Consider the following 133,552-nt stretch of genomic DNA (forward strand, 5'->3'; position numbering starts at 1 on the left):
TCTCCTCTACCCCGAAAAGCATGAGATAAACCCCCCCCCTTTTTTTTGCAGAAAAGGGCTCTGTTTACATCTGCCATAACTGGAAGTGACGTAATGACTTCCTAGACCATAAGAGATAGCCAGCTCTAGGATAACCCGTCGACACTGCCGGATCAGATATCGGGCTCCCCGATTGCACGGGAGAGCCCAGAGAGGTGTCATAGGGCTGTGGAGGGTGGGGGGGGGGGGTCATCCCCTCCCACCAGTCATAAAAGCAATCTTGCTGCTAATTAGCTTCTAGGATGGCTTTTACAACACAGGGAATCACTTGCTGAAAAAAAGATACTGGGATGATGCCTGTAGCTCAGTGTTTCACAAACTTTATCTTGTGACGCACCAAAAAGATAAAAATTTTCATGGCACACCTAAAAAAGATTTAACAATTTTTGTGTTGAAGAACTTATTTCTGTTTACATATATATATTTAATTTAAAATTTAATGTGAAGGATTTGCCTGTTTTCGAGAGCAAATCAGATTGATGCGGGGCTCCAAAGTCGACAAACAAGCATGCATTTCCAGACTTGATTTATCCATTGCTAAACAATGAACAAACTTTATTTATAAGCATCCAAGTCAACACATTAACACAAAAATGATGCGTGGAGTCTGGTGGGTTGAATCAACTCCTGGATCCTTTGTGTATCCCATCTACTCCAATTGCATTATCTTTAATATAAAAAATATGTATGAAAAAAAATCCAGCAGTCCCTAATAATGGACACAGATAGCGTGCAGATCTGGAAACTCATGAACAGAGAACCCAAGAGAAGAGACTGTCTAAAAAGGTATTAATGCTTCAGCATTTTCAAAATAATAAAACATGAGTTTTTCGGTGGACTGACCCTTTTAATGAATTCATTGACAACTGTAAAATGTCACTAAAACTATCATCACGATTGTTGTGGGTCTAAAGCTGGATACACACTATACAATTTTCTGTAGATTTTTCTTTTAGATTTAACAAAACCATATAATATGAGGTCAAACCTTTAGCCCTTGTATACACAGTCAGAGATTCCGACGGAATTGTCCGATCGGACCGTTTTGTCGGATATTCCCACTGTGTGTGGTCTGCATCGGACTGTTTCCGTCGGAGTATCCGAAGGACCAACTTTTCCAACTTGCCAGTAAAATTTTCAGACAAAATGCTCCGATCGGACATACTCCGATCATGTGTCGAGAATTCCGATCGGACAAAGTGCCACGCATGCTCAGATCAAATTCCTACACCAAAGCTATTGGCTACTAGCGTGAACGTAGTCCCGTCGTAACGAAATAACGTAATCATGTCGGATTTTCCGACAACTTTGTCTGACCGTGTGTATACAACAGTTTCGGACAAAATCCGTCGGACAAAATCCAACGGATTTGGTTGTCAGACTCTCCGACCGTGTGTACAAGGGCTAAGAGTTTCAATTCGTATGCAATAAGGCAGGTCCTTGCATTACATGGTTTTGGTAAATCTAAAAGAAATCATAAAACTTGTATAGTGTGTATGGGGCCTTAGGTTTACTGAACTTGATTGGGTACTTCAAAATTAATAGTCAGCCCCTTGATATTTACATGGTTGAGGTTGGAAAAAGACACATAGTTCATCTAGTTAAACCAATAGAAGAAAATACATAACAATCCTTCATATGCAGAGCCCTATACCTACAACTGATCCAGAAGAAGGCAACAAAAGCCCTATTAAGCATGGTACAATTATAGGATGGGGGGGGGTCCTTTTCGATCCCCCAAGGCAATCAGGATCTCCCTGGACTAATAAATACTGGCATTATTGTCTATTAATATTAAGTTTAAGTTATATTTCATGCATCTAGCAATATATCCATCTCTATGAAAAATAATAAAAAATCCACCGAGCCGGCCAGAACTAGCTCCTGAAGGTGTCTATTCAACATTTTCACAGCTCTTACTTTGAAGGGGGGTCACTATGGTCCATATGTATTTATAAATGATGATCATATCAACCCCCACATAATCTTTTCTCAAGAGAGAATAAATTAAATTCCTCTAATCTTTCCTCATAGCTGAGCTCCTCCATGCCTCTTATCAGTTTGGGTGCCCTTCTCTGCACTTTCGCCAGTTCCCTGATATCCTTTTTTGTGAACTGGTGTCCAAAGTAATAGAAATTAAAGAATTAAAAATAAATTATTTTGCTTGCTTTGGAAACTGCATTAATTAATGATGAAAATTAATTGCTATTCTTATTACAGCTAAAAGGAGTTATCAGCATTATAAACAAAGGTCCACAGGTGACCCTCTTACCATCTTCTTGTGCTCCCGTGTTCTGGAGGCACAACAGACAAACCACACAGAGCAGATAAGCTAACATGTTTCCTTTTCTGGTCGGAATTTGTACAAATTTTACACCTATGCTATCAACTCCTCTTTATATTCTCATGTGACCACCCAGTCACGTTCTCCTCTTACTCAAACCACCAGTGGAACACGTCTCATTATCGAAAACCTTTATCTTTTGGCTCAGCAAATAAAAGGTAGTTGGAAGCTAGGTTTTCCAGGAGAGATTTGGCTGTGTACATTACTCTGCTAAAGTAAAAGCCTGCATATTACAAGGTGACCTCTAACATATTAAAGATGTTATTACTACTGCCTTAAAGTTTATTACAGGGCAAAATAAATAAAAAAAACAGTACATATGCAATACATGCACCTTTCCATATGTTTTATCCCTACAAAAAAAACTGCAAGTAGATAAAAATAAAACCTGCTGATCTGCCAAAAATCCAGTGAATTCCTGACTTCTGTAGTGAACTTGACAATTCTCCCTGTACTGCACAGAAATCCCAGCATTGGTAGTGCTCCTTAAGTTCTCTGCTGGACTACAAAGCTCCACCCATGTTTGTCCTTCTCCACATAGTTACATAGTTAGTAAGGTTGAATAAAGACACCAATCCATCCAGTTCAATCTGAGTGTCTACAATTGTTCCCATCACTGTACATTGCACACTCACATCGGTCCCTACCTCAAGGAGCCACAATCCAAGGTCCCCATTCATATACTAGGGCCAATTTTGGACAGAAGCCACTTAACCTACCTGCATGTCTTTGGAGTGTAGGTGGAAACCAGAGTACCCGGAGGAAACCCACGCAGGCACAGGGAGAACATGCAAACTCCAGGCAGTGTCATGGTTGGGATTCAAACCAGCGACCCTTCTTGCTGCTAGGTGAGAGTGCTACCCACTCTACCGCTGTGCCGCCCAACATGTACACATTGATTTTTTTTCTGGAAAAACAATTATTATTATTTTTTAATTATTGTTAGTTTAATTATTTCCTAAAAGCCTTCCCCCAGATTTTGTGTAGAGAAAGGGATCTTAGGAGATGTTGTTCTGGGGCCATGCTTGTGTAAGTTGGAATTTATCTCCCAGCAGCTGCCCCTATAAGAATTTTTTTTTACCTAGTCATGACATGGGAGGAAGAAATTGTAAAAGCTTATCACAACAGGAACAAAGTAAAATATAAAATGTTGCAATCCTGGAATGTACTTTAGTGGGAGTTAGGGGGGTGGAGGGGTTGGAGCTAAATTTGGGTCAAAACCTGGAGATCACCATTAAAGTTTAGCTATAACTATTTTTTGGATAGCAAGGAATGCTTATAAAAAAATAACTGTGCTTATGCTTTAAATTATTCTTCCACCAGCACGCCCCCCCCAAAAAGTCTTATACTCGCTTATCCCTGCTCCCCCAAGATCTTCACTGTGCTACCCATTGGATTCTGCAAAGCCACTGATGTCGAAGTCTCCTAGCTAAGCTCTTCTTCTTCCATGACCTGCAAAAGAGTCCCCATATATTCCTATGTGTATCACTACCAACGAAGGAGCAGCTTGGTAATTCGGGTTCTCTGTTCTGCACCTTGACTCCAAGAACAACCTTAGCCCCTCTGACCCACCTGCGTGAAAGAAAGACACTGAAAGCACTGATATGAATAGAAGTATAGATATGGAAAACCCCAAGGATTTGGGCAGTTGCTCTCTGAAGAAACGTCCAGCTTTATTGGAACAGTAAAATCACCTAAATACAGCATCTAGACACTGTGGGAACAAAGTAAAGGGTCAACGCATTTCGTGCTACTTTAGCAAGTGTAGCACAGACCCCAATCAGGCCCCACTTTTTTGCCCCAGGTTCTCTTCCTGTTCAGGTATACAGGCAGCCAGGCACACAACAGCTCAGACAGTCTCATTTTCAACAACCAGGCAGGGGGGCATCTTTTTGTGCTTTATTGCTATTAAAGTTAGTTTGGGTGCAGGATGGGCTTAGGGATACACTTTGGGAATTTAATGCTTGAGTAACCAGGACTAGTGATGGCCGAACGGTTTGCCCAGCGGTCGTTTCGCGGCGAATTTCGGCTGTTCGCGGTCCGCCCGATCGGCGGACTATTGCCGCCGTTCGCCCGGCGGACTTCCGTGTTTTTACTGTGTAAAAGAGCTGATGACACATCCATCATGGGGTACAGGACAGCCAATTGAGACATTACAGCACATGGACACTTGGACATTCCCCCTAACTTATAAATACACCCGATCCGGCGGCCATTTTACATTCTTTCTTCTGTCACTATAGGGAGAGGTTGCTGTGTGGAGCAGGGAGAGATTGCAGTGACCCAAATCGCTAGCTATTTGGTACACAAAAGTTATTTTCAGGACTGGTATAGGTGTTAGGTGTATATAGGTTTGCTGTGCTACTGATTGTTGCAGCAGCCTGAGTGTCTTTTGTCAGTTTAGAGAAAGGGACAGGACGGTGTGTCTGCTGTAGGGACAGTCAGTTTAGTCGTCATCATTAGCTGTTACTATCAGGTCCAAAAAAGTGCTATTCCAGTTATTGTTCCAGTAGCCTCTGTTTTGTCAGTTTATATAGGGACAGGCAGGAAGCTGTGTGTGAGGCAGTTAGGGTCAGTTTAATCAGTAGCTGTTACTATTAGTTCCACAAAGGTTCTTTTCAGGACTGGTATGGTAATAGGCTTGTACACGTATAATATTCTTTATTCCAAATATAGAAAGAATATTATACTTAACTGCTGCCCTTCTGCTGCAGTTTGCTAATCACTCACACACAACCTAATTGTTCCACAAAGGTCCTTATAAGGACTGGTAATAACCTGGTGTAGGGTGCTATAGTACATAGGGTTGAGTGAGGCACCGTCTGCTGTTCTGTAAGGACCGGTATCGGTCCACAATAGATAGGGTTGAGGTGCACTACTACTGACCGCTGCCCTATACTGCAGCAGTCCTTCATCGGTATAGGGACTGAGAGTTTTGTCACAGGGTCATTTAAAAAATGACAGGCAGAGGAAGAGGCAGGCCCTTCCGCAGGGGTGTTAGGGGTAGGGCAGGAGCAACAGGCTTGAGCCAAAGTGGGAAGTTGCAGAAGGTGCGTTCAATTACTTTAAAGGACGCACCAGACTTGGTTGAGTGGCTCACTCAGCCTTACTCTTCTGCACCCTCCTCATCCTCTCGATCTGCACCCTCTTCTTCACTCTCTGCTATGTGCACCCCCAAAGACACTACCACCAACAACACCACCACCACCACTACCACCACCACATACCTTCCGCTTGAGTCACAGGAATTATTTTCTGATCCATATCAAGAAGACATTTCTGATTCGCAGCCACTCTTGGTATTGGATCAGGAAGAGGAGGCAGCAACTACCGCTACTCAGCAGTCTGACGACAGTACCCAGATCAGCCCAAGGAGGAGGTTGGTCCCCGGTGTTGCTGCCTACTCCGAGATCTATACTTATAGCGGTGGGGAAGGTGACGTTGATGATGACGTGTCTAGTGATGTCACGTGGGTGCCCACAAGAGAGGAAGAGGAGGGGAGTTCAGAGGAAGATATGGACCAGCAGATAGGGAGGAGAAGCAGGAATAACTTACATTGCACAGGAGGGACAAAGCAGACTGCAAATGTATCAGGAACGAGTCATCGACCATGTACGGTCACATCTGGCGCTCCCAGGACACTGGCACATGGCTCTGCAGTGTGGGCTTTTTTTAACGTGTCGCTGACAATAGCGTTGCCATCTGCAATCTTTGCAGTCAACGCATTAGTCTCGGTAAGCCCAACACCGCCGACCGCCTTAAGAAGGCACATGAGCAGCCATCACTGAGCCCAGTGGGAGCAACGGAACACACAAATAGTGATGGCCGAACGGTTCGCCCGGCGGTCGTTTCGCGGCGAATTTCCGACATTCGCGGTCCGCACGTTCGAACGCCTTTTTCCGTCGTTCGCCGCGGCGGACTTACGTGTTTAATGTATACAAGAACTTTAACCTTTGGTGACACGTTTATCATGTGATACAGGACAGCCAATTGAGACATGACAGCACATGGACACTTGTACATTCCCCCTAACCTATAAATACACCCGATCCGGTGGCCATTTTACATTCTTTCTTCTGTTACGATAGGGACAGGTTCCTGTGTGGAGTAGGGAGAGATAAACCACTAGCTATTTGGTACACAAAAGTTCTTTTCAGGACTGGTATAGGTGTTAGGTGTTGATAGGTTTGCTGTGCTGCTGATTCTTGCAGCAGCCTGAGTGTCTTTTGTTAGTTTAGAGAAAGGGAAAGGACGGTGTATGCTACAGGGACAGCCAGATTAGTCTTTCATCATCATCATCATCATCATCATCATTAGCTGTTACTATCAAGGTCCACAAAAGAGCTGTTCCAGTAACCACTAATCGTTCTCTTTTTTTGCCAATTTGTATAGGGACAGGAAGGAAGCAGTGTTGTCAGGCAGTGAGGGTAATTTTAAAGACTTGCTGTTATTATTAGTTCCACAAAGGTTCTTTTCAGGACTGGTATCAGTGGTACAGTAATAGGCTTGTACATGTATAATATTCTTTCTTCCAAATATAGAAAGGATATTATACTTGACTGCTGCCCTTCTGCTGCAGTCTGCTAAACATTCACAACTCACTTGTTCCACAAAAGTTCTTATAAGGACTGGTAACTTGGTATAGGGTGCTACGGTACATAGGCTTGAGTGCGGTACAGTCTGCTGTTCTGTAAGGACCGCTATCGGTCCACAATAGATAGGGTTGACGTGCACCACTGCTGACCGCTGCCCTATACTGCAGCAGTCCTTCAGCGGTATAGGGACTGACGTACAGTCTGCTAATCACTAACACACAACCTGCTTGTTCCACAAAAGTTCTTATAAGGACTGGTAACTTGGTATAGGGTGCTACGGTACATAGGCTTGAGTGCGGTACAGTCTGCTGTTCTGTAAGGACCGCTATCGGTCCACAATAGATAGGGTTGACGTGCACCACTGCTGACCGCTGCCCTATACTGCAGCAGTCCTTCAGCGGTATAGGGACTGACGTACAGTCTGCTAAACACTAATACACAACCTGCTTGGTCCACAAAAGTTCTTATAAGGACTGGTAACTTGGTATAGGGTGCTACGGTACATAGGCTTGAGTGCGGTACAGTCTGCTGTTCTGTAAGGACCGCTATCGGTCCACAATAGATAGGGTTGACGTGCACCACTGCTGACCGCTGCCCTATACTGCAGCAGTCCTTCAGCGGTATAGGGACTGACGTACAGTCTGCTAAACACTAATACACAACCTGCTTGGTCCACAAAAGTTCTTATAAGGACTGGTAACTTGGTATAGGGTGCTACGGTACATAGGCTTGAGTGCGGTACAGTCTGCTGTTCTGTAAGGACCGCTATCGGTCCACAATAGATAGGGTTGACGTGCACCACTGCTGACCGCTGCCCTATACTGCAGCAGTCCTTCAGCGGTATAGGGACTGACGTACAGTCTGCTAAACACTAATACACAACCTGCTTGGTCCACAAAAGTTCTTATAAGGACTGGTAACTTGGTATAGGGTGCTACGGTACATAGGCTTGAGTGCGGTACAGTCTGCTGTTCTGTAAGGACCGCTATCGGTCCACAATAGATAGGGTTGACGTGCACCACTGCTGACCGCTCACCTATACTGCAGCAGTCCTTCAGCGGTATAGGGACTGACGTACAGTCTGCTAATCACTAACACACAACCTGCTTGTTCCACAAAAGTTCTTATAAGGACTGGTAACTTGGTATAGGGTGCTACGGTACATAGGCTTGAGTGCGGTACAGTCTGCTGTTCTGTAAGGACCGCTATCGGTCCACAATAGATAGGGTTGACGTGCACCACTGCTGACCGCTGCCCTATACTGCAGCAGTCCTTCAGCGGTATAGGGACTGACGTACAGTCTGCTAAACACTAATACACAACCTGCTTGGTCCACAAAAGTTCTTATAAGGACTGGTAACTTGGTATAGGGTGCTACGGTACATAGGCTTGAGTGCGGTACAGTCTGCTGTTCTGTAAGGACCGCTATCGGTCCACAATAGATAGGGTTGACGTGCACCACTGCTGACCGCTGCCCTATACTGCAGCAGTCCTTCAGCGGTATAGGGACTGACGTACAGTCTGCTAAACACTAATACACAACCTGCTTGGTCCACAAAAGTTCTTATAAGGACTGGTAACTTGGTATAGGGTGCTACGGTACATAGGCTTGAGTGCGGTACAGTCTGCTGTTCTGTAAGGACCGCTATCGGTCCACAATAGATAGGGTTGACGTGCACCACTGCTGACCGCTCACCTATACTGCAGCAGTCCTTCAGCGGTATAGGGACTGACGTACAGTCTGCTAATCACTAACACACAACCTGCTTGTTCCACAAAAGTTCTTATAAGGACTGGTAACTTGGTATAGGGTGCTACGGTACATAGGCTTGAGTGCGGTACAGTCTGCTGTTCTGTAAGGACCGCTATCGGTCCACAATAGATAGGGTTGACGTGCACCACTGCTGACCGCTGCCCTATACTGCAGCAGTCCTTCAGCGGTATAGGGACTGACGTACAGTCTGCTAAACACTAATACACAACCTGCTTGGTCCACAAAAGTTCTTATAAGGACTGGTAACTTGGTATAGGGTGCTACGGTACATAGGCTTGAGTGCGATACAGTCTGCTGTTCTGTAAGGACTGCTATCGGTCCACAATAGATAGGGTTGACGTGCACCACTGCTGACCGCTGCCCTATACTGCAGCAGTCCTTCAGCGGTATAGGGACTGACGTACAGTCTGCTAAACACTAATACACAACCTGCTTGGTCCACAAAAGTTCTTATAAGGACTGGTAACTTGGTATAGGGTGCTACGGTACATAGGCTTGAGTGCGGTACAGTCTGCTGTTCTGTAAGGACCGCTATCGGTCCACAATAGATAGGGTTGACGTGCACCACTGCTGACCGCTGCCCTATACTGCAGCAGTCCTTCAGCGGTATAGGGACTGACGTACAGTCTGCTAAACACTAATACACAACCTGCTTGGTCCACAAAAGTTCTTATAAGGACTGGTAACTTGGTATAGGGTGCTACGGTACATAGGCTTGAGTGCGGTACAGTCTGCTGTTCTGTAAGGACCGCTATAGGTCCACAATAGATAGGGTTGACGTGCACCACTGCTGACCGCTCACCTATACTGCAGCAGTCCTTCAGCGGTATAGGGACTAAGAGTTTTGTCACAGGGTCATTTAAAAAATGACATGCAGAGGAAGAGGCAGGCCCTTCCGCAGGGGTGGTAGGGGTAGGGCAGGAGCAACAGGCTTGAGCCAAAGTGGGAAGTTGCAGAAGGTGCGTTCAATTACTTTAAAGGATGCACCAGACTTGGTTGAGTGGCTCGCTCAGCCTTACTCTTCTGCACCCTCCTCATCCTCTCGATCTGCACCCTCTTCTTCACTCTCTGCTATGTGCACCCCCAAAGACACTACCACCAACAACACGACCACCACCACCACCACCACATACCTTCCGCTTGAGTCACTGGAATTATTTTCCGATCCATATCAAGAGGACATTTCTGATGCGCAGCCACTCTTGGTATTGGATCAGGAAGAGGAGGTAGCAACAAGCGCTACTCAGCAGTCTGACGCCAGTACCCAGATCAGCCCAAGGAGGAGGTTGGTCCCCGGTGTTGCTGCCTACTCTACTTATAGCGGTGGGGAAGGTGACGTTGATGATGACGTGTCTAGTGATGTCACGTGGGTGCCCACAAGAGAGGAAGAGGAGGGGAGTTCAGAGGGAGATATGGACCAGCAGATAGGGAGGAGAAGCAGCAATGACTTACATTGCACAGCAGGGACAAAGCAGACTGCAAATGTATCAGGAGCGAGTCATCGACCATGTACGGTCACATCTGGCGCTCCCAGGACACCGGCACATGGCTCCGCAGTGTGGGCTTTTTTTAACGTGTCCGCTGCTGACAATAGCGTTGCCATCTGCAATCTTTGCAGTCAACGCGTTAGTCGCGGTAAGCCCAATACTCACCTAGGGACGACCGCCTTAAGAAGGCACATGAGCAGCCATCACCGAGCCCAGTGGGAGCAACGGAACACACAAAGCCACACTGCAGGCTCTCACCGTCCAGCCTCGTCTTCTACTTCTCCTTCTCCTCTCTCCTCACAATTGTCCTCCACTCCACCTTCCATCACGCCAAGCTCACATTTTTCTGCAAAAAGGCAGGCTTCCGTGGGCCTAATGTTTGAGCGTAAAAAAATGATGACGCCGGATAACCCTCTTGCCCAACGGTTGGCGGCTGGCTTGTCAGAACTCATAGCCCGCCAACTACTGCCATATAAACTGGTGGACTCGGAGGCCTTTCGCAAATTTGTGGCCATTGGAACACCACAATGGAAGGTCCCAGGAAGGAAGTATTTCTCAGAGAAGGGCATCCCAGAGCTATATGGCCATGTTCAGCGGCAAGTGAATGTATCTCTGGCACACAGTGTCGGTGCCAAGATACATCTGACCACAGACACGTGGTCTAGCAAACACGGGCAGGGAAGGTATATCAGTTTTACTGCCCACTGGGTGAACCTTCTGACGGCCGTCAAGCATGTAACCCGTGGCACCCGTGTAGATTTGGTTTTACCGCCACGGATTGCATGCAGGCCTGACTCTTCTTCTCCTCCTCCTACTCCATCCTCCTCCCTCTCCTCCTCAGCTGCCTCCTCCTTTTCCGCTGCTAGCGTCTCTTCCACTGCACCGCCCAAGCTCCCCAGAACCTATTCCACATGCCAGGTGAGACGTTGCCATGCCGTGCTGCGTCTGTTGTGCCTGGAAGCAAAGAGCCACACTGGCCCGGCACTCCTTTCAGCTTTGCGTTCACAGGCAGATGAGTGGCTAACACCGCTCAATTTGACAGTTGGTAAAGTGGTGTGTGACAACGGTGCCAATCTGCTTAGCGCATTGAAACAGGGCAAAATCACGCACGTGCCGTGCATGGCACACGTCTTAAACTTGGTCGTGCAGCGATTCCTTGTCAAATACCCTGGGGTCCAGGACATCTTGCGGCAGGCAAGGAAAATCTCGGCCCATTTCAGAAGATCTTACACGGCCATGGCTCGCCTTGCTGACATTCAGCGGCGACACCATCTGCCGGTCAGACGTCTTATTTGCGATTGCCCGACGCGATGGAACTCAACCTTCTATATGCTTGATAGGCTGCTCCAGCAGAAACGTGCAGTTAACGTCTACCTGTATGAACTCTGCGAAAGAAACGGTTCTGGGGAGCTGGGTTTTTTTTCACCGCGCCAGTGGCTGCTCATGCGCGACACATGCAGACTTCTGCGGCCATTTGAGGAGATCACCAAACTGGTCAGTCGCAGCCATGGCGCCATCAGTGACATGGTACCTTATGCCTTCTTTCTGGAGCGTGCATTGCGTCGTGTCATTGATCAGGCTGTGGAGGAGCAGGAGCGGGAAGATGAGGAAGTCGCAATGCTGGATGAATTCCCAGGGGGGGCTACTCTATCTGAGACAAGTCAACAACAGGAGTCTGATGAGGAGTCAGAGGAGGATGGTGCCGGGGCGGATGAGCAGGAGCAAGAAGAGCATGCTTTAAACCTTTCTGGGATCCCTGTTGTGCGAGGATGGGGAGAGGAGAATGAAGAGGACGACATTATCCTGGATGATGAGCAGGAGCCAGGCCACCACACCGCTTCCACTTTAGTGCAAATGGGGGCCTTCATGCTCCAGTGTTTTAATAGGGACCCCCGTATAAAAAGCATGAGGGTCAAGGACCAGTACTGGGTGGCAACGTACTTAGACCCCCGGTACAAACACAAAATGGCGGAAATGTTACCGCCGTCGCAGAGGGCTGTCAGAATGCAGCACTTCCAGGCCTTGCTTCGAGAAATGCTGCATTCTGCTTTTGCGTGCGCTGGCAGAGGAGCAATTCCCACTCCCAGAGAAGGATTTGCGGGTACCAATCCAACAGCGCCTGCAAGAAGAGGCCGGTTTGAAGATGTGTTGGTGACTTCGGATATGAGGTCATTCTTTCAGCCGACCCATCGACAGGTGTCATCCGGATCCAGCATCAGGGAACGCCTAGACCGTCAGGTGTCCGACTACATTGGGTTAACGGCCGATGTGGACGCTCTGAGGAGTGATGAACCCCTAGACTACTGGGTGGGCAGGCTTGACCTCTGGCCAGAGCTTGCCCAATTTGCAATCGAACTGTTGGCTTGCCCCTCATCCAGTGTCCTGTCCGAAAGGACGTTCAGCGCAGCAGGGGGGATTGTGACCGATAAGCGTACTCGCCTAGCTCACCACAGTGTTAACTACCTCACATTTCTAAAAATGAATGAGGCATGGATCTCGGAGGAATTCAACACATGTGATCAGTAGACCATGTATATGTCTATAAACAATTTTTGGAATCAAGCACACAGACCTTCTTAATTCATTTGGCTCACTTCCCTGACCCAAAAAAGCACACCGTACTATATGCCCCTACCCTCCTCTTTGAAGAGGTTGAGCGGTGTCATATTTCTACTGGGGCTGCTTATTATGAGGGGTTCCCACCATCCCTGTGCTGTGCTGACTTCCTCCTGGGTGTTCTTATTATGAGGGGCTCCCACCATCCCTGTGCTGTGCTGACTTCCTCCTGGGGGTTCTTATTATGAGGGGATCACACCATCCCTGTGCTGTGCTGACTTCCTCCTGGGGCTGCTTACGGTGCTGCTGTCAGCGCTGTATGTCACGGAGCTGCTGTCAGCGCTGTATGTCACGGAGCTGCTGTCAGCGCTGTATGTCACGGAGCTGCTGTCAGCGCTGTATGTCACGGAGCTGCTGTCAGCGCTGTATGTCACGGAGCTGCTGTCAGCGCTGTATGTCACGGAGCTGCTGTCAGCGCTGTATGTCACGGAGCTGCTGTCAGCGCTGTATGTCACGGAGCTGCTGTCAGCGCTGTATGTCACGGAGCTGCTGTCAGCGCTGTATGTCACGGAGCTGCTGTCAGCGCTGTATGTCACGGAGCTGCTGTCAGCGCTGTATGTCACGGAGCTGCTGTCAGCGCTGTATGTCACGGTGCTGCTGTCAGCGCTGTATGTCACGGAGCTGCTGTCAGCGCTGTATGTCACGGAGCTGCTGTCAGTGCTGTATGTCACGGAGCTGCTGTCAGCGCTGTATGTCACGGAGCTGCTGTCAGCGCTGTATGTCACGGAGCTGCTGTCAGCGCTGTATGTCACGGTGCTGCTGTCAGCGCTGTATGTCACGGAGCTGCTGTCAGCGCTGTATGTCACGGAGCTGCTGTCAGCGCTGTATGTCACGGAGCTGCTGTCAGCGCTGTATGTCACGGAGCTGCTGTCAGCGCTGTATGTCACGGAGCTGCTGTCAGCGCTGTATGTCACGGTGCTGATGTCAGTGCTCTGTATTACGGTGCTGCTGTCAGTGCTCTGTATCTCCTGCACCCTCTTGTTTGCCTACCCTGGTCCCTGACCTTCCCTCTCCTCCATTGCCTTCATTAGCTCCATAGTCCTGAATTGTCAGAACAATTTCCCAAATAAAAAAAAAATGCTTGTAGTTATCGATCCCAAATTCACCTCATACATGTATTATGCTATTGTCCAGGTGGTGGGACTACGTGCTACCCCCTAATAATTACCCCGTGGCCGCAAATTCGACCTAAAGGTTTGCGAAATTCGCCTCCCATTGAAGTCAATGGAGCCCGCGGCGAACGGTCGTTTTCGCGAACGTTTGTGTCCGTTCGCGTTTCGCGTTCGCGAAACGTCCCGTCGGAAGTTCGTCCATCACTACACACAAAGCCACACTCCAGGCTCTCACCGTCCAGCCTCGTCTTCTACTTCTCCTTCTCCTCTCTCCTCACAATTGTCCTCCACTCCACCTTCCATCACGCCAAGCTCACGTTTTTCTGCAAAAAGGCAGGCTTCCGTGGGCCTAATGTTCGAGCGTAAAAAAATGATGACGCCAGATAACCCTCTTGCCCAACGGTTGACGGCTGGCTTGTCAGAACTCATAGCCCGCCAACTACTGCCATATAAACTGGTGGACTCGGAGGCCTTTTGCAAATTTGTGGCCATTGGAACACCACAATGGAAGGTCCCAGGAAGGAAGTATTTCTCAGAGAAGGGCATCCCAGAGCTATATGGCCATGTTCAGCGGCAAGTGAATGTATCTCTGGCACACAGTGTCGATGCCAAGATAAATCTGACCACAGACATGTGGTCTAGCAAACACGGGCAGGGAAGGTATATCACTTTTACTGCCCACTGGGTGAACCTTCTGACGGCCGTCAAGCATGTAACCCGTGGCACCCTTATAGATTTGGTGAGTGCTTTATGTCACGCTACTGATGTCAGTGCTCTCTATCACGGTGCTGCTGTCAGTGCTGTATATCACGGTGCTGGTGTGAGTGCTTTATGTCACGCTGATGATGTCAGTGCTCTCTATCATGGTGCTGTTGTCAGATGACTCTATCACGGTGCAGGTGTCATTGCTGTATGTCACGCTGCTGATGTCAGTGCTCTCTATCACAGTGCAGGTGTCATTGCTGTATGTCACGCTGCTGGTGATCATCTCCTGCACCCTCTTCTTTGCCTACCCTGGTCCCTGACCTTCCCTCTCCTCCATTGCCTTCATGCGCTCCACAGTCCTGAATTGTCACAACAATTTCCCATATAAAAAAAGAATGCTTGTAGTTGTCGATCCCAAATTCACCTCATACATGTGTTATGTCATTGGCCATGTGGTGGGACTATGTTTGCACAGCTATTAATTATTTTGTGGCTGCAAATTTGACCTGTAGGTTTGCGAAGTTTGTCTCCCATTGAAGTCAATGGGGCCTGCCGCGAACGTTCCCGCCCGCGAACTATCGGCCGCGTTCGCGGTCCGCGTTTGCGAAGCGTCCCGTCGGAAGTTCGTCCATTACTAACCAGGACACTCTTCACCCTGTCTACTCTCTACAGGGCAACTTCCCTCTTGCCAGACACTAGGGGAGCAGACACTCTTGGGATTCCAGCAACAGGAAGGTGCCAGTATAGCAGCACTGTAGCCATTTCTCAAGCGGTTAAAGCAGTGGACAGTCAGACCCCTTTCACACTGAGGGCGTTTTGCAGGCGCTATAGCGTTAGAAATAGCGCCTGCAATCTGCCCTCAAACTGCTGCTCCATTCATTCCAGTGTGAAAGCCCGAGGGCTTTCACACTGTAGCGGTGCGCTGGCAGGATGTCAGGAAAAGTCCTGCCAGCAGCTTCTTTGAAGCGGTGAAGGAGCGGTGTGTTTACCTCTCCTCCACCGCTGCTCCCCATTGAAATGGGGCAGTGCTGCATTACCGCCGGCAAAATGTCGCTATAGCAGCGTATTGCAGGCGGTTTTAACCCTTTCTCAGCCGCTAGCGGGGGTAAAAGCACTGCAAATCCGACAGTAAAACGCCGCTAAAAATAGCGCCGTTTTACCGTCGACGCTATGGGCGCGGCAGTGTGAAAGGGGTCTCACTAGGAACTTACATCCAGACCTATACTCACAATGTCCCTGTATACTTGGATGCCTCCGTTCAATATCAATCAGATGTTTCTCCTGTGAATCTCCAGGCCAGTAGCTCAGTGAATCCCCCATGATCCAGCTTCAACAATTTTCAGCAAATAGGCCTCCAGATCTTACTGAGCTTGACGAGCTCCTTTAGACTTCAGCTAAACTTCTCAGAAGGTCAACAGCCCTTCAGGGTAATATCTTCTCCTCATGCACAAATAGACTACTGCGTTAGGCCCCAAACTATTTATTAGACACGTGCAATTTGCTTCGGTCCGAATACAAATTCAGACAAATTTTGGTTATTGAGAGATTCGGATTTGTATCTGAATCGCTGAATTTAATAGTAACAAATTTAGTTGAAATCGGTTAAAATTTGTTTTGTTTATCCCTTTTCTAATGAATTCCAAGAACAATTAGAATTCAAAATTAATTCTGTAAGAAGAAATAGCTGATTGTTAGGCAGCAGGCCAGGAAGCCGGCTGCCCGCGTCCTTAACAACCATGAGTCATCATTTGTCAGCGGGCTTCCCCACTGCCATAAGAATGTAATGAAAAGAATGCCAGCTTTGTCCGGCAATAGAAAAAAAAAAATGGCGTGGGGTCCATACCAGGCCTTATCCGAGCATGCAGTTGGGCAGGTCAAGAAAGTGGGGGATGTTGATGAACGAGCGCCTTCCTCTCCTGAACCATACCAGGCCACATGCCCTCAACATGGGGGAGTGGTTGCTTTGGGGCGAGGGGGCTTTGCGCCCCCCCACCCCAAAGCACCTTGTCCCCACATTGATGGGGACAAGGGCCTCTTCCTGACAATCCTGGGCTGTGGTTGTCGGTGTCTGGGGTTTATCCCCCAGTTCCCATCAACATGGGGACAAGGTGCTTAGGGTGGGGGGGCGCAGAGTCCTCCCTGCCCCCCCACCCTGAGCACCCACCCCCCATGTTGAGGGCATGTGGCCTGGTATGGCTCAGAGGGGGGCGCTTGCTTGCCCCCCCCATTTCTTTACCTGACAGGCTGCATGCTCAGATAAGGGTCTGGTATGGATTTTGGGGGAGACCCTAAGCCATTTTTTTTAAATAATTTTGCCATAAGTTTCCCCTTAAAATCCATACCAGACCCGAAGGGCCTGGTATGGACTGGGGCCCTATGCCATTTTTCTATTGCCAGGCAATGCCAGCATTCTTTTCTTTATATTCATCTGTCAGTGGGTAAGCCCGCTGACAGATAATGACTCATGGTTGTTAAGGACACGGGCGGCCGACTTCCCGTCCCGCTGCTTAACAACCAGCTATTTCTTCACACAGAATTAGAATTGGTCAATCGTTTTTCGACTGATCCGAGTTCTAATCGCTGAGACCACATAAATATTCAGGCCAAGGGTCTACCTTTTCCAGCATACTACATTCTAGAATCCACTAGAATGCAGCTAGAATGCAGCTAGAAGTAGTCAAACCTGCAGCCAGTGGGAGCCCGGAGAAGCCAAAAAGAATCACACATTGCTCCAATGTTTACAGAAGAGCAAAAAAAAAAAACATTTACCTGAGCTTCACTAGCAACCTATTCTAGGAGGGTGCTACATACATACCTCCCAAATTTTGGAGATGGGAGTGAGGGACACCTATCAGCAAAAGTATGCAGACCCCTGGCCACACCCCCTTCAAGGACAATTAGTTAAACCCACAAGTGTTTTTTTAACACAACTATTCCTTTATATTGGCTTTTGAAATTTACCAATGCAGCAGTTTAGAAATCAGAGGAAAGGTTTAGTGCTGATAGATAAAAAGGGCATAATAGATCAGACCAAAATGAGGAGTTATGAGGGACAGAGGGACATTGCTCCAAATCAGGGACAGTCCCTCGAAATCAGGGACAGTTGGGAGCTGTGTACATATGCACCCTACATGTCCTGCAGTAGGGGGTGAACAGGTTCTGCAGGACAAAACAGTGGATGGGCCACGCCACCTATAGGTAGGGCATGTCTGTCTTTTCCGATCTAATTGTGTCCATGCTATACAGCCACAGCCCCATGGAAGAGGTAATGTGTTTAATGACTGTTCTCTCTCCTTTACACTTACAGTATATAACATTCTGCATCAGGTGATTATTGTTTTGTAGTATGCTGACAACTAGTGGTAGTTTTGGGCCACTACAACTTGGATTCAACTTCTTTGTTTTATTAACCACTTCAATACATGAAACACTTCCATTATAGATAGACTTGTGTCTTTTTTTCAACCAGACTAACTATGTAATACAGGGTATTTTCACCCCCTTCCTGCCCAGGTCAGTTTTCAGCTTTCATAGCTGTCACACTTTGAATGACAATTGCGAGATCATGCTACACAATACCCTTATGACATTTTTATAATTTTTTCCACACAAATAGAGCTTTCTTGTGGTGGTATTTAAAGAGGAAATAAAGCCTGATAGGTTTACTTCCTCTTTGTTTCCCTGCAAAGGTAAAGCATAATGGGCTACTATGCATCGCAATAACATTTGACCACCCACCGTAACCTTTCAAGGCATGGACTCCACTAGATCTCTGAAGGTATGATGTGGTATCTGGGACCAAGACATCAGTAGCAGATCTTTTAAGTCCTGTGAGGCGTGGCCTCCATGGATTGGACTTGTTTCTTCAGCATATCCCACAGATGATCCATTGGATTGAGATCTAGAGAATTTGGTCAACACCTTAAACTTGTGTTTCTCATACCAGGCCAGGCCATCTTCTTCCATTCAATAAACTAATAGTACAGCGCTCCAATGTTAATATAGTACATATAATTGCACCACAATATTCCAAATATGTGGATAAAAGTGTAAAAAACGTGTGATTCCAACAAACACTCCAAAGAAAAAGTAGCAGTTTTTATAGTCCCACAGATGTTATGGAAGTAAAACACAATTCCTGGTAGGTGAGGGGATTTCTTTCACAGAAATGGCATCAATAGCGGATCCGAGTCATACATAAAAACAGAAGCACTCCAATAGTGTAATATTCTTAAAATCAATATATATATATATTTTTTTCCAAATATATATTTTATTAGTTTTCAACAATGGGACAAGGGCCGTTTAACATACAGCGGTAGCAAAAAAAAAATGGAGGTCGCAGCCTCCAAGTCACTCATCTTGACAAGATATAAAATACAGTGCATATTCCAACAGCACAAGAAAGAGAATATAACCGGGGTCTATATGTCCCCGAGGTCCAGTTTGTTGGTATAGCCAAAATCTAAACAATATAAGCCGACATATCGCTACCAGAAAAGAATGAGAGAAGAAAGAAAGGTAAGTTACAGGGGAGAGGGGGGAGGATCGGGAGAGAAGGGGGGCGTGGAGGGACAATGGGAGGCGTGCGACTGAGATACCTGTCCATGGGGTTGGAACCTCCGTGTACTGCCTAGTGTCCATGTAATCACAACAGCTCAAGTCGCAAGCAGCGACTTTCCTTCATCTGAAAGTATGAACATATTCCAGAGAGACCAGGTTTTCCTGTAGGTGTCCTGTCTGTGTTGCGCTGTCAACACCAAGTCCTCCATTTTATTCATGTCTTCTACCCTCCTCAACCACATTGCTACGGTCGGAGGACAGTCTTGTTTCCAAAGTAAGGGGATACAGGATTTGGCAGCGTTAGTCAAGTGTCGCAGTATAGATCTCTTGTATCTTCGGGGGGGCAGGGTGGACACATGGAGTAGAAAGAACGCCGGGTCGTTGGGAATCAGCAGGTCCGTAAATTTTTGAGACACCGTTCGCATTGCAGTCCAGAAAGGCGTCAACTTAGGGCAGGACCAAAACACGTGTAACATGGACCCCCTCTCCTCATGACATCGCCAGCAACTTGCTGACGTGTCTGGGAAAATGGCATGTAGGCGACTAGGTGTAAGATACCACCGGGTCATGATTTTATAATTGGTCTCTTGTATTTTAGTGCACAGTGACGTTTTAAGAGAATGGTCTAATTATATTCTGTTTCTGGACTGCAGTAAAGGTGCATTGAAGCTCCGCCTCCCACTTGTCCAAGCACGCCAGGCTCGGCGGGTGGGCTGGTGTATTCAGTGTCGAGTACATTTTAGAGAGGACTCGAGAAACTGGTTCTGTGCCTGTGAGGAATTCCTCGTATGGGGTCAGCGGTCGTGTGTAAGACTGGGGATTTGGGATGCTTTGAAGAAAATGGTGTATCTGTACTGCGTCCCAGAAGGAGAGCTGGAAGGAGCCCGCGGGATCAGTTAGCTCCGTTAACAAGGGCCACCTATCTCGCCGCACAAATCGTGCAGCCGTTACACAATCTGACTCCCTCAGCGCCTGAAAGCGTGTAGGTGAATTCCCGGGGGGGAACCGGTGGTTACCTAGAATCGGGGTCAAGGGAGAGGGTTTGGTAGTCAGGGAGTTTTGGAGTGTCGCCTGAAGACATTGCGTCAGAGTGTTCCCTATCAAGGGATGCGATTTTATCTCAGGGGGGAGGGAGCCACCACACCATAGCGCAGATCGCCAGTCCACGATTCTGCCTAAGTGTATTGCTTGGTAGTATCTCCTAATATCGGGGAGTGCCAGTCCCCCATATCGTTTGGGCGCAGAAAGTTGGGCACGTGGTATGCGCGGTTTCCTGTATGCCCAGACAAATTGGACAAACAAGGTCTGCACCTGTTTAAAATATGTGGGAGGTATTCTGATCGGGAGAGCCTGAAAGAGGTATAACAATTTGGGCAGCACACTCATTTTTAGTAGATTGCATCTCCCAAACCATGAGTGTAGTCCCTTATGCCATGTGTCTAGCAGTGCCCTAATCTGTATCAACAAAGGGGGAAAGTTATAGTCATAGATGCGAGACAGGTCAGTTGGGATTTTCGTGCCCAGGTAAGTCAAGGCAGAGGACGTCCATCTAAATCGGAAGGTGGATTGTAACAAAAAAAATCAATATATTTTATTAAACAAAAGAGGATACATTCACATTTGTTTGCAGGCAGATAAAGCATTGCTTGTGGTCCAGTTTTGATGCTCACTTGCCCATTGTAGGCACTTTTGGCTGTGGACACGGGTTAGCATGAGCACCCTGACCGGTCTGTGACTACGCGGCCCCATACACAACAAACAGGGATGCATCTTTTTATCAGAACCATCATTCACTTTTTCAATATTTGAACTAAGGTAGCTCTTCTATTGGATCAGACTACACGGGCCAGCCGTCACTTAACAACATACTGTACATCAGTGAGCCTTGCTCACCCATGACCCTGTTGCTGGTTTACTAGTTTTCTGTCCTTGCACCACTTTTGGTCAGTTCTGACCATTGCACACTGGGAACATCCCACAGGAGCTGAAGTTTTGGGGAAGTTCTGACCCAACCATCTATCCATTACAATTTAGCCCTTGTCAAAGTTGCCAAAATCCTTACACTTGCTCATTTGTGTGCTTTCAATGCATCGACTTCAGAGACAACATGTTCACCTGCTGCCCAATATATCCTACTCACTTTCAGATGTAATTTTAACAAGATAATCAATGTTATTCACTTTACCGTCAGTGATCATACCGTTATTGGCATTTACTGTATATTGGAAGTACTGAGTTTATTAATGACCAGTAGATGGCAGCAAGTAGTTAAAGTAGAACTGTAGGCAAAATATATATATATATTTTTTTCATTTTGGCTAGAGTAAGGGGGTTATAGCCCCTGTCAGATTATTATTTTTTTACATCTTTGTCCCATTTCAGAGATTTAGCATCACTTTCTATCCCATAACCAAACAGGAAGTGAGAGGAAATCCCTACAAATTAAGGGAGTCCCTGGGGGGACCCCCAGCTCACCAGAACTTATGTCCCCATTGGAAGAATCCTCCTCTATTACTTTTCTGGCGACATTCCAAAATTTGGGATTATCTTTGCTTTCACTTTCAATGATAATGGTAAACAGGACAAATAGAGAGGGCGAGTCTACCTAATGGGGATACAGACAGCAATAAAAACTGACAGGTAGGGGGGGCATGACCGGAAGCCGCCCTGTATGGGTGCTTGAATCCCCTGCTCTCTCTCAACCCATAGCTACCAGGCACTTTTGGAGACTTTCTGCTTCAGATATAGGAGCAGATCCAGGACAACTCGCTCCACCAAAGCCCAGGGATTCTCGCAACCCCCATTGGGCTCATCCACGGACCTCCAGGACTACTTTCCACCCACTGCAATGTCACCGGGAGAAACAGACAAGATGACGCCGGATACCTCCATCTCCTGCTCCCAGGCCTCAACATTGGCTCAGTCAACAGGAGGGTGCAGATCCGACAGCACAGACAGGAGTGGTGAGTTTCTCCTTTCAGGCTTCCTCCCCTGGGGCCATGCCATGAGGCACACAGGCTGCCATATCAGGCCAGCTCTCCCTGCAGTACACTCAATGCACAGATGCCTTTCCATGACTGCTGCGGGCGGCATCAGACCCCTGTGTCCATGGGGTAGATCCCCTGGATCCCCTGCACCCTCTGACTTAACTGCCCTGCCTGGTCCTATGCAGCCCTACAGCCACCTGATGCCAGAGCCAGAACCTTTAACCACTTCCCGACCGCCGCACGACGATGTACGTCGACAGAATGGCACGGGCAGGCATAAGGGCTTACATGTACGTCCTTGCCTTCCCGCGGGTCGGGGGGCCCGATCGGGCCCCCGCCCGGTGCCTGCGGCGGTCGGTATTCGTTCGGGAGCGATCCCGGATGAGGGGACGGCCATTCATTCATGGCCTCCCCCTCGCGATCGCTCCCGACGAATGAAAATCCTCCGTGACATCACTTCCTCTCCTGTAATGTAAACACAGGAGAGGAAGTGATGTAATCTCTCCTCCGTGTCGGTATTTTTCATTCCGACACCGAGGAGAGAGGATCGGTGAGTTGCACCAACACGACACTACACAGTAGAACATGCCAGGCACACTCACATCCCCCCGATCACCCCCCCCCAATTACCCCTGCCCCCCAGTCACAGTGACACCAATGTCATTTTTTTTTTTTTTGCATTGGTGTCATTTGTGACTGTAATAACTGTTAGGGCAGTTAGGGTTAGCCCCCTTTAGTTCTAATGTACCCCCCTAACCCCCCCAATAAAGGTTTAACCCCGTGATCACCCCCCGTCGCCAGTGTCACTAAGGCTGGGTTCACATTGCAGCGGTTTATGAGAACGAATGTAATTCGCACCGCACTGCAGTGCAAATCACATCCGATCTCTGTGCGATTCGAGTTCAGCCATACAGATAGTATGGCTGAATTCGCGTCGCACCCGCCGCACCCGCCGCAAACTCGCACGGGACCCTTTTTTTGGTCCGCAGCAGAATCGGATCGCATGGGTGTTCACACCATGCGATCCGAGTTTGCAGATCGCACTGCGATATGCAAACTGATCTGGGGGTGTCATTAACATTTCACTGACACTCCCAGCAGTTCGCATAGGGCAGTGTGAACTGCCGCCGGGAGGCATGCGATGCGGGAACCCGCCGCGGATTCGTGGCGTTCCCGCATCGCTCCAGTGTGAACCCAGCCTAATAAGCGATCGTTTTTCTGATCGCTGTATTAGTGTCACAGGTGACGCTAGTTAGGCAGGTAGGTATTTAGGTTCGCCGCAGCTTTTTATAGCGCCAGGGACCCCCATATACTACCGCATAAAGCCCCCTGATTGCCCCCTAGTTAACCCTTTCACCAGTGATCACCATATAACTGTTACAGGTGACGCTGGTTGGTTAGTTATTTTTTTATAGTTTCAGGGCACCCGCCATTTATTACCTAATAAAGGTTTAACCCCCTGATCACCCGGCGGGTGTCATTTGTGACTGTAATAACTGTTAGGGCAGTTAGGGTTAGCCCCCTTTAGTTCTAAGGTACCCCCCTAACCCCCCCAATAAAGGTTTAACCCCGTGATCACCCCCCGTCGCCAGTGTCACTAAGGCTGGGTTCACATTGCAGCGGTTTATGAGAACGGATGTGATTCGCACCGCACTGCAGTGCAAATCACATCTGATCTCTGTGCGATTCGAGTTCAGCCATACAGATAGTATGGCTGAATTCGTGTCGCACCCGCCGCAAACTCGCACGGGACCTTTTTTTGGTCCGCAGCAGAATCGGATCGCATGGGTGTTCACACCATGCGATCCGAGTTTGCAGATCGCACTGCGATATGCGAACTGATCTGGGGGTGTCATTAACATTTCACTGACACTCCCAGCAGTTCACATAGGGCAGTGTGAACTGCCGCCGGGAGGCATGTGATGCGGGAACCCGCCGCGGATTCGTGGCGTTCCCGCATCGCTCCAGTGTGAACCCAGCCTAATAAGCGATCGTTTTTCTGATCGCTGTATTAGTGTCACAGGTGACGCTAGTTAGGCAGGTAGGTATTTAGGTTCGCCGCAGCTTTTTATAGCGCCAGGGACCCCCATATACTACCGCATAAAGCCCCCTGATTGCCCCCTAGTTAACCCTTTCACCAGTGATCACCATATAACTGTTACAGGTGACGCTGGTTGGTTAGTTATTTTTTTATAGTTTCAGGGCACCCGCCATTTATTACCTAGTCTCACTAGTGTACCCCTAAATTTAGGGGTGTCTACTTTCCAAAATGGGGTCATTTGGGGGGGGGTTTGTGCCATTTTGGCATTTTATGGCCTTCAAAACTGTAACGCCCTTAGAAAGCCTGAAGGCGGTGCTTGGTTTTCGGGGCCCCGTACGCGGCTAGGCTCCCAAAAAGTCCCACATATGTGGTATCCCCGTACTCAGGAGAAGCAGCAGAATTTATTTTGGGGTGTCATTTCACCTATGCCCATGACATGCGTGAGCAATATATCATTTAGTGACAACTTTGTGAAAAAAAAAAAAAAGTTTGTAATTTTCCCGCAACTTGTGGCAAAATATAAAATATTCCATGGACTCAAAATGCCTCTCAGCAAATAGCTTGGGGTGTCTACTTTCTAAAATGGGGTCATTTGTGGGGGTTTTGTGCCATCTTGGCATTTTATGGCCTTCAAAACTGTAATAGGTAGTGAGAAGTGAAATCAAAAATTTACGCCCTTAGAAAGCCTGAAGGCGGTGCTTGGTTTTCGGGGCCCCGTACGCGGCTAGGCTCCCAAAAAGTCCCACAAATGTGGTATCCCCGTACTCAGGAGAAGCAGCAGAATTTATTTTGGGGTGTCATTTCACATATGCCCATGACATGCGTGAGCAATATATCATTTAGTGACAACTTTGTGAAAAAAAAAAAAAAAGTTTGTAATTTTCCCGCAACTTGTGGCAAAATATAAAATATTCCATGGACTCAACATGCCTCTCAGCAAATAGCTTGGGGTGTCTACTTTCTAAAATGGGGTCATTTGTGGGGGTTTTGTGCCTTCTTGGTATTTTATGGCCTTCAAAACTGTAATAGGTAGTGAGGAGTGAAGTCAAATATTTACGCCCTTAGAAAACCTGAAGGCGGTTCTTGGTTTTCGGGGCCCCGTACGCGGCTAGGCTCCCAAAAAGTCCCACATATGTGGTATCCCCGTACTCAGGAGAAGCAGCAGAATTTATTTTGGGGTGTCATTTCACATATGCCCATAGCATGTGTGAGCAATATATCATTTAGTGACAACTTTGTGAAAAAAAAATAAAAAAAAATTAAAGTTTGTAATTTTCCCGCAACTTGTGGCAAAATATAAAATATTCCATGGACTCAAAATGCCTCTCAGCAAATAGCTTGGGGTGTCTACTTTCTAAAATGGGGTCATTTGTGGGGGTTTTGTGCCATCTTGGCATTTTATGGCCTTCAAAACTGTAATAGGTAGTGAGAAGTGAAATCAAAAATTTACGCCCTTAGAAAGCCTGAAGGCGGTGCTTGGTTTTCGGGGCCCCGTACGCAGCTAGGCTCCCAAAAAATCCCACATATGTGGTATCCCCGTACTCAGGAGAAGCAGCAGAATTTATTTTGGGGTGTCATTTCACATATGCCCATAGCATGTGTGAGCAATATATCATTTAGTGACAACTTTGTGTAAAAAAAGAAAAATTTTTTTTTTTTGTCATTATTCAATCGCTTGAGGCAAAAAAATAAAATATTCAATGGGCTCAACATGCCAGTTATCAATTTCCTTAGGGGGTCTACTTTCCAAAATGGGGTCATTTGGGGGGGTTTTGTACTGCCCTGCCATTTTAGCACCTCAAGAAATGAGATAGGCAGTCGTAAACTAAAAGCTGCGTAATTTCCAGAAAACGTACCTTAGTTTGTAGATGTGACAACTTTTGCGCAAACCAATAAATATACAATTATTGACTTTTTTTTTACAAAGACATGTGGCTGAATAAATTTTGGCCTAAATGTATGACTAAAATTGAGTTTATTGGATTTTTCTAATAACAAAAAGTAGAAAATATCATTTTTTTTCAAAATTTGAGGTCTTTTTACGTTTATATCGCAAAAAATAAAAATCGCAGAGGCAATCAAATACCATCAAAAGAAAGCTCTATTTGTGGGAAGAAAAGGACGCAAATTTTGTTTGGGTACAACATTGCATGACCGCGCAATTACCAGTTAAAGCAGCGCAGTGCCAAATTGTAAAAAGACCTCTGGTCATTTACCAGCAAAATGGTCCGGTCTGAAAGTGGTTAAGGAGCTATGTATATCCTCGTGACTCCATCTCAGCACCATCCTACCCTAAATCACATATCCTATAGGAAAAATACTGAACTCTCTCTTACCTAGGCCCAAGTGGCCCCTTCCCCTGCTCCTGTGGGACACATCTTGTGGGCTCTACCATCCCCACAAGCTCCAGCCTGGTATGAGCCATGGGATCCGCTGCAAGTGCCTACATGCCAAGCTCACGGCACCACTATATCGGAGCCTCAGTCACAGCCGTCTCAATCCCACATACCACCACAACCAACAGTACCTGCCCATGTGCATTCTTATGCCCCCCCCTGGCATTCCTATCTCCAGGCTATCCCTACCAATGAGGATTTCAAGCAGTTGATAGAGGATGTGAAATCCACATGCTGTACAGAGATCCAAGTACTCCAATCAGGCCTCAAACATCTGGCAGACAGAATTTAAATGGCTGAGGAGGAGATACAGGAAACCAAACTGGCAGTCCACCAGGCCCAACTTCAGGGTGCTGATCACCGCTCCCTATTAAGAGACCTGCAACGGCACACTGTGGACCTGGACAATAGGGTGCGCAGGAACAACATTCAAGTACGGGGCACTCCAGAATCAGAGGGCTCTGAAAATCTACACTCTACACTGCAGTCCCTATTAAATAACCTACTTGCTGAACCTCCTACTAAGCATATCGAAATGGACAGAGCCCACCGCGCCCTACAGGGTCAACTCCTACCTTCTGAAGGAAGACATCATATGAAAGGCTCGCTCTGCTCATAAAGTGACATTTGAAGGTACCCAAGTCCAGCTATACCCAGATCTTTCTTGGATCACTCTAGAAAAGTGCAGGCTTCTCAAACCCCTTCTATGTACACTGTAAGAGGAAGATATTATGTATCGCTGGGGGTTTCCCTTTAGCCTTACAGCTAAACGCCAGGGCAAGTCTGCTGTGCTGTGCTACCCGGAAGACTTAGCTACATTTGTGATGTCTTGAAGATTCCTGCCCCCCAACTCCCTGACTGGGATCTTGTGGCTACCCCTCCCCCCACCACCCCGCCAGTCTGGCAGAAGGTCCCCTCACCTAGCACCCTCGGTGAGACACCTTGCAAAGCCATGAAACACAGAAATGGCTAAACAATATCTGTCCTATCTCCCTTGGTATCTGCTCCTCAACTGAACTGCCACCTGGCCACAGCTGGTGACTCTTCCCTAACCATTGTCCAGCTTTTAGTCACCATGTGCCTCTGTTTTTGTCTTAGGTTTACTTCATGGGCATGTCTCGGATGAGTCCTGAGAGTGGATGATTTTTCCGCTTACTAACCCCCTCTGATTATTTGACTAAGGTTTCCTTATTTTTCTGAACAACCTTTGGCTCCTCTGTGTCCCCCTTTCCCATCCTCTTAGGTCAGAGTTGGGAGGACCTATAGGCACCCGTACTGACCTAGGCCTGTTAGCCTTACAAGGTCTTGTGATATTGTATGCTGAATTTTCTCAATGTTCTATTGTACTAACCTTTTCTTACTTTTCTAGCCTTTCTTTTTACTCTCTTCCCTCCCATCAACTGGCTCCTTGTGCGGTCCCCTGCATCTACCTGGACTTCCTCCTGGAGAGTACCCACTCTTGGCTTCCTTGTTACGGACTCCCACCTACCACATCAGATATGTACTATCCCCCTTGCTTTTACCCAACACCATGGCTAAGATCCTGTCCCTGAACGTCCACGGCCTAAATTCCAACAAAAAGAGACATCTGATACTAAGGGAATTTAAGCAGTCCGGAGCTGATGTCATCCTAGTCCAGGAGACACATTTTGAAAGGGGGGGTTCCTTCGCATTCGCCTCCAAACACTATCCTCAGGTCTGCCTAGCTTCAGGACCTCATATTCAAGCGGGTGTCATTATACTTCTTACACATGGGTATCCATTCACTTGTTCTGAGTTCTACAGTGACCCACAAGGCCACCTTATCATTCTCGTGGCCTGTGGTAATCGCAGGCGGTTACTTTCTGTGCCTTATATGCCCTGAATATCCAACGACTTGGGTTCTTATCTAATGTTTATGCCTGCCTTTTTCTGCCAGACCATGAGTTTCTAGTGGGGGAGTGACTTCAACCTAACCCAGTCTGCAGCTTCTGATTGCCATGCGGTGAGCCCCAGGGCCCCCCAAACTCAAGTCCTTAGAGATTCAAAGCTCTTCCGACAAATTACTAGACGATGCGCTCTTTTTGATGCCTGGTGGGTTCTCCACTCTGATGATCGACAGTACACTTTTTACTCTGCCCCCATCATACACACTCCCGTATAGACTACTTCTTTGTTAACAACCCCACTCTCCGAATTGCCTGATCAGCACAGATATTTCAACTCTCTTGGTCTGACCATGCCCCTATCCTACTTACACTTGACCTAGGTACTCCTAACCGTAGGCCCTACAACTGGCAGTTTAATAAACTCCTCCTCCAACACCTCCCCTCGCGAACAGAATTGGGAACCACCCTAAAATTTTATTTTGCGGAAAACAACTCCCCTAACGTTACCCTCCCCACACTTTGAGAAGCCCATAAGGCAGTCCTCCGAGGTTGGTGCCTTGAATTATCTTCCACCATGAAGAAAAATGCATGGGCCACTGCATTCATAAATACTGCTTTCTAACAGCCACAAAACTGCAAACTGAAAGAGAACTTAAGGTCCTGGAGTGCCGATTGTAACTTTCCCCTTCCTTATCCTTACTCAAGAAAATAACCAGCTTACGCGCAACCCTTAGCGACTTAGCACTGGGTCGAGTGGAAAAAGCCTTGATCAGACTGAAACAGTTATATTACGTTAAGAGTAACAAGGCACACTCCCTTCTGTCTAGGAAACTGCGCGACAGTTCTCATATGACAACACTGCACCGGATTAAGAATAAATCTGGATGCTTACTGTCCCACCCCCCTGAGAGATTGCTCATTCTTTTGTTGAATTCTACACTGAACTCTATAACAATCCAGGCATCCCTTTTAACCCTGCCTCTCAGGACTTTGCTCAAGATATTGTTGCATGCGATGAGCTGAGTGGGATCTCTCAACTCCAATCATCCCTAAACTCACTTATTACTGAAGAAAAAAGAAATTGAGCTGACTTAAATCCCTACCATCCCATAAAGCCCAGATGGACTACCATATGAGTATTACAAATCCTTTCATCCTCTGTTAATCCCTTAAACGTATAAACTTTTCAAAGCCTTCCTCCAGGACACTCCCATTCCACCGGACATGCACAGATCCTTTATCACCTTGATCCCAAAGCCAGATAAAGATCCCTCCCTATGTGCCAACTACAAACCCATTGCCCTTTTGAATTCAGACTTCATAATTTTCACCAAACTTTTTTGGTCCGCTTGAACGTAGTCCTTCCCTCTCTCATTCACAAAGACCAAGTGGACTTTGTCCCACTCCACCAGATGGGTGACAATACTAGAAAGGTCATAGATCTGATTGATGTGGCAAACAGGGATGGCTCAGCATCCTTGGTACTCAGCTTGGATGCAGAAAAGGCTTTAGATCACCTTGGATGGACCTTCCTGTTTGCCCCGTTCCATCACATTGGGTTCAGAGGACCCTTCCTGCGAGCGATCCAACATCTTTATTCCAACCCTTCGTCTCAAGTTAAAACTCCCTTTGCCCTCTCCTCCTCCTACTCAGTGGCTAATGGCACCCGACAGGGATGCCCGCTTTCACCCCTACTATTTGCACTGTGTGTTGAACCACTGGCTGCCTCTATTCGCAGAAGTATGGCCATTTGGGGCATCCCAGTTAGAGGCAGGGAATTTAAAATCCCACTGTTTGCTGATGATGTTATACTCACCCTGACACAACATAGGATTTCCCTCCCAAATTTACATGCGGAACTTGATCATTATGGTGCCTTCTTGGGATACAAAAATACAATAAACGCATCTAAATCAGAGGCACTACCGGTTAACATCCCCGAAGCTGAAGTTGATCACTTGAAGGCCAATTTCCCCTATAGTTGGAAACTTACTGCCTTAAAATACCTGGGGATATATATCACCCCAAAGTTCGCTACCCTGTATCAGGAAAATCCCCCTCTTTCATTCAATCAGAGCTATGCTACTGCAGTGGAAGAAACATATCTCCTTCTTAGGGCGCCTCACCTCAATCAAGATGTCCATCCTCCCAAAACTTTTATACCTGTTTCAAACATTGCCAATCCCCGTTCCTTATGAACACCTGAGAAAGTTACAAGCTGACCTGATCCAATATGTTTGGAATCATAAAAGACATAGGATACCCCGTCCAGTACTCATAGCAGTGTGCTCAGATGGGGGACTTGCATTTTCTAACCTTATAAAATACTACCAAGCGACTCAGTTGCACGCAATAGCCTCATGGTTTAACCAGCGATCTTACAACAAAGGGACAGAAATGGAAAAACACCCGAACAATTTACTTTGGAGTGCGAATGCGGAGGTAGACCCTAGGCGCTTGCTGGGATCCATGTCCCAACTCCGAATGCTCTGATGCAAAATATTGTGTCAGTATGAGCTGCCATCCGAAAAATCATTGATGACCTCATTTATCTGCAACTCTAAAGTGCCAGATTGCCTCACTCACCGGATGTCCTTGCCGTGGATGTCGCAGAATTTATTCCATTTTGGGAATCTAGTAGATCCTAGATCTCTCAAATTATTGCCATTTGTTGAACTTCAGGACAAATTTGATCTGCCTCACCAGGTGTTTTACTATGCCCTAACTATAACCCCAAACCTGCAATTCTCCCCCCAATTCCCCTTTGAAAACTTAATTCTAGCAGGCTCAGCTCAGAAGGGTTTAATTTCTGATATATATTGGATACTGAATGCCTACTCCATTTGTGCAGGGCAAATGCACTTACACGCTCTATTGGGAGAAGGCACTTGTTGAGGAAATCCCCACAGAGACCTGGCAGGGGATCTGGTCCCAAGCAGCTTAAAGCAAGCAACTATAAAAGAAAAACGCCTATAAAATCCTCTATTTTTCGTACATGACCCCAGATGTGCTCCATGCCATCTACCCCACTAGATCCGACCGCTGCTGGCATTGTCATGGGGACAAAGGTAACCTCCTTTAAACTGCCCACTGATTACTCCATTCTGGAACTCGGTTAAACAGCTGCTGAACCGCCTTTTTGATGTACCAGTCCCCATAATACTGAAATTCTTTTTTTTCTTTTTAGGCTTCTCATCACTGAAAATTCTCAAACCCTATAAAAAGCTATTACGTCACATTGTTACAGCTGCACATTGCCTCGTTGCTCTAAACTGGAAGCGACGATCCCCGCCTTCTCCTGATGACCTGTACGTTAGAGTCAAAAATGTGGAACTGATGGAGAAAATGCCCGCCGGGATGCAGGACAGAATGGAGGCCCACGATAAGGTGTGGGAGTTGTGGACCCACCCTGAACATGTAGCTGAGCTAATATGATGACCTCTTACTTTCCTTTTCTCCTTTCTCTCTCTTCTTGTTTTATTTATTTTTTGTGATTTTTATTATATTACACTAGCTGATATATACTGTTATTAAGCATCATAATGCATGAGCAGCGATATTGCTACACCAGAGATTTTACCGGTACTATCTTTACGCACATCACACAGCGGGATAACTGATTATACAATGGTTATGATGCATAATGCGTTACCTTCTTCTGAATGCACGTATCTTCTGTTTTTTCTTTGTATTGAAATACAAACAATAAAATTGTTATTTGGGAAAAAAAAAGAAAAAACCTGACAGGTGTTCTAATCCCTCTCCTCTCTATCCAAAACTAAAGGAAAAGGTTTGCATTTAATTATACTTTAAAGCATCTTTAAGGCCCCCACGTGTCCAGTGTTCCTCTTCCTAACACTCAAGCCTGGGGCATTACTTGTCTGTAAGTGTACACTGATTCTTAGAAAAACCCTCTATGTATATTCAGTAAAATTTTGAATTATTTAGCCTTAAGTGGTTGCAAAGGCTGAAGGTTTTTACACATGCTCCCCCTACAGCCCCCCTAATACTCATCCAAGCCCCTTCTGGATCCATTGATGTGCACAGGAGCCTCGGCTGTCCTGGGTCTCTCTCTCCATATTGGTCAAGACAGCAGAAGGAGCCATTGGCTCCCACTGCTGTTAATCACAGCCAGTTAGCCAATGATGAGAGAGTAGGGGGCAGGGCCGAGCCGCAACTCTATGTGTCTTATGGATACAGAGTGGGGGTTCAGGAGCGAGCACACACCAGTGTCCCCATAGCAAGCGGCTTGCTAATGGGGGTACTAGTCAAGGGGGAGGAGCCAGGCACGCAGACAGGAGGCATGAGAAGGGAAGGATTGGGGCTGCTCTGTGCATAAACCATTACATAGAGCAGCTAAGTAAAAAAAAAAATGTTATAAAGAACCTTTCATCTCAATTTAAGATTCTGCAGTGAGCATGTTTTCCCACCTGGTTCAGTGTTAGTAATCTATAATTGTTCATTGTATGTAATGTTCCCAGTATGGAGAATTTGTATTCAGTTTTAACATTTCTCATCAGTTTTGTATGTATTGCAGTTTCACAACATTAAGGACAAATTCAGTAAATGCAACTACAAGAAAAGTAGAGTTTCTTCTTGTTTATTGAAGAGTTAAAGTGGAACACAACTTTATCTGAGCACCAAGAACTAATGCATTTTTAATATTCATCATCAATCCCATCCACCCATGTCTCCATAAAAGTCTCTTCTCCACTTCTCCAAATGAAAGAATAACATACCCATGAAGACTCCTGGGATGTGACATCACTTGCCTAGGCCAGAAACCAGGAAGCAACTGACGACATGTAAAAAAAACCTGTTTAAAACAAGTAAATATAATATACCTTCCTATCTATTTAATGTTAGCAGCGTAAGGAATAAAAAATAGCTGATTAAAGAAGAACTAAACTCTCTCAAAGTTGTTAAGCCAGCTGCCCAGCTGTACATGGAGATATATGCTATAAAGTCAATATCATTCATATTTGCTGAAGGCTGCAATGATAAGTTCATTTTTCTTGGGTATGTAGCTACTGACACCTAGAAAGGCAAAAGAGAATGTTGTAAAACAAGCTTACACATTCGACAAAGAGAGGAAATTGTTTGGGACTTTAAATGAGGTGATAGGGGCCGTTCACATCCCCTCCTCCATCCCGATTTAATGTTTAAAAAAAGAAAAAAACAGGCGGGACTTTGTATGAGGCACACGGGAGCAGAAGCTTGAAATTTGGTAAAAAGCAAGTTTTTAATGAATACAAGTGATCATATATTTACATGTTATTGCACAGTTATAAATTAATATTTTCTAATTCATCAATGTTTACACATTCCAACATGGACTTAATTGTAAACATGCAAAAAACTGAGTATTCAATAAGCACAGAATATGTATAAATACATGACATATTAGAGGCGTCATTTAGAGAAAAACCATAGAAAAAAGGAACGTTCATGCTTTGTTGACAATTGTATACACAAAACGGCAGTTGAAAGCTCTACGCGTTTCGTGACCTTATAGCCACTCGTCAGGAGCAACACCGTTGTGGTAGCCTAAAAATAAAATAAAATGAAATGAAATAAAATAAAAATGGAATAAACAGCCCTTTTTTTGGAGAAAAAACAAAAATAAAATAAAAATTGATGAATAAATAAATAAATAAATATATAAATAAATAAATATTGTAGATAAATAAATGAGAGATTTAAAGTAAAATAGGCAAATGTACAGACATGGAGAACCCCCCACAGATGCACATTCAACCCACAGACTTACAAATATATCTGCGCAGAGGCGGCAAAGCGCACCGAGAGTCGGGCCGACCCAAAAACGTTCCTTTTTTCTATGGTTTTTCTCTAAATGACGCCTCTAATATGTCATGTATTTATACATATTCTGTGCTTATTGAATACTCAGTTTTTTGCATGTTTACAATTAAGTCCATGTTGGAATGTGTAAACATTGATGAATTAGAAAATATTAATTTATAACTGTGCAATAACATGTAAATATATGATCACTTGTATTCATTAAAAACTTGCTTTTTACCAAATTTCAAGCTTCTGCTCCCGTGTGCCTCATACAAAGTCCCGCCTGTTTTTTTCTTTTTTTAAACATTAAATCGGGATGGAGGAGGGGATGTGAACGGCCCCTATCACCTCATTTAAAGTCCCAAACAATTTCCTCTCTTTGTCAAACTAAATCAGGGATGGAGGTACGCGGCAGCACTAACATTTGATTCAATCTACCCCTTTTTTATAATTTTTTCTTTTTTTGATTCTCTTTGGTATGAATTTTGACTGTTAATATATAGAAAATATTAATTTGAGACCACACTTTTTTCATTATTTTTATTTCCATTATGTATTCATCCATTTATTTTTATTTTATTTTATTTTTCTATTCATTTAATTTTTAATAAAAAAATTTTTTCATTTTTTTTTTTTCTTTTTTTTTTTTTTCTCAGTCCACTGACTTCACCGCATGTGCGCATTGGCGGTGTCGGGCGCTGTTGGTGCTTTGGCTGTGCCCGTCCCTGTCGTGACCCGGGGTTGCGACGTGCACTGGGGATCTCTCCCCCCGCCCTGTTCTGACGTGGGGCGGGCGGGGTCTCCTCCACTGCTCGTCGACGTCATGCTTCCGGCGCCAGATAAGTGACGTCTTTTTGGCGTGCTTGTTCTGGCTGCCGTGCAAACCAACTCTGACCATTTGGGGGCTGGATTTGGAACGTGCGGCTGTCTAGCCTGGTCTGTACGGCCGGCAGCTGTGTGATGCCTTCCCGGCCCCCTTGGATTTCAGATGCATGACGTTGGGGATAGGTCTATGGCGGCGCCATCCCATGGGCTTCCCCCTGTGCAGGGTTTCACCCTTCGTATTTCTCTCCCTCACTCCCCATCAGTCACAGCTTGATCCATGGCTTCTCTGCCCTTATTCATTTAGCACAAGGTAACTATCTATCTAATTTTATTTATATTTGTCTATTACAATTCTTTCTCAAAACACTTTTCTCCATTTTCACTCAAATCTCTCACCCCTTCTCTCTCAGCTTACACTCTTTCAACACTTATCACACATATTTCAACATACACTTATTTACTTGCTTATCTTTTATAGGTTCCCCTATGAGGGCCACCCCACTTCCCACACTCGTCTTTTGCTATATCCCTTATCCCAACCTGCTATGGGGGTGGTTTGTGCGTTTTGGTTATCGCCCTTGGCGTGCTCCCTCAGCCCCGGTCATAGGCAGTTTTTGGGTCGGCCCGACTCTCGGTGCGCTTTGCCGCCTCTGCGCAGATATATTTGTAAGTCTGTGGGTTGAATGTGCATCTGTGGGGGGTTCTCCATGTCTGTACATTTGCCTATTTTACTTTAAATCTCTCATTTATTTATCTACAATATTTATTTATTTATATATTTATTTATTTATTTATTCATCAATTTTTATTTTATTTTTGTTTTTTCTCCAAAAAAAGGGCTGTTTATTCCATTTTTATTTTATTTCATTTCATTTTATTTTATTTTTAGGCTACCACAACGGTGTTGCTCCTGACGAGTGGCTATAAGGTCACGAAACGCGTAGAGCTTTCAACTGCCGTTTTGTGTATACAATTGTCAACAAAGCATGAACGTTCCTTTTTTCTATGGTTTTTCTCTAAATGACGCCTCTAATATGTCATGTATTTATACATATTCTGTGCTTATTGAATACTCAGTTTTTTGCATGTTTACAATTAAGTCCATGTTGGAATGTGTAAACATTGATGAATTAGAAAATATTAATTTATAACTGTGCAATAACATGTAAATATATGATCACTTGTATTCATTAAAAACTTGCTTTTTACCAAATTTCAAGCTTCTGCTCCCGTGTGCCTCATACAAAGTCCCGCCTGTTTTTTTTCTTTTTTTAAGCTTACACATTCATAACTTAAACATTAAAGAACAACAGGACCCCCCCATCCCAAGACTTATATTGATCTGTCCCCACTTCTCTACTGCCCACTTGGAGCCACATGGCCTCATCACTAAAAGTCTCCCAGTTCTGCTCCTTCCTTAAATCGCCATTCAGTTCTATGGAGAGGCTGTCCACTTTTGGGACAAATAATAGACAACCTTTCCATAGGAATGACACTCACTGGGAGAGCCACACAGCATTAGGTATACATTTCCACTGCTCTCTTGAAATAAGCTGTGGGACTACTCAGGGCTGGGACAAGGGGTGGGCAGGAGGGGCTGCTTCCCAGGGCACTGTGGTATCATGGGTGGTGAGGGGGCACCACAAGGAAATAGGGGGGGGGGGATTTGTGTTGGAAAGGGGGATTTGGGGGGCAGCAGGGAGTAAGTATTGTTCTAGGAGGGGAAATTTGGGGGGTATGTTAAAATTTACGGGGAGAAGGAATGGGGCAAGAAGATTTGTGCTAGGAAGGATTGATTGGGGCGCTTTGTGCTGGGAGGGGGGATTTGCAGTGGGGTTATTGGGAGGAGTAATCTTAGGGGTAAATAATTTGTGCTAGGAGGAGTGATTTTTGGGGGGGGCACTTAAATTGGGGGGGATTTGGGGGTGGGGGGTAAGATTTGTGCTGGGAGTGGGGATTTCAGTAGGGGAACAGATTTGCACTGGGAGGAGGGGGAATTTATGCTTGGAGGGGGAAAGATTAGTGCTCAGTTTTTTTTGGGGGGGGGATTTTTGATGATGCATAATGCTCATATGCCTTGGGGGTGGGGGATGCAGTTTGGCATGTTTGCCCTGGGCACTGGATGATCTTGTCCCAGCACTGGGACTACTCAATGAGCCCTATTGCATTACATGCAGCTATGACTCTTTAAAGAGGAAGTAAACCCTGATGAGTTTACTTCCTCTTTCATTCCCTGTAAAGGCAAAGCATAATGGACTACTATGCATCGCATAGTAGTCCATTATGTGTCACTTACCTGACACAGGAGCCAGCGAAGTCACCGCTGTCCCCTGTAGTTCCGAGCGTCCATCTTCTTGGTGGGTCTCCGTGGGTCTCGCTGCTCCGGCGCTGTGATTCGCCGGAGCAGCGATGACGTCACTCCCGCGCATGCGCACGGGAGCCGAGACTCGCGGCATTGCCGTCATCGACGATGCCCCGCTCAGTGCGCCTGCGCGCCGCTGTCTACGGCGCATGCGCCGTAGATAGCGGTGCCCGTCTTCGGGCAAATATCTCCTAAACCGTATAGGTTTGGGAGATATTTCTTGGACCTACAGGTAAGCCTTAATCTAGGCTTACCTGTAGGTCAAAGTGGTTTGTAAGGGTTTACAACCACTTTAATCTCCATGACTGGCATTTGTGGAGAATAAGACCAAGACTTCCGCACTGAATATATCCTGTTGAAATTAAGCCTAAACTTAAGCTTGCAAAATGTAACTCATTGATGTCACACCCCTAAACAGCCTGTGTACTGGATCAGCAGATGAAACGTGGCCTCAGCCTAAACTCCAACCAGTCCTCGACCTCTAATGCATTTCACCCCACGCAAAGGGCTTAGTCATAGAGGTTGACTAAGCCCTGTAGCAAAATGCAACAGTAAACATGGCCCAGGAGGAGCCTAGGCTAAGGCCACTTTTCATCCACTGATCCAGTACACAGGCTGGTTCACTAAGCCCTATTGAGTTTGCAGCATGAGCAATCCATGTTTAGCTCATTATTTATCTTATGTATGCTGCCATTTTGGCATCAGGAAAATGGAAACTGGGACAGAACCCACTGTAACTGTGCATTCTGCATATGGCATGCATTCTGTGCCATATGTAGTAAGTTGCCTTACTTGACATGTTTCCCTATATACATGTTATGTGCATTTATGTGTTTATAACACGTATTACTGTTTAGATTTTTAGACTGGTGTCCAATCTGCTGCTCTTGAGAACCCCCAGACCCTTGAGTCGAAACGCATATAAATACCCACAATTCTTTTTGAGATCTAGAGCCATTTCTTGTTATGAAGAAAGTCCTATTATTCTGTGCAAAATTTGCATTCACTGTTGCATGTATTTTTTTATTGTCTTAAAGTGATTGTAAGGGTTGGTTTTTTGTTTTTGTTTAAAATAACACAAGCATCATACTTGCCTCCACTGTGCAGCTCGTTTTGTACAGAGTGGCCCCGAATCTGCTCTTCTGGGGTCCCCCGGCAGTTCTTGCGGCTCCTCCCCACATCAGATAACCCCCTCAGAGAGAGGGTTACCTTGAGGGCACGCTCCCAAGTCCACCATTCGGCATCCATAGACAGGAACGCCAGAATCGGCCCCACCCCCCGGTCACTTGAATTTGATTGACAGCAGCGGGAGCCAATGACTGCGCTGCTATCAATCTAGCCAATCAGGACACGAGACACCAACAAGAGCTGGTGTGCTTGTCCCCGGCACGAGGGGGGGCTACTGAACTGCAAGAGGTTTTTCACCTCAATGCATAGAATGCTTTGAGGTGAAAAACCAGGAAGGTTTACAGCCCTTTAAGATTGTATTTAATAAAAACTATATTAGAATTTTTTTATATATTTGTCATAGTGGTGCCTTTCCAAAAATCCCTTCTATAAACCTTCTTTCTGTATCTACTTACCGGGATGTGGCACCATCATGGCTACCAAACTGGGCATTTAGTTAAGCATTTTTAATTTTAGACTTTTAGAGATGTAAACAGGTCCTGTGGGTATTGATAGGGGCAGAGCTATATCATGTATATTGCCATGGATTGGCATCAGGAAAGGAAAATTACCAAGTATTTGATACAGTTTTCAGTTTTTTGCCCTCTTTGCCTCAATGGGACGATTTACCTTCCCTTCCTGTCCAATAGCCAAAACAGGAAGCAGGAGGAAATCCCTGCAAATTAAGGGGATTTCTTGGAGACCCCCAGGTCACCAAAACTGACCTTTGGGCAGCACAGTGGTGTAGTGGGCAGCACAGTGGTGTAGTGGTTAGCACTCTCACCTAGCAGTAAGAAGGGTCGCTGGTTCAAATCCCAACCACAACACAACCTGCCTGGAGTTTGCATGTTCTCCCTGTGCCTGTGTGGGTTTCCTCCGGGTACTCCGGTTTCCTCCCACAATCCAAAGACATGCAGGTAGGTTAATTGGCTTCTGTCCAAAATTGGCCCTAGTATATGAATGGGGACCTTGGATTGTGGGCACCTTGAGGGTAGGGACTGAGTGTGCAATGTAGAGGGATAGGGACAATTGTAGACACTCAGGTTGAACTGGATGGACTGGTGTCTTTATTCAACCTTACTAACTATGAAACTATCTCACCACTATTACTTTTCTGAGGACTACCCAAGATTTGGGATTTTCTTTTGCTTTCACTTTCAATGATAAACAGGACAAATAGAGAGGATGAATCACCCTAAGCCCCTGTACATACGGTCGGAGATTTCGACAACCAAATACGTCGGATTTTGTCCGTCGGATTTTGCCCGTTGGATCTTGTCCGAAACTGTTGCATACACACGGTCGGACTAAGTTGTCGAAAAATCCGATCATTCAGAACGTGATGACGTAATTTCGTTACGATGGGACTACATTTAGGCTAGTAGCCAATAGCTTTGATGTAGGACTTTGATCTGAGCATGCGTGGCACTTGGTCCGATCAAAATTCTCTACACATAATCGGAGTATGTCCGATCGAACCAGTTGGTCGGAAAATATTTCCAACAAGTTGGAAAATTGGGTCCGACGGATATTCCGACGGAATCAGTCCAATGCATACCACACACAGTCGGATTATCCGACGACACGGTCCGATAGGACACATTCCGACGGATTCTCCGACCGTGTGTACAAGGGCTAACAGGGACACAGACAGCAATAAAAACGGACAGTTGTTCTAATTTCTCTCCACTCTATCCAAAACTAAAAATAAAGTTTTGCCTTTAGTTATACTACTTTTGCATTACTTTCGGTACAGCCACCTTATTTTTACCTTTCCATCTGACTGCAATGAATTTTGCTAAAATGGCAACATTTCACTGAAATCTTCCAATATTTCCCAATATTTGAGGGCAGTCAAACTCCCAGTGATTTGCTCATTCCATGCAATCTACATTTTTATAAAAACAAACAGGGACTAGACGCAGGCATATGCAATTAGCGGACCTCCAGCTGTTGCAGAACTACAAGTCCCATAAGGCATAGCAAGACTCTGAGAGCCACAAGCATGACACCCAGAGGCAGAGGCATGATGGGACTTGTAGTTTTGCAACAGCTGGAGGTCCGCTAATTGCATATCCTTGGACCAGAGGATCCACAATGTGTAGTAGTTTCACAATAGGACAAACAGCAGTCTCACCCACAATTTTTTTTATTAATATCAATCTTTCATACAAAAATAGAAAACTGAATGTTGTCATTTGTTTTTAATGGTGAGTGGTGGAGACCATTCCGTGTTTTCTATTTATGTATGAAATTTTGGTATTAAAAAAGACTACTGTTCGTCTTATTGTGGAACTACTAAACACTTGCGGATCTTCTGGTCCCTGTTTGTTATTGTGCATAGGTTTTTAGTTCCTGGGAAGCCACCTAAAACATTTTTAAGCGAGTCAATACCCCTTTGAATTTATGTATAGTTTATTCTGCATTTCTACTCAGACCCATAATAAAGAATGGCACGCCTAAGTCTACTCACCTACGGCCAGTGGTGTGGTATCGCTAAAGAACTGCCAGTATGTCTTATCTTCGGTGCTTTCAGCAAGATGATTAATGGCTGTGATGTAAACTCCCCAAGTAAAAGTTTTTGACTCGAAGCTGAGGCATAACAAGGCAGATAAAAGTCAAGTGTTCAGGGATACAACACTTTTACATTCAGTATCTCACAAAAGTGAGTACACCCCTCACATTTTTGTAAATATTTTATTATATCTTTTCATGTGACAACACTGAAGAAATTACACTTTGCTACAATGTAAAGTAGTGAGTGTACAGCTTGTATAACAGTGTAAATTTGTTGTCCCCTCAAAATAACTCAACACACAGCCATTAATGTCTAAACCGCTGGCAGAAAAAGTGAGTACACCCCTAAGTGAAAATGTTCAAATTGGGCTCAATTTGTCAATATTTTGTGAATTATTTTCCAGCACTGCCTTAACCCTCTTGGGCATGGAGTTCACCAAAACTTCACAGGTTTCCACTGGAGTCCTCTTCCACTCCTCCATGACGACATCACGGAGCTGGTGGATGTTAGAGACCTTGCGCTCCTCCATCTTCCGTTTGAGGATGCCCCACAGATGTTCAATAGGGTTTAGGTCTGGAGACATGGTCCATCAACTTTACCCGCAGCTTCTTTAGCAAGGCAGTGGTTGTCTTGGAGGTGTGTTTGGGGACGCTATGTTGGAATACTGCCCTGAGGCCCAGTCTTCAAATGGAGGGGATCATGCTCTGTTTCATTATGTCACAGTACATATTGGCATTCATGGTTCCCTCAATGAACTGTAGCACCCCAGTGCCGGCAGCACTCATGCAGCCCCAGACCATGACACTCCCACCACCATGCTTGACTGTAGGCAAGACACTCTTGTCTTTGTACTCCTCACCTGATTGCTACCACACAAGCTTGACACCATCTGAACCAAATAAGTTTATCTTGGTACCAGTAATTCATGTCCTTAGTCTGCTTGTCTTCAGAAAACTGTTTGTGGGCTTTCTTGTGCATCATCTTTAGAAGAGGCTTCCTTCTGGGACGACAGCCATGCAGACCAATTTGATGCAGTGTGCGGCCTATGGTCTGAGCACTGACAGGCTGACCACCCCACCCCTTCAACCTCTGCAGCAATGCTGGCAGCACTCATACGTCTATTTCCCAAAGACAACCTCTGGATATACAAGCATGTGCACTTAACATCTTTGGTCGACCATGGCGAGGCCTGTTTTCTGAGTGGAACCTGTCCTGTTAAACTGTTGTATGGTCTTGGCCCCTGTGCTGCAGCACAGTTTCAGAGTCTTGGCAATCTTCTTATAGCCTAGGCCATTTTTATGTAGAGCAGCAATTCTTTTTTTCAGATCCTCAGAGAGTTCTTTGCCATGAACTTCCAGTGATCAATATGAGAGAGTGTGTGTGATAACACCAAATTTAGCACACCTGCTCCCCATTCACACCTGAGACCTTGTAACACTAAAGAGTCACATGACATCGGGGAGGGAAAATGGCTAATTGTGCCCAATTTGGACATTTTCACTTAGGGGCGTACTCACTTGGTTGCCAGTGGTTTAGACATTAATAGCTGTGTGTTGAGTTATTTCTAGAGGATAGTACATTTACACAGTTATACAAGCTGTACACTTACTACTTTACAATTTCTTCCGTGGTGTCACATGAAAAGATATAATAAAATATTTACAAAAATGTGATGGGTGTACACACTTTTGTGAGATACTCTTTTTTTTTTTTTTTTTTTTTTTTTTTTTTTTTTTTTTTTGCCACATCAGTGTTTCTATACCAGAGACTAGGTTCAGCTTATCGCTCACTCGTGTCTCATTCTCTGTTCCACATCATTGTAGCATATTTAGTTATATAAGTTTTAAGCTTAATATAGTCACCTAAGGATTTTATAACATTTAATTTAAGTACAAAAGTAGTAAAAAAAAATCCCCTAGTATTTACGTGCTACACACATACCAGTGTCTATTATCCTGGTATCTCATATCTATTACAATTTTTTCTTTTTCCTTTTTCTTTTTTCCCTCCTTCCCTTTCTCTCCCTACTCCTCCCCCCCCCCCCCCCCTCCAATCCCAAATCTATTAAAAGACACACTAAGCAAAGAATGCCTAGTACAAATAAATGAAGGAACTATATAGGCTAAGAGACGCTTTTTACAATAATTTATAGGGGAATCCCCAATCTTCCCAATCCGGGACCCCATATCTTTTTAAATTTCTTGGCGTTACCCTGCTCCCCATTCACACCTGAGACCTTGTAACACTAAAGAGTCACATGACATCGGGGAGGGAAAATGGCTAATTGTGCCCAATTTGGACATTTTCACTTAGGGGCGTACTCACTTGGTTGCCAGTGGTTTAGACATTAATAGCTGTGTGTTGAGTTATTTCTAGAGGATAGTACATTTACACAGTTATACAAGCTGTACACTTACTACTTTACAATTTCTTCCGTGGTGTCACATGAAAAGATATAATAAAATATTTACAAAAATGTGATGGGTGTACACACTTTTGTGAGATACTCTACACAGTTAAGTTAAAGCACAGTAAAGTTGTCTTAGAAAGTATTCAAAATTCTTATGCCATTATATAAATGCTCTATAACACATAGCAACCAGTGTAGCATCAACGCATCTGGAATGAATAAACTCTTTAATTTGATGCAGAGGAAGTCTTAACAGATGGATGCTTAATTAATTTTTTTCCCATTAAGATCCCTCAGGACATCTATACATCTAGCCATCTCCAAAGGTCATAATGACGATGGAGCACCCTTACTTAGTCTACACTTGATCTTAGCAAAAGGACTGAGAAGGACATTGTTTTGAGTTTAATCACCAGTAGTGGTTTGTGTTCTGAATTGTATTACTGAAATATTGATTTTGAGCTAGATTCCCTGTTGTTATATAGTCTTAAAGAGACTATGGTACGCAACCACGTTACCATGATTGAACCACAGAAACACTGCTGTGAAGTCTGACTCCATGTTTGTGCAACTTTCATATTCTGTTTTAGCTCATTCAGCAGTGTATGAATGTTCTTTGCCATTCTGACCAGTGGCAGCTATTGCTCAATATTTTGGGGGGGCAGCAAACAAACCTGCCCCCCTCACTTGCACTGCTGACCCCCCATCCCCCCCCCCGTGGAGATGGACAGAAAGGCAGGGGTTTAGAGGCCTTACCGTGAGGAGGAAGATGATTTGGATCCAGGTTAGGGGCTGCTGCTCCAGGAGGATCCGGGAAGAGCCGAGGCTTCTCCTCCCTGGCCGAACATGATTAGGGGGGGAGCCACTAATGGATGGGCCGCCACTGACTCTGACCATGTTTTGCACCAGTTTATTATACTTCAAATTACAGTTACTCTCGGTCTGGTCATTTAACTGATTGAGCATCCGGTTACAAACTTCAAACAGCAAATAAGATAGTTTTTGTCATTTTTAGGCTGGAAGTTCTCACCTGAATCTATTAGGATCTAGTTCAGCAGCTTTTTGCATGACCTGCAGTAGAGTGGATCCTTCTTCCACTAATACTATAGTAGAATACTGAAAATATTCTTCAACTAAGTTATTCACAATCGTGTAGCCAACTGAGATAAACTGAGCTGCATAAAAATGGAAGACAAAACAGGTTATAAATACAGATGATGAGAACACACAACTTTATAAGGAATGCCAGTGTTTGTGTTGTACCTCTCCAATACAGTTTATTTAGTTCCTAGTTTTAATGGAAATTGTTAAAAATTCCTAAATTACCTTAACCCTTTCGCTGCCGGATCTGTACGTCGTACAGACCTAACGGCAGGGGGTATTGCACACAATCCGGTGGCTGCAGACACCGGGATTGTATGTGAAACTGACAGGCAGCCTTCTGTCTGTCAGGTGAGAGTGTTCAGGTGGTGCTGCTGCCACCTGATTGCTCTCACACACCCCAGTACTGGCGCCCCCCCCTGCTTACGCACTCCTGCCATGCTTACCGGGCTCTGCTTGCCCATCGGTGGGCCCGGGACAGTCATGGAAGGTGCCAGCCAGTAGAGGGGAAGGAGAAGTGTGGATACATGTCCACTCTCCTCCCCTTCTTGCAGTGACCCAGAAAGCGACGTCTCTGACGTCACTTCCAGGTCACGTTCTGATGATGAAAAAAAAAAAGTTACACACAAGCACATAAAATCCCCCCCCCCCCCCAAGGAGGCGCATGTGCGGAAGCTTCCAATATGGCCACGTTAGTCTAAAGCTTCACACTGCATGAGCCAGCAATCCTCCCTAGCCCCGGATCCAAGTCACATAAGCTGCAGTTAGACAGAGCCCACAGATCACTGGGCTCCCCTAAGAAAGAGGGATCCCCCAGGGATATGGTATTGAAACCGCACTATTATAATGTGAAAGAGGAGATTATGAAAATGTCACGCCAACAATCCCGCATCTCCTTCAAAGGACATGACATCCAGATCTTTGCAGAACACCTCACCCACGATCATTCAAAATGCAGAGCCCTTAAACCTCTGCTATTGATCCTCTCGCAGGAAATGAAATACTGGTGGGCTTTCCCCTTCTCTTTAAAATTTGCCTATAAAGGTAAAACCTACTCCTTCGCTACCCTCCCAGAGGGCGAACGGGTGCTCCTTTCCCTGAAATTCATCTCGCAAGATCCAGCAATGGACACTTCAAATCTTCAAGCAGGATCCTCCAAGCGCCCCACTCTTAAAAGTCAGATTTCTCCCACATGGAAAACAAACAAAAGCAGGCGACTGAAGGAATCCATGCCCACCTGATTACTGATAAGATGCTAACCCTTTCATTTCACTCCTCAGGGACCAGCCCTGTTCATCAATTTCAAATTGGATCTCCTCTCAGATTCTGGAGACCCTCCTGACTCCCTTAATCTACCCTACCCGTTTTCCCCCACAGGATTGACTTTGCACCCCCCTTCATTTGCTGTCGCCCCTTTGCCAAGATAGTGGGACAGAAGGAATCCAGTCTAACAAGAGACTTGCTTGAGACTCAACACTCAAATAATTTAAAGGAACCCATACTGGACACATGTCAGGTTGCCTGAAGGACAGTTCTCACTTTTCCAGGATCCCGGGGGGGGGGGGGGGGAGGACTAAGCAAAATTTTTTGATTTAGGGGTCCCTCCTGGCACCATTCTCCAAAATACTTTGAAATGTGATGCTATACCTAACCCCTACCCTCCCCCCTACCCTTACCCCCTCCCTTTCCACTGATTCCCTCCCTTACCTCCTTCCCACCCCTTTCGCCTCCTCCTTCTCCCTGACTTATTTCAAATGACTAAGTTATTACTTCCCTGCTGGCTTTGATCCATTCATTTACTAAAGTTACAGTTTTTATTAATGTTGCAATTTATATTATCTAATGCTTCTCTTATTACCAGGGATGGCTGTAGCTGGAGCAGCAGTCCTGTGCCTCCATCCATCTCTCGACTATGGTTTCACCATTTTCGGGTGATGGAAGGCTAGCCCCCTTCGAGAGCTACAACTGTTTTGTGTACTGCGAAAACAGGAGGGACCTTTCCCCCTCCCATCGCCGCAGGCCCATGTTAGGCCAACTTGCAAGTTTCCCCCTCTTTTTCTAACCTCTTTTATCTGATTGCCAGCCCACAGATGCTGCAACTCCACCTTCCCGCTCCAGGTCCCAGGTCCAGCTCCACGCTTCGCACAAAATAGCTCCATCTCCTATTGAGAAGGGTAAATGATGTCTGTTTTGATATGCTCCTCTCTTCCACTTGTCATGCCAAATAACACCACACTCCTCCTCTCCCTCAGACTAATCTCCCATGATGTCCAAGGCCTTAATTCGGCTATCAAGAGAAGAAAAGTGCTACAGGCAGATCACTCCCAAAAAATTGTTTTTCTTCAGGAGACACATTTCCCAATACGGTACTCCCCCTCCTTTCTCCATGCTCAATACCCCCAATTCTTCTTAGCAAATGCCGAAGACAAAACAAAGGGTGTAGCGATCCTATTTGTGAAAACATGTAAATGTAAGACCATACAGGTAAACAAGGACCCCAAGGTTAGGTTTATCTTAGTAAAGGGGTGTTAGATGACCACTTGTTTTCATTCATCTCTTACTATACTCACAATAAGGGTCAGGCAAAACATTTTCAAATAATGTTTCAAACCTTAGGGCCTCTATTGGAAGGGACGGTGATATATGGAGAAGACTCCAATATCTCATTCGACCAAAGTCTGGACAAATCAAAATCACCTACGGCACAACTCACCTGCCCCACGAAAATTAGCTCCAAGATAGCGAAAATTATCTACCAACAAGGTCCTGCCAACATCTGGCGGGAACTCAATCCAACAAAAAGGGACTACACACACTTCTCGAACCCTCACCAATCCTATTCCAGAATTGATCACATATTTATCTCATCGATACATATACCCTCAGTGAACAAAGCCTACATTAAGGACACAGCCCTTTCAGATCATTCAATGGTTATCCTCACTTTACAAGGCCACCTCACCAGATCCCCCCTTTCACACTGGAGACTCAATGAAACTTTACTTAATGACCCCGTCAAGGTCCTAGAACTTGACAAGGCACTAAAAGAACATTTCCTCCTTAATGACGTTGAGGGAAATCTCGGCTGAGACCTTATGGGCAGCTCTCAAAAGGCAACGATCTGGGAAAGCTAATTCAAGTAGCATCACAAATTAAGAAAGAGAGAGCCTTGGATGTAGAGAAACTAGAGAGAGACTTCTCTGCTTTATGTAAACCGCACAAAAAAGACCCGTCAAAGGTCCAAATCGCCCAGCTAGACGCTGCCTGAATAGCTTTAAACCTGGCGCTCACAGTTAAGGCCCAGAAATCCATACACTGGAGAAGCGCAAGATTCTATCAACAGAAAGACAAGATGAGCACAATGTTAGCTACTAAACTCTCTCCCAAATTCCGTACCTTCACACTCCCAAAAATTTGATTACAGGATGGCTTCACGACCCTAAATCTCCAACGCATCCTACAATTATTTCAGGCATTCTACACTAAGTTATACCAGAAAGGCAACACAGCAGATGACTTCACTATAGATTCATTTCTAGACTACCTAGTTATACCCACCCTACATAAAGACCAGATAGATATCATGGAAGCTCCAATGTCAATGGAAGAAACCCTAAAGGTGATCAAAAAACTGAAAGGTGGCTCAGCCCCTGGCCCTGACGGTTTCTCCACTCAATACTATAAAACGTTCACTGACACCCTAGTTCCACGTATAACAATATTTTTCACTTCCAAACGGAAGGGGGGCCCGGTAGGTACCCACCTTAATGCGGCTTTCATTTCTGTAATTCTCAAACCTGATTGAGACCCACAATGAGTAGAAAACTACAGGCCCATCTCCCTAATTAACAATGATTTAAAAATACCAAAATTCTAGCTAATATAGTAAGCTCCTTTATCAACCACTATATTCACTAAGACCAAATTGGATTTATTCCAGGGAGACAAGGCATAGACCAAGTAAGGGGGGCGGTGGACATTGTCTCGATCCTTCAATCCGGATGGGACGGAGGCCCCCCCAGGAGGGTCTTCCTTCATTGGACCTTCAGAAGGCCTTCGATTCTCTCTCCTGGTCTTACCTTTTTTTAGTCCTAAGACGTTGGGGTTCGGTAAGAACTTTCTGGGGCTATTGAGATCCCTCTACTCAGAAGCTAGGGTCAGATTGCAGGGTTACTATTCTGACCCCATTAAAATCACCAGAGGGACTAGGCAAGGCTGCCCTCTATCCCTATTGATCTTTGCCCTAGCGATTGAAACTCAAGCCATTGCGATTAGGTCAGATCAAAACATCAAGGGCGTTCGTTGCGGACAAACTGTCCACAAGTGTGCACTTTTCGCAGACGATATCCTTCTCTTTGTCACCTTCCCAATGCCTCCCTACCCAACATAAGCAAGCTCTTTGAATCCTTTGGGAACATATCAGGGCTTCAGGTTACATGAACAAATCCCAAGCACTAAATATATCACTGCAACCTCCATTGATCAAACAGTTTAAACCTTCTTTCAAATTTAAATGGAGTGACTCCTCAATCCGATATCTAGGGATTAGGGATGAGCCGAACACCCCTGGTTTGGTTTGCACCAGAACTTTCGAACAGACTGTAAATTCGTGCCATTGACGTCTATGGGACTCGAACATTCGAAATAAAAAGTGCTAATTTTAATGGCTAATATGCAAGATATTGTCCTAAAAAGGGTTTGGGGACCTGGCTCCTGCCCCAGGGAACATGGGTCAATGCCTAAATTTTTTTTTAAAACTGACGTTTTTTTTTTGGGAGCAATGATTTTAATGACGATTAAAGTGAAAAAAAAAAGTGAAATATTCCTTTAAATATCGTGCCTGGAGGTGTCTATAGTATGCCTGTGAAGTGCCACGTGTTTCCCATGTTTAGAACAGTCCCTGCACAAAATTACATTTAATGTAAAAAAAGTCATTTAAAACTGTCTGCGGTTTTAATGTAATATCTGGTTCCGGCAATACGGATGAAAATCATTGAGAAAAATGGCATGGGTAGCCCCCCTGCCCATTACCAGCCCCTTTGGGTCTTGTACGGATATTAAGGGGAACCCCGTACCCAAATTAAAAAAAGGAAAGGCGTGGGGGCCCCCAGGCCCTATATACTCAGAACAGCAGTATACAGGCGGTGAAAACAAGACAGGGACTGTGTAGATTTGTTGTCAAGTAGAATCTGTTTGTAATTTTGAACTGGTACATTTTTAAAGTGTAGCTCCAGTCAAAAAATTTATTTTTAAGCTTTTTGGAAAACATAGGGAAGGGTTATCACCCCTGTATAATTTTTTATCTCTTATCTCGTCTTTTTTCATCTCACTTGCTGTTGTTTCCTTCCGTTTGCAAGTAGGAGACATTTGTAAGTTGGATGTTTGAAAGTAGGGGCCTGCCCTATATGCTTTGCAGAAATGGGGGCCTAAGGTGTTGGTGTTACCACAACAATGTAAGCCCTCAAAGTGACTCTTGGTGGGCGCTGGAGCGCCCTGCTGTGAACGATTATATCAAGAATTGTAATTACATGCCATTGTTGAACAGTTGTAGAAAAATTGGGCCTTTGGTAGTTGTGGTGGTTATGCTGGTGCCACAACACTATAAGTCTTCACAGTTACTCTCGGTGGGCGCAGGAACAGGCCCTGCTGTGAAATATTATATCAAGAATTGTAATTAGATGCCCCTGTTAAATAGGGGCTGAAAAATCATGCCTTAGGCACTGGTGCTGGTGCCATGACACTGCAACCTCTCCCATATTTTCTATTTGGAGTGCAGGAATGAGCACTGCTGAAAAGTATTGCATCAAAAATTGTACTTAAACGCCCCTGTTAAACAGGGCAGAAAAATTGGGCCTTAGGCACTGGTGCTGATGCCACCACACTGCAACCTCTCCCATATACTCTAGTTTTATTGCAGGAATTAGCCCTGCTGCAAAGCATTGCATCAAAAATTGTAATTAAACGCCCCTGTTAAACAGGGGCAGAAAAATTGGGCTGATGGCATCACCCAGAACCAGAAATGTTTTTCCAACATATCAGCAGAGGAGGAAGAGGATAGACAATCAACATAACAGGACAGTCACTCAGCATCAGCATAGGCAGTCTTGAAGGGATGTGACATTTCAAAAAAAAAAATATTCGATTACTTCAGCTTCAGGTGCTTGGTAGCTGGTGGTGATCCAAGACTGATTCATCTTGATGAAGGTCAGTCGATCAACTGATTCGGTGGACAGGCGCACCCTGTGATTGGTAACAAAGCCACCAGCAGCACTGAAGGTGCGTTCCGAAAGAACGCTGGATGCAGGACAGGCCAGTAGCTCAATTGCATACTGTGCAAGCTCTGGCCAGTGATCCATCCTCAAGACCCAGTAAGCCAGAGAATTTTCGTTGGCAAAGGTTTCCAGGTCTGACCTTGCCCCTAAGTATCCTGCACCATGTAAATCAGACGCTGGTGATGGTTGCTGGAACCGATCATACCTTGGGGCAGCAGACTAAAAAATTGTCTGAACGCATCGGTCAGATGGCCACCTTCTCCACCGCTCCCTCTGTTTCTCCCTCTCAGCAAAACGTTGTCCAGGACCAGGAGTTTGTAACCTCCCAGTCTCTGGGAACGCGTTGCACAGACCTTTCTGCAAGGCCTCCCGGAGATATCTCATCCTCTGCGATGGCAAGATAAGGTCTGCAACCTTACCCTTGTACGGTGGATCAGGGAGAGTGGCCAGCCAGTAATGGTCCCTCTCCTTGATCCGAAGAGTACGTGGATCCTTCCCCAGGCTTTGCAGGATCAGGGAGGCCATGCAGCGTAGGTTAGCTGAGGCATTCGTTCCGGAGTCCTCTGGGTCACTAAGGACAACATGATCCGCAGCCACCTACTCCCAGCCACGTACAAGTCCACATGTTTCTTGGGACTGTAAATCTTCCCTAAAAGACTGCTGCTGCTGATGCTGAGTGCCAGGCTCCACATCCATGCTGACACAAGTCACCTCCTCCTCCTCCTCTTCCTGTGTGATGGGTGGGACAGCAGGAACACTGTCTGGATAAAGGGGGCCTTGAGAGGTAAGAAAGTCCTCTTCTTCCTGCCTCTGTTCTGCCTCAAGTGCCCTGTCCATTATTCCACGCAGCGTATGCTCCAACAGGTGGACAAGAGGTACAGTGTCACTGAAGCATGCACTGTCACTGCTCACCATCCTCGTGGCCTCCTCAAATGGTGACAGGACAGTGCATGCATCCCTGATCATGCCCCACTGGCGTGGTGAAAAGAAACCGAGCTCCCCTGACCCTGTCCTGGTGCCGTAGTCACACAGGTACTCATTGATATCCCTCTGCTGCGTGTGCAGCCACTGCAGCATGGCCAACGTTGAGTTCCACCTTGTGGGTATGTCACATATAAGGCGGTTCTTGGGCAGGTTCAACTCCTTTTGGAGCTCAGCCAGCGAAGCACTGGCATTAAATGATTGGCAGAAATGCACACAGACTTTCCTGGCCTGCCTCAGGACATCCTGTAAGCCCGGGTACCTGATCAAGAAATGCTGCACCACCAGGTTAAGGACGTGAGCCACACAGGGCACATGAGTCAGTTGTCCCTGTCGGAGGGTGGAGAGGAGGTTGGTGCTATTGTCACAAAACACCATTACTGGCTTAATCTGGCATGGCGTCAACCACCTCTCGGCCTGCCCCTGCAGAGCTGACAAAATATCTGCCACAGTGTGGCTCCTGTCCCCCCAAAAAACTAGCACAAGCATGGCATGACATCTTTTTGCCAGCGTACTTGCGTAGCCCCTTGAACGACTATGGAGCACTGCTGGTTCCGAGGACAGAGCACTGGAAGAGGCCATGGAGGAAGAATGGAGGGGGTGGAGGAGAGAGGTGTGTCACAACCAGTAGTAGCATTTTGTAGGCGTGGTGGCGGAACAACCTCCAACACTACTGCACCTTGTCCTGCATCCTTCCTAGCTGCCAGAAGAGTGACCCAATGGGCCATGAAAGACAGGTAACGTCCCTGTCCATGCCTGCTGGACCATGAGTGTTATATATGAAATATGAAATAATTTTACGATATTATGATATTTCAAAGTCTTACGTATATGTTGAAATCAATCAATTCTTGTGAGACGAATTTCCTTAATTAGATCTGAGTCAGCGTAATTCAAAAATGTGTATTTATTTGTACACATTTAAATACAAAAGGATGCTTACAAAAATAGTACAATGTTAATCATTTGTATCTTAAAAAATTGTCTTAGAAAGATTTAAGGTTATGCCATGTAGCATTTAAAATGGCCGAATAACCCTTTGTATGCTGGAAGGCTGTGTGCAAGACATGTGTCTTTCTTCTAGCTTGCTTGATCTTAAAAAGCACATCTGCCTCGTTGTGTGAGCAGAATCCAACAGGAAGTCTCCCTGCCAGTATTACCATTATATATTAACCTACATTCCTGAGTTCCGGCCGAAAGATAACTCCTCCTTACAAAAGTGTAGACTGAGTGATTGATTACTATAACAGAGCTAACATGTGTTAACACTTAAATCACAACTCCACAGTCTAATGACAGGATGTGAGGGAGAAGGAATATTTTAGACTTAGAGTCTAGAAAAACATTGTCTCAACTTACATAAGCCTTCTCACTTACACATAAAATGACTTTCTAAAAACATATATATAATGAACTAGATAAGTTTACATAAACAATATCACTTTACATAGTCCTTGAAAGTATATATAAAATATACAATATTCATCAAAATCCTGACAGGTTTTAAATATTTACTTTTCCAGCTATGCAAGCCATAACACAGAATTAATTGATTCAAGGTTTTGCATTCACACAGTATGATGGGAATATTATTATCCTGAATAAAGTATAATAAAGCCAATTAAAATTTAGATATTAAGAATATAACATTCCCCTCTGAAATATGAATACTAATCATATTTTTCAGATTAAAATTCATCCATCATCATTCATGTCACATTCAAACAAACTTTGATTCAATAATTCCAAATGCTTTGTCCTGCACAATTGGATTCATACCTTCAAAACCCAATTTTCCTCTTTAATTTACTTTGTAACAAATCATCTCCTTTCTTAATATCACTTCTAATTCGATTATATAATTTTTTCATTCTAAACATTAAACATAACTGGAATATAAGGAATAACATGATAATAATAAAAATAATTACAATAGGATGTGATAAAATATTTCCTGCTGCTGAAGTTATCGAAGTTTTTCCCCACATGGATACACTATTACTAAATCTTTTCCACCAATTACTTCCTGAAAATTCTGACCATTGATGTGATATTTCTTGCAAATTACCTTGTTCATGTTTAAACAATACTTCTGCATTCTGCAATTCCTTAGCCAAAGCTATTAATAAACCTTGATCCTTTTGAATTATATTTGCCCATTTTTCCCATGGAAATTCATCTATTTGGGAAATATTATACTGTGTAGGTAGAGCGCTAATATTTTTCATAAACATATTTGTTAAATTTGTTCTCAACCCATTAATACTTATTGCAACAATATCTCCTTCTATACAATACAACCCTTGATTTAGGTTTTCTGTATTTGTACAAGAAGAGAAAAAAGTTTTAACCCTTTCTGTATCTGACATAATTTGAAAACAGACCTTCTTTTTATCTACACGAGTAACTAATTCAGAATTAATTTTATTTTCAATTCTTGCTGAACATAATGTATGATTATGATAACAAGAATGAAATATGCTTTTATCTTGATTAGGTAAACATATAATTTTAGACTGGAATTGTAAACATGATGACAAATCTAATTGTTCTAATTCAGAATTTTCATTGTTAAATACAAAATCTGTATACTGTAATTTATAGTATAATAATTGTGTATTACTGACAGGTAATCCCAAAACAGTGATTGGAACCAAAATTTGTTCTTTTCCAGCTATTGGAATCATAGAAGAACTATAACATATGTCCTGCTTGCATCCTATCCATTTATTCACCCATAAATCTGTATGATTTATCGCATATAAATATTCTTTGGGCAAATACTGTAAAATGCCAAGAGGAGTTATTCCACTCTGAAATGCTTGCGCAATTATTTTAAAATTAGTGGAATATTCCGTTTGAATCTCTAAACATGCTCTGGCTATATGAGAATGTTGTTCACTTCTCATCAAATCAAAAGTAATATTTTGAAGATGTAAAATAGATGGACCCATTATATTAGCAGTTTTAATTACCATATTTTCTAAAATCTGATTTAAATGTCTTTGTATTTTAATACCATTACTTCCCACTAAACCAGCGGTTTCTAGATCAGACTTTAAAGTACTAATATCCATACTATTTGTTATACTCCCGATTGTGCCAATCCCTCCTAAAATACCTTCAACAATACCACGCTTATTCCTGTTATAATTTCTATTATTAATTCCAAACCATCTCTCAATACCCATTTCCATATTAACCAGATGTCCTTGACATTGTGGAAACCTTGTAGAAATTTTCCATTCTGAAACATTAAAGTTCCACAAAACAATGACAAACTTTCCCTCTCTCAAAAGAGTTCTGGATTGGAAATGGTTAATCTGAAAAGGACTTGCAGAGAAACTTTTCTTATTGACACATGGAGTTTTCCTTGGAGACATAACAACAACACTTGCCTTTGCACATTTCACCGGATAATTTTCTATTGATATGCAACATTCATATATACCAGTATCATTCAAAGATACTCTCATTTGTTGATAAACAAATGTATCATTGATCCAATTCACACTACCAAAAATTCCTTTATGAATTATGATAGTTGAACTATAAAGAAAACTACCCAAAAACTCACCATTCCTTTTCCAAGTCAACAATGAATTTTGAGGTAAAGATATTTTTGTATCACATATCAAATGCAAATTATCTTTATCTTCCATAATTTTCAAAGATTGTGGGAAAATATTAATTTTTGGAACAATCTTATCAACTATAAAAATATCGATTTTGACCCTTATTTCAGTAAATTTTCTTATAACTTTAAAATCCCATGTTCTTACAACGTCTCCTTTTTCATCTCCAATGATGTTTAAATATTTTGGATTTAATATCTTTACAAAACTTTGAAAAAGATAATAAAATTGATCAAAGGAATAAAGTATTTTCCCAGATCTTGTCATAATATTAGTAACATCACCAGACCAAATTGTTGACTCATTACCCTTTAAAAATATAGACCAGAAACTCCTCAACAATATGTTACACTCAAAAGTTCCGGTTTTGTTATTTAGTCTATAAAATCCCTGCATTTTAACAAACTTTGTTTTGGATTCTATTTTAACTTTGATGTCAATATCATTGCTGTGAATGAAATACAATTGTAAACAACAACGATATCCATCACCAATACATAAAAATCCATACAAATCTTCTGCTGTATTAATATCAACATCTCTAAAATTATGATTTTTATCATATGCACTAATATCAATAACTCTATCGTTTTTGTCCTTTGTAATGATATCAATGTTCTTATTTTTCAGTTCATCTGCATTGATATCAATGTCTACATCTCTCTTATTTCTGAACAACATATGATCTTTGTTGTGTAATTCTTCATTCCTGTTAGTCTTTATATAACTTGAGCAGTTCTTGATATATCTTATCACAAATAAAATTGTCACTAGGGAAAAGATGCATCCTGTAGTGATGATACACTTCCTCTCTTTAAAACTTTTCATTTGTTGTGCTGACATCTTTTTCTTTTGGAATACGCACTTTCTTCAGGTTCGATTTTTATTTTTAATTCCTGAAAAAATAAAGGCAGCATCATTATCTTGGAATATAAAATTTGTTATACCCACATTTTTCTTTCTGCATACTTGTTTCACTGAACTAAGAAAGTATTTGTACCCCTTGAACATCCCAAAATGTCCATGGACTTTCCCAATTACTTTTCCATGTTTCAACTCCTGACACTCTGTGACGTGTCACCATCTCTTTTATCTTTTCTTGTCTTAGACTTGTGTCAACAATATCTAATTTTATCTTAGATAAACCTTTCTGTTCCTGGTCTACTTAATAGACCGCTTATCTTATATAAAAGATAATTTTGGTTTAACAACAAAATAACAAAATGTTACAAAAAACAATATCAATTGTAAAATATCAAAAAATAGATTATTCTGAAGATTAAATCCGATATGTGCGTGGATTTAATAACACTCCTTCATGATATATATGTGTCTTGTGTGTGCTGGAGAAAAAATCTCCCTGGAATGTGTGCCCTCCAGTATTTAACTGTCTCCTCTCCTATTACACAATTCTACTCCTAAACACCAACTCCCACCTTTTTCCTTTTTAAGACTAGCTTAAAAGTTCCGCTGAGCTATATTGTTCCACAGAATGAGTATTTTCCCTCCCACCTTTCTAAAACAATGGGTGTCTCATTCTAAATTCCTAAGGGTTGCTATGAATAACCCTTTGTATAAAACCATTTTAAACATACACAAACCTTTTTACCTTATCAATATATATATACAAATTATTTCTTATTCTCTTAATCAAGAAACATTGTAATATAAAAACTTATATTTTTAACTAACAAAGACACTTTTTATCATGAATTAACTTTCTTTTTCAAACTTAGAAATATGAGGAGAAACCATTTTGTAACTTTTTTCAACCAATTATAACTCCACGAGGCAATACACACGCCATTTTACTTTTTCTTTTAAACTCAAAAAGAGAATACTTTGTAGCATCAGAAATTGTGCTTCTTACATCCATTAAAAATAACTGGAACAACATCAACCCAAATATTTTCTTTGTCCAACAACCTTTATCAATCCTAGATTTAATTATCCGATACATCCTCACAATAATACCTACAAACTGTGAATGTTATCATACATGAAATCTCTGTTCTATTCTCTGATATTACACATCCTCTGTCACAACTGAAGTTTGCTGATATATTCCAAACTAGAAAAACATGATTATTCAACCTCTAAACAATAGTTAAAGCATCATCATTAGTGAATCCCACCTGTAGGTGCTGTGAACTATAAATACACAATAATCCTTTTCCGTCATGACACAAACTTATGGTCTAATGACCCAAATAATAACTTTGTGGCAACCTATGAAGAAATAAAAAAGATCGTGACCTTTTTTTCCTCTGAAATTAAAGGAATATGTGTGTTCACTTTCTTCACAACATTAATTGATACCATATCAGGTTGGACTACTAACTCTATGCAAAAGCTGCTTCCTTTGCCAATAAATCTGCTATTCTGTTACCTACAGATAACTCACTTTCATCTTTTTATGTGCTGGAATTTTTACAATAGCATATGCAAGAGGATTACTCTCTGCAAGGTCAAAAACTACTTCTAATGTCTCTTTCTGCACAAGAGTCTTATTGGATGAATCCACAAAACCTCTACATAGATAACGTACAACATATGAACTATCACTATAAATCACTAGTGAACCTTACTTCTCTTCCTTGTCAATACTATCTCAATATCTTTAAACAAACCTGTATCTATTTTGGTCTGACTCCAAAGACTTTTATGTGCTCTAACTGATTGTTCCAATTCGAGATTGGTTCCTGTGTGTGGCCAATTAAAATCTGAAGACATGTCAGCGACTGCTGTACAAATACTTACAACGTTACTGTACTTTGATGAATCTATTAACATAGATTTGGGCCTAGATGAATCTTTCCATATAGTAGAATTACTTAAATCAATAATCCAATCTAATTTACTAATCACATCCATGCCTAAAATATTCTCTGTATTTTGGCAACACCATATGTCTATATTTGTTTTTAAAATTCCGGGAATTTCGAGAGTCACATCAGAAACTTTAACTGCAACTGTATTTTCTTTTAATTGAAATCAATTAAATTACATTTTGGAAAATCAATATTCACAGATAATTTGTTTTTAGTTAAACTGAGTTCAGATCCTAAATCTATTAACCATTTAGTATTCTTACCATTTAATAAACCATGTAACCATGGCCTTCCACTTTCATCTATTAAAAGTGAAGTCACATATTTTAATGTTGGAGGTGACTCAGAACCCTTTTCCCTAAATCCTGATAACATTTCCTGTCTGTTCTGAAGCTTTAGCTCCGCCTATGGCATGTATCTCATCATCTCTGTCTCTCTGAGTACCATGCTGACTGAATACAACCCTTTCAATGTTCAGCTTGAACAAAACAAAAATAAAAACTTAATACTCATGACAATGAAACATTGATAAAAAATAATAATCCAATAGATTATCCTTGAAAATATTAAAATTATATCAAAGTCCTTAATAATATTCCAAACGTCAAAACCAAATCTTTTTAAACTCAAATCAATCCTTATTCATAGCCATTAAACGTCAACCAGAAAATTCTTACCATATCTGCAGTTAATTTAAGGACTGCTGACTGTTTTCAGAGTGTTATATGCTACATAATTAAACCTTTCCTGTCTTAATGGACTATTTTCAGTTTGCAATCTTTGTCTTTGGTTCTTAGAAGAAAAATGAATTTGCTTATTATGACCTCTATACCTCAGATTACTGTGCCAACGTACAGAATAAACTTCTTGACGCCTGGGCAAAATTTTCGGATAATACAACCTCTTTTGTGTATTATTATTATTCAACTTTTTATAGACTTTCCTCTGAGCATATGGCGATGAAAATCTACATTTCTGCTTAATATCAGTATTATTGAAGTCAACTGACTTCCCACTCTCATTGTCTGAGGAAATATTAACATTTGACTCATTACAGGATATGACGTTGACGGCTGCCTTCATCATATGTTCATCATCCTCCATCCTTGAGCACTGAACATGTGCAGGAATCTCAGCTTGTAATAACTGGGTCTTAAACAAATTTAAAACATTTCCATGCACACAGCTTTCCAAAAAACCTATTTGATTTTCATTTTCTTTCAGAGATTGCAATAATGCATCAATTCTATGTTCCAATTCAATTTTTTCAGTCAATAATTGTTCAGTATATTTCTTCTCCTGCTTTGCTGCAATTTCTATTTCATTCTCTAAATTTTCAATATATGTACAAAAAGTCTCACAACTTGAACAACTAGATTCAAAAAGTACATTTTCAGTTATACTTTGACTTTGTTTTCCTGGCATATCAAACACCATATCATTATAACTTTTAACAAGTTTCATTATATTACGTACTTTTTTCTTTGTTTTAACTAATGAGAATCTATCCTTCTCAATGTCAGCATTTGCCTGAAAGCATTGATCATACATTAATTTCCATAAAACAGCATCAGAGACCTGTTTCGATAAACCTTTAAATTCTAATGTACTTTCATCAGCTAAAACAGCTACAAATTCCATAATTACGTTTCTACTCACCAAATAAAAAACCCGTCAGTTTTTTCCTGGAAATTCTCCGGTCTTTCACAATCAATCGATCGATTTTTCTTCTAGGTTCTTTTTCAATCTTTGCGAAGTTTAATCTCTGTTCATCACTTCCCCTCTGATCACAAGGATGGAAGTTGAAAAAAAAAACTTCCGACTTATGATTGAACTGGCTGGAATTCGCCAATTGTTATATATGAAATATGAAATAATTTTACGATATTATGATATTTCAAAGTCTTACGTATATGTTGAAATCAATCAATTCTTGTGAGACGAATTTCCTTAATTAGATCTGAGTCAGCGTAATTCAAAAATGTGTATTTATTTGTACACATTTAAATACAAAAGGATGCTTACAAAAATAGTACAATGTTAATCATTTGTATCTTAAAAAATTGTCTTAGAAAGATTTAAGGTTATGCCATGTAGCATTTAAAATGGCCGAATAACCCTTTGTATGCTGGAAGGCTGTGTGCAAGACATGTGTCTTTCTTCTAGCTTGCTTGATCTTAAAAAGCACATCTGCCTCGTTGTGTGAGCAGAATCCAACAGGAAGTCTCCCTGCCAGTATTACCATTATATATTAACCTACATTCCTGAGTTCCAGCCGAAAGATAACTCCTCCTTACAAAAGTGTAGACTGAGTGATTGATTACTATAACAGAGCTAACATGTGTTAACACTTAAATCACAACTCCACAGTCTAATGACAGGATGTGAGGGAGAAGGAATATTTTAGACTTAGAATCTAGAAAAACATTGTCTCAACTTACATAAGCCTTCTCACTTACACATAAAATGACTTTCTAAAAACATATATATAATGAACTAAATAGGTTTACATAAACAATATCACTTTACATAGTCCTTGAAAGTATATATAAAATATACAATATTCATCAAAATCCTGACAGGTTTTAAATATTTACTTTTCCAGCTATGCAAGCCATAACACAGAATTAATTGATTCAAGGTTTTGCATTCACACAGTATGATGGGAATATTATTATCCTGAATAAAGTATAATAAAGCCAATTAAAATTTAGATATTAAGAATATAACATTGAGTCAGCGGTAATATGCACCTTACCGCTGAACGCCCTGTCCAGCGAAGCATGGACATTGCCTTCCACATGCCGGTAGAGAGTCGAAATCGCCTTCTGTGAGAAAAAGTGGTGTTTGGGGACCTGCCACTGAGGAACCGCAGATTGCACAAACTCACGGAAGGGAGCCGAGTCTACCAACTGAAAAGGCAGCAGTTGAAGTGCTAGCAATTTAGCCAAGCTAGCATTCAACCGCTGGGCATGCGGATGGCTGGGAGTGAACTTCTTTCCACTGTCCAGCAGCTGGGGCAGGGAAATTTGCCTGCTACAATCGAACGTGGGTGTACTGCTAGCAGAGTGCCCGCATGTACTTGGATGTGATCGGAATTGCGGGCAGAAAAAGACCGATGAGAGCTTTTCACCGGAAAATGCGACCGTGTGTAGGCTCCATCGGAATTTTTTTTTCCAGACGGAAAAACTTTCTATCGGTAATTCCGATTGTGTGTATGCAATTCCGACACGCCAAAAATCATGCATGCTCAGATTCAACTACGAGATGGAAGCTATTGGCTACTGGCTATTGAACTTTCTTTTTCTAGTCCCGTCGTACATGTTGTACGTCACCGCGTTATAAACGATTGGAATTTGATGTGACCGTGTGTAGGCAAGACAGCTTGAGCCGAATTCCATCAGAATTCCATCAGGAAAACCATCAGAGCTTTTTCCGACGAGAATTCCAAAAGTGTGTACGCGGCATAAGAATCAGAGGATTCTGGAACAATATGTTTAATCTTACCTGGAGAGTCTCAGCCCTCTCTCTTTCAAAATCCCCTCAAATTGCGCTGCTGAATGCCCACATTCCCAAGATTCCTAAACACGCTCAAAAATGTATATCGTTTATGCTTCTGGGAGCAAAAATCACAATAGCTAAGGCCTGGAAGCAACCCACGGTCTCTCCCCTGGCTGCCAAGAGAAAGATTTTGTGGATCATGTCCCAAGAAAAAATGGTAAGTACAATAATGGATACCGTAACAATATTTGAGGCAACATGGGAAGCCTGGGCTAGACACATAGGAATCTCCCTCATCCCTAGAGTCAAAAAAAGCTCTCAAGTTTTTTAAACTGGCACCCCTTTCCCGAACCCTCTCTCCTCTACTTTCTTCTTCTCCCCCCTACACTTTTCTGTTATTATCATAAAGTTTAAGATAGCAAGAGTGTTTGCTCTAACATTCTTGAGTTAGAGTATGTGCATTCACCATTATCACAGTCGCAGGAGCTCACAAGCATTTGTGATAATCTCTGAAGGAAACTGCTGGTATTTCCAAGCTGCGAGACCAGTTCTGACCTCCAAAGAGCACTCATTCATCTTTTGAGCCAGTTGGCCCCTAACACAGTGTGAACCCATATGGGGTGTCAGGACCGAATACCGACTTAAGTGCACTTATAGGTTATAACCCTGTTCACCTGAAACTTAGGAAGATTCCGTAGTTTGGGGAATAAATGTTGTTGAGTGATATTTGTTTATTCAGTTGATTAGACCTGTTTGTTCTAGGCTCTGTCTCAATGTGTAATGGTGGGTGGCCATAAGATGTAATGCACTGCTTTTCAATAAATCTTTTGAAAATAAAACCCCCCCAAAAAATTTGAGGTCCCCCCACCCCCACATATACACACATAAGTGCATGCGTCGGGGTGCCTACACATGAAAATATCAATTGTGATACATATCGCCACGTATGCCGGAGTGAGAGCAATAATTCTAACACCAGACCTCCTCCGTAACACTAAACTGATACCTATAGGGGCCTTTGAAGCGTCGCCTATAGAAAATAGAGGGTATTGAAGTTTGACGCCATTTCTCGGGTGAAAAAGAAATGAAAGGTTTGGCATGTTGGGTATCTATTTACTTGGTGCAATCATGTCTTTTATATTTTACCCCAAAATTTTTTTTTTGCGCTTATTCACCCTAAAATTCACGGTAATATCATGCGACATAAAAAAATTGGAATTATTGCTTTTTTATTCTCTAGGGTGTCTGCTTTCAGAAAATATATACAGTATTTATTGGCGTATAACACTCACTATTTCACCATGAAAATTGCATGCAAATAGCGTGTGCGTGTTATACGCCAATACAAAAATTTAAGTTGTTTCCTGAAACTTCCCTCTTAAAATTAATGTGCGTGTTATACACCTGTGCGTGCTATATGGCAATAAATACGGTAATCTTTGGGGTTTTGTGTAACCTTCAGGCCTAAAAGTATTTTTTAATCATGTGTGCAAAAAAAATATGCAAAAATGGCTCTGGCAGTGAAAGGGTTAAAGGGCCAATCCACCTAGAAGTGGTGGTAGAGTCGTGGTCTGAGTCAACTGCTGGCTTAGGTCTTGGGTACTCCAAAAGTAACATCTCCCTGTCATAATTCTCAGCTCAGTTCCTGTCCACCTGGGAGTTTTGGTTATTCCTGACCACTTTTAGCTTCTTCTGTTACATTCTAAATATTATAAAATCAATATAAAATCCAGCAGGATTAGTGCATTCTAATGGGCACAGCAGGTCTGCGTACCCAGAAACTTGGACACCCCAGGAGATAGGAGAGACTGTCAGGTAGTAGTGTAATTCTCTAACATCTATGAAATGAAATGAGCTTTGGGTGGACTGATCCTTTAAATCAACAATTGTAAAATGTCACTAAACCTACCATCATCATTTGGGGGGGGACCTACAGAATTTGATTGGATATTTGAAATGTGAAAAATTTGTGCCTCTTATGATTACATTAATGGTGAAAAATAAATTGCTATTCTTATCACGGTTTAAAGTAGGTATCAACATTATAAACCAATGTCCATAAATCAGCATTAAAACAGATTTTGTCCATTTAAAAGTTTCTAACCATCGTCTAATTGAATATTAATGTGGTGTATATATATACATCCATCCCCAATAAAGTTGCTGAGCTTTTGCTACGTCATTGGAGCGTAGCCCTTTTCTTCATAAGAGAGGAAAGTTGTCCAAATTAAAGAGTATTCCCCTAAAGTGGGAGAAAACTCCCATGCATGCATTATAAGGTTTCGCTATAGGTACCGTAAATATCTCCTAAACGCGTGCCGTTTAGGAGATATTTACTGTATATGCAGCTAGTGACATCACTTGGTACATCGGCTCTAAAGAAACGGCCACCCGGCTGTTCCATCAGAGTCCTGCTGTATACAGAAATTCCCACGTGCATGCGCAGGAGCAACATCATCGTGGCTCCCGCCACTCATGCAGTGGGAGTCCGCAAACCCAGAAGGAAAACTGGTCGAAGCAATGGAAGCCCTGTCAGCGGTGACGGGCTTCATTCTAAGGTAAGTTTGACATAATGTGTTACTATGTCATGCAAAAAATAAATAAAAAATTGTCAGTGGTTTACTCCTGCTTTAACCAGTTTAAATTGGAGCAAGTGTATCCATTGGAATAATTCCTCTTACCTCTTGATCTGGTGACAACTGTAAAAGCAGCCGCTGCCACCCCACTGCAGGTCCCTATCTGGCCTTTTGCATTGTATTGCTAAAAACTCATGCTTTGTGCCCATACCATTCAAACTAAGCATGCCCTGACATGGCATCAACAAAACAAAAGATGCCTTTAAAGGACCATTAACTTCTCAATGTACATTTTTGTCCTCAATTTTTTTTTTATACCATAGAAGACATTGGTTAAAAAAAAACTAATGGCATCACCTAATGGTAAAAAGTGATGCAGTGAAAATGTGTAGCATTCCATAGAGAATTCAACAAAATGGTGGCTCTTTGCACACAGACACCAACTCCCTGTTGCATAAATGTGAATGAGATGGGTAAAATATGGCTTCAGCTCCGCTTCTCAACCTCTAGTAAACTCCTCAGATCTGTTTCACCCTTTTTTTTATTTGATTTTTTTACGATTAAGCCCAAAATGGTGAAACGTGTCGTTCTCTACAGGTAGAGAACAGGAGCTGAAGCCAACTTTTTACCCATATCATTTACATTTATACAACAGGGAGTTGGGGTCTGTGTGCAGACGGCCACCATTTTATTAAAGTCTGCTAGAGCCTGACAAGCCGATTTGGTCTCGCACCCGTCTATGCACATTCTGATCTGACTCATCTGGGGGGGCATTCAAGGGGTACTTTTTTATTGTTTTGGATTCCATGAAGAATACTACTTTAGGACTCCATGTATGTGATTCAGTGCTTTGTATTACTAAATGAAATAAAATCATTACCTTTTGGACATGGCAGATACTTCACAGAGACATAGCTTGTACCCCACAGGAAAGGCAGCACCTGGGCAGCAGCGATGGGCAAGGAGAATGTCTTGTTGGGTATTAGGTCAAGCACTTTTTGTATTGTTCCAGAACAATTCCAGCTTATTATAAAATACTTCTCTGCAGCAAACAAAGCCTAAAAAAAACACAGGAGACACGTGATTTAAAACTAAGAGCAAGCACTGCTATATCTACAACTGTGGCCAAAAGTTTTGAGAATGACACAAATATTAATTTTCACAAAGTTTGCTGCCTCAGTTTTTATGATGGAATTTGCATATACTCCAGAATGTTATGAAGAGTGATCAGATGAATTGCAAAGTCCCTCTTTGCCATGAAAATTAACTTAATCCCATAAAAACATTTACACTGCATTTTTGAAGAAGGCTATAGGGTGCCCAAGAAAGTCCAGTAAATACCAAGATCATCTCTTACAGTTGATTCAGCTGCGGGATCGAGGCACCACCAGTGCAGCGCTTACTCAGGAATGGCAGCAGGCAGGTGTGAGTGCATCTGCACGCACAGTGAGGAGAAGACTTTTAGAAGGATGGCCTGGTGTCAAGGAGGGCATCAAAGAAGCCACTTCTCTCCAGAAAACACATCAGGGACATACTGATATTTTGCATAAGGTACAGGGATTGGACTGCCGAGGACTGGGGTAAAGTAATTTTCTCTCATGAATTCCCTTTCCGATTGTTTGGGGCATCCGGAAAAACTTTGTCTGGAGAAGAAAAGGTGAGCGCTACCATCAGTTCTGTGTCGTGCCAAAAGTAAAGCATCCTGAGACCATTCATGTGTGGGGTTGCTTCTCAGCCAAAGAAATGAGCTCACTCACAGTTTTGCCTAAGAACACAGCCATGAGTAAAGAATGGTACAAAAATATCCTCTGATGAGGCCTACACGCGGTCAGATTATCCCACGGACTTAGTCTGGCGGACAATCCGCCAGACTTTGCAGCAGAGGTCCGTCGGACTTTCCGAACGAGCGGACTTGCCCACACACACGACTGGACTTTTTTGGCGGAGGTCCGTCTGACTTTTCAAATGAACGGAATTGCTCACACACGGAGTAAAGTTTGTTCATTTTGAACGTGACTCCAGGTAGACGGGACTAGCGAAGGAAGTCAATGCCGCCTCCATCAGGGAGATTGACACCTCGCGAACCCCGTCGCCTGGTATGGATTTTAAGGGTTACCCCTATGCTGAAAAAACGGCGTGGGGGTCCCCTCAAAGTCCATACCAGACCCTTATCAAAGCATGCAGCCCTGTCTGTCAGGAAAGGGGGTAGGGACAAGTGAGCGCCCCCTCTCCTGAACTGTACCAGGCCACGTGCCCTCAACATGGGGGGGTGCTTTGGGAAAGGGGGGCCACAGGGCCCCCCACTCAAAAGCACCTTGTCCCCATGTTGATGAGGACAAGGGCCTCTTCCCGACAACCTTGGACGTTGGTTGTCGGGGTCTGCCAGCGGGGGGCTTATCGGAATCTGGGAGCCCCCTTTAATAAGGGGGCCCCTAGATCCCGGCCCCCCACCCTATGTGAATGAGTATGGGGTACATCGTACCCCTACCCATTCACCTGGGGGAAAAAGTGGTAATAAAAAAAACACACAACACAGGTTTTACTCGTTTATTAGTCAGCTCTGGGGGTCTTCTTCCAACTTCGGGGGTTTTCTTGGTGGGCTTTTGCCGCTCTTTTGCTAGCGGAGGAGCCTGGCTTTCTCATTCTTCATAGCCGACCGGGGGTCTTCTTCCAACTTCGGCGGTCTTCTTCCACTTTTCCCCCTCTTCGGTTCTTCCAGCTCTTTTACTAGCGTCTGTCGCTGTCACTGCCTCCTTCTTCTTCTTCTCCCTTCTTCTGATGTTGACACAATGCTCTCTCGCTGTAATGCCAGGGACGTGTTGCGCAGCGACTTATTTAGGCATAAGGGGCGGGGTCACCGGGTGATCTTCATTGTATCCAGTTTAGCTATAACTGACTACAGGCCGTACCCGGTGTACTTTTTATAATATACTTCAGGCTGTACTGTGCACCCCTAGTGCAGTTGCTACTACTTTTCTGATGGTGTACACAATACAGTACACCCATAATTGTTATTACACTTCTGTTGGTGTACATAGTACTGTGCACCCCTAGTGCAGTTGCTACTACTTTTCTGGTGGTGTACACAGTACACAATACAGTGTAGTGTGGTTTTGCTAAACAGAATTTACAGCATGTCTGGAAGGCCACCAAGGAGAGGCAGACGCTCACAGGTCCTAAAAGAGGGCAAGCAGATTGTGTCTACAGTTGACAGTGCCAGTCGTGGACACGGTGCATCCTCAGCACATGGCTGTGGGGCACGCTTGTCCTTTTTTTCTGCAGCTGGCCGTGTTATTGAGCCACAACATGCAGAAGAGTTGGTGGATTGGTAAAAAAAGCCCTCCTCATCCTCTTCATCCACTGTCACCCAGGCTCGGGGTAGTTTGCCTGCCAATGCAGCTGCCAAAGAGGCCTTTTCCATCAGGCTCCATGTCAACAGTCACTCTTTCCCTAGCCCCACCATCATGCATGTAGGAGTCCCCCGAACTATTCGATCACAGTGTCGGGTACATGCTGCAGGAGGATGCGCAGCTATTTGAAGGCTCCGATGATGGTACCCAGGTTGAGGAAGGGAGTAACGTGAGCCTAGATAGAGGAGATGCAGCATACTGCCAAGTTTGCTCCAATGATGAGGAAGGAGGGGATGATGAGGTCACTAACTCTACTTGGGTGCCTGATAGAAAAAAGGAGGAGGAGGAGGAGGAGGAGGCACATCTCCAATGAGGCAGCATAAGGGCAGCCACCCTATTGCATCACACCATAGAGTTAAGCAGGTGCAGGGTGCTGCTGACTCCCCGTATATTTTGAAAAGTTCTTTGGTGTGGGCCTTTTTTGACACGTGTGCAGCAGATTGCACTGTTGCTGTTTGCAACATATGTCTGAAGCGTATCAAGTGTGGGCAAGACAGCAGCCGCTTGGGCACCATATGCTTTACCAGACATATGATGACCTCCCATACAGTCCATTGGCAACAGCACTTAAAAGACCCACATCAAAGAACAAGGCGGACCTCTCCTTGCTCCTCATCAGCTGGGATCTCCAACCACACTATAGCTCCAGTCCTCTCAGAAACCTGCACTGAGAGGAATGAAGGTATAGAAATAGGTGTCCCAAGTATTTGCGGGAAATCTGCTAGCGATACACCAACATCAGATTTTAGCAGGCAAATTTCCCTACCCTAGTTGCTAAACCGTCAAAAGAAATTTGGTCCCAGCCATCCACATGCTCAGCATTTGAATGCTAGTTTGGCCAAATTGCTAGCACTGCAACTGCTGCCTTTTCAGCTGGTAGACACTGCCCCCTTTCGTGAATTTGTACAATGTGCGGTACCTCAGTGGCAGGTTCCCAAACGCCATTTCTTTTCACGGAAGGCCATTCTGGCTCTCTACCAGAATGTGGAAGGCAATGTCTTGGCCTCGTTGAACCACGTTACCTTTCTTTCACGCCGCACTGTGTAACTCTGCTGGCAGCTGGGAAGGATGCAGAACAGGGTTCAGTATTGTTATGCCCCGTACACACGAGAGGACTTATGTCCGACAGACTTCCAAAGGAGTTCCGCCGGAGTTCCGCCGGAGTTCCGACGGAGTTCTGACAGACTTTTCGGCCGAACGGACTTGGCCACACACGATCACACTAAACTCCGACGGATTCGAACGTGATGACGTACGACCTGACTCGAATAAGGAAGTTCATAGCCAGTAGCCAATAGCTGCCCTAGCGTCGGTTTTAGTCCGTCGGAGTAGCATACACACGAGCGGAGTTTTCGAAGGGGACCGGGTCCGGCGGAGTTCCTTCGGGAAAATTTGAAGCATGCTTCATTTCTAAAGTCCGTCAGACTTTGGCGAATCAAAAGTCCGTTGCAGCCCACACACGATCGGATAGTCTGACGGACTCGGTCCTTCGGACTTTGGATGTTAAAAAGTCCGCTCGTGTGTACGGGGCATTAGAGCTTGTTCCGCCGCCACCACACCTCCAAAATGCTAGTGGTGATTCTGCCACGGCTCTCTCCTCACCCCCTCCTCTTCTTCTTCCTCTATGGCCTTCTTCCTCTATGGCCTCTTCCTCTATGGCCTTCTTCCTCTATGACCTCTTTGGTTCGCACCAGAACCTGCGATCAGACCTAAACTTTGTGTGAACTTTAGAACCCTATTAAAGTCTATGGGACTCAAACGTTCAAAATCTAAAGTGCTCATTTTAAAGGCTAATATGCAAGTTACTGTCCTAAAAAGTGTTTGGGGACCTGGGTCCTGCAAAAAAAAAGTTTTAAAAACTTCAGTTTTTTCGGGAGCAATGATTTTAATGATGATTAAAGTGAAACAACAAAATGAATATGAGGCCTGGAGGACCTCAATTACGAGAATGACTACAAGCACTACATTTATTCTCCCTGGAGAAGAGACGCTTGATAGTAGATATGATAGTGATATACAAATATCTCAACGGGGATCCCAGTGTAAGTATGAAACTTTTCAGTCAAGAGGACTTGGGGCCACACAATGAGACTGGAAGAGAAGTGGTTTAATCTTAAATTGCGTAGGGGGTCTTTCACTGTCAGGGCGGTAAGGATGTGAAACTCTTCCACAATCAGTAGTGTCAGCAGGAAGTATTGATAGTTTTAAAAGACTCTTGGACGTGCATCTTAGCAAACACAATATACAGGGATATGGGAAATTATTATCTTTATTCAACCTCACCAAATATATAACTATGTAACTATGTTCCCCCAACTGTAGCGTATTGCCAAGTTGGCTCCAGGGATGAGGATGGAGGGGATGATGATGATAATGAGGCCACAGATGCGACTTGGGTGTTGGATAGAGCAGAGGAAGAAAATTGAGGGGGAGGCACAACCCCAACGAGGCAGGATCTCCTCTTCAAGCAATCATATTTGAACAGTAGAGAGCAGCCACCCTATTCCACCAGATTCTCCTTGCCCACTTCCCACAGCTCAGCCGTTTGGTCCTTTTTTAGCACATGTGCAGCTAAATGTACTGTTGCAATTTGCAATCTCTGCCGCAAGCAGATAGCATGGCAAAAACAGCATCCATGTAGGTACCACATCCTTGACAAGGTATTTAACCTCTCAGCCCATTGGCAAGAGCACCTGAAAGCCACACAAGGGACACAATTCTTCTTCTCACTCCTCACCTTTCATGTCTACCCCTGCTATATCTCATGACCTTCAGCAGCCTCCACTGACAGGGATGATGGTATAGCGAAGGGTGTCACAGGTCCTTGCAACACGTCTGCCAGCAGCATACCCCCAGCTGTAGAGTAAAACAGGCAATTTTTTCTGACCCAGCTTGCTCCCTTTGGCCAGCAGGGGAGCCAATCAGCGGGTCCGGCGGACTCAATGTCTGCTGGCCACCTACAATTGTTCCCCACAGTGATAGAACGGGGATCTGCCTGTTCTGACTGGGGAGATCACACAGAACCTGTCTTTCTGCTAAGCAGGAAGATGTATCTGTGTGTTTCCCCAGTCACACAGTCCCCCATACAGTTAGAAAACACCTGCAGGGAACACATTAAACCCCTTGATCACACCTGATGTTAATCCCTCCCCTGCCAGTGTCATTAGTACAATAACAGTGCATATTTTTAGCACTGATTACTGTAATAATGTTACTGGTTCCCAAAAAAGTGTCAAAAATATCAGTTAGGTGTCCGATCTGTCTGCCGCAATGTCGCAGTCCCGCTAAAAATCACTGATCACCGCAGTTAGTAGTAAAAAATAAAAATAAAATAAAAATGCCATAAATCTAGCCCCTATTTTGTAGACACAATAACTTTTGCGCAAACCAATCAATATACGCTTATTGGGATTTTGTTACCAAAAATTTGTAGCAGAATACATATCGGCCTAAACTGATGAATAAATGTGTTTTTTTACATTTTTTTTCAAAATCTTCGCTCTTTTTTTGTTTATAGCGCAAAAAATAAAAAACGCAGAGGTGATCAAATACCACCAAAAAGAAAGCACTATTTGTGGGAAAAAAAGGACGTCAATTTTGTTTGGGCACAGCAATTGTCAGTTAAAGCGACACAGTCTCGTATCGCAAAAAATGGTCAGGCAGTGGGTAAATCCTTCCAGGGCTGAAGTGGTTAAACAGTGTGTGTTTAGTATCACTTTAAGGTCTGCATATATCTTTTTGAGATGTGCAAAGAAAATACCTGTTGATCCTTCCAGAAGTTTGATGAAAACGTAACTTCCGGTTCCGGTGCTGTCTGTAGTGTTATCTCAAACAGTGTTATCAGCCCTGCCCAGTTTACCTCTGTGGACTACCGAAATATGTCCCCTCTATGTTATGGAGACGAGGGCAAGGGGACATGTTCTGTAGTCCTGTCTTTGGATGACAATGCAGCTCCTACATGAATACAAAACAATGCTTGAGTTTTGGCACCCTGAGCCAAGCAGTATGTTACTGGCAGGATCACCAGATAAAATAATAAAAAAACCTGAAAAAGGGAAAACCAAAACAGCCAGCACAGCTGAGAACTGGTGAACCACAATATATTAAATTTTTTTTTTTAAATACACTTCTATACACCTCATCCTAAACATACAAGTGTACTGTTCATACCTGTCCAGCTAGGCCCGTGCTGTAAACATTTCCGATGAGTCCATCTTTTTGATGCTCCAAAATAAAATTCAGGAGACCAGACAGAGTTGTCCTCACTTCTGTAAGTGTTTTTTCGGGGATATTTTCCATGCCGAGCACACAAACCAACCCCATCACTACTACGGCTGCTGTGTCTGTGAAGGCAGAGCTTTGGTTATGCTAATGATGAAAACCTTTGACAATAAATAATACATTTTCACCTCTTTCCATCAGTGCTGACTATTATTGCTGCTGTAGTGTTGTCATCTTCCGGTACACTTTCCCAGTTGGGACTACAGAATATTTCTTTAACAATGGAATTAGGCATATTTTAAATAATAAAAAAAAAAAAAATGCTGTATTACCCTATGAATATTACCTTAGAAATTAGTTCACATGTCAATTAGTTTTACTGTGGCAGAATGGTACGGCTGGGCGAAGCGACAATACCTTACTTCGCTTTGCTTTTTGGGCACTAGGGGCATGCGCGCACCCGCAGCATGTGCCCGGTGGGTGAGATGACTGCCGGGCTCCCGCGTTTTCTCATTACAGATCCCGGTTCTTTCAGGGGAGTAGAGACAGATCGTGTGTTCATACTATGTATGAACACCGATCTCTCTCTCCTCCTAGACAGTCCCATCCCCCCTACAGTTAGAACACACCTAGGGAACACAGCTAACCCCTTGATCGCTCCCTAGTGTTAACCCCTTCCCTGCTAGTGACATTTATACAGTAATGTATTTTTATAGCACTGATTGCTGTATAATTGTCAATGGTCCCAAAAATGTGTCAAAAGTATCCAATTTGTCCGCCGCAATATCGCAGTCCCGATAAAAATCGCAGATCGCCGCCATTACTAGTAAAAAATAAAATAATAATAAAAATGCCACAAATCTATCCCCTATTTTGTAGACGCTATAACTTTTGTGCAAACCAATCAATATACGCTTATTGTGATTTTTTTACCAAAAATATGTAGAAGAATACATATCGACCAAAACTGACAAAAAATGTGGGATATTTATTATAACAAAAAGTAAAAGATATCATGTTTTTTTTTTTTTTTTTTAAATTGGTGCTCTTTTGTTTATAGCACAAAAAATCAAAAACGCAGAGGCGATCAAATACCACTGAAAGAAAGCTCTATTTGTGGGAAAAGAATGACGTCAGTTTTGCTTTGGTACAGCGTCACATGACCACACAATTGTCAGTTAAAATGAAGCAGTGCCGTATCGCCAAAAATGGCCTGGTCACTGAGCAGTCAAATGTTCTGGAGGTGAAGTGGTTAAAACAGTGGCATAACTATAGTCATAGCAAACCATGATGCCACTATGGAGAAGGAGGCTCCTCTAGGGAGGTGGTCTGAAGTCTCCAATCCAGAAGAGCACAGGATATTTGCTTGGTAGTCACAGATCTCCTTCACATGCTCTCTATATAAGTAACTGTGAGTAAATATATTACCTTCAGAGTCTTTGGTCATTCTGGCAACCTTTTTGATGTTAACTCTGTATGCCTAATGGACAAAATGTCTTGGGCATTAAGACGCAAAGCAGGCATAGCTCTGCAGAAAATTGTGAGTGTGGCCAAATTACAGTAATAGTGGGAGGGACAGTAATAGTAGGCTATGGTTAAATAAAACCTCAGCCTATGCTGCTATGGGTCGAAAGTGTATAATTGGACCAGGTGTAAGTAACATACAGTAACATACAGAGCACAGAGGTCAGGAGCAGGTAACACACAGAAAACAGATTACGACACTGCGGTCCCTCTGACATGGGTTTTTAGGCTTCAAGCCAACAGGCTGGCTCAGAGACACCCACTTACTGCAGTGCCCCCATGACCAATTTCCAGATAACCTCCATTATCTGAGGTACCACCATCAGGAACCATACCACCAGCAGATCTTGACTCTCCATTCCGAAATCTCTTCCTCACCCGCAAAGATCAAACACCAGCCACAGCAACCAAGGGGAATCCCCTTACCCTTGGGAGCCCCTCCACACCCTCAAAGCTCGCTGCACGCCATCCTGGAGCCCCAGGGCCCACAGATTGATATCTACGTCATTCAATTGCACGCCGTCTCCACGTAAGTACCACCATGTCCCTACCTCCAGTTCCAAATGCCTGATTTCTAGGCCCTCGTTCCCCACCACAAATCTACTGATGTCCCTGTTGATCTTTCGTCGGGCCCTATTCACCCCTTACACTCATCTGGCCATCCTCCAGGATGTGCGAGCCACCATGTCCGACCACACTATAATCATGTCCAGAAAAGACTTGTGCAGCCGCAACAAGTCAAATTTCATGTCCCTGGTGATATCCAGCATTCCCCATTTTACATGTCGGTGGGAACGATTTGGGGGTCAGGTCGACCCCCAAATTGTTCCCACCCACATGTAAAATCAGAACATTGGGTGGTTTATCCAGCCGTGAAAAACGATGTACCTCCAACACCATCCTGCTTCATAACATTCCCGGAAATCCCAACCAACGGACACAAGCTTCCCGTATGGAGAAGCCCAATTGTCATCCATTTGGTCTGACGTCCGCCCTTCTCACCCCCAGCACACATATGAGTGGCCCAAAATCCAAATCAGGCACGGCTCAGCACCTGCAACAGAAAACAAAATGCACCACCATGACCTAACAACCCCAACAGACATCATATCCCCCAATGCCTTTTACCTGGCGAAGCCAAGTTCTACAACAGCTGGGGGCGGGCATATAGCCTAAACCTCCCAGACTCCCAACGCCCAATGCACTTAACTGGTTCGTCATCCAACCCGCACCTAGCCGCTTCAGTCACTGCCCCTATGCGAAACGATTGAGACGAGAACTCCTTGTGCGCTAAACCTAAAAACCTCAGGCATTTTCTGAAAACAGAAATAAACTGGAACCGAGACAAGGAAGAACCATCCGCATGTATCAAAAATAAACCCAACACCTCCGGCCTAGGTCCCAAAGAAACCCTAACCGCCTCCACTGGACATAAGGACGATCCCTGCAAAGGATGAACACACGCCATCCTGCCTCTACCTAACTGGTCCGTTTTGGATGTGCATAGCAGTATAGAAACCCTCTTCGCTACAATGAATATCCCGACACCCAATGCCCCCTTGAACCTTCTTGGAGGGGTTAACCATTTCGCCGATTTTAAAGGCCCCAAAGAAAGCCAAAAGAAAGGCCACTTTGAACAAATCAGCCTCATAATCTGAGGAGCAAACAGCAGTCAATTGCCCTAGCATGCCACATAGGATATCAAACAACACCGGACGCCTAGCATCAGGGCACCCCACTGTCTTCCAATATCCCTCCGGGCTTGGTGCACTCAAAAAATCCTTCGTAAAATCTGGCAGCCCTTGCCATTTAAACAAATGCCAAGCCTGCCGTTGTAATAAGCCACCGACCCTGATGCCCTTTCCTCAATGTGGCTGGCTAAAAAATACAGCATCAAACACTTCACTTAAGGGCCCAGTAGATCCTCCCCCACCTCTTGAACGAAGGCCCACCATTCCTGCCATACTGTACCATACGCAGCCCACGTGGACTCGCTCACCGACTTCCTGATCCATCCGGCGATTCGTCCAATGCCCCCACAACCAGTCGGGACAAGGAACTCCGTGTTGCTCCATGACTGGCGCCAACTCCCGGAACTTGTCCCACTGAAAACGAGATAATGCATCAGCAATCACGTTCTCGATACCAGGCAAGTGCACTGCATGAATAAACACATTCAGCTGCAGACAGTGCTACAGCCTTACAACCGGCGGGGATGATGTTCACCATGGAAATGCACCTTCTTGTCTTTGAACGATGCACCCCACAGCTCCATGGCCAGTACCACCGGAAACAATTCCAGCAGTACCAAATTCTTTGTGAACCCCGGGGATACCCAAGACTGTGGCCACGGACTTGCACTCCATTGACCCTGAAAGAAGGCCCCGAACACCAAACACTCCAGCCACGTCAGTGAACAATTCCAGATCTAAATTGCTCACCGGCCTCGACATCCACAATGCTCTCCCGTTAAAGGATTCCAGGAAGCGATGCCAGGCTCTCAAATCCTCCCTATGCACCTTCAGCAGTCGCACAAAGTGCTTGGGCAACCTTACCCCCGCCGTGCTTGCCGACAGCCATCGGCAAAACGTTCTACCCATCGGCAGAATCCGGCACGCAAAGTTGAGTTTCCCCAACAGTGATTGAAGTACCCTCAGTTGCACCTTGCGTTTGTCCAGCATGTCTTTTATCCCCTTTTTGAGATCCTCCAGCTTGTCCTCTGGCAACCTGCACTCCATTGCCTCGGAATCTAGCACTATCCCCAAGAAGGTGATCACCTTCCTGGGCCTCTCAGTCTTCTCCGGGGCTAGAGGTATGCCAAAACGCTCCGCTATCTGTTCCAGCGTTGCTAGCAGAATCCCGCAGACCCTGGAATCCGGTGTTCCCATGCAGAGAAAATTGTCCAAGTTATGTATAATGGAGTTAACTCCTGAGACATCCCACACCCATTCCACGAATGAGCTAAAAGTCTCAAAAAGGGCACACGATATGGAGCAACCCATCAGGAGGTATTGGTCCAACCCGGACACTTCACCTTCCGACCTCTGGTCTGACCTTTCCTCCTCTTCTACAGACAGCCCTCCTGGGGACACGGCCCTGGATGCCGAGGGTAAGCCAGCACATCTCGCTTGACGCCTTGCCGCATACCCGCTCACCAATTTCTCGGCTTTCATGGAGCCGGCGCAGTCCATCACAACTCCAGCCGTCCTCTCTTGTCCCGGTGTCTTGCTCCTCTGTCCCTCCACTTCTGGCCTGGTGGTCCTGGCCGTGGGGGTGTAATGATCAACCACCACTGCCCGGGATCTCCCTCGCTGAGACCCTGACCCTGCAGGCACACTGCCAGGGGCTGGGCCCACCTGTGACTGCCCCCCCCCGCATTTTGGGCCTAGCTGCCTCTCTTAGACCTCCCCCTGGAGTACTCCCCAGTCTGTGCCTAGTGGGGGAAGCGCTGTCCTGCCGCCCCCCACTCCTCCTGATTGCGTGCTTCGCCGGGGGGCCCGATGGAGCCCTCCCTGGGCTCTTTTGTGATGGTGTGTCCCTGGGTGGGGGGGTCTGGAGAAAATCTTATCGGCGGTCAGGACCTCCACGCTCATGACCCCCCCTCTCCCCCATCTGCGGGCATCACCACCGGCTCACTCAGCACCTGAAATAAAGTGTCTTCCAGCCAGGATGCCCCCCCGGGTGATTGCCTCAGCCCTAAAACGAGCCAGCATCTCCTCCATGGCTGCCATGCTGTTAAAAAGGAAAGTAGCTGCACACCTCATACAAGCTGCTTCTCCTGAACTTTCCTTGGAGATTCTGCTGTCGAATGTGGGCAGGGTCCGCCCCTACATTATGCTCAGACCCTTCCCACTGCTTGTACAGCCAATCCTACCCAGTGCCCACTATAACAGCCCACCAATCATTGTATAACACTGTCATGTAAGCCCTCTGCTTACAGAGTTGTTAATTCCTGCAGCACCGGGCTTGTCTGGAGCAAATAATGAGTGGACAGCAGAAGTCATCAGTAAGTAAAACATTGAGTTCATAGGTCAGGAGTAAGTAATCCAAAGAAAACAGAAGTCAGACATTAGTAACGCACAGAGAAAAGAGATCAGAAGCAACTAACGCAGAGAGAGCAGAGGTCAGCAGTAAGGTCAGCAGTAAGTTATACACTGAGAGCCTGGGAGTTGGGGCCTGCGCACTGCAAGATTTAGGGTACACTGCCAGGCTTTGCACAATTCATTCGAATTTTGTCAAAATAAATTGATGTTAGTTAAATATTGTTAACTGGGTGTGTTGGATATTGCAGAAATCTGACCATAGGTCCAGTTCATATACTCACCTACATTACCACACACCTCTGGTGTAGTGTGATTGGCCACAATGCGTGCTGCCGTACTAGTATAAGGGCTGGACATGGTGCAGAGACCGAGAAGGTCCAGACCTACCTGGTACCAGGTGGTTATTACGGATGCGTTTGGAGATGACCCATTTTCTGTAATAAGAATCAGTGATTATTCATACACGCTAACAAACTCATAATCAATGCCACAAGGAAAATCTTTCCAGTTTGGACAGCAAAAATAATCCTGCAGAGGCCCTAAAACTTTTCCCCACAAGAGTCATACTTTACACGTGATATTTTTAATTTGCACTAAAGCCATCACTATTTATGGAACCAAGTACAGCAATGCAAGCCTCAGTTCTAGGTGCCGTATATTAGACTTTAATACCCTTCCACTGTTCCCCCATCTCTAGCTTTCAGTTATAGGCACGACAGCTCACCAAAAGGGAGTGGAGTTGTTTTTTAAATGCAATGCAAGCTATAATGATTTTCGTGAATTTTATATCTTTTCAAAATACTGTTGTATACCTTTTCGTTTTACTAAATTTTTTTACATTTGCTATATGTGAACAAATAAACATTAAAGTGGGTTGTAAAAAAAATAAAAAAAGGCATAAAAGCTAGTATGCATAGCATACTAGCTCATTATGTAATACTCACCTGAGATCGAAGCCCTCGCTCCGGTGCCCATACACAGCACCGGCCGAAGACATCACTCCCGGGGGTTACTTCTGGGTATCGCGGCTCCGGCGCTGTGATTGGCCAGAGCTGCAATGATGTCACTCCCGTGCATGTGCGCAGTAACGGCCCACTCACTGAAGCAACGGGACATATACGTGCCGTTGCTTCAGTTTGTGTCAGTGCACATGTGCCGATGACGTCGGCACATGCAAATACAGGGGATATCTCCTAAACAGTTCAGGTTTAGGAGATATCCCGGGTAGCTGCAGGTATACTTTTTTATAGGCTTACCTGTAGCACAAAGTGGTCTGTAAGCCCTTGTACACACGGCCGGAGAATCTGTCGGAATGAGTCTTATCGGACTGTGTCGTCAGATAATCCGACTGTGTGTGGTATGCATCGGACTGATTCCGTCCGAATCTCCGTCCGACCCAATTTTCCAACATGTTGGAAATATTTCCCGACCAACTGGGCCGGACGGACCTAATCCGATCATGTGTAGAGGATTTTGATCATACCAAGTGCCACGCATGCTCAGATCAAATTCCTACATCAAAGCTATTGGCCACTAGCCTGAATGTAGTCCCATCGTAACGAAATTACGTCACCGCGTTCTGAAAGATCGTTTTTTTTGCCAACTTGGCCCGACCGTGTGTATGCAACAGTTTCGGACACAATCCGTCGGACTAAATCCGACGGGCAAAATTCGACGGATTTGGTTGGCAAAATCTCCGACCGTGTGTACAGGGGCTAAGAGTTTACAACCACTTTAAATACATGACAAAGGACATGTTGAGCACTGTTGGATAGCTACTCAGACATCATAGCAGATGCTCCCTGACACCAAGTTGGCTATGGCTGATTGACACTGTAACGTGAATCTAAACTGTTAGAAAAGTTTCAAATGTTTGTGTGACTATTAGAAAAACAATAGTCCTGAGACTGATTTGTTAAAAAGCTTACTTCTGAGCACATTATTGTATTAACTCATTGTATTGTTTTGTCCTAATTAACTCCATAGTAAGTAGGATGATTAGATTTAACTAAATATGATAGCCTAAGAATGTACGGGAACATGAATATCAAAATAAAATGCCATCCTGTGCCATGACAACGCTATTTATGTTCCCTCAGCCAATAGAAGCATAGAGATGTTTTTCTTGTGGGGTATGTGAAGGCGGGACACTTTCTTTTGGGAGACATTTTTCTTCAGCTTTTGTTCTGTAAGCATGTCTCTCTGTTGTGGGCCACATCAGAAATAAATTTTCCTGCTTCTCAGAACACCTGGAGTTTTTACTGATCACAAGGGAAATTCCTAACAAAACCCTTACATACAGTATGTAGCACTGAACCCCAAAGGAGCTGCTGGTTTTGTTGGGCTTACCCTTACCTTCTTGACTGCTTCTCCATCTAGGGTTTCCCTGGATTTAAATGGCCCAAAGAAATGTGAAAACTGACACTGAATCTTCTTTTGGGTTATTTATTTGAAGTAGAAGTAGTAGTCTCACAATTTAGGGTAGAGGGTTAGGATTAAGTTCAGGTACTTTGGACTGCAAAAAATGGAAAGTCTCTTATAAGAAGAAATCCAGAGAATAACCGTTTCACAGCTGGATTTTACAACCCCCGGATAGACCTCCTCTCACTAGGCCTAGCAGCCGGTGAGGTGTTAAGTAAAGTCTCTGCCACAGACTTGAATGTAGAATACTTGATAAAGTCTCTGCCACAGACTTGAATGTAACTGAGGGACATAGACAAATTTAAAGAGCTATCATATGGTACCAGTATCTCTCAGCCGATCTGGCGATACCGTATGAGTGTAGATCCATGCAGTTTCCTTCAACTGAGCCTCCAGACTCCTTCAGAGAAGCCAGCCTTTTGCATGGCCTTCTCCTTGAAGAGTCCTCCCCTGGATGCTTCTCCAGTCCCTCTCCCTAGATGAGACGGCACCGGACCACCTTTGAATCAATAGGCCCCGATATCCATTCAGGCCTGTCCCTGCAGTTGCGTCGCCTCGGGCTAGCCAGCCCCGAAGCTTGGAAATTCATGGTTCCGCACCCCAGGCCAGGAGGGCCATGGGGGCTGGTCAGGAGGACCAGAACCAAACAGACAGAAAATATTCTCCGGAACCTCCGAAGCATGTGATGTCAGTACCTTAAATACCCTCTCCCAGAATGCACAGCAGGAGAACACTCCCACTGGTCTGGTTCCGAAAGAAACGGGGCATTTAATACACCCAGCTAGACTGTGTTCTCACACCTGCCGGCGGTGACAGCGACACCTGCGGTCAAGGAGAACCCAGTGCAACCCAGGTGGATTGGTGCTGAAACCATAATTTAGTAAAATTAGCCCCAAAACCCAACTGTGGTTTCAGGAGATTTAACTTTGAAAAACATATAGCGCCTGCTCGTCAGGAGCCAGCGCTACACATAACCCAGTGAAGTGACTGGCCACAGGTGATACACAGAGATTAAAACAAATCCTCCTACATAAGTTGCCCCCATCTATCTGCAGCCGTCTCTTCTCTACATCTGTTCAAAATGCTGAATTATAACGTTTGTCTGAGAGTTCAGAAAAAAGGGGGTGGAGAGCTGAAGTCAACCTCTGCAGAGCTCAGTGAGGAGAACTCTGACAGCTGATTGGAGAGAAGGGACACACCACCCCCTCCACACTGGAACAGAATTGAGGCTGTCAGTGCCTCCCCATCAGGAAAACTTGTCAGACGTGATTCAGATTGATAGCAGAAGATCGAAGCAGCAGACAAAAGTGATACTTTGTGCTCTTAAAGGAGAAGTCCAGCCTAAGCTTGTTCGGCTGGGCTTCCCCTAAGGGTCACAGGAGTGCAATCCGTTTTGCACTCCTGTGACCCGTTTTCAGCAGAGAGCGGTCTGAAGTCCGCTCTCTGCTGACATCACACAGATCAGTCCAGGCACTGTATCAACCCCTCCCTGGTAGTCTGGATCCTCCAGGTGCCTGGACTGATGGCTGTCTCAGCCTCTCAGTGAACCGCTCCCCTCCACCTCCACAGCTGAGCGCTCCAGTGAGTGTGGAGGAGCAGATAGAGGAGAGCTGCTGACTGACAGTCAGCAGCTCTCCGCTCGGGGATCTGTAAGAACCGAGCCATCGGGCGGTGTTTGATGGCTCGGTTCTCAGTGAAGAGACGGCGGGGGACCGATGCTGCATCCACCTAGGTAAGTATGATGGAGGGAAGGAACCCCAAACCCATACTTCTCTTTTAACCACTTCCATACCGGGCCATCGTAAAAAATTACAGCTGCAGGAACCCCTCCTCCCTCTGGGTGGACCTCATATGACGTCCTCGGCTTCCCAGCATTGTGGAGAGCGTGCCCGCATCACTGGGGACCCGATGCGTGTGCCCGGTGGTTCCGATGTCCTCCGGGCACCTGCGATTGCTCATCACAGAGCAGGGACGTGGATCTGTGTGTGTAAACACACAGATCCACGTCCTGTCAGGGGAGAGGTGAACTAATCATATGTTCCTTGTATATAGGAACACCGATCGGTCTCCTCCCCTCATCAGTCCCCTCCCCCCACAGTTAGAATCACTCCCTAGGACACACATTTAACCCCATCAGTGCTCCCTAGTGTTAACCCCTTCCCTGCCAGTGACATTTATACAGTAAATCAGTGCATATTTATAGCACTGATCGCTTTATAAATGTCAATGGTCCCAAAATAGTGCCAAAAGTGTCCGATCTGTCCGCCGCAATGTCACAGTCGTGATAAAAATCACAGATCGCCGCCATTAGTAGTAAAAAAAAAAATAATAATAAAAATGACATAAATCTATCCCCTATTTTGTAGACGCTGTAACTTTTGCGCAAACCAATCAATATATGCTTACTGCGATTTTTTTTTTCCAAAAATATGTAGAAGAATACATATCGGCCTAAACTGAGGGACAATTTATTTATTTTTTTAAATTGGGATATTTATTATAGCAAAAAGTAATAAATATTGTGTTTTTTTCAAAATTGTCGGTGCCGTGTGGTTGACATTGCACAGGTACATTGGCCGCTTTTTGTCCGCTCCTGATTGACTAAATTTTGGTGCCAATCGGGTGGGGGGCTTTAAAGGTATACGCCGGCATTCCTTTTTTTTGCTGACATATTGGGCGCTGCTCTATTGGACTGTCCTTTTGGAGGTAAACATTCACCTTGGCAACGTTTGTGGTTTTCCTTGGCTTTCTTTTCTAATCTTGGACGGAATTAGGAAGTACCTTCATTCAATGGGATTTGTTTGCCTCATAATTAGGTTTGTGCATACCATTTGTGTGGATATCCTTCTGCTGGTGTTACCCTTGTCCAAACTCGCTGAAGCCCTGGATTGTATCTTTTTGATTCCAGTTTTCAGGCTAAGCCTTGAATCTTTTTTTCAAGGTTTCTTTATTTTATTTCTGTCAGTATTTTTACCTTTTTTTACCTTTTTTTTTCATTTTTTTTTTCCATACCTGTTTTTCTTCCAACAATTTTTTCAATTTTTCTCTTTCTAATTCAGTTCATTTTCTGCCAACTATCTGCATATACGCTCCTTCGAGGATTAATTATACACCATTAGTCTCACCAGCGCCCCTCTATACGACACAAATTTTGCTTTCAGGTATGTATTGAGGCATTTTAGCCCTCTACTTTATATTCTAGTTGAGCTTCCTTTTACAGTTTTTATGAGGCTTCCCCTTTAGCTCTCTACAACCATACTTTGGCAGAGTGGGTTGTCGCCCTGTTGACAGTGGACCACATTCTCCCTGCACTGTGGGGGTTCCAGGGTATGTTTGGGTGATTTTCTATGATTGCAGGGTATAGTTTCCATCATATGGTGTTCCATCTGGGTGATGGGTTGTCTGGGAGGGATTCAGACTTGCTTTACCATGCCGCACAGTTCAAAATTTTGGTCTCGTTTTGTTTATAGAACAAAAACAAAAAACCCAGGGGTGATGAAATACCACCAAATGAGAACTCTATTTCTGTGGAAAAAAAAAATGTCAATTTAATTTGGGTACAGCGTTGCATGACCGAGCAATTGCCAGTTAAAGTAATACATAGCAAAAAATGCCCTGGTTATGAAGGGGGTAAAACCTTCCAGAGGTCAAGTGGTAAATAAAGGAAAATATGAAAAGGACTCTAATGCTGCGTACACACGATTGGAATTCTGGCCAGAAAAAGACTGATGAGAGCTTTTCATCGGAAAATGCGACCATGTGTATGCTCAATCGAAATTTAGCTGTCCGAATTTCCGCCAGCCAAAAATTGATAGCATGTTCTCAATTTTCCAGACAGAAAAACTTTCTATTGGAAATTCCGATCGTGTGTATGCAATTCCGACATGCCAAAAATCACGCATGCTCAGCTTCAACTACGAGACAGAAGCTATTGGCTACTGGCTATTGAACTTCCTTTTTCTAGTCCCGTTGTACGTGTTGTACGTCACCGCGTTATAAACGATCGGAATTTGGTGTGACCGTGTATAGGCAAGACAGCTTGAGCCGAATTCCGTCGGAATTCCGTCGGGAAAACCATCAGAGCTTTTTCCGACGAGAATTCCGATTGTGTGTATGCGGCATAAAGCTCCAGCTACTGGCTTGACAGAAGACTAATAATATATAATACTAATAATAAGATGCAGTGTTTTATATTTACCTGACAAACTAGTATACCAATTCAATTTTTTCTTACCATGACTAATAAAGTATATACAAAAACAGCTACAATATACATTCTTTTTTTAACACTGTTAAGGTTTCTTTTTGACCAGAGCTTGTTTTTATAACTTACCAAAAGCACGCAGCTCTTCACGAGTCTTGTTCTCCAGAAGCTGGACAAGGTTAATGCTTCCTTGTTGGACAGAGATGTTGCTGGGATCAACACACGAAGAGCGAAGAGCCAGAACATAAAGGGCCACTTTCCCTGAGGTAAAGGACGCATCTACAGAGAAAAAGAGAAGGCCAAAATGAATCACCCAGAAGACAACCAACCAAAGACTGGACAACTGGCCATGTGACCAAAAGAATACGAAGGATGAGATCCACTCTCCAGTCACCATTTTACCCAGATGGGTAAAGAGGACAAAAAAACGAATTCTGTTAGTTTTAGATAGCTGCCAATTGGGAAGATTCATCCTAGTGACCATTGTCACTTGGGCTAAAAGAGATGGTTGCATTTTACAGTTATCACCAAAACAGGAAGTGAAGGAAATCTTTCAATAGGAGGGGACTTATCATGCACCAAAAGAAGAGGTAAGGGGAAATCTTCCATTGCTCAGCGATTTTTCAAACACATTTTTTTCTGGAAAAAACACACTTTTTTAAAATTTTAATGCACTAAAACACACTATATTGCCAAAATGTTTGATGAACTAAAAAAGATGAACTTAGGCCAAGTACATGGATACCAAACACGACATGCTTTAAAATTGCGCACAAATGTGCACCGGTGACAAACTATATACCTTTTTAAAAGCCTTTAAACGCCTTTACAGGTTATCACTTTAGATTTACGGAGGAGGTCTACTACTAAAATTACTGCCTTCGATATGACCTTTGCGGTGATACCTCACATACATGGTGCAATTGCTTTTTACATATGATGCCCGACCGACACTTGCGTTTGCCTTTGCACGAGAGCGGGGGGGGGGGGGGGGGAGCTTTTTTTTATTTTTTTATTATTTATTTTGCTTTTTTTATTTTATTTTTAAACTGTTCATTTAATTAATTTTTTATTATTATTTTTTTAATATCATTTTTATTGTTATCTCAGGGAATGTAAATATCCCCTATGATAGCAATAGGTAGTGACGAGTACTCTTTTTTGAAAAAATTGGTGTCTATTAGACCCTAGATCTCTCCTCTGCCCTCAAAGCATCTGACCACACCAATATCGGTGTGATAAAATGCTTTCGCAATTTTTCCAATGGTGCTGTTTATATTCAGCAAACTCGAAGTCATGAAATGCTCGTAGCTTCCGGTTTCTTAGGCCATAGAGATGATTGGAGACATTCTGGTCTCTGATCAGCTTTATGGTCAGCTGGCAGAACCACCGGCTGCATTCCCAGGCTCCCTATTGGGACAGGAGAGCCAGAGAAAACCATGGAAGACGGTGGGAGGGTCATTCCCTCCCACTGTTTGTAAAAGCAATTAGCCACTAGGATTGCTTTTACATGAAAGCCGACTGCTGGCTGAAAAGAATGATACCATGATGATACCTAAACCCGCAGGCATCATTCTGGTATAACCACTCAAAGTCCAGCAACATACCAGTACGTTGCTGGTCCTTGTTGGGCATATATTGTAATCTTTTTTTTCATGCAGCCTGTGGGCTGAATGAAAAAAAGAGATTGATCGGTGGGTATGCCCACCATTAGAATACCGCCCTTCCTCCACCCACTTCTAATGATGGGCATACATGCACCATTTTGTTTTTAACTGTGGTGGTGAAATCACCTCCTACATCGCTGGAGTCATGGCTTTATGTATCGTGGGAGCAAACACTATTGCTGTCAAGATAAATAAATCCTAGCTGCAGTCAAATGGCGTACCTGCTAAGCAAATGATGGTTAACAATAAAACAAAGTAACATTATAGTATAACAGTAAGACTTACCATACCTGCAAAGCAAATACAAAAAAAAAGCATAGTAAAAAATAAACGCAACCTGTGCCTAAAATATATATATGCCAAAGCATAGGGGCATCCACCCCAAAAGTTAGGAGCAAATCGCTCCTCCACCCCTGCTGCCCCATGCTTCGCCATATATGCTCTTTTTTTTAACTGTGGTGGTGAAATCACCTCCTACAGCGCTTTATGTACCTTGGGAGAAAACGCTGTTGCTGTCAAGATAAATAAATCTGCACTGCAGCTGAATGGTGTACCTGAAAACAAAAAAAGGTTAACAATAAAACATAATAAAACATTGCAGAATAGAATACAGTAAAAAAAGAGCAGAACAATAGAGAGAGAATATTTATATTTTTTTGTGTTTTTTTATTTTTTTACTTTTTTTTTTACACTTTTATTTGTAACTGTAACGGTTCGGTTCCAGGTTTGGGTCTCTCAAAATGCGATGGCATCTTGGGAGACCCTGTGAAAGTGTGTCCTAGTCTGTGCAGTACTGTACCCTACGCTAATACTCAACTAGTGTATGATAGCATTAAAAACATTCACCAATACAAAGACCAGGATTGCCAGGACAGGAGGGACAAAAATAGCGGATGTCACGCCTATAGCCGTGCTTTCTACAGACACAACATTTTCTTTGGGTTGCTCGTTGGGTAGGGGTATTCGGGAGGACATAAGGAAAATGCCTTTCATTCAGTTGGCTTACTGTATTTGGATTGGGAAGGTGAGGTGGAGCATGGTCTGGAAACAGAAGGGCTCTGATGATCTCTTCCTAGAATTTAAGGAAGGATCCAGTCCGTCCTGAAGCTCTGTATAGCACATGAGCATTCAGCAAAGCCAATTGAAATAAGTATACAGACATTTTCTTGTACCAGCGTCTGGCATTAGGGGCAATTGGGTACGGTGCCAACAACTGTCGTTGAGGTCCACCCTCACATATTTTGGTTATATTCGTGGACACAAAGGGGTTTCTCCACAACACCAGTCGCCGTAGTAATTTGGACTGTCGTGTCTGCATGAAGGGAGGTATGAACGAAAACATTCTTATTATGCCTCCACTTCATAGCGAGCAAGTTATTACACTTGAAGTAGGCTCTCTTCCCCCAGCCTAAGACAGGAATTTACAAGCCACTGGGGAAAGCCCCGGCGATTAGATTGCACAGTGCCAAATGCTCCAGTCAGATGATCAAACAAGTGACTAAAAAGTGGCACGCTTGTGTAATAATTGTCCACATACAAATGGTACCCCATTCCGAATAAGGGTGACACCATGTCCCACACAATCATGCCAGCGCTTCCTATGTAGTCAGGGCAGTTTGTCGGCTTTACGTGACTATCTCTTCCCTCGTAAACCATAAAACTATATGTATAGCCTGTGGCCCTGTGACAGAGCTTACACATCTTGACCCCGTATTTGGCACGCTTGCTGGGAAGATACTGTTTGAATGACAAGCAGCCAGAAAACTTAATCAGGGACTCAACACAGACAACTTGATGGGGAGTAAACAAAAAACATTGGTTGAAGTGGTTTACGAGGAGCAGAATTTTGTAGAGCTGATCATATCCAGGGTCGACAGAGGACGACAGAGTTCATTGTTGTTGAAATGCAAGAACTGCAAAATCATCTCATATCGTGCCCTGGCCATGGAAGCAGAGAACACGGGCATATGGTAAATTGGGTCAGTGGACCAATATGACTGCAACGTACTCATTTTAACTATGCCCATGTCGAGGGATAGGCCCAGAAAGGTCTTAAATTCGGAAACCGTAATTGGTTTCCAATCTCTGGCAAGGAAGGACTGGAGATTAGCGGCGATGTATTGACCAGCATACAAATTGCTTTGGTCCACAATAGATCTATAGAGAGCTTCGGTGAAAAACAGCGAATAAAAATCAAGTGACATAAAATCAACTGTTTCCACCTGAATGCTGGGTTGGCCAGTGAATGGGGGAAGTAAGTACGGGTGCTGCAGAAGTGGTGGGTTCCCAATTAGGAGTGGCAAATTCTGCAGGAAGGACACTATGGGCACGACAAGCCTGTCTTTGTCTTCTTCTTGGTGGCAGGGGGACACTACTTGTGCTTGCCACCTCGCCAGCTTGAACTGCACTTATGGGACTCGCCACATCACCACATGTTACTGCAGTGCTGGATGTACAACAAGGGTGTACTAGGCCGCTGGTGCTTGCCAGTTCACCAGAAGGAATAGCGGCGCTAGTACTTCTCTGCTCCATACGAGAGCCCTGTGGTTCTTGCACCTGAACAGCAGAAGAAGATCGAGGTCTGGTACGCCCGACCTTTGCAGGGACCACAACTCCATAGTCAGAGTTATCTGTCATGGAGCCGCTGTCTTCTACAGGATCGCAATCGGAGCCTGAATCTGACAGATGAGTACTTCCTCTTCACTGTCTGTCATGCTCCGAAACATGTAGGCCTTTTCACTACTGTACCTTTGATTTGCCATTTTGGGCTCTAAATTTTCAGGTACACTAGTGAGAGTCACAGGTAAAAAAGCTCCTAGACTGTCAGCAAATGTAACAAACGCTACCAAAAAAAAACTGTTAGCAATCGCAGGGATCAGGCCTGCAAACGCTGCAGTTATGTGTGTTCAGTGTTTTGTAAGTGACAGTGATCAATCGATACTGCACTTGGGTGGGCTGGGCTGATGGGCAAAACACAGGTGCTAGCAGGTATCTGGGCTTATCCCATTAACACTGCATTTTTGGGAACCCTAAACTGCTGGGGACGCTAGTATAGATCTGATCAGATATCGATACGTTCAAATACTATACCACTAAGGGAGGTGTATGCTGCGTGCGTGGATGTTAGCAATACTGGCACTAATCTGAGGCTGCCTGGGGCCACACAGATCCTATCTGACACTACAACCTAACTTATATCACACGCCGGGCAATCAGGGGGTTAAAACTTTATTGGGTAATAAACGGCGGGTATAAAAAACAAATTAAGCAGCGTTACCCGTAACACTTATATGGTGATCACTGGTGAAAGGGTGGGGTTGGGGAGGTACCCTAGACCTAAAGGGGCCTACCACTAACTGCCCTAACACTTATAACAGTCACAAATGACACCAATGCAGTGATCAGTAAAGAAATAAAAACTGCTATTGGTGTCACTGTAACAGGGGGTGCGGGGGGGGGGTGATCGGGGGTGATTGGGGGGTGATTTGTGTGCCTACGTTTTCTACTGTTAGTGTAGTGTTGGTGCAGACTTACTTGATGTGTTCTCTCCTCGGGCGCCGGAAAGTAAAGACCGATACCAGGAGAGATGACATCACTTCCTCTGCTTCTGTTTACATTACAGGAGCAGAGGAAGCATCTCAGCGATCGCGAGGGGGTGGCCATGAATTAGTGGCCTCCCCCTCAGCATGGATCACTCCTGGAATGATTCCGACCACCGCAGGCACTGGGTGGGGGGGACGTACAGAAACGCCCATATGCCTGCCCGTGCCATTCTGCCGAAATACATCGGCGTGCGGCGGTCGGAAAGAGGTTAATAAACCCCCTGTGATACTGCACTTAGCTGGCGCTTCCCTCTTCCTTCATTCTTGTGTTTGTTTGCAGAGCTCAACTCTGAGGATAGCAGCCACACAGTGCATCACCAAATTGTGCCCACGCATCAGAGACTATCATTACCACTCCAGCAGCTACTGCTGCATATTTTGCCAGAACTACTGTCCAGCATAAACTCCATGCAGTCTTTGTACATAAGTATTCACAGCCTTTGCTCAATATTTTGTTGAAGCACCTTTGACACCAGTTACAGCCTCAAGTCTTTTTGAGTATGATGTTACAAGCTTTGCACACCTATTTTTGGGCAGTTTCTCCAATTCTTCTTTGCAGAACCTCTCAATCTCCATCAGATGGATGGGTTCCGTCGGTACACAACCATTTTCAGATCTCTCCAGAGATGTTAAGTCGGGTAAAGTTTGGGCCACTCAAGGACATTCACAGAGTTGTTCCGTAGCCACTCCTTTGCTACCTTGGCTGTGTGCTTAGAGTTGTTGTCCTGTTGGAAGATGAACCTCCGCCCCAGTCTGAGGTCCAGAACGCTCTGGAGATGTCAGGGCTGGCTTAGCCCTTCCTTCTCTGGACTGGCTGCTCAGTTGTTGGCTAATTGCCAGCTCTCATCTCTCTCCACAGTTACCAACTGTTCCTTATCCAGCTTATCTGACCTGCCTACTTAAAGCCTTCCAGCTCACTTCAGATCTGCCTTCGCCTTGGTAACATCACAAGAAACCATCTCCTGCGGTTCTGTTTAAAGACTGGATTACTGACATCCCTTCTGGCTCCTTATCCTGTTTGCTGTTGCTCTACTTGGATCCCTGACAGGCTGTCCCTGCTGCTGCGCCAGTCTCTGTGCAGGTGACGTTCCTGTACACTCCGCTTCTGCTGCCAAGTGCCTCATGTCCATCAAACAGAGTACGAGAACTGTTGCCAACTACGCCATTGAATTCCGTACTCTGGCAACAGAGGTTGCTTGGAACAATGAGGCCCTCATGGCTGCTTTTTCTCATGGTCTCTCGGATTCCATCAAGGATGAGATAGCAGCCCAAGATATATCCACTGAGCTGGAGAGCTTGATCTTGTTTGCCATCCTCACTGACTCCAGACTCAGAGAATGACTTTCTCTTAAGGAGCGCTTGCGGGAGCCTCCTGTACGTTTGCCATCCTCATTGACTCCAGACTCAGAGAATGACTTTCTCTTAAGGAGCGCTTGCAGGAGCCTCCTGTACGTTTTTACTCCAAGCTTTATAGTCCCACCCATGCCTCCCTCACCTCCCATGCCTCCTGGTACAGAGTCGATCAGTTGAGTGGAAAACTGCATTTAATACCAGAACAGGCCATTATGAGTACCTGGTAATGCCTTTTGGCCTTTGTAACGCCCCAGCAGTTTTCCAGGAATTTATTAACAATGTCCTCCGAGATTTGATGCAGTTATGTGTGGTGGTTTATCTTGATGATAGCCTCATATTTTCCAAGTCCCTGGAGAGCCACCACACAGATGTCTGTCGTGTGCTTCAGAAACTAAGAGAGAACAGTCTCTATTGTAAACTGGAGAAGTGCAAGTTCCATCGTGAACAGGTTACATTCCTGGGCTAAGTAATTTCCACTGCTGGTTTTTCGATGGACCCAGAGAAACTTTCGGCAGTCCTACAGTGGCCTCGACCCGTGGGTTACGTCCTCTGCAGCATTTCCTAGGCTTTGCCAACTACTATCGGAAGTTTATTCGTAACTTCTCATCTCTGGTCAAGCCCCTGACTGATATGACAGAAATGACGGTAACCCGCAGAGTTGGTCTCCGGTGTCCATTAAGGCCTTTGAGACTCTCAAGGCTGCCTTTGTTTCTGCTCCTATGTTGGCACATCCTGATCCTATGTTGCCTTTTATCCTAGAAGTTTATGCTTCTGAGACTGGAGTTGGCACCCTTCTGTCTCAATGTCCTAACTCTGAGAGCGCTATGCATCAGTGTGGCTACTTTTCCAAAAAATTGTCACCTGCTGAGTGCAATTATGAGATTGGTGACAGAGAGCTGTTGGCGATCATTTTAGCCCTGAAAGAATGGAGACATCTCTTTGAAGGTACCACTGTGCTGGTTCTTATTCTTACTGACCATAAGAGTCTTACATTCTTGTCTGAGGCTAAGCACCTGTCTCCCAGAAGGGTGCGATGGGCTCTTTTCTTATCAAGTTTTAATTACATTGTCTCATTCTTACCCAGTACTAAGAATGTAAGGGATGATGCCTTATCACAACAATTTTCCTCCACTTCCAAGTCGGAGTCTGTTCCGGTTCCTGTGATTCCTCCTGATCGTATCCTGGCTACAGTTCGCACCAGTCTTACTTCTGCTTTGGGTGACAAAATGCTTGCTGCTCAGGTCCGTGCTCCTCCTGAGAAACCTTGTGACCGCTGCTTTGTCCCAGAGAGCCTCCGTACTGTCGTGCTCCAGACTTACCATTCTCCCAAGGCAGCTGGCCATCCTGGGAAGAATCAACTCATTTGGGCCATTTCCCTACAATTCTGGTGGCCTAGTCTACGGGCTGATGTTACAGCCTTCGTAGCTGCCTGTTCCGTGTGTGCTCAGAGTAAGACTCCACGACACCTTCCAGTGGGTGTCCTACAACCTATACCCAATGGAGAGAGGCCCTGGACCCATCTGTCAATGGATTTCATTCATTGTGGAGTTGCCCAACTCCCAAGGCAACACTGTTATCCTTATGGTGGTTGACCGGTTCTCAAAGATGTGTCGTTGTATTCCACTTAAGAAGTTGCCTACCTCTAAGGAACTGGCTTCCATTTTTGCTCAGGTGATCTTTCGCTTACATGGGCTACCCAAGGTGATTGTCTCGGACAAGGGCAGTCAGTTTGTCTCCCGGTTCTGGCGAGCCTTTTGTGCACAGTTGGGAATCAAGCTTGCTTTCTCTTCTGCGTATCCCCCGCAGTCTAATGGGGAAGCAGAGCGAGCCAATCAGTTCTTGGAGCAATTCCTACGTTGCTATATTTCTGACCACCATAACAACTGGTCAGACCTATTACCATGGGCAGAGTTTGCTCACAACAGTGCCTTGAATTCTGCCTCCCGATTGTCTCCATTTATGACGAATTATGGTTTCCAACCTCCCATGTTGCCTGACTCGTTCGTTCCCCAGAGTATTCCTCCGTTAGAGGAGCATCTCCGTGGTTTTCGTTCCACTTGGGTACAAGTCCAGAAGGCTTTGCGTCATGCTAATGAGAGGTACAGACTCCATGCTGACTGCAGACGCCTGCCTGCGCCTTCCTACCAGGTTGGGGGCAGGGTCTGGCTGTCATCTCGCAAACCTCCAGCTTCGTGTTCCCTCACTGAAGTTTGCACCTTGGTTTATTGGGCCTTTCCGTATCCTTCGCAGGATTAACCCAGTGGCTTACGCGTTGGACCTTCCTCCTAGTATATGCATCTCAAATGTGTTTCATGTCTCCTTATTGAAACCGTTGGTCTGCAACCGATTTACCACCTCGGTGCCATGTCCTCACCCTATTCAGGTTGAGAATCATGAGGAGTATGAGGTACAATCCATAGTTGACTCCCGTAGGTTCCATGGGCGCATTCAGTACCTGGTGCATTGGAAGGGGTACGGTCCGGAGGAACGCTCCTGGGTTTCATCCTCAGACGTACATGCCCCTGTTCTCCTGCGCGAGTTCCATAGATGTTTTCCCTTCAAGCTCGGTGGTCCTCCGGGGGAGAGGGGTCATTGAGGAAAGAGGTTCTGTCAGGGCTGGCTTAGCCCTTCCTTCTCTGTGCTGGCTGCTCTGCTGTCGGCTAATTGCCAGCTCTCATCTCTCTCCACAGTTGCCCAACTGATCCTGATCCTGCTCGTCTGACCTGCCTACTTAAAGCTGTCCAGCTCACTTCATCTCTGCCTTCGCCTTGGTCACATCACAAGAAACCATCTCCTGCAGTTCTGTTTAAAGACTGGCTTGCTACATCCCTTCTGGCTCCTTATCCTGCTTGCTGTTGCTCCACTTGGATCCCTGACTTCTGGCCTGGCTGATTACCCAATCTGGTTATTGAACTCTGGACTGGCTGACTACTCAATCCGGTTACTGGACTCTGGCTATGCTTTGACTACGCTTACTCTATTTACCTTTTTTATTTTTTATTAATAAACAAGTGTGATTTAATTGTACTTCTGTCTCGGTCTGGTTCATGGTTTCTGACAGAATATCTATCATTTGGCGTGCAGTACTGAGGTCCACCAGCAGGTGTCTCCTGGCAGTTTTTGCTGGTGTTATGTCATCGTTGGGCTGCAGTACTGGCATCCACCAGTGGATGGACTAGCAGTATGGAGCAGACAACACCTCTGCACAACCCCTCCCCTTCCCCCAGTCTGCACAACCCCCTCTTCCCCCAGTCTGCACAACCTCCCTTCTCCCAGTCTGCACAATTGCTCCCCCAGTCTGCACAATTTCCCCCCTTACCCCAGTCTGCACAATTACCCCCAGTCTGTACAATTACCCCCCTCACCCCAGTCTGCACAATTACCCCCCCCAGTCTGCACAAACACCCCCTTTCCCCAGTCTGCACAACCCCCTTACCCCAGTCTGCACAATTACCACCCCAGTCTGCACCCCCCCCCCAGTTTGCACGGGGGGTGGAAGAAATGAGAGAGAAGTAGAGGAAAAGCAAATAGAATTCAGGGGAGAGAGGGAGTTGTGCAGATAGCTCACGTAGCTTCCACCTCAGGTTAGTCTACACAGGAGTCCATGCAAAAGGCTGGAATGTGGGCGGGGTTCGGGCAGAAACAAATGGGAGGAGTAATGTCTGATTGGACAGGCGGCTGAGTGGGGGAGGATCTAGGAAGAGAGTGGCGACAAGCAGATACAGCCCGACTCATGTGTTTGTGTGTGAAACAAACAAGGAGAGGGAGGATGGAGGGGGTGTTTTTGAAGCACCTGATTAGAGCCATAGGCTCTAATAGGCTTCAGAAAAGGTGAACTGCAAGTGAAAAGCAGTTCACCCAGGTGTGCTAGAAAAGCAAATGAATATTCGATTTCCTAACACTGAACCGCCTCTCAGGCAATCAGGTGCTCGGATCTGCGTGATGTGGCACTATTTGATGGGCACAGTGGCAGCGTTTGGGCACAGTAGCTGCTTTTAATGGGCACAGTGGCAGCATTTGACGGGCAAAGCAGCTGCGTTTGATGGGCACAGTGGCTGTGTTTGATGGGCACAGTGGCTGCGTTTGATGGGCATAGTGGCAGCGCTTGATGGGCACAGTGGCAGTTTTTGATGGGCACAGTGGCTGCATTTGATGGGCACAGTGGCTGTGTTTGATGGGCACAGTGGCTGCATTTGATGCACACAGTGGCAACTTTTGATGGGCACAGTGGCTGCGTTTGATGGGCACAGTGGCTGTGTTTGATGGGCACAGTGGTAGCTTTTGATGGGCACAGTGACTGTGTTTGATGGGCACAGTGACTGTGTTTGATGGGCACAGTGACTGCTTTTAATGAGCACAAACAACTTACTTCCACCTTAGTTCTTGGCCGGCCAGGGACAGGGAGTCACTCACAGCAAGACAGGCAGCCACAGCTGCTCTCTCTCTTCAGAAGCCTGGAGGAGTACTTCAGACAAGTCACGAGACGCGCTCCGAGTCCGCTCCGGCTCCGCTTCCTCTGAGCCACGCTGTCTAAAGATGGCAGAGGTGGGCGGAGCTTGTTTACTAGCCACGTAGGTGTCACGCAAAGAATGCTGGGGCAGCCATGGCACACTCTGAATGCTGGGGCAGCCACGGTCTCTCTGACTGACATCATTGGTTGCTAGCTAGACAGCCGGCGATTCTAGCAAGTGAAGTGAGCAATCAGTGCAGTCAGCTTTGGTGCCCCTCTTCTGCAGGCAATTTACAGTGCTGGGTTGCAGTCAGGGCCAGATTAAGAACACCATGGGCCTGGTGCTGAGGATTTTGGTAGGGCCTTTTATAAACAATAAGTAAATAAAAATGCAAACATTTTTTTGTTATAACAAATTCAATTAAAGAGAGAGAGGGAGGATGAGAGAGAGAGAAAGGGGATGAAAGAGGTGTGAGGGGTAAGGGATCGAGGATGAGAGAGAAAGGGGGAGGGGGGGTGAGAGAAAGAATATGCACATGAGCATGTGTGGGAATGACATCAATGCAGCCTGGCCAAGGCAAGTGACCGAAGGCACAGAACCCAGAAGGAAGACCGGGTGAAGGTGGAAGTGCCCGGGCCCCACCGGATTGATCACAGCACAGCACTGGAGGGCTCAGTCTGACAATTTAAGTGTACCCTAATGTGCTAATATGCTGGGCATACTTGTACATTATGGCATAACCTACCCCAGGGCCTCTAAAAAATAGTAATGTTCGAAAAGTTTACTACTGCTTTAATATCACAGGAGCCTCTCATGGGGCCCCCTACTGACCCTGTGGCCCTTGGGCAGTGCCTAAGTGCATAGTTGTCAACATTTCAAAAATATTTTCATGAACGCTTTTTTACAATTGCTATATTTAGAGTAGCTGACATCCCCTATGTTCCTCTATACATCACAATAGTAATTACAAAATTAAATAAATACTAATAATGGGGCAGAACAAATATGAGGACTGTGAGATTTCCTTTAGTTGAACTGACAAAAGTGTGCCCATTCTAGAGCTGGTAACATTGAGGATATTCAGTATAATTTTAAAGAACAGTTTTTGTGGGTAAGAGGCATAGGGGAGGAGTATGGATGCTATAAAAGTTTGAAGTATGTGCAGGTGAGGGAGAGGAATGTGGAGGGTCTAACAGTGGGCACTATGTACATGAGGAGTGCAGAGGGTATGGCAGAAGGCACTATGTACAGGAGAGGAGTGTGAAGGGTATGACAGTGGGCAGTATGCACAGCAGAGGAGTGTAGAGGGTATGACATTGGGCACTATGTATAAGAGAACAGTTTGGAGGGTATAACAGTGAGCAATATGTACAGGAGTGTGGAGGGTATGACAGTGGGCACTATGTACAGGAGAGAAGTGTGGAGAGTAGGACAGTAAGCAGTAATTACAGGAGAGGGGTGTGGAGGGAGGGTATGATGCTGGGCACTATGTATAGGAGAGGAGTATGGAGGGAATGACAGTGAGTAGTATGTACAGGAGAGGAGTGTGGAGGGTGTGACAGTGGGCACTATGTATAGGAGAGAAGTGTGGAGGGTATGACAGTGGGCACTATGTATAGGAGAGGAGTATGGAGGGTATGACAGTGAGTAGTATGTACAGGAGAGGAGTGTGGAGGGTATGACAGTGGGCACTATGTATAGGAGAGAAGTGTGGAGAGTATGACAGTGCGCACTATGTATAGGAGAGGAGGATGAAGTAATCTGGGAAGGAAAAATGTAAAGGTTTGTGGAAGGATGTTTAGGGACTGCGTAGTGGTTAATCGGGCCATACATGGATTGAAATTACACCAATTAAGCAGAGACCAGCCATAGTCGATCTATGTATGGGCTAGCTGGTTTTACACAAGTCAACCTATTAACCGACTTGAGTACAACCAGCCTGTCAGGTTTTCCCCAAAACAATCAGTGCTGCCAGCTATAGTTAGCAACACTAATCATTGTATTCACTAGCAGAACACAATAACACTGCAGGAGTGATTGCCCCATTCACAGTTCAGCAGCTGAGAGGGTGTGGGGACAGGCTGGGGAGATATACTAGTCAGTCCCTGGGTAGGCACTGGTTAGTATCAGAGCCAGATACACACAGGTTACATACGCCACGATCGTTAGAACGAGAGCAATAATTCTAGCACTAGACCTCCTCTGTAACTCTAAACGTGTAACCTGTAAAAAAATTTAAAGCATTGCTTAGTACACAACAAAAAATAGTGCTAACTTTAGTGGGTTTTTTTTAATGAATGAAACTGTTTCTTTCCAAAAAAAAAGTTTGAAAAATTGCTGCGCAAATGTCATGTAACATAAAAAGTTGCAAAGACCACCATTTTATTCCATAGGGTGTCTGCTAAAACAATATATAATGCTTGAGGGTTCTGAGTAATTTTCTAGCATAAAAAAATGATGATTTTTACATGTAGGAGAGAAGTCTCAGAATGGGCCTGGGTGGCAAGGGGTTAATTATCATAAGTAATATACAAATAATTATTATGAGCACTGTGAGTTCATCCTCTCAGTCTGCTGCAGAGTGTTCCAGCTTGTGTTTAAACTGGCCGCTCTGTATGTAGCTTCTGACAGGCTGTGCAAGGAGCCCTGTATCTCCGGAACCATAGATGATAGCAGCCCCATTTTAACCAGTGCTGGAGTGGGTCTTTAGCTACCTACCCCCCAAATGTGGGGTCTCTGTGACTCCTGATCGCCGAGCTACAATCCTTGAAGTCAATCTTTTTTTATTTTATTTTTTTATTTTTTATTTTTTTGGGCAAATGGGCCTATCTTGAGAAAGGGGCCTGGAGCTGCAGCTCCAATAGCCCCTATGTTAATCCAGCTCTGGGTGCAGTGCACACCGTACACCTGCCCAGGATCGGCCCTGGATCTGTCTCCCCTTCCTCCCTCAGATTAAGGGGCCTATAGCATACTCCCAGTATTATTTTCCCCTTGGCTTTAGCCCTTTGGAGCTCTACACATAAGGATTCCACCTCCTCCCTAGCTCCCTTAGTGATGTCATCTCTCACATTCACTTATACATTGTTCTTGATATATAGGCATACTCCTCACCCTTTTTTACCCTCTCTATCCTTGCGATAAAGGGTATACCCTTGAATGTTGAGAGCTGTTGAACCAGGTCTCTGAAATTCCAACAAAATCCAAATCCTCCTCGTACAACAGTATCTCTAGTTCACCCATCTTGTCCATCAGGCTCCGGCATTGGTGAACATGCCACATAGTTTAGGCACATAGGGGTTGATTTACTAAAGGCAAAAAGACTGTGCAATTTGAAAAGTGCAGTTGCCCTCTGCAAGTGCAGTTACTCCAGAGCTTAGTAAATGAGGTAAGGCTTCATGTTGCCAAGAGTACCCAATCACATGCAAGGGAAATAAAAAATAAATACATTTTTGCTTGCACATGATTGGATGATAGAAATCAGCATAGCTTCTGCTCATTTACTAAGCCTTGGAGCAACTGCACTTGCAGAGTGCAACTGCATTTTGAAAAGTGCATAGTCTATTTGCTTTTATTAAATCAACCCCATACTGTCCAATATAATACGATGGTGTAGAAAGAGCCATGAGAACACTGGAGACTCTTTCCTCTATCATTATATTTGTGAGGATAACAATTTAAATCAAATAGGCATATATAGTTGTAAAAATTATCATGGAGCAACAGCACCGTCAGACAAATCTAACGGGTATGTAGCAGTAGAGGCAGCTTTTTGGATACATTTATTCTCATTATGTCCATATTTTAATAAGAATGCATTATTTTAATTAATATTTTTATTCCCATTTCAGAAACAAATGTAGGCATTCTCACCATGAGATTATTTTAAGTTTTTTAAGTTTTTTAAGTTTTTAAGAATAAGATTCATTTTCTCCATAAAACAATCATAGCTGTTTATAACACGGTTATTTCAGGCGAGTGTTCATGGTTAAGCACTAAATGCACCCTAAACTCTAGCTTTACTTTGAGGAAACAATAGCAATAAGAAAATCTATTGTAGATGATTGATTTTTAGCTGGGTCAGGGGGGCACTTACTGAGAGTGCATCCTCTGTCAATCCAAGTAAAATTGGATCTTCATCTAGCAGGGATATGCAATTAGCAGACCTCCAGCTGTTGCAAAACTACAAGTCCCATCATGCCTCTGCCTCTGGGTATCATGCTCGTGGGTGTCAGAGTCCTGCTATGCCTCATGGGACCTGTAGTTCGGCAACAGCTGGAGGTCCGCTAATTGCATATGCATGAATGTCTGTTAATAGTAACAATTCCTGTATGGCTGGAAAACCCTAAAAGGGTTAAAGCAGAGAACATTTCTACATACCGTAATTGCAAGACTGTGTTTGATTCATACAAACACCTCTTACACAACCCAGGACAGATCTGCTATTTTTTTTTTACAAAAGATTCTTATAATAAAGATTTTAATAAAATGTAAGGGGTGGAAAGGTGTACCCCTCACCTTCCAATAGCTGTCATGTGAGAAGGGGTACCACTCACGTTCTGTTCCAGCAACAAAAAGTAGGATTTGCCCTTGTCTTTTCTTCTATTAGGACAGTAAGTGAAGGGAGATTTACCCAAAAAGAACAGAGATCGCAATTAAAAACGTAAAGCTTGCATTTACCATAATATCACATGTGGGCCAATACCAAGGCCGCAGGATGAATATTGTAAATGTTGGGGTTTGGCACTGCCAAAGTTGGTATAACTTTTTTGATCCCTTCTTCTAGCCCCCCTGTGGACAATTTTGGCTAAATTCAGCAGAAGAACTGCAGGGAAAGGTAAGAAAACATACCAGAACAATACTGCCCAAAAGAGGGATTGGTACTACAAAAAAATGGTACACATTGGGGGGTTATTTACTAAAGGCAAATCGACTTTGCACTACAAGTGCACTTGAAAGTGCAAGTGGAAGTTCAGTCGGTGTAGATCCGAGGGGGACATGCAAGGACAATAAAAAACAGCACTTTAGCTTGCACATGATTGGATGATAAAATCAGCAGAGCTTCCCCTCGTTTCAGATCTACCCCTCAGATTTAAAGTGACTGCACTTTCAAGTGCACTTGTAGTGCAAAGTGGATTTGCCTTTCGTAAATAACCCCCATAGTTATGTAATGGAAATTTGTAGGTTCTGTATATAATTTTATTCTATTTTACATGTATTGCATAATGCCCTCACTGTGCACACGGCACTAATAATGTTTTCAGTACATGTTTTGCATTCTTTCGAGTCCTGATTAGAATTAGCCTGCCTATGTAACGCCCCTTGTTACCATAAACGTACAATTGTAATATTAATGTGATACCTACGTAATCATGTGTATAAAAACCTTCAAATGCATCATAATAAAGGAGAACGGTTATCTGGAAAGATGCTGAGCGTATCTTTTGTGTCTGTTCCCTACTGCAGTAGTTATTAATTTGGAACCACTAATCAATATGAGGATAGGAGTTGCCTATCATCAAAATATCCATTTCAGATGGCGAAGCCAGCCAGCAGGGGTTATCAGGTGACCCTGAGTATCCAAAACGAGGAGCTTGAGACGATCCGGGAATTTCTGATAATCAGCCGGCTGAGGTAAGCCTTTTGCTTACATTTGAGTTATCAGACTTCCTTGATCGGTAAGGCATTTTCGGGACAAAGGGTACATATTTTACTCCCATTAATCGAACTGTATTGATTGGTGGTTATATGTTATGTTGTCACTGTCTACTGTCCATTGGAGTGTTATAGAGAAAGGGAAGAATAGTGCTGTTCACAGGTATATGTAGTACATCTGCTAGATAAAGTAGTTTAGAGGCAAAAGGGTATAGGCACACGTAGAGAAGACTGGCCAGTCATTATGGGCATTAAATTAAGTAAGAGAATGACGGGTAAGAGACCCTCAAAAATGCCCAGCGCAAGAGGAGCGCTATATATGAACCGAAGGTGCGGTTCCGCCTATACTGAGCCCCTAGATTAATGGTTAAAGTGGACAGGGATCCACAAAGGGTAACTGGGTTACCAGCAAAGTCCACAGGGACAAAGAATCATGCAGAGTATACAGCTAGAGAAACGACTATCTATGTGAGCAGGATGGATCAAGAGTGACATTAACACTAGACAGAAAGGGACATTTTCATGTTAAGTTGTGGGATGAATTTGGGGTCAGGCACTACAACTAGTAAAGTCAAGAAACAGTAATGAGAGTTAAAACAGAATGCTTTATATGTTGTCAGAGAGGGAAGATGGGATGAGCACTATGGCTGCCCGTCTTATCATAGAAGATACAGTATGTGAAGTATGGAATTACAATACATTGGATGCAAAGGATATCAGAACAAAATAAAGAAAGCAGAAATTTAAGCAAGGAAGTATTAAAAAGCATTAAAAGAAAGTGAGAGAATGATATGCATGTGTTATGTACAAATGGGAATAATGTAAGCGATTTTAGAGCGATACTTGTGTATGTTTGTGAATGCTGGAACCTTTAGTTCTATCGCTTGTGTTATGTACGCAGATGTGACCCCATCGTTTGTGCTCTCCTGAAAGAATGTGGCTGGCATGAGAGGTTGGTGATAAGCTGGAAGGACACCATGTGCCAATTTCAGTTTTTTAGACAAAACATTTATAACAAAATGTGCCGGGTTAACGAATCTAATGATAAACAATGTGATCACAATTATTTTTTTATCTGTTTTCCAAACATGGTAAAATGAAGGTTACAAATTAACCGTGTCTTACACAAATTTAATATCCTGTGATAGTGGAAATAGTGCATTAAAAAAAAAAAGAGAGAAATTGAGTAAAATGAAGTAATATGTCCCCCTTTAAGGACATTTATCTGTGCATATATATTAGTGTGTGATATTGAAATTATCATATGAGTATTAATTTCTAATATGAGTTTAACAATTTTATTAATTAATATAGATATATTGAAACTCGTTTAGACAACCTTTGGTTGGAAATTAAATCCAGGTTAATGGGGAAATTGGTAAAAATGGAATTAGTTTAGATTAAGATAACAATTTTGTAATTTTACATTTATTGAGTGGAAAGAAGAAAAAAAAGATTAAGATGAGGTTGTTAATTTGAATACAGCTGCAATAATGTTTAACAAAGCCAAGATGGGTGGGATACATAAGGAAATTTTTCTACATAAATGAAATCTTAAAGTCTGGTAATAACTTGATGTGCGGTCCATGATGTGAGAGTAATAATAACATTTAAATATAATAGATCCATCACATCAAGTCCACACACCCTGTTAGGATAGATGCCCCCTGCAGCCAGTTTTATAGTTTTTTATGGCTCGTGTGCTTTCTGGTCCGTCATACATATAGTTGGTCCTTGTGTTTTTATGTATTTTTATTTTTGAAATCCAAAGCAGAATGTGTGGATTGTGAAATGATGTGCCCCTTTTCCTTGTAAGTGCAGTGGGTATAAGTAGAAGAATGTTTTGGATTTATGGACATCTCTGCATGACTGCAGGGTATTCTTATCATTTATTATAATATTGCCAGGAAAAAGTTGTCTTTCTGAAACATAAAACTGGAGTTCTAAGGCCGCGTACACACGCGGGGACTGTTCGCCCAACTTTGTCCGCTGAACAGTGTTTCGGCAAACAGTCCGCTCGTGTGTGGGCTTTCAGCGGACAGTTTCAGCGAACAGTCCGCTGAACAAGGTTTTTCGGAAATTCCGAAAAACTGTCCGCTGAAACAAAGTTTCAGCGAACAGTCCCCTCGTGTGTAGGCTTGTTCGTCAAACTAAGTTCCGCGCATGCTCAGAAAGGATTTACATGCCGAAAGTTATAATGCAGTGTATAGGACGTCGTATTTTTCGTCCCGTCGTACGTGCCGTTCACGTCATCGCGCACGGTTTCAGCAAACTGTTCGTCCGTCGTGTGTGGCCATGTCCGTCCATGCTAATTTTGAGCGGACTGTTTGCCGAAACTGTTTGACGGACAAAGTTGGGCGAACAGTCCCCGCGTGTGTACGCGGCCTTACACAAACAGCATGATAGAAAACAAGCCATTGTTATATTGATGCAAGCTGGACCCAGTAATGAAGGGTTCACTCTGATGTATCAGAGCTGTAGCTTTATGCAAAGTTGCTATTAGACAAAGTTACAGATATTATTTTGGTTGAATATTTAATTTTTAATAGTCCGACATTCTGCACAGCAAATATATAGCTAAGTGTTTGTCTAATGAAAGGTTCAAAATATGAATTTGTTTTGTGTGTTTATGTACAAATCTAACAATGAAAAATGTGTACATTTGAATCCAGCCACCTTATTGCCTGTATTGGAGGAGGCTGGAGACAAAGAAAAAGCACATGTGTTAAATTGATGACGTGGGAATCAGCTGCTGTGAGCCCAGTGCAGATCACACTCCCTGGAGACCCGAGTATTTACTTTTTTGTAGTGTTATTCCCGGTTTTATACTGAGGATGAAGTTTATTACCCAGAAGGATACTCTGTATTCAGAGTCATTAGATCCTTTTTCCCCAGCTCAAGAAGCAGAGCTCCATGCTTTAGAAAAGCCCGTGAGCTATAAAAAGAGTATATATTTATGTAGATAGTCAAGATATAGAGAGCTTTTGGTTCCATTTGAAGGGCCAGAAGTTTGTTTTTACTTCGGCAGGTAAACGAATCAAGCATGCCAAGTTAATTTGATCGGCTGTTTTCAGCCTTCCAGGTTCTTGCTGAGGCAGCCATACTAACAGTAAAACTCACATATGGAAGCAGACCAGGTGACTCTAAGGATGCTGCATTTACAGCCCCGGACACTTGCTGGGTCTGTGCAACTCACAGATTCCACCCTAGTTCTGGCCCAGTATAGCAGGGATTAATAATTCAACTTTAAGGACCCCAGAACGAGAAACACAAGTGGTCCACAGAGGGCAACTTCTTACGAAACAAGACTTTGGAAAAGGTGATCATTTATGTCTGCCAGACACTCTTTTTCCCTTCAGCTTGACACATGGACCGTGTCATCAGTCACAAGTAGTTATGGCTGCCTTAGTAAATGAGCGTGGGATAGAGCCAGGGTTCTCCACAGTTGTTTTTATAACATACCACTTCTTGTTTTACCTGTTACCAAAGACGTTACCAAAAGCTGAACATCCCTTCCAGAGATAACAAAAAGATACATCCAGATGCCCAAGTCAGGATCTTACGAGTATGTATTTTGTTTGTATGGACATGTTTTCTGGATGTCCAGTGGCAAATGCTACTGCAAAGGCCACAGTAAAAAGGTGTTCTCAGAAGTAGTTTGTAAGTACAGAGTGCAGAATCCAGTAACAGAGGAAATCATTTTTATAGGAGAGTCCTTATTAGAAGTTTTGAGGTTTTATTTTTTACACCCCCTACTGTCTACAATGTAGCAGACAAATTAGAGTAAGAAACTAGAAAACTTTTGCCTGAATGTTTTATTATATTTTATCAAGCTATAAGGGGATGTTGGACTCTCTCCCTATGGGATTTGGGTTGGGAGTGTGTTACTTGCTTATATTTTGTCTCAGCAGCTGAAGTCCTCCATTCGGATCTCACAGAGAATGTTGCTGATCTTTTAAGGTTTTTGACAAACTCATTTATGTGTTTTCTCCCCAATTCCAGATCCTAAAAGTTTGGAAGGATCTAAAACTAAAGCCAGGTGACTTGTGGATTGTTAAGAGACATATATAAGGAAATGTTTGGAGACTCAATACCACATCTATTTCATGTACAGTTTTGCAAAACTTGAAGGAAAAGTCACCTGGATCCACACCAGACACTGCAAAAATGACTAAATGAAAGAAATCTCTGTGTTTGATTTGTTTCCCTCTTGCGATCACATTCTAGGGTACTTTTTGATTCAATTACTTTAATTGTAAGGGATATATATATTTTAAAAGTAGTTTAGCCATGTTGAAGTCATATGTGTGTTTTGTACCTCTTCCATTGTATGTAGAATTGTCTGTGTTTACATATGCTGATAAGTCATCATACCAGCAATTAAGCTAGAAGGCCATTCTGGCCACAGGAGTGTGCAGCCAGTACTCTGTAAATATGTCTTATCAATCATTTGTTTTTCACAGTGAAAAGTCATTTTGTAATGAAAAAAGCTGCTCAGCTATTATTTTCTCCACAATGGAGTTTTTGCCTCTTTGGCCAGGACTACCTCCACCTAAGCATGTGGAGGTTCCAGGTTAAAGGTGATAGCAGGTATGGTTAGTGATCAAAATATTGATCAAAAGAGAGGAGACTGTAATGGAAATTTGTAGGTTCTGTATATAATTGTATTCTATTTTTTATGTATTGCATAATGCCCTCACTGTGCACACGGCACTAACAATGTTTTCAGTACATGTTTTGCATTCTTTCGAGTCCTGATTAGAATTAGCCTGCCTATGTAACGCCTCTTGTTACCATAAACTTACAATTGTAATATTAATGTGATACCTACGTAATCATGTGTATAAAAACCTTCAAATGCATCATAATAAAGGAGAACGGTTATCTGGAAAGATGCTGAGCGTATCTTTTGTGTATGTTCCCTATTGCAGTAGTTATTAATTTGGAACCACTAATCAATATGAGGATAGGAGTTGCCTATCATCAAAATATCCATTTCAGTTACATAGTTAGTCAGGTTCAAAAAAGACACAAGTCCATCTAGTTCAAACAAAAAAATAAAAAATAATTATACAATCCCACATACAGAATCCTTCACCCACAGTTGATCCAGAGGAAGGCAAAAAAAAAAAAAAAACAGCAAAGCATGATCCAATTTGCTACAGCAGAGGAAAAAAATCCTTATATTATGTACATTTAGGAAATAATCAATTTTTTTTTAAAGCAATCTACTGAGCTGGCCAGAACCACCTCTGGAGGGAGTCTATTACACATTTTCACAGCTCTTACTGTGAAGAAACCTTTCTGTATTTGGAGGTGAAATCTTTTTTCCTCTAGACGTAAAGAGTGCCCCCTTGTTCTCTGTGATGATCTTAAAGTGACTAACACAACAACAAGTTCACTATATGGACCCCTTATGTATTTGTACATGATGATCATATTCCCCTTAATCTCATCTTCTCAAGAGAGAATACATTCAGTCCCTTTAATCTTTCTTCATAGCTGAGCTCCTCCATACCTCTTATCAGTTTGGTTGCCCTTCTCTGCACTTTCTCCAGTTCCCTGATATCCTTTTTGAGAACTGGTGCCCAAAACTGAACTGCATATTTCAGATGAGGTCTTACTATGATTTGTACAGGGGCAAAATAATATATCTCTCTCTCTGGAGTCCATACTTCTCTTAATACAAGAAAGGACTTTGCTCCCTTTGGAAACCACAGCTTGGCATTGCATGTTACTATTAAGCTTATGATCTATAAAACCCCCAGATCCTTCTCCACTATGGATCCCCCCGTTGTACTCCCCCTAGAATGTATGGTGCATTCATATTCTTAGCCCCCAAGTGCATAACTTTACATTTATTAACATTAAACCTAATTTGTCACTTAGTTTCCCAATTAGACAGAGCATTGAGGGCGGCTTTTAAATTAGAGACATCCTGTAAGGACTTTAATCCGTTGCATAGCTTGATGGACAGCTAAAGGAAGGAGAGATGAAAGTTACTTACTTTTTGACACTCTATCCACAGCATCATTTTTCAACTGATCGATTAGGATGTCTTGGGCTGTAGGATCCTTGACCTGTCCCAGGTTAAGTGCCAGAAGAACACTGGGATCAGGAGGGACACACGGCCCCACGCTATGAGCCATGCTGATGGCAAGGCAGGTGACATAAGACTTTTTGGTGTCTGGAACGTCTGCAAAAAAAATGGAGATCCGTTAGATTTTTGATTTTTTTTTTATCAGAATGGAAGCCACATCATGTCACTTTTCATCTTCTGATACTTCTCATACTCACTACAGGTGTTATTAGCTTTGCAGAAACAGGTAACGCTGAGTAGCACAAGGAATACTCCAAGCTTGTTCTCCATGTTGACAATGTCTTACAAAAGGACAAGTTCTGTCTTATATATCAGGTTTTGTCTTTGCTTTTTTAAATCCCTTGATTGAAGCCAAACTACCTCCCAGTTTACATATTCTACCTTCCCTTAGCAAGATGTAGAGCTGTGATGGACAATGGAGCACTGAAGGATCACACAGTACAAGGCACGATTAAGCTCCTTCTGCTTTTATAGAAGGAAGAATTGATTGCAAAATATCTATATGAAAATTTCTGAGAAGTTATCCACCTTTAAAGCAGAACTCCATGCAATCATGTTAACACTCAGTTTGAGTACATATCATTTTTCATATAATTTTTGTAGGAAGATGCTAAGGAAAAGGGTTAAATTGTATCAAAAGTCAAAAATTTGGTTTGTAGTTTTGGGTGACAACCTGTGTTCATTTTGAGTTGTCTTTAGAAGAGTAAAAGAGGAGACATTTTCCAATAGGGACACTAACGAGGAATTGTCTTTATTTTGAGGGAACTTTCTCTTACATCCTGTTGTGCATACAGGACAGGAAATGAATGACAGACAATCGCTGTAATGGGACAAAGATGGCAAACAAAAATGCTGGTGGTTTTAATATTCCAAACTATATACAAAATATTCCAAATTATATATAAAAAAAGAAATAAATAAAAAGGTTTGGGCTGAACTAAAGCTCCAAGCATGCTATGGTATAACTTAGAACCAGGAAGATGCAAACCTTTGTGTATCACTATAAACTGAGGCAGTGGCATTTGTGAATCACAAAATGCATCTTTTTGGTGATATGGCATTCTGTGGGGTTTGTCAAACATGATGATCCATCCCTAGACACACCATATTCGCATTACACACCACAATGGGCGCCTCTGCTATTTAAGACCACCAATGTGTTTTTCTGACCCCCTCCCCCATTCAACAAGTGACCACAGATTTTTAATGGGGTTTAAGTCTCACTGACTAAGTCATGCAAGGACGTTCACCTTTTTATCCTTTAACCACTGTGGGGTCTGTAAAGGACCTAGCCGGGACACAGGCTTTTTGAGAGGACTGAATGCGAGCCTCTTGCCGACTGATTATGGGCACTGGATTTTAAGGGGTACAGGGTGAATGAGAACCCCACTATAATCTGTGCTAGTCAGATTCAATGCTGTATATATAATGTGTGTTGCCTCATACTGTTGGGACACACACTGTCAGATGCTAATGTCAACTCCAGCCACCTGTCTGTTGGCTTGTAATAATGTAAATGAGTCTAGTCTGACTTGTAATAGTATTACACACATTGTTGTTTGGGCTAATTAACCCTGTGTTGATGTATATGGTAATGTTTATTGAATTGTTAGTGAGCTAGGAGCCGAAAAGTCTTATCCCTCAGTCAACTAGTCTGAGTGTTGATTTAGATAATTAGCTCATGCTAATTAGGTTAGGTTTTAGTCTTCTACTGTATTATAAATACTTGGCATTTTGGTTCTAATAAATCAGTCCATGTTGAGCAGCTAAGCAAGTGTTGTCTTGTTTTGTGCTTGTGAATATCTGATATCTATATTCAGACTTAGGAAGCGGTATACTGACGGAAGCACTCAATCGGAGTGTGGGATCGGTTCCGTCACATTGGTGGCAAGCAGTGGGTTGCTTCCTGCAGTCTGGGACATCCAAACCTCCACTGGGATCCAAGATCAGGATAGCAGACTTAAGTCACCTCAGCGGAGATATGGACCTGGCATCAGAGTTCCCAGGGCTGCTGCGGATCGTCCTTTCAGCATACACCAGGACTGTGTCTGAGGATTAATACCTGGAGCTTGGACAGCGGATTTGGGTGGAGCTCTGGATTGGAGCCCTCCAGCTCGCTGGTATAAAACAGGGCAAGTGCTTTCCAACCCAAGAGCAATGGGCCAGTGACCAATGGGCATTGCGGATGGCATTCCTGGGAGAGCGGCCCCAGGAGCAATGGGTGACTGAAATGGACAGGCTGGTCCAGCAGGAGATAGAGCTGGACAATCATTATTGGGCTCTGCAATGGCACGCAGAGCAGGGATATTTAGGGGAGACAACAGAATGCTCTCCGGAGGGATATGACTTTGGAGGCCCTGGATTGCGGTGGGAGAGCCTTACAGATCGTTTTGTGTTTGGCGATGAAGGGGAACCTACCCTTGAGGACCTGCGAGAATATAGAGAGGCTATGCTCGGTCTTGCAGGGGTCTCAGAGCTTAAACCTGATCTGGACCATTTGTTAAGGAAGGAACAGCATCTGGAAAGGGCATACAGGAAACTGCTAGAACACGTTCAGCAGCATGCCAGAGAATCGGCAGTGGAAACTCCGGAGATTGTCGTCCCCAAACCTGAAGTTCTGACAACAGGGCAGAGTTCTGCTAACTTCTGCCCAGCACCAACGGTGGCTTTGGCCTTCTTGAGAGAAGAGGTAGTCAGCCTTTCTCCCACAACACTGACAGGGACATGTGATTTTCTGCCAGCAGCATCTATGGAGTTGCAACAAACTTCTCCAGCTGAAGATCTGGTAACTGAACAGAGGGTCCAAGACCTCTGTCCCACACTTTTAGCAATTCCAGAGACTGGGGATTTAATAGACGTTTCTGTAGAGGAGGAATCACCTAGCAAACCCCCAGGAGAAGTGCTGGCAACCGGACAGAGGGTCCAAGACCTCTGCCACACACCTGCAGCAATTCTGGAGGCCCAGGGTGAGGAGGTGGCAGTCTATCACAAGCTGAAGATCAGGATCCAAGGAGAGAATGCAGTCATCACCTCACAACTGCAGCTTGATCTGGTCTCAATGGATGGGCCTGTGGTCTCCACTAACAGAACACCAGCAGAAGTGCTAGCAACCGGGCAGAGTGCTAGCAACCTCTGCCCAGCACCGGCAACAACTGTGGCATTCCAGGGAGCTGGGGCAGTCAGCCTCTCTCCCCAACAGTTAGCTGGAGCAGATGATGTAGAAAAGCGCTTACACCCCGCTGAACTGCTGGCAACGGAACAGAGTGCTGCTGGCCTCTGCCCACAACAAACAGAGGACAGATTTCCTGTAAAGGTGGATGGGACTTCAGTCTCCACCTGTATACCCCAGGGATTCTGGGCAGTTGGCCCAGATGCCCAACAGCATGGCAGACTGAGCCCAACCACCCTGTCTTCTCTCTAGTGGCTGAAAGGACTCCAGGGAGAAGGGGCGGTCCACACCTCTTCCCAGCATCAGGCATGTTCTCTGAGAGAGGCAGAGGTTGGCTGGGTGAGGAATACTCTGTTTGGGACAATTTGTTTGAGGTACTGTGTGGATACCAGCATTAGAGGACTGGAACCCCTGACTAACTTCGGAGTCAACCCGTCTGGGGTCTCCTCCTGTGTGACAGACCTAGCCAGGACACAGGCTTTTTGAGAGGACTGAATGCGAGCCTCTTGCCGACTGATTATGGGCCCTGGATTTTAAGGGGCACAGGGTGAATGAGAACCCCACTATAATCTGTGCTATTTAGATTTAATGCTGTATATATGTATATATAGTGTGTGTTACCTCATGCTGTTGGGACACACACTGTCAGATGCTAATGTCATGAACTCCATCCACCTGTCTGTTGGCTTGTATAATGTAAATGAGTCTAGTCTGGCTTGTAATAGTATTCCACACATTGTTGTTAGGGCTAATAAACCCTGTGTTGATTTTTATGGTAATGTTTATTGAATTGTTAGTGAGCTAGGAGCCGAAAAGTCTTATCCCTCAGTCAACTAGTCTGAGTGTTGATTTAGATAATTAGCTCATGTTTGGCATTTTGGTTCTAATAAATCAGTCCATGTTGAGCAGCTAAGCAAGTGTCGTCTTGTTTTGTGCTTGTGAGCGGTTGGAATATCTGATATCTATATTCAGATTTAGGAAGCAGTATAATGACGGAAGCACTCAATCGTAATGTGGGATCGGTTCCATCACAGGGTCATTTTTGCTATGTGCTATGGGTCATTGTCATGTTGGAAGGTAAACCTTCTTCCCATTGACAACTATTTGGTAGAGGGCAGCAGATTTTCCTCAAGAATTTGATGGCATTTTGCCCGATCCATTGTTCCTTCTATCCTGACAAGTGCTCCAGTCTCTGCTCCAGAGAAACAGCCCCATAACAGGATATTACCACCCCCATAACAGGATATTACCACCTCCATGCTTTACTGTAGGAATGGTGTTATTTGGATGGTGAGCTGTATTGGATTTGTGCCAGACATAACGTTTGGTGTTGAGGCCAAATAATAAAATTTTTGCCTAATCTGACCAGAACACCCTTTTCCAATGTGGCCTTAGAATCTTCAAGGTGTGTTTTAGCAAAGCTCAGTCATGACTGCATGTGGCCTTTCTTGAGGAGCGTCTTTTTTCTTGCAACCCTCTCATACAAGCCACAGTGCAGTTGCTTCAGTTTGCTTAAGTGCATATTTGCAGATGACATCTGCACATGTAAATATTGGGGATAACTGTGCAGGTTTAGGAGATAGCCAGTGTAGCTACAGGTAAGCCTAATTATAGGCTTACCTGTTGTATAAAGTGGTTGTTAAGGGTTTACAACCACTTTAATTGCGCCTCTTTTGCTTACATTCTGCTGTCAGTGGGGAATCCTTCACTGACAACAGGGATGACGCAAACCACTTGCCAACCAGCCACAAGACATATACTGTAGCAGGTTGGCACGCGCAGGCAAAATCATGTACAATGTATGTGATTTTGCCTATTCGGGCTAAACCCCTCCCTCGACCGCTGTGTCACAGCAAATTGGGGACCGGTGATCATTTGATGCGATCACTTAACCAGTTGCCGACCGCCGCACGCCGATGTACGTCGGTACAATGGCACGGGCAGGCATAAGGACATACATGTACGTCCCTTGCCTCCCGCGGGTCGGGGGCCCGATCGGGCCCCCGCCCGGTGCCTGCGGCGGTCGGTATTCGTACGGGAGCGATCCCGGACGAGGGGACGGCCATTCATTCATGGCCACCCCCTCGCGATCGCTCCCGACGAATAGAAATCCACGGTGACATCACTTCCTCTCCTGTAATGTAAACACAGGAGAGGAAGTGATGTATTCTCTCCTCCGTGTCGGTATTTTTCGTTCCGACACGGAGGAGAGCGGATCAGTAAGTTGCACCAACACATCCCACACACAGTAGAACATGCCAGGCACACTCACACCCCCCCTTTACCCCCCGATCACCCCCCCAATTACCCCTGCCCCCCAGTCACAATGACACCAATGTCATTTTTTTTTTTTTTTTTTTTTTTTTTGCATTGGTGTCATTTGTGACTGTAATAACTGTTAGGGCAGTTAGAGTTAGCCCCCTTTAGTTCTAATGTACCCCCCTAACCCCCCCAATAAAGGTTTAACCCCGTGATCACCCCCCGTCGCCAGTGTCACTAAGGCTGGGTTCACATTGCAGCGGTTTATGAGAACGAATGTGATTCGCACCGCACTGCAGTGCAAATCACATCCGATCTCTGTGCGATTCGAGTTCAGCCATTCGCCGCACCCGCCGCACCCGCCACACCCGCCGCACCCGCCGCAAATTCGCACGGGACCCTTTTTTTGGCCCGCAGCAGAATCGGATCGCATGGGTGTTCACACCATGCGATCCGAGTTTGCAGATCGCACTGCGATATGCGAACTGATCTGGGGGTGTCAGTAACATTTCACTGACACTCCCAGCAGTTCGCATAGGGCAGTGTGAACTGCCGCCGGGAGGCATGCGATGCGGGAACCCGCCGCGCATTCGTGGCGTTTCCGCATCGCTCCAGTGTGAACCCAGCCTAATAAGCGATCATTTTTCTGATCGCCGTATTAGTGTCACAGGTGACGCTAGTTAGGCAGGTAGGTATTTAGGTTCGCCGCAGCTTTTTATAGCGCCAGGGACCCCCATATACTACCGCATAAAGCCCCCTGATTGCCCCCTAGTTAACCCTTTCACCTGTGATCACCATATAACTGTTACAGGTGACGCTGGTTGGTTAGTTATTTTTTTATAGTTTCAGGGCACCCGCCATTTATTACCTAATAAAGGTTTAACCCCCTGATCACCCGGCGGGTGTCATTTGTGACTAATAACTGTTAGGGCAGTTAGGGTTAGCCCCCTTTAGTTCTAAGGTACCCCCCTAACCCCCCCAATAAAGGTTTAACCCCGTGATCACCCCCCGTCGCCAGTGTCACTAAGGCTGGGTTCACATTGCAGCGGTTTGAGAACGGATGTGATTCGCACCGCACTGCAGTGCAAATCACATCCGATCTCTGTGCGATTCGAGTTCAGCCATTCGCCGCACCCGCCACACCCGCCGCACCCGCCGCAAATTCGCACGGGACCCTTTTTTTGGCCCGCAGCAGAATCGGATCGCATGGGTGTTCACACCATGCGATCCGAGTTTGCAGATCGCACTGCGATATGCGAACTGATCTGGGGGTGTCAGTAACATTTCACTGACACTCCCAGCAGTTCGCATAGGGCAGTGTGAACTGCCGCCGGGAGGCATGCGATGCGGGAACCCGCCGCGCATTCGTGGCGTTCCCGCATCGCTCCAGTGTGAACCCAGCCTAATAAGCGATCGTTTTTCTGATCGCTGTATTAGTGTCACAGGTGACGCTAGTTAGGCAGGTAGGTATTTAGGTTCGCCGCAGCTTTTTATAGCGCCAGGGACCCCCATATACTACCGCATAAAGCCCCCTGATTGCCCCCTAGTTAACCCTTTCACCAGTGATCACCATATAACTGTTACAGGTGACGCTGATTGGTTAGTTATTTTTTTTATAGTTTCAGGGCACCCGCCATTTATTACCTAGTCTCACTAGTGTACCCCTAAATTTAGGGGTGTCTACTTTCCAAAATGGGGTCATTTGGGGGGGGTTTGTGCCATCTTGGCATTTTATGGCCTTCAAAACTGTATTGCCCTTAGAAAGCCTGAAGGCGGTGCTTGGTTTTCGGGGCCCCGTACGCGGCTAGGCTCCCAAAAAGTCCCACATATGTGGTATCCCCGTACTCAGGAGAAGCAGCAGAATTTATTTTGGGGTGTCATTTCACATATGCCCATGGCATGCGTGAGCAATATATCATTTAGTGACAACTTTGTGAAAAAAAAAAAAAAAAAAAAAAAGTTTGTAATTTTCCCGCAACTTGTGGCAAAATATAAAATATTCCATGGACTCAACATGCCTCTCAGCAAATAGCTTGGGGTGTCTACTTTCTAAAATGGGGTCATTTGTGGGGGTTTTGTGCCATCTTGGCATTTTATGGCCTTCAAAACTGTAATAGGTAGTGAGAAGTGAACTCAAAAATTTACGCCCTTAGAAAGCCTGAAGGCGGTGCTTGGTTTTCGGGGCCCCGTACGCGGCTAGGCTCCCAAAAAGTCCCACATATGTGGTATCCCCGTACTCAGGAGAAGCAGCAGAATTTATTTTGGGGTGTCATTTCACATATGCCCATGGCATGTGTGAGCAATATATCATTTAGTGACAACTTTGTGAAAAAAAAAAAAAAAAAAAAAAAGTTTGTAATTTTCCCGCAACTTGTGGCAAAATATAAAATATTCCATGAACTCAACATGCCTCTCAGCAAATAGCTTGGGGTGTCTACTTTCTAAAATGGGGTCATTTGTGGGGGTTTTGTGCCATCTTGGCATTTTATGGCCTTCAAAACTGTAATAGGTAGTGAGAAGTGAACTCAAAAATGTACGCCCTTAGAAAGCCTGAAGGCGGTGCTTGGTTTTCGGGGCCCCGTACGCGGCTAGGCTCCCAAAAAGTCCCACATATGTGGTATCCCCGTACTCAGGAGAAGCAGCAGAATTTATTTTGGGGTGTCATTTCACATACGCCCATAGCATGTGTGAGCAATATATCATTTAGTGACAACTTTGTGTAAAAAAAAAAAAAAAATTTTTTTTTTGTCATTATTCAATCGCTTGAGGCAAAAAAATAAAATATTCAATGGGCTCAACATGCCTCTTATCAATTTCCTTAGGGGGTCTACTTTCCAAAATGGGGTCATTTGGGGGGGTTTTGTACTGCCCTGCCATTTTAGCACCTCAAGAAATGAGATAGGCAGTCGTAAACTAAAAGCTGCGTAAATTCCAGAAAACGTACCTTAGTTTGTAGATGTGACAACTTTTGCGCAAACCAATAAATATACAATTATTGACTTTTTTTTTACCAAAGACATGTGGCTGAATACATTTTGGCCTAAATGTATGACTAAAATTGAGTTTATTGGATTTTTCTAATAACAAAAAGTAGAAAATATCATTTTTTTTCAAAATTTGCGGTCTTTTTACGTTTATATCGCAAAAAATAAAAATCGCAGAGGCAATCAAATACCATCAAAAGAAAGCTCTATTTGTGGGAAGAAAAGGACGCAAATTTTGTTTGGGTACAACATTGCATGACCGCGCAATTACCAGTTAAAGCAGCGCAGTGCCAAAGTGTAAAAAGACCTCTGGTCATTTACCAGCAAAATGGTCCGGTCTGAAAGTGGTTAAATACAATGTAGACAAAGCTGTTAGGAATTCATTTGTTCCAAACAGTTGCCTATGCTGTGATTAGTTATCACATGGTATCTGGGCCAATCACAGCAGCCTATGATTAGCTGTAACCAATCACAGATCACTAGTGATCACAGCTGTAATGAATGATTAACCCATTAATGACAGTTGAAAACTTTGTGGTTACATGTACACAACATGTAATTACACAAAATGTAATAGAAAAAAATCCCTGATCAAGCCCCCCACCCCAGAGTAGTACAATGTTACTATAGTGACACTGAACTACTCTGGTGAAAGTATATAAAAAATAAAAATAAAATGTTCAAAAAGAATTGAATAAAAAATAATTTCTTTTTAACATACTGTCCGTGCCCCTGACTGGTGGCAGTATGCAAAAATAGTGAAAAAAAAAATGACAACTTCAAAAGCTCACCATGGCTGTAAATGCCTCAGACTGTTTACTTTCCAAAACAGGGGTCAATTGGGGGTGTTTGTATTGTCCTGGCATTTTTGGACCTCAAGAAATGAGATAGGCCATCACTTCATCAGGACTGATCAATTTTCCAATATACACTACCGTTCAAAAGTTTGGGGTCACCCAAACAATTTTGTGTTTTCCATGAAAAGTCACACTTATTCACCACCATACGTTGTGAAATGAATAGAAAATAGAGTCAAGACATTGACAAGGTTAGAAATAATGATTTGTATTTGAAATAACATTGTTTTTACATCAAACTTTGCTTTCGTCAAAGAATCCTCCTTTTGCAGCAATTACAGCATTGCACACCTTTGGCATTCTAGCTGTTAATTTATTGAGGTAAGCTGGAGAAATTGCACCCCACGCTTCTAGAAGCAGCTCCCATAAGTTGGATTGGTTGGATGGGCACTTCTGGCGTACCATACGGTCAAGCTGCTCCCACAACAGCTCAATGGGGTTCAGATCTGGTGACTGTGCTGGCCACTCCATTACCGATAGAATACCAGCTGCCTGCTTCTGCTGTAAATAGTTCTTGCACAATTTGGAGGTGTGTTTAGGGTCATTGTCCTGTTGTAGGATGAAATTGGCTCCAATCAAGCGCTGTCCACTGGGTATGGCATAGCGTTGCAAAATGGAGTGATAGCCTTCCTTATTCAGAATCCCTTTTACCCTGTACAAAGCTCCCACCTTACCAGTACCAAAGCAACCCCAGACCATCACATTACCTCCACCATGCTTAACAGATGGCGTCAGGCATTCTTCCAGCATCTTTTCATTTGTTCTGCGTCTCACAAACGTTCTTCTTTGTGATCCAAACACCTCAAACTTGGATTCATCCGTCCACAACACTTTTTTCCAGTCTTCCTCTGTCCAATGTCTGTGTTCTTTTGCCCATCTTAATCTTTTTCTTTTATTGGCCAGTCTCAGATATGGCTTTTTCTACTTTCAATAGATTTTTATTGAAATAGCAATGAAATACATAACAACAGCAGATCTGTGCTCAAAGTGATAGCTGACAACAATGAGTTTCACATAGATAGAGAGCAAAGCATAAGGTTTGCTAAAACAAGTCTAGTATAGTTGAGATGACTAAGGTAGGCATACAAACTGGTATACAAAGAGTATCACGAGAGATATCTGCAGGGGTACATAGCAACACTTGGGATTAAGAACCCATAATACTAGCAGCTAAACAGTAGTGGAAAACCACTCGTGTCCGACACCCCAAATGGGATCACACTGTGTCGGACACCTGAAGGTTCAGACCCAAAAAAAAAAAAAAAAAAAGAAAAAAGAATATCATAAGCCTGCAAATAACCTATCAACTGGTCTAGGTAGGAAAAAAACAAAAAAAAACCCTTTGCCTAAGCGAGTGAAAATAACTCGTATCAGGTAATTAAAGAGCTGTTTGAGCTAAAGAAAGGCAATTGCCCTGAGAAAGTCATGTAACACATTTAGCATGGTAATGTTGTACTCTTATAGAGTATAGAAACCCAATGTTGAACCTAATTACGGTAGCAAAGAGAGCACTAGATATAGAAAAACAGTAAAGAAAAAGAAAAGATGAAGAATAGAGAGGAAAAGGAAAAGTAGAGATAGTAAGGAACAGTTGAGATAGAAGAAACTATCGAAATGGACCGCTCTCACCTGGCTCACGAACGTTGTTCAGGAGAATGAAGACATTTGGTGGTGTATCTGATCCACGGATCCCATGTCGCTGAGTGTTTATCTACCTTGTCAAGGAAGATGCTCACTATCTTTTCTTGAACCATGATCCATGATATTTTCCTTTTTACCAATCCCAAGGAAACAGTGGGCTGCTTCCAGGCCCTGGCAATGGTAAGTTTGGTACCAATGAGAATAAATCTAATGAGATGTTGTGTTAATTTTGGAACACCCTGTAGAGGGAAATTTAGAAGGGCTATTTGAGGCGTTTTGTGGATAGGCAAGGTTGTGATCTTCCGGATAATATGGAATACCTTATTCCATAGATTTCTAATTTTGGGGCACTCCCACCAAATGTGTACCATCGAGCCAATGTGACCACATTCGCGGAAACAGAGGGGAGAAGCGTGTGGGTATATTTTGGCTAGTCTCAGAGGAACCATATACCACCTCATAAGAACCTTTAAGTTAGCTTCAATAAGAGTTGTATTGAGTAAGCCTTTAGCTGCCGCACGAGTTGCCATGTGCCAATCGCCTAAAGACCATTGCTGCTGGAGATCATTTTCCCATTCCCGCATAAAAAGCGTTTTAGATTCTGTTTGGGCAAGCGCACGATAAATCACAGAAATCCCCCCTCTCTGCTCCATGGCCTGGCCACCCCAAAGTTCATATTCAGTAATTGAGAGAGGAGAGCCTGAGGACAATTCTAGAGATTTGAGGAAATGAGAGATTTGTTGGAATCTGAATTTTTCCGAGACTGGCATGTGCAGTTTCCTCAGACAATGACTTAGAGAAAAAGGACCTGAGGGGGAGACTAGGTGGCCAATCCTATAAATGCCCTTATCGAGCCACCAACGAAATGCCTTAATGTCCTGGCCCGGAGGAAATAGAGGGTTCCTAAAAACGTGAGAGAGGGGCTTCCAGTTGGAGGTAATATGTGGATTTGCTTTCATGGAGTCCCAGAGAGCAATTGAGTGTGAGAGTGTAGGTGCTAGTATGGCTGGTCTGATCTTAGGTGCACACCAAAGAAGATAGTCAAGTGTAAAGTTGGGAACTGCCTGTCTTTCCATATTTACCCAATCCGGGTGAGCGATTTTTAAATAAACCGTAGATAATTGGGAGAGTTGTGCCGCCTTATAATACCAGAGAATGTTGGGGACTCCAAGACCCCCTTGATTTTTCATACGGAACATAGTTTCCTTCGATAGTCTGTGGCTTTTGGATCCCCAAATAAATTTCATAATTCTGGCCTGAAAGATACGGATATGATCCTTAGGTACCAGGATAGGTAGAGACCGAAAAAGATACAGGATACGTGGGAGAAGAGTCATTTTAACTGAATTCACCCTACCTAACCAAGATAATTTAAGTGAGTCCCAAAAGACGAGATCTTCCTCCAATTTGCAAAAAGTCGAGGGAAAGTTAGCATTGTATAATCTGTCAATGGAGGCCGTCAGGTGTATTCCTAAGTAAGGGAGGGAAGAGTCTGACCATGTGAACTTAAAGCTAGATTTTAGTCGGGAGACAAGTGATAATGGAAGGTTAATGTTAAGCGCAGAGGATTTCGCATAATTGACCTTAAGGCCCGAGAGTTCACCAAAATCATTGAGAAGTCTGCAGAGAACTGGGAGCGATGTGGTAGGATGAGTAATAAAAAGCAGAACGTCATCCGCAAACAAGGCACATTTATGAGTTTGAGGGCCACACCGTACACCTGTAATGTCTGGGTTCGCTCTAATCGCTACTGCCAGAGTCTCAATGATCATGGCAAAGAGCAGGGGCGATAAGGGGCATCCTTGTCTTGTGCCCCTGAGAATCGGGAAAGGGCTGGAATAGTAACCCTGCATCTTAATTTGGGCTTCTGGGTTTGAGTAGAGAGCGTGAAATGATATTCATAAATGACTTACCAAATCCCCATCTTTCCAGGGTAGAAAACAGGAAAGACCAGGAAACCGAGTCAAACGCTTTCATAAGATCAAGAGAAAGGAGACAACCCTGTTGGGGGGGTCCCCCATCCCACTTCGAACCCAGGAGCGAAATTACGTCCACTGCCCTCCTAATCTGATCCGGTCCCTGTCTTCCCGGGATAAAGCCCACTTGGTCAGCGTGAATATAAAGACTGATGAAGTTAGAGAGTCGATTAGCTAGGAGTTTCGTTAGGATTTTAAGATCATTATTTATCAAGGATATCGGTCTATAATTAGCAACACAACTGGGATCTTTTCCCGGTTTAGGTATGACCGTAACGAAAGCTGAGTTCAGGGCTTTATCCAGGGAAGAACCAGACCGGAGGTGATTAAAGAAGCGTGCTAAGTAAGGGGCTAAGACATGAGAAAAGTGTTTATAGTAATGAACAGAGAACCCATCCGGCCCAGGAGCGGAGTTGGTCTTTAGATTTTTGATGACCCCTTCTATTTCCTCAGCCGAAATTGGCGCATCCATTTCATCCCTATGGCGACCTTTTAAATTAGGTATTTGTATCGATTGTAGAAAAGAATGGACATCACCAGGAGATGAGCAGTCAACCTTGCTACCGTAAAGAGAGAGATAAAAGTCGTGGAAAGCGGCCAAAATTTTATGGGGATTCTGAGAGGGAGACCCGTCTTTCAATCTTATCTTGGGAAGAGAAAACAGTCTGGTTTTGGGGGTTAGTCTTTTAGCAAGTAATGTGCCTAATCTGTTACTTTGATGATAGAAGCGTCCCCCTTCCCATCTGAGATCTTTTTCCGCTACAGCTGTTAGTGCAAGGTTTAGATTGGTGCGGGTAGCATTAAGCTGGTCAGCAGTGAGTTTAGAGGGATGAGCTTTATTTAATTTGCTTAAGGAGGAGAATTCCCTCTCAAGCCTGTCTATGTCTAATTTGCGAGCCTTGCGAAGTCTAGAGGAGATTTGAATAAAGGTACCCCTAATGGTGGCCTTATCAGCCGCCCAGAGCGACGAAGGGGAGATGTCGCCCACGTCATTGAGGTGGAAATAATCCTGTATGTGTTTCTCTATCTCAGTCACATGAACCGGGTTACTAAGTATGGAAGCATTCAGTCGCCAATGAAATCCCGATCGCGGGAGTGAGCCACCCTGGAGAGAGAGAAGAACTGCGGAGTGATCCGACAAAGCAGAGTCTTTAATAATTGCCCTTTGAACCAGCGGAATATGTTGTTGGAGGACAAAAAAGTGATCAATTCTAGCGAAGGTTTGGTGAGGACTAGAATAATGAGTATAGTCCTGAGTTCTAGGATTAAGTTCCCTCCATATATCGACTAGACCATAATGAAACAGTTGTCTAGCAACTTTCAGACTCTGCTTGGTCGGACGGACCCTGTCCTTTCCTGGGGGACGTGATTTGTCAACACCACAGTCGAACGCAAGGTTAGAGTCCCCACCATAAATGACAATACCTTCTGTTATTGGGGCTAGGGTATTGAACATGGATTGAAAAAACTTTGCTTGTCCTTTATTCGGTGCATAGTAGGAAATAAGAGAATAAATTTGATCATCTATGAGAACCTTGACAAGTAGGAATCTGCCTCCAGGGTCTCTAAAAATGGAGACTTCCGAAAAACTGAACCCCACGTGCAAAGAAAATACCCACCCCTTTCGTTTTATTGTCAGCGTTGGCTAAGAAAAATTTGGGAAATTTGGCATGAATGAAAGATGGTTGGTACGATTTAGGGAAGTGTGTTTCTTGAAGGAATAAGATATCAATTTTTTGGCCGTAATATTGTTGGAAATTTTTTTTACGTTTGACCAGGGAATTAAGGCCTTGGGCGTTATGAGAAGCTAGGCGTAGTGAAGTGCTATTACTGGGGGGATTAGCCATGGAGCAGAGAGGTACCGAAGGCAGGAAATCTCTGTAAGCCTACCTTCGCGCTATATGCCAGATGCGAGTTCCAGAGAATCCAAGAGATCCACCAAGCGTCATTTCGTGTGTCACAGGTGAGGGGGTCCACTTCTAGAGCTGCAAAAAGGGAAGAAGAGAAGGGGTAAAGAGAGAGAGAATAAAAAGAAGAGATAAAAATAAAAGAAAAACAGTGGATCCGAGACGGAGAAAGGACAGAATCCCTCCGCCCGAAGCCACCAACCACATAGTCCCCCCAAAGGAGGAATGTCCCATCCTAGGTAAGAACACTCCACTAGGGAATCTCTCACCCAGGATAGAGTGAGTGCGCAGGAGGTACGCCCCAACCCCCACAACACCAATGAATAAGCATACATTAAAATAGAGAAAAACCGAACACCAATAATCAACTTTTTAAATACTAAAGACCAAATAATGCAAATTAAAGGCCTGAGATAAGGCCTGCACTAAGGTGTAATAATGTCCAATGGGCAAAAACCCCCCAAAAAAAAAAAAAAAAAAAATTTTTCAAAAAGTTTTCAACTGGCCCTGAGGCCCATGGTCAGAGTGAACTCTGCCCAAAAAATCGTATGACAAAAATAGAGATATGGCTTTTTCTTTGCCACTCTGCCCTGAAGCCCAAAATTCCGCAGCCGCCTCTTCACTGTAGATGTTGACACTGGTGTTTTGCGGGTACTATTTAATGAAGATGCCAGTTGGGGACCTGTGAGGCATCTGTTTCTCAAACTAGAGACTCTAATGTGCTTATCTTCTTGCTTAGTTGTGCAACGCGGCCTCCCACTTCTTTTTCTACTCTGGTTAGAGCCTGTTTGTGCTGTCCTCTGAAGAGAGTAGTACACACCGTTGTAGGAAATCTTCAATTTCTTTGCAATTTCTCGCATGGAATAGCCTTCATTTCTAAGAACAAGAATAGACTGTCGAGTTTCAGATGAAAGTTCTCTTTTTCTGGCCATTTTGAGCGTTTAATTGACCCCACAAATGTGATGCTCCAGAAACTCAATCTGCTCACAGGAAGGTCAGTTTTGTAGCTTCTGGAAGGAGCTAGACTGTTTTTAGATGTGTGAACATGATTGCACAAGGGTTTGCTAATCATCAATTAGCCTTCTGAGCCAATGAGCAAACACATTGTACCATTAGAACACTGGAGTGATAGTTGCTGGAAATGGGCCTCTATACACCTATGTAGATATTGCACCAAAAACTAGACATTTGCAGTTAGAATAGTCATTTACCACATTAGCAATGTATAGAGTATATTTGTTTAAAGTTAGGACTAGTTTAAAGTTAGCTTCATTGAAAAGTACAGTGCTTTTCCTTCAAAAATAAGGACATTTCAATGTGACCCCAAACTTTTGAACGGTAGTGTATATATACCATAGTTTGTATATGCTATAACTTTCACAAAAAAACTATTTATATACACTTATTGGGATTTTTTTTGTATCAATGTAGCAGATTTTTTTGACATGTAGCAGAATACATTTTGGCCAAATATATGAGGACATTTGATTTTATCAGATATATTTTTTATATTATTATATATTTTTTGACAGATAGTAGAAAATATTGTTTATTTTTTTTGTTGTTTTTTTTTTCATTCATATTACAAACAAGAAAAAAAAAACAGAAAGCTCTATTTTGTGCAAAAAATGATATAAATTGTGTTTGAGTACAGTATTACATGACCGAGCAATTGCCAGTTAAATTAGCGCAGTGCTGAATGGCAAAAAATGTCCTGGTCATGAAGGGGGTAAAACCTTTCCGGAGGTCAAGTGGTTAAGGATGCCAGTGGGTGGATGTAATAACTGATGTAAGCTGAACTGAACTGAACACTGATGTAAACTGAATCTGATGGGTATATCAGGTGACTCAATCAGTTATGAGTGGGCACTCTATGTAGCATGAAACACGTTAGCCCTGTCTGCTCTTTATCCCTGTGTTTGTTGGGCTGTTTTTAGAAGATTTAAAGCAAAGTTCCATGTGGTTCCAAGTGTAAATCCACTCGTTGTACTCCTTCCCCCCTCAAGTGCCACATTTGTCACCTTTTGGGTTGCGGGGGAGAACAGGATACCTGTTTTTTACAGGTATCCTGTTCCCACTTCCGGGAGCCTCAGCCGTGGGTATTGACGTCACCACCCGGGCTCCCTCCTCCTCCTTCCTTCTTCCCCGGCCGCCGGGCCAGTAGGAGAAAGGAGCGGAGCGGAGCCTCGCTCATGCACAGTAGGGATCCTGGTGTGTAGCTGTAAGGTTTCACTGCCGGGTTCCCTTACTCGCAATGGAGGCGGCATGCACCCAACAGCTGATGAAAACATCAGCTACAGTGCTGACATCGCTGAACTCCAGGACATGTAAGTGTACGATTTTTAAAAGTCAGCAGCTCCATTATGTGTAGCTGCTGGCTTTTAATTTTTGCAGTGGTGGGTGGACCTCCGCTTTAAGATAAAGATGGCTTTTTAACTGAGGCTCAAAGGACTGCAACCTCCTGGATATTGTTTTTGAACCAGTGCAGCAGAGCTTGCACCCGTGTGGATGCTGAGCAGGGATTTGTATAGTGTTACACTACCTTGAGCAGCGGCTTTGCATTGTATACCTGACCTCAGTCGCCTCTCCATGCAAGAGGGGGACAGTCTGGAACCAGGCAAAGCCATGTCAGGTGGCCCCAGAGACTGAAAAGATCCCCTCTCCCTTCCCTCTTCATTAGCAGACAGTGCTCATATAAGAGGATTACAAATAATATAATAAAATAAAGGAGGTAATGAAGTAGTAATAAATGAAAAAAGAAAAAAATATATATATAACTGACAGGGGTTATAACCCCCCCCCCCCTTACTCTATCCAACATAAAAAAAGTTTTGCCTTTAGTTCTAGTTTAACCACTTTCCATCCAGAGATGTACCCATACGTCACTGGACTAGAGTTGTGTGAACAGTTTGAGCTGAGCAAAAGTTCAGCCCGAACATCGCCTGTTCGACGAACAACTTACTGTAATTTGGGGTGCGCTTGGTGAGATATTCACCTGCCGAACGCCACACAATGCAATGCATGCTGCATGTTGATGGGGACAAGGGCCTCTTCCCGACAACCCTGGGTGGGGTAGTTGTGGGGGTCTGTGGGCAGGGGGCCACCCTATATGAATGAGTAGGGGTACATTGCCATTCACCAAACAAAGTGTCAAAAATAAAGACATGAGGCAGTTTTTGACAATTCCTTTATTAAAAAATAAAAAAACAATGTCCCCCAATGTAGATCCATCGTCATTCGTGATGCCCGCCGCTACCCCAATTGCTGGTGTTCTGCCGATCCTATACCACAGGCAGGCAGCTGTTGCAATTACAGTCGGTGTATTGTGCCACCTGCACAGTGTACACCTAAAGCTACCCCAATTGCTAGTGTTCTGCTGCTCCTATACCACAGGCAGGCAGCTGCAGCAATTTCAGTCGGTGTACTGTATCATCTGCACAGTGTGCACTTAAAGCTACCCCAATTGCTGGTGTTCTTCTAATCCTATACCACAAGCAGGCAGCTGCAGTAATTACAGTCAGTGTATTGTGCCATCTGCACAGTGTGCGCCTAAAGCTACCCCAATTGCTGGTGTTCTTCTGGTCCTATACCGCAGGCAGCTGCAGTAATTAGAGGCGGTGTACTGTGTCAACTGCACAGTGTTCACTTAAAGCTACCCCAATTGCTGGTGTTCTTCTGATCCTATACCATATGCAGGCAGCTGCATTAATTACAGTCGGTGTATTGTGTCATCTGAACAGTGTGCACCTAAAGCTACTCCAATTGCTGGTGTTCTTCTGATCCTATACCACAGGCAGGCATCTGCAGTAATTACAGTTTGTGTATTGTGTCATCTGCACAGTGTGCACCTAAAGCTACCCCAATTGCTGATGTTCTTCTGATCCTATAACGCAGACAGCTGCAGTAATTACAGTCGGTGTACTGTGTCATCTACACAGTGTGCACTTAAAGCTACCCCAATTCTGCTGATCCTATACCGCAGGCAGCTGCAGTAATTACAGTCGGTGTATTGTGTCATCTGCACAGTTTACACATAAAGCTACCTCAATTGCTGGTGTTCTGCTGATCCTATCCGCAGGCAGCTGTAGCAAATACAGTCGGGGTATTGTGCCATCTGCACAGTGTGCACTTAAAGCTACACCAATTTCTGCTGTTCTGCTGATCCTATACCGCAGGCAGCTGCAGTAATTACAGTCATGTATTGTGTCATCTGCACAGTGTGCACATAAAGCCACCCCAATTGCTGGTGTTCTGCTGATCCTATGCACAGGCAGCTGTAGCAAATACTGTATGTGTATTGTGCCATCTGCACAGTGTGCACCTAAAGCTACCCCAATTGCTGGTGTTCTGCTGATCCTGTACCACAGGCAGCTGCAGTAATTACAGTCGGTGTACTTTGTCATCTGCACAGTTTGCACTTAAAGCTACCCCAATTGCTGGTATTCTTCTGATCCTATACCACAGGCAGGCAGCTGCAATAATTACAGTCAGTGTATTGTGTCATCTGCACAGTGTGCACCTAAAGATACCCCAATTGCTGGTGTTCTTCTGATCCTATACCACAGGCAGGCAGTTGCAGTAATTACAGTCGGTGTATTGTGCCATCTGCACAGTGTGCGCCTAAAGCTACCCCAATTGGGGCGTGGCCAGGATGGCACTGTGAGCGGCTGCTTCTTTAGTGAGCTCCGCTTCTGATACACTTACCCGCATCCAGGATTGCCTTTCCTCCTCCACATTCAGCCCCTCCGGAGCCCGGGGTTGGTGCCTGTTAGCCCCGTGGCCCAGCGGGAGAGGATTGAGGGCGCAGCGATCTCCCGGCCGTTCCGCGGCCTTGACGGTGCTTTCCTGGCAGCCCCTGTCCGGGCGGCGGAGCGCGGTGTCCGCGGAGGATTGAGGCGGGACCCCCGAGACCGGTGGCTGAACAAAGGGTGGACCCCTGCCTGGCGGATGATTGTGGCCCAGATACGGAATCCGGACCTCCGGCGGTGAGTAGGCCACAACCGCGGCCTTTCCTGACGGCCCCCGCCCGAGCGACTGCAGTGCTCCCGGAGTGACATCCCCCGTGGCCTGTGGCTGACCCCATACGAGGTGAGGCAGAGCCTGGACATCCGGAGGCGAGTAGGCCGCGACCGGGGCCTTTCCTGACGGCCTGCGGACTGCCCGGGGGCTCCAACCTGCAACCCCCCCTGCACTGAGGGGAGGTCCCCTGCCTAGCCTGCTCATTATATAGGGAGGAGAGGGGGCCTGTCTTGGGGAGGTTGCTGACCCCCCGCCCCCCCGGTATATAGGGGCCATCTGGGACATCGATTGGAGGGAGTTTGGGGGCGGCCCCCCTGACGGCCCCTGCAGGGTGAAACCGGGCAGGGGACTTCTTTAACGCCCCAGCTGTCCTGGAGGACCCCAACCGACGGACCAAGGGCGGCCCTGGGCACGGGAACGGGCCCTTCTGCCCACACACACCACAGCGCTCCCTTAATGGCCCGAAGACACCTGGACTGTACAGCCGGGGCATCAGAGATCTGCCGGTGGACACTCTCTGAACCCACCTGGACTTGTCCTGCGCCACTCCATCTGAATGAGGCGCCAGAACTCAGGCAAGAATTTTAGTAAAGGGGGCAAGCGTCTGTCTTTCCCATCCCAGCCAGACCCCCCCCCCGGGCAGACTTGGTCCCCCAGGAGGAGACCCGTACCACACGGAGTGCTCATAGAGCTTCCCAGACGGCCCCCATGGATCCAGCCGAGTCCCGGCCTCCCTGGCTGGCGGAGGTCATGGCGGCCATTGCCACTTGTCAAACCACCCTAACAGCCAAAATGGAAGCCGTGCAGTTGGATATGGGTCTTATCAGACAGGATATAAACAAACTCAGATCCAGGGTTACTGAGACCGAGCAAAGGGTGAGCAATACTGAAGACACAGTGTGCGAACATGGAGCTGCACTTCGCACCCTTCAAACTAAAGTTAAAGCCTTGGAATACAGAGCTGAAGATGCCGAGAATAGGTACCGGTGCAATAATCTCCGCATTGTCGGCCTCCCAGAGGGGGCTGAGGGGAACAACTCCACCTGCTTTGTGGAGGGCATGCTGCGGGACCTCCTCCCTGATGCTCGTTTCTCGCCTCACTACGCAGTGGAAAGGGCACACCGTGTACCACCTAAACCGGGGCCTCCTGGAGCCCCCCCGCGAACCTTCATCCTCCGCCTCCTTAATTTCAGAGACCGAGATGCAGTTCTCCACGCTTCTAGAACGGTCGGCGACCTTCAGTATCAGAATTCCAGACTGATGATCTTCCCTGACTACTCGGTGGAGACTCAGAAGCTCAGGAAATCCTTTGATTACATGAAAGCGGCTTTGAGAGCACGTAACATCCACTATAGTGTTCTTTTTGCGGCCCGTCTACGAGTCCAAGACGGAGAGACGACCCGCTTCTTTAACACCCCCGGAGAGGCATCCGCCTGGATTGATTCGCTGGCGCCGGCTTGCTGATCGACTAAATACCTCTTCGGAATTGTTTACAACCCATTCTACTGTTGGGATGCCCACGGCCTTTGTTGCACCTGTTGTGCCCTGGTTGTACCGATGGTGGGCTCCCCTCTAATGCTGGCAGCAACCTCCCCGGTAGCGGGAGTTCAAGTTGATACCTCTGACCTGAGATACGGTCGGGAGAAGGCTGTGACATGCCGCTCCTCTTCGCCCTTTCCTGCTCCCTCCTGGAGCATGGGGGCTCATACCATATGTTCCTTCTTCCCCTTTTTGGATCATTTTCACTGATGGGACAAACTGCTAATTTTCTTTATCCTCCCAGATCCATGTCCCTGTCAGCCTCCTTCATAGAGCAGGTGGTTGCCTCACGCCTAGTGAGCCGCTCACTTGGTTACCTAAACCCCCCCAGGATGTCTGGAGGGGTGGAACTTGCCTCCTGCACGGACCCCCAGTTGCAGCCGGCGAGCTGATACACTTTGGGATGAATACCCTCCTCAGTTTAAGGGGGTTAGGTGGGGTTGGGGGTAGGGGACTGTTCCCCTAACGGGGCCAGGGATTTTTGTTTCCCTTTTTCTTTTTTTATGTATGGTTATTGGGGTTATCTGTTTGTTCTCTGTTTAGTTTTGTTGTACTTGTTTACTAAAAATATTGATATTTCAGTGTTGCATTGTCCTCGGATATGTATGTCCCGGGTCCAGCGGTCCAAATCGGGAGCCGGGTTCCACAATGATCCTGATCCTTCAACTGCCCCCAGAATCCATGTCTACACTTAACATTGTATCCTGGAACACCAGGGGAGTGAACTCCCCGGTTAAGCGATCCCTGGTGTTCCAATTTCTTAAAAGTTATAACCCACATATATGCGTACTCCAGGAGACGCACCTCATCGGCAGTAGGCTTCTTTCCCTAAAAAAATCCTGGGTGGGGTACCATTACCACTCCACCCACTCTAGTTTTGCCAGGGGGGTAAGTGTCCTAGTATTGAAGTCCCTCCCCTTTCGGCTCCTGGATCTGGCCTTGAACCCGGACGGCAGGTATGTCATTATTCATGCGACAATTTACTCAATGACCTGGACCATTGTGGGATTATACTTGCCCCCGCCGGCCTCATTGCTGGTGCTGAATCAAATCACTAGCAAGATGGCCGAGTTTGCCTCTGATAATGCTCTTATCCTGGGTGATTTTAATTTAGTTCCTGACCCAGACATGGACAGACTGACTCCGGGGGGACACCATGGACCTGGGCTGGCTGCCTGGGCAGACACATATGGCCTGACGGATGTCTGGAGGTGGAGACCCCCCGGGTTTCGGGCATTTACATGTCACTCTGCCACCCATAAAACATTCTCCCGCATTGACTTGGTATTTGCGCAGAGCCCAGTCCTCCCAAGGGTCGTAGACATACAAATATTGCCCAGGGGGATATCGGACCATGCACCTCTGTTTCTGACATTGGATCTTTCCCTGGGACCAGCGGTTAGACTATGGAGGCTTTCCAGGTTCTGGATCTCAGATGCCGCTGTGGATGATCATTTTAGGACCGAATTGAACAGCTATTGGGAGGAGAATGCAGGTTCGGCTGAGGCCACGGTAGTGTGGGATGACTTTAAGGCTACCACGAGGGGGCACTATCAGACTATCATTGCCAAAATACGCAGGGAACGTAGAGCAGAGCTAAAAAGAGCTGAAGGAGAGGCGGTCTGCGCGGAGGCTCTTTTTGTCCGCACTCGGGACCCCCAAAATTATCTGCAACTGCAAATCCTGACCAGGGAGGCTGTTGATCTCCGTACCTCTCTCACCCAGAAGAGAATGCTGGCTCAGTCCCAGTGGATCTTTGAGCAGGGGGAGAGGTCGGGGAGGATGCTGGCCTGGCTCTCCAGGGAACAGGCAGGGGGGTTGAGCATTTCACATATCAGGGACAAATCCAGTCAGTTGCTTCACACCCCAGACAGGATTAATAACTGTTTTGCAGAGTTTTATACATCTCTCTACACCTCTAGGTCGGATTACAGTAAGGAAGAGCTAACAACCTACTTGGCCGACATAGATATACCAATCCTCACGGAAACGTACCGAAATAGGCTGGACGCCCCTATCACGGTTCTGGAGATTCTCCAGGCGCTTAAATCTATGCAGGCGGGTAAGACGCCGGGACCGGACGGAATCCCGGCGGAATTCTATAAGCACTACGCTACGGAGCTCTCTGAAAGACTCCATCTATTCTCTGCGTCGTCGCATATTGATAAACTTCCCGACACCATGAGTGAGGCGATCATAGTGGTGATCCCCAAGCCGGGGAGAGACTCCACCTTGTGTTCGTCATACTGCCCTATATCACTGTTAAATGTGGACGCGCAAATACTAGCCAAAATCTGGGCCAACAGACTAAACTTAGTCATCATGGCCCTTGTCCATAGTGACCAAACAGGTTTTATGCCGGGCAGAGGCACAGACATTAATATCAGACGCCTACTCACGCACATAGATAGAGCGGCCAGGGGGGAGACGGGTGTAGTGGCCTCGCTCGACGCAGAGAAGGCCTTCAACTCTGTCGAGTGGGGTTACCTATGGGAGGTGCTCTCGCGATTCGGATTTGGCCCGGGATTTACGAATTGGATCCGCGTGCTGTACTACAGCCCCTCTGCTAGAATCTGTACCAATGGCTGTCTCTCCGGGCAGTTTCAGCTGGCACGGGGTACAAGACAGGGGCGCCCCCTCTCACCAGCCTTATTCGCCCTCGCGATGGAGCCCTTGGCTATTTTGCTGAGAGCAGATACTGGGATAAAGGGAATACAAGTAGGGCCCATCGAGGAAAAGCTGTCCTTGTATGCAGATGACGCTCTGCTTTATTTAGCGGACGCGTCATCTTCTTTGGGCACTGCACTGGAACTGATTAATCGATTCGGTCGGTACTCAGGTATCCACATCAATTGGGACAAATCGGTTCTTTTCCCACTCCACTCCTCGACCCCTCGCGTGCCTCATCCACCGCTTAAATGGGTGGAAAGTTTTATATACCTGGGGATTAAGGTCAGTGGTAGAGATCAGAACTATCTGGAGGACAATATACAGCCACTCATGACACAATTAGGGGCTAGGTGCACGGCATGGCGATCTCTCCCTTTATCCCCAGTGGGCAGAGTCAATTTGTTAAAAATGATCTATCTCCCCAAGTACCTGTACTTCTTTCGTAATACCCCCATCCACATACCCAGGACTTTTTTCCAGAGACTAGAGAGTCTGTTGATATCCTTTGTCTGGGCTGGGAGACTCCCCAGGGTAGCTAAGCACATACTATATCTCCCACTATCGGGGGGGGGGGGGGGCCTGGCGCTCCCAAACTTTCAGATCTACTACTGGGCGGCCGTTTTGGTCACAATTCGGTGGTGGTTCTCCCAGCCCACACAAAACCCGGCGGTCACCCTGGAGGCAGCCATCCTTGGCTCTTATGCAGCTCTGAGTAACCTACCATTTCGGGGGCTTAGGGCGAGCTCCTCCATGACGGGCTTGATGCGTACTACGGTGAGGGTCTGGCGGGAGGCAAGGAGGAGCTATGGAAAGCCCAACCACATCTCCCCACATATGCCCCTATGGAGCAACCCCATGCTCCCTCACCTGAATAGTATCCCAGACCCTTCTCTGTGGGCGAAAAGAGGAATCGTCACTTTAAAGCACATAGTTTATCAGGGTAGGCTAATGACTTTCCAAGAACTGAGATGTACATATGAGCTTCCAATTTCTTTCCAGTTCAGATATTGGCAACTGAAGCATGCCTTTGGGGCTCAGTTTCCTGCCCCTCTGACTCTGGAATCGGACTCCATTGAACGTCTACTAACTTCCAGGGTGATGGGGAGAACCCTGTCGACCTTATATCTTTACCTCACGGTGGAACATGACACTAGTTTGACCAAATCCCGGGAGAAGTGGAGTTCGGAAATTCCGTCCCTAGGGGAGGAGGAATGGGAGGAGTGCCTGACTTCTTACATTCCAACAATGATAGCCACGAAAGACAGGTTTATACAATTTAAATTCCTGCATAGGGCCTACTTCACCCCGCAGAGGCTGGCGCATATTTACCCCCAAAGGGACCCTAATTGTCAAAGGTGTAAACAGGAGGTGGGCACTTTCTGGCACATGGTCTGGTCATGTCCCAAAATCCAGCCCTACTGGGAGGAAGTGGTCAGGTACCTGCATGATGACTGTGAAGTTCCGCTGGGGATGTCCTGCATTTATGATAGAGTAATGGCTACTCCTGTTATCTGTACTGCTGGATTATTAATTTAAGAATGATTACTGGATGAAGGTGGTTTTTTCCTTTCTACAACTCAGGCGTCAGGCAATCAACCTCTGATGTTCGGTATACCTCAAATCTCAACCGCAACAGCAAAGTTGCCGTGAAGGAGCAGGAGCCGTGAAGGAGTGGTGTATACACCGCTCCTTTGCCGCTCCAAAGATGCTGCTAGCAGAACTTTTTTTAGCGTCTTGCCAACGCACCGCTCTAGTGTGAAAGCCCTCGGGGCTTTCGCACTGGAGGCACAGCAGCGGCTCTTTCAAGGCGCTTTGCAGGTGGTATTTTTAGCATTGTAGCACCTGCAAAGCGCCCCAGTTTGAAAGGGGTCTTAAGGTCCTGGATTACCGGTTGCAACTTTCCCCTTCCTTATCCTTACTTGAGAAAATAACCAGCTTACGCAACCCTTAGCGACTTAGCACTGGGTTGAGTGGAAAAAGCCTTGATCAGACTGAAACAGTTATATTATAATAAGGGTAACAAGGCTCACTCCCTTCTGGCTAGGAAACTGCGTACATTTTATGCATGAAGGTAAAAAACATTCTGTGTGCTGCTCCCCGCACAGCCCCCCTAATACTCACCTGAGCCCCCTCTCGATCCATTGATGTGCACGGGAGCCTCGGCTGTCCCGGGTCTCTCTCCACATATTGTCCGAGACAGCAGCAGGAGCCATTGGCTCCCACTGCTGTTAATTACACTCAGTCAGCCAATGATGAGAGAGTGGGGGGCAGGGCCGAGCCACAACTCTATGTGTCTTATGGACACAGAGTGGGGGCTCAGGAGCGAGCACACACCAGTTCCCCCATAGCATGTGGCTTGCTATTGGGGGCAC

General features: G+C 44.6%; 2 protein-coding genes across 3 annotated transcripts in view; both read right to left on the reverse strand.

Moving 5' to 3' along the window:
• Positions 1-2,465, reverse strand: part of LOC143958179 (cobalamin binding intrinsic factor-like) — a 12,998-nt gene extending 10,533 nt beyond the window's left edge. Inside the window, exon 1 of the mRNA XM_077467651.1 lies at positions 2,312-2,465. Within this exon, the coding sequence (XP_077323777.1) occupies positions 2,312-2,378 (67 nt within the window). The 5' untranslated portion in view covers positions 2,379-2,465. The remainder of the gene's footprint in view (positions 1-2,311) is intronic.
• A 30,646-nt stretch (positions 2,466-33,111) lies between these two features.
• Positions 33,112-107,610, reverse strand: LOC143958181 (cobalamin binding intrinsic factor-like). Of its 2 annotated transcripts, XM_077467652.1 has the most exons (9): positions 107,357-107,610; positions 107,067-107,255; positions 84,464-84,613; positions 77,991-78,143; positions 72,092-72,264; positions 65,392-65,569; positions 44,645-44,789; positions 41,160-41,278; positions 33,112-33,564 (listed from the first exon to the last, which is right to left on the reverse strand). In XM_077467652.1, exons 1-9 carry the CDS (start codon positions 107,427-107,429, stop codon positions 33,500-33,502), a joined length of 1,245 nt encoding a protein of 414 aa, XP_077323778.1. In that variant the 5' UTR covers positions 107,430-107,610; the 3' UTR covers positions 33,112-33,499. The 2 variants fall into 2 exon arrangements, with proteins under 2 accessions (XP_077323778.1, XP_077323779.1); XM_077467653.1 differs by lacking the exon at positions 77,991-78,143.
• Positions 107,611-133,552: the final 25,942 nt, after the last annotated feature.

The sequence above is a fragment of the Lithobates pipiens genome, unplaced genomic scaffold (genome assembly GCF_037356315.1).
Source record: "Lithobates pipiens isolate NorthernLeopardFrog02 unplaced genomic scaffold, aLitPip1_a1.2 Scaffold_59, whole genome shotgun sequence".
Classification (NCBI taxonomy): domain Eukaryota; kingdom Metazoa; phylum Chordata; class Amphibia; order Anura; family Ranidae; genus Lithobates; species Lithobates pipiens.

Bases quoted from the DNA above. Each gene is read 5' to 3' on its own strand.
- LOC143958181 (XM_077467652.1), bottom strand. From the start codon at position 107,429: ATGGAGAACAAGCTTGGAGTATTCCTTGTGCTACTCAGCGTTACCTGT. The intron at 72,265-77,990 runs GTGAGTATATGA...CTGCCTTCACAG, and splicing joins AGAGGTGTGTGGTAATGTAG to ACACAGCAGCCGTAGTAGTG. The intron at 41,279-44,644 runs GTGAGAACTTCC...GTTATGCCTCAG, and splicing joins CTAGATCCTAATAGATTCAG to CTTCGAGTCAAAAACTTTTA.